At 53.8% G+C, this 121147-nt stretch overlaps 5 protein-coding genes and 1 long non-coding RNA gene across 8 annotated transcripts; 4 read left to right on the top strand and 2 right to left on the bottom strand.

Moving 5' to 3' along the window:
* The first annotated feature begins 1203 nt into the window (after positions 1-1203).
* PRKD2 (protein kinase D2) lies at positions 1204-32158 on the top strand. 2 transcript variants are annotated; one of them, XM_023649967.2, is made up of 19 exons: positions 1204-1523; positions 1809-2215; positions 4373-4511; positions 7768-7899; positions 11050-11204; positions 11307-11529; positions 13578-13655; positions 13735-13888; positions 16394-16511; positions 17314-17391; positions 18686-18944; positions 20251-20303; positions 20428-20500; positions 21055-21161; positions 22007-22168; positions 25702-25800; positions 28937-29204; positions 31289-31374; positions 31701-32158. In XM_023649967.2, the coding sequence occupies exons 2-19, from the start codon at positions 1976-1978 to the stop codon at positions 31911-31913; spliced, it is 2637 nt and encodes an 878-aa protein (XP_023505735.1). In that variant the 5' UTR covers positions 1204-1523; positions 1809-1975; the 3' UTR covers positions 31914-32158. The 2 variants fall into 2 exon arrangements, with proteins under 2 accessions (XP_023505735.1, XP_070079190.1); XM_070223089.1 differs by having other exon boundaries at positions 1246-1404.
* Positions 32159-34431: 2273 nt separating this feature from the next.
* On the bottom strand, positions 34432-39200 carry LOC138915741 (uncharacterized). Its single transcript, XR_011421925.1, has 2 exons — positions 35818-39200; positions 34432-34813 (listed from the first exon to the last, which is right to left on the bottom strand). It is a non-coding gene; the product is annotated as an uncharacterized lncRNA (long non-coding RNA).
* Positions 39201-39635: 435 nt separating this feature from the next.
* On the top strand, positions 39636-48561 carry DACT3 (dishevelled binding antagonist of beta catenin 3). Its single transcript, XM_014732029.3, has 4 exons — positions 39636-39976; positions 45009-45105; positions 45288-45440; positions 46288-48561. Exons 1-4 carry the CDS (start codon positions 39728-39730, stop codon positions 47688-47690), a joined length of 1902 nt encoding a protein of 633 aa, XP_014587515.2. The 5' UTR covers positions 39636-39727; the 3' UTR covers positions 47691-48561.
* A 6568-nt stretch (positions 48562-55129) lies between these two features.
* On the top strand, positions 55130-59383 carry GNG8 (G protein subunit gamma 8). 2 transcript variants are annotated; one of them, XM_070223075.1, is made up of 3 exons: positions 55130-57388; positions 58625-58710; positions 59194-59383. In XM_070223075.1, the coding sequence occupies exons 2-3, from the start codon at positions 58627-58629 to the stop codon at positions 59320-59322; spliced, it is 213 nt and encodes a 70-aa protein (XP_070079176.1). In that variant the 5' UTR covers positions 55130-57388; positions 58625-58626; the 3' UTR covers positions 59323-59383. The 2 variants fall into 2 exon arrangements, with proteins under 2 accessions (XP_070079176.1, XP_070079175.1); XM_070223074.1 differs by having other exon boundaries at positions 55130-57470.
* A 6029-nt stretch (positions 59384-65412) lies between these two features.
* PTGIR (prostaglandin I2 receptor) lies at positions 65413-69671 on the top strand. Its single transcript, XM_023649966.2, has 2 exons — positions 65413-66665; positions 67680-69671. Exons 1-2 carry the CDS (start codon positions 65898-65900, stop codon positions 68064-68066), a joined length of 1155 nt encoding a protein of 384 aa, XP_023505734.1. The 5' UTR covers positions 65413-65897; the 3' UTR covers positions 68067-69671.
* A 4416-nt stretch (positions 69672-74087) lies between these two features.
* On the bottom strand, positions 74088-83473 carry CALM3 (calmodulin 3). The gene is made up of 6 exons (XM_001500846.7): positions 83274-83473; positions 78985-79015; positions 76540-76683; positions 76265-76371; positions 75848-75983; positions 74088-75729 (listed from the first exon to the last, which is right to left on the bottom strand). The coding sequence occupies exons 1-6, from the start codon at positions 83274-83276 to the stop codon at positions 75701-75703; spliced, it is 450 nt and encodes a 149-aa protein (XP_001500896.3). The 5' UTR covers positions 83277-83473; the 3' UTR covers positions 74088-75700.
* Positions 83474-121147: the final 37674 nt, after the last annotated feature.

Genomic DNA, 121147 nt, shown 5'->3' with positions numbered 1-121147 from the left:
CTAGACAGGCAGGGTGGCACAGCCCTACTGGGGCGCCTGGGGAGCTCAACCAGACCTCGACCCCTCAAGGAAGGGAGTGGGGTGGGGGTGGGAGCGACTGACTGGCTGGACAAGTCATTTTGCCTCTCTGAGGGTTCAGCTTCCTGTATGTAAACGAAATGGTGGCCACTTTTTTATTATTAGCTGGGGAGGAGAAATCAAGTCTGAATGGCTCCTGAACCGGGCGGAAGAGGTGTTTTCCGACAGGCCTGGCACAGGAGGCTGTCCATGGATACTTGCTGGATGACAGAGTGAATGAACAGACCCACCCAGAGCCTGAGGTGCCCACCCCTTTATCTCTGCAAACTACAGTGACAGCCCCCATTTACCGAACTGCTGTGTTCCACGCACCATTACAGTCACAGGAGTCCCCACAAAGACCCTCTGGGGTAGCGTCCTATTACCATCCCATCTCACAGCTGGACAAACAGGCTCAGAGAGGGGCAGCCACCCACCTGAAGTCACACAGAGAAAGACCCCCGCCCCCAGGAGAACAGTCGGCTCTCCATCTATGGACTATGCATGTGTGGTCCTCCCTGGTTGCCAGAGCCCTTCCAGGCGCCCCAGCCTTTGACGGGTGGCGAGGGCAGCTGGCGGAAGGAAGCTACACCCTTTCTCCAGCCGCCCCGTGCCTGCCGCTCCCCGCACAGGTGGCCCAGCCCGGCCCCTCGGGTTCGCTCCGTGCACCTTGCCCAGGGGCGCTGGAGACGGCCCCGAGGCCGGGACCTCTGCTCCTCGGGGCCATGGGTCCTCCCACCCGCGGAACGGGCTGGGGCGCGGCGCGGGCAGGAGGAGGCCGAGGCCGGAGGGCGAGTGGCCCCGACACCCCGTTTCCCTCCCTTCCCCTGCGGTGGGCGCCGGATGCAGGCCGGGCGAGACGGCCCCGTCCTTAAAGGGCCAGGCGCCTCCTCAGCCCCGGCCCGCGGCCCGGGGGGCTGAGGGGGACTCACCCCTCCCTCTCCAGCTCGGGGAAAAGTTAACTTTCTAGACTTGGGTGTGTTGGAGAGGAACCAGTCCCGCCCCCCGCCCCGCATCTCCCACTGCAAACCCCCGGACACGCGCCAGGGACCTGCCACCCCCAATTCGGAGGCCCCGCGCCCGCCCTCCCCTTCCGCCCCCAGCCCCTCGGCAGGCTCCGCCCTCTCTGACGCCACCGAGGCTGGCGCTGATTGGCCGGCCGAGCCGTCGCTCCGGACACTTCCTTTTGGGCCGCCGCCGCCGAGTTAAACTTTGGAGGGGGAACCAGAGCCAGCGGCGCCCGGCGCCCGGCGCCGGGAGACCCTCCCTTGCCCCACCCCCACTGCTGCCGGGAACGCCCCCTTCTCCGCGGCCCCGGACCGAACTTTCCTCCAACTTCCGAGACCCGTGAGATTCCCTCCTTAGCACCCTGGCTCTTGGGATCCCTCTGCCGCATCCCCGGGCCCCTCAGATCCCTGGGATCCACTCGATCTCCGACTCAGAGACTCCTGCACTCCATCCCCAAGGTGTGGTGAATCCCTAGGGCCCTCTTCTTAATTGGATCCTCTTAGAGCCGCTGGATTCTGGGATCCCCCTGTTCCCTTTGTAATCCTTTCTCTCTCCAAAGGGCCTTTGGATCCTCGGCTCCCTTGATCCCTGTGACCCCGACCTACTAATTTTCTTCTTTGATTTCTTGGAATCTGTCAATCGCTGGGTCCCCCGCACCATTGACTTTCTCCTGTCTGAGCATCTGTGATCCCTTGATTCCCGAGCGTCTGATCCACTAGATTCCTTTTTCTCTGATTTCTCAGGCTCACGCCATCCTCGAATCCCCTCAACCTGCTAGATTTCTCTTCTCGGATCCCCGCGCTCCCTCCACCAGCTTACGACATCCCTCGGATCCAGTGACCCGGCTTCCCCAGCCTCCTCCAGCCGGATCCCGGGTGGGCTCCGGGCGGCCGGTCCCTGGCCTCCCCCCATGGCCGCCGCCCCATCCCATTCCGCCGGGCTCCCGGGCTCTCCCGGGCCGGGGTCTCCTCCGCTCATCGGCGGCTTGGAGCTGCAGTCGCCGCCACCGCTGTTGCCTCAGGTCCCGGCCCCGGGCCCCGGGGTCTCCTTCCACATCCAGATCGGGCTGACCCGCGAGTTCGTGCTGTTGCCCACCGCCTCCGAGCTGGCCCATGTGAAGCAGCTGGCTTGTTCCATCGTGGACCAGAAGGTAAGGGCGTGGGTTCCTCCCACCGCGCTTGGGGAGAAGTCTAGAGGAGGGGGCGCTGGCAGAGGCCACCTGGAGCCTGGCGTAAGGGTGGGGGAGGAAGAGGGTCTAAGCCTCGGGCCACTGAGGGGTGGGCACTGGCCCCGAGTTGCCTCTTCACCCCACTACCCGTTTGAGGGAGGCCTGCGTAGGGGTGGGGTGCCCCAGAGGCCTCCCCAAATTGCGTGTCCCTGCCTGTTGTTGTTTTCTGCAGCAGGCAGGGAGGAAGGGAGGGGCCTGCCAGGTGTAGACGCGGCGAGGAAGGGGCAGCTGGGGGCAGCAGATGTGGGGGCACCTCCTTGCCCTGGCACATCCCTGACCTCCCATTTGGTGGAAACAGTAGAAATTGAAGCCGGGCTGGCCGAGGCGATCGGGTGACGTGTGTGTGTGCACGCGCGCGCGCCTGCGCTGGCTGCCCGGGGCAAGTGAGGTCTCGGAGCCCCATCTCTGCCCTCCCCCAGGGCGAAATGTGGGCAGCGGGGCCGGCACCTCGTCGGAACGCCCAGAGGCTCTGGGGACTCTGTCCCCTCTCCTAATCCCCGTGTCCCCACCCCCGAGGTCTGATGCTGGCCTGTTTTAACAGGTCTTCCCCAATCCCACCCCACTCTCAGCTTCAGACACCAGGGTCACCAGGTGGGGGGCTGGGGATCTTTGCAAGAGGGAATCAGGTGGATCCCAATGTCTGAATCCTAGCATGTTGAAAGTTAGAATAGTGGCGTTGTCTGCTGTTGAGATTCTAGACTGTAAAAATGTTAGACTATTAGAATTCTAAAGTGTTGGAATATGCAACTGCTGGGTAATTGAACGCCTCTGATATTAAACTGTTCAAACGTTAGAATTCTAGGTTGTTGAAATACTAAAACATTAAAATGTTGGAATATTAGGTTCCTGGGTTGTTGGAATCCTAGAGTGTTAGAATGTTAGAATTTGGGGATGCTGGCTTATTTAAATCCTTTAATGCTAAGAAACTCGAATATTCCTAGAATCCTAGTTTGTCAGATTCGTAGAACAATAAAATATTAGACTACTGCTCATCTGCGTTGTTGAAATCCTAAAACGTGTAATGAGAATATGTTGGGGTCTGGAATGTAGAATCCTGCAATGGGACCATGCGGGAATCCCCAAATATCCAAATTCCAGAAGCTTCTCAGACTCCTGGAAATGAATTCTTTGGGCTTCAGAGAAACATGGGGAACTGGGCCAACTCCCCCACTTCACAGACAAGGAAACTGAGGCTGAGAGAAAGACCTCCCAGGCAGTCAGGGCCCAGGGAGTCCTGGTCGCTGTGGACCCTCTCCCGGCAGGCAAGAATACATAGGGCTGCCTTCGCCCCCCCAAACCCCAAAACTAGCAGGCCCAGCTTTCAGGCCCAGCTCAGCCTGCTCCTTGGGAAAGCAGGCTGGGGGGAGGGCAGAGTGTCCCCTGGGTGACATTCTTTGTCCCATGCTCAGATCTTCAGCCCACCTCCTCAGGCCTCCCCTCCCATCCCCCCCTTTTTATTTTCTATCCTCTCCTTCCAGGTGTGGGATGGCCTCTTTTTTTCCTTCCAGCTGCCCCACCTGGGCAGTTTCACTTTCTGTTCTACCGGGTTTCATTTCCTGCCCCCCCAAGCTGGGGACCGGTACACCTGGGTCCTTTGGGCATTGAGTGGGGGGCACCTTCCCTACCTCCAGCTCCCGCCTTCCCCCCTCCGCGCCCCGGGAGTCCTAAGTCCCCTCCTTTCAGCTCGCCCCGCCCCACTGCTGGGCCTGGAGCCAGGTAACGAGGACAACAATAGATCCAGGAAGGAAGCTGGTTGGTGTGTGTGGGGTTGCATCAAGGAGGGGGGTGCTCATCAGCCGCCCCCCTCACCCCGGGCTCCGGAAAATTCTAGGTGCCCACTCTCCTTTTCACCCCGGTTGGCCAGTCCAGCCACCACGCTCTGGCCGGCGCTCGCTCTCGGCACACCTGGGGCCCTGGCACCCTGCCGGGCTCCAGCTGGGCTTGGGAGGGAGCAGGCAGGAAGCGAGGGGTCTCCGAGTTTCCGGGGGAAACAGCCGGCCCTGCCCTGGGAGGGTTTCAGACCGCTGCTGCAGGCGCTCTGAGCCCTTCTCGTCACCACCTCCCTCTCCCGCCCCTCAGTTCCCCGAGTGCGGCTTCTACGGCCTTTACGACAAGATTCTGCTCTTCAAACATGACCCCACGTCGGCTAACCTCCTGCAGCTCGTGCGCTCGGCGGGAGACATCCAGGAGGGCGACCTGGTGGAGGTGGTGCTGTCGGGTGAGCGGCCGTGGGCCCGCCCAGGGGCGGAGCTTCGAGCGGAGGCGGGGCATCTGGAGGAGGGGGAGGGGAGAAGGGCCCAGAAACTCGCTTCTTCAAGTCAGGGGCCAGCGGTTCTCAGCCCTGGCTGCAAATTAAAGTCACCTCGGGAGCTTTTACAAACTCCCGGCCCGGAATGGGTAAATATATTGCGGGGCATGCGCAGCGTGGAATTCGCACAGCCCTGTTGTGCAGCATCAGTGGTCCATGGCGATGCGGACGAATCTCGCAAACTAACGCTGAGAGACAGCAGTTAGACCTCAGGATCTACAGAGCATCCTTCCGTGTATGAAGCGCAAAGACGATGCGTTTACTCTACGGTGTTAGAAGCCAGGAGAGTGGGTGCCTTTGCGGAAGGTGGAGTCTGGGGGCGCAGCCCGAGCCAGCTTTGCGGGAACTGGATACGCTTCCGTTTATCCATCAGGATGCTGGGGACACGGTGTGCCCAGTCTGACAGTTCGCTGAGCAGGGCACTTCTGATGTGTCCGTTTCTAGACATGTTATACTTTGATATAAAGTTAAAAATGGTCTGATGCCTAGGGCTCCCCCCAAGGAGATCAGACTGTAAGGGAGAGGAAACCTGGGCTCCTGTGTTTGCAGCCAGAATCTAGGACACCCACTGGCCATTCCCACTTTCTAGATGCACAAGCTCTCAGCACCTGAGACGAGTCTATAGCCCTCGGTTCCTTCCCGGGTGGGAGGCGGGGGAGGGATCTGCCTTATTCACGGCTGTATTCCCCCCCACCCTCCCGGGCCCCCCCCCCACCCCCGGCCCCCTTGCATGCTCAGTAAAATGTGGTGAATGGATGGATGACAATTAGAAGTTTGGATTTATGCATTCCGGTTTTAAATACCCTGGCAACTCTTGGATTTTCGTCTTCATCCTGGTCTCTCCCCTAAACCCAAGTCTTGTTCACCTACCTGTCTCCCTCATCCTTGGCGTCTCTGGGCCTCTCTCAGATATGGCCTCTCCATGACAGACATCTTGATTTTCGCCTTCTGAACCTGCTCTCCCTGCCATCTTCTCCGTTTCAGTGAAGGGCATCGCCATTCACTCAGGCGCTCCTGCCCTCAACCTTGGGGCATCCTTGATTCCTCTTTTTCTCTCACTCCATTGCTTGATCCATCATCAAACCTATTGGTCCTACCTTCAGTGAACATCCTGAATCTACTTCTTACTACCTCCGCTCATCCAAGCCGCCATCACCTCCTGCCTAGACTAAAGCAGTAGCACCCAAGTCAGATCATGGCACTCCACTGCTCTGAATTCTCCCATGGCTCCCCATTACCCTTGGAGTAAAACGCAAACTCCTCAAAATGGCCTCAAGGCTATTCATGACCTGACCTCTTCCAGTTCCCCGAATTCATTCTTAGCACTGTCCTCCTGACTTTCTTTGTTCCAGCTGTGCTTGCCTGCCCTCTGTCCTGTAAACAAACTAAGCTCCCTCCCAACTCAGGGCCTTTGCACTTGCTGTTCTTGATGCCTGGCATGCTTCCCCGCCCATCTCCTCATAGCTAGCTCCTTCTTGTTATTTGGATCTCAGCTTAAATGCCATTTCCTCCATTGTCTGGAATTTCCTTGTTTATTTATGTGTTTATGTTTCTTGTCTGTCTCCCCAAAAGATGTCCACTCCCCAAGAGTTGGGTGTAAATCTGTTTTGTTCATAGCTTTATTATGAATGTGTCAACAGTGCTTGGCACAGCGAGTCCTCTGTCTGTTGTATAATACTAAGAAAAATAGCTTAATATTAGACTGAAATTTTTCTTTGGGGGGGGAAGAGGAACGAGACTTCACTTCAAAATGAAATGTTTAAAATAATGGCTAACATTTAGTCAGCCCTTTCTATGTACCAGGCACTGTTTTAAGGATTTTCCACATACTCATTTAACCCTTAAAAAGGAATCTCTAAGGAGGTGCTGGTATGATACTGGGCGTGGTCTTTCCTAGACACCTGTGTGGCTCATTCCCTTACCTCCTGAAGGAGGCCTTTGCCTTCACGTCACCTCCTCCAGGAGGCCTTCCCTGCCACCTCTTTAAAAGTGTACCTCTTGCACCTTCCGTTTCTCCCTTCCCTGCTTACTTTTCCTCCTAAGCACTTACTGACTTCTAACCTGCTGTATATTTTATTACGTAAACATTTCAGAGAGGCAGTGAGTCCACTGCTGAAAGCCTGAACTCTCAAGCCACAGGGGCCTGGGTTCAAATGCAAGTTCTGTGACTTGCTGGCTGTGTGACCTTGGGCAAGTTGCTTAACCTGTCTGTGCTGCAGTCTCCTCCTCTAGAAAGCGAGCAGAACAACAGGATGTACCTCACAGGGGCTCTTGAGAGGGCTAAATTCGTTAGTATTTTAAAGTACTTAGAGCAGTGCCTGGCACAGAGTAACTGCTAGATTGGGTGAGTGTTAAATAAGAATATTTATGGTATTTGTCCGTGTCCCTCACTAGAGGCCAGGCAGGGATTTTTCTCTGTTTTGCTCCATGTGGTGTCCCTACTGCCTGGAATGACACTGAGTAAATATTTGTGGAATTTCCATTTTAAAGATGAGAAAACTAGGATACACAGGTGTTTGTGTTTTTCTGTTGGTGCTCAGGCTCCACCCCAGACCAAGGAGATCAGAAACTCCAAGGGTGGGACCCAGGCATTTATATTATTTTTATTTAAAAATTTTTAATTGTGAAATATACATAAGATTACCATCTTAGCCTTTTTTTTTTTGTTAAGATTTAAAAAAATTTTTCCTTTTTCTCCCCAAAGCCCCCAGGTACCTAGTTGTGTATTTTCAGTTGTGGGTCCTTCTGGTTGTGGCATGTGGGACGCCGCCTCAGCGTGGCCTAATGAGCGGCGCCATGAAACCCTGGGCCACTCAAAGGGAGCAGATGAACTTAACTGCTCTGCCAGGGCCGGCCCCCACCTTAGCCATTTTTAAGTCTGCTGTTCAGTAGTGTTCGTTACATTCACATTGTCGTGCAACCAATCTCCTTGCACCTTGCAAAGCGGAGACTGCATCCCCATTCGACGCCTCCCCACCCGCTTCCCCCCTGTCTCCAGCACGGCTGTTTTGCCCAGTAGTGGAGATGCGATTTGAACCCATGAAGTATGCGGGTGAATGCAGGCAGGACAGCGCCAGCCTTGCAGCTTGGGGGCTGTGAGAAACGCGGGAGTGCGGGGCGGGACAGCCTCTGCCGCCCCGACTCCACCATCTGCCCCTCCCTGCAGCTTCGGCCACCTTCGAGGACTTCCAGATCCGCCCGCACGCCCTCACGGTGCACTCCTACCGGGCGCCCGCCTTCTGCGATCACTGCGGGGAGATGCTCTTTGGCCTGGTGCGCCAGGGCCTCAAGTGTGACGGTGAGAGGGAAGGGGCGGGGGGCGGGGCCACGAGGTAGGCGCGGGCAGGGGGCGTGGCCTTGGAGGCGGGGCTTGGAGAAGAAAGGACCCAGAGGAAGGGCTTGGGGGAGGAGCTTGGGCGGAGGGCGGGGCCTGGGTGGGGCTCAGGGCCGGGAGGCGGAGCCTAGGGGGTGGGGCTTGGAGAGAGACGAACCAGAGGCAGAGCTTGGGGGAGGAGCTGGAGGCGTGGTCAGGGGCGTGGCCTGGGTGGGGCGGGGCCTGGGTGGGGCTCAGCTTTGGGGGTGGAGCCTGGGAGGTGGAGCTCCGAGGGAGAAGTAAAGGGCGGAGCTTGGGGAGGTAAGAGCCCAGAGGCAGGGCTTGGGGGAGGAGTTGGAGGTGGGGCGGGAGGCGGGGCCTGGGTGGGGCTCAGGGCCGGGAGGCGGAGCATAGGGGGCGGGGCAGGGCTTGGAGGAGGAGCTAGAGGCGTGGCAGGGGCATGGCTTTGGTGGGGTGGGGCCTGGGTGGGGCTCAGCTCCGGAGGTGGAGCTCCGAGGGAGAGGTAAAGGGCGGAGCTTGGGGAAGAAAAAGCGGGATGCCCAGGGAAGAAGGCGGAGACTCTATTAGTGAGGGCTCAATCCCAGATATAGAGCCAGTCGGAGGTATACATATTAAGGGATTTTTGGAAGGCATTGGCTTACAGGATTGTAGAGGCTGGCCAGGCAGCTCTGAAGTCTGTCCGACCGCCCGTCAGGAAGGCGCAGGCTGGAACTCACAGGCGGGAGCTGAAGCTGCTCTCCACAGGCAGAATTTCTTCATCCGGGAAGTCTCAGCTCTGCTTTCTAAACCTTTCAACTGATTGAAACAGGCTCACCCAGATTAACCAGGACAGTCTCCCTCTCTTAGAGTCACCTGACTGCGGACTTGAATCGCATCTACAAAATCCTTCTACAAGCAGCACCTACATGAGGGTTTCAATAACTGGGGATGCTGGCCTAGCCACGTGGACACGTGAAGCTGACCGTCAGAGTCCACCCCTGTCACCTTAGCATGTCCATCTCCTGGGGCCGCCAGAACAAAACACTGCAGGCTGAGAGGCTTAAGCAACAGACACTTATTTCTCACAATTGCAGAGGCTGGAAAGGTTACGATTAAGGTTCCAACAGGGTTCGGTTCCTGGTGAGAACCCTCTTCCTGGTTTGCAGATGGCTGCCATCGCACAGTGTCCTCATGTGGTGTGTGGAGAGACAGCGGTTTCTGAAGGGTCTTCCTTTTATAAGGACCCCAGACACATCGGATCAGGGCCCCACCCTTATGGCCTCATTTAACTTTAATTACCTCTTATTGGTTTCTTTTAGATATTTCTTTTTTTATTTTAAAGATTGGCACCTGAGCTAACAATTGTTGCCAATCTGTTTTTTTTCCTTTTCCTCCCCAAATCCCCTCAGTACATAGTGATATATTTCAGTTGTGGGTCCTTCTAGTTGTGGCATGTGCGATGCCACCTCAGTGTGGTTTGATGAGCAGTGCCATGTCCGCGCCCAGGATTCGAACCAACAAAACACTGGGCCGCCTGCAGCGGAGCGTGTGAACTTAACCACGCGGCCACGGGGCCAGTCCCCTACGGTTCCCATCTTTGATGCTTCTGAGAATGTTGAGACCTCGCCCCGCCTGAAGATGAAGGCCACACCCCCGCCTTGGCTATGCTCTGCACACAGCAGGTGAGGACTGTCCATTCTTCCATGAGGATCTGTACCTCCGCTGTTTGTTCAGTGTGCCCTGCAGTTAGAGGCATATTCTCGGATGTCTCAGTGTCTAAGGATCTCCAGCTTCGTGGCTATCGTGCTTCTAAGGAAATCCAGAGTCTTGGATACCCATGTTCCGGAGGACCTATCTCATCAACTAGGATTATTAGCATGCAGCCTTAAATCTACTTGTGGCATTATTTAAGGACTCTTGGGATAATAGCCATGGCAGGCCTGCAGAAAACTGATGCAGTGCATTCAAAGCTGCCATCAGTATGGCCATCATTCACACACCGTGTCCAGCTCCCGAGGTCTTGGCCTGTGTAACCTTGGTCATGGCACAACCCTGGTGTCATCAAATTCTAAAGGGCATTCTTCGCACAGACTTCACTGGCCCAGCATCACGGATGATGGAGTTTAACTCCCCCTTGATACTCCCACTGGGACTCATGGATGAGATTCTGAAATTCCATGAAGCATGTGAGTGATTAAAGGCCAGAACTGGGAAGTGGTTTCTGGATGCAAAGGCCATTTGCCGTGCTGAAGCTCTTCTCGCGGCGCCCGTGGGGGTCCTCAGACTTTGCCTCGGCAGCATTACACCCAGCATCCAAGCCAGCGCCTCTGATGAGGAAGTGCTGGGCCGGAAAGGCTGCCACAGGCGGGTGACCCGAAGGCTCCATGCAGCGTTCTGAACGCAGCTTCCGAACGCTGGAGGAACGTTCTTCACTCCAGAACAAAGAGCGATCCTGGAACCATTTGGAATCCCGGGAGAGGTACTGGAGCAAGGATTCAGGAAATCCAGTAGGAAAGGACAAGCTGAGCCTGATTCTTTCATGGACGAGGATTAAAAAAAGAAACAACGAAATTAACAGTCATACTGCCACCTGCTATAATAGCATCCTGAGCGGAACCCAAACCACGCTAGCCCATCCCCAGAAAACCATGCATCCTTGGCTGCTCTTCCATCTTCTCCTTCGATATCCTGTAACTTAAATACCACGAAACAGAGTTAATTATTTATTAATATCCTTTATTAGGTGATAAGGGGATAGAAGAGGAAAGAAAACAAAAGTATTTGGTATACACACACATATTCATTACAAAAGAAGGAAGAAATTCTCCTAACTCATTTCTGCAACTGGTCACGTGGCTGTGGCTTCCTCCCTCGGCGGCCCAGTCCGTCTTCCCTTTGTCCTCAGCAGGCGCGTCGCCTGCTCCCCGTGCGTTGCCTGCTGGAGTCCTCTGGGCCCTTAGCAGTTCTGCCTGAATTGGTTTTTTTCGTAGTTTGACGTTAATCACAGTCCTGAGGCGTCCTGAGGGATCTGCTGTCTCCCAGATCTCCAGGAAAGGAGGGGGGCGCGGGGCGGGTGGAGCTTTCCAGCCCGGGCGGGTGGAGGCTGTGTCTCTGACCGTCTGGCGCCCCCCGCAGGCTGCGGACTGAACTACCACAAACGCTGCGCCTTCAGCATCCCGAACAACTGCAGCGGGGCCCGCAAGCGGCGCCTGTCGTCCACGTCTCTGGCCAGTGGCCACTCGGTGCGCCTCGGCACCTCTGAGTCCCTGCCCTGCACGGCTGAGGAGCTGGTGAGGGGCTGGGGAGGGGGCAGGTTGGTGGCCGGGGGGTGGCGGGGCCCAGGACGAGCGACAAGGCACTGATATTCCCCTTCCACTCTTGCTGACTGGTAGAACCGGAGCACCACCGAGCTCCTGCCTCGCCGCCCCCACTCATCGTCCTCCTCCTCCTCCGCCTCATCCTACACCGGCCGCCCCATCGAGCTGGACAAGATGCTGCTCTCCAAGGTCAAGGTGCCACACACCTTCCTCATCCACAGCTACACGCGGCCCACCGTGTGCCAGGCCTGCAAGAAACTTCTCAAGGGTCTCTTCCGCCAGGGCCTGCAGTGTAAAGGTCAGCGGGGGCCCCCACGGGTGGGGCGGGGGACAGACAGGGTCAGAGCGCCCCGCACACATGCTCAGAGGCTGAGGATCCCAGGTGGGCCTGTGGAGGGACACAGAATCTCAGTATTCTGATCCTTAGGAGCACCGGGCCTCAGAAAGGGAGGACCCTGAATCCTGGGGTTCTAGAACCATTGGAACTCTGGAATCCTAGAACCTCGGTCATTAGAACCTTGGAATCCTGGAACCTTAGAAATTTAGATTCATAAGACACTTGGCATGGAATTCTTTTTTTTTTTTTTAAGATTTTATTTTTCCTTTTTCTCCCAAAGCCCCCCGGTACATAGTTGTGTACTTTTAGTTGTAGGTCCTTCTAGTTGTGGCATGTGGGACGCCGCCTCAACGTGGCTTGATGGGCAGTGCCTTGTCCGTGCCCAGGATGTGAACTGGCGAAACCCTGGGCTGCCGAAGCAGAGCACACGAACTTAACCACTTGGCCGTGGGGCCGGCCCCGCACAGAATTCTAAGACTGTAGTACTTGAGAATTCTAGAATCATAGAACCTTAGAAATAGGATTCAAGAATTCTGGGTTGTAGGGGGCCGGCCTGGTGGCACAGCGGCTAAGTGCGCACGTTCCGCTTTGGCGGCCCGGGGTAAGCCAGTTCGGATCCCAGGTGTGGACATGGCACCGCTTGGCAAGCCATGCTGTGGGAGGCGTCCCACATATAAAGTAGAGGAAGATGGGCATGGATGTTAGCTCAGGGCCAGTCTTCCTCAGCAAAAAGAGGAGGATTGGCAGCAGATGTTAGCTCAGGGCTAATCTTCCTCAAAAAAAAAAAAAAAAAAGAATTCTGGGTTGTAGGATTCAGTGAAAAGAACCATAGAACTTTACACTCTTAGAACTACAAATTATAGATTCTCAGAATATTAGAACTTTAGAACCATAGGATTTGAGAATAATAGAAGCCTAGAAGCATCCAATTCGAGTTTTAGAAGTCTAGAATCATAAACTTGGAAGCATGGAATCTTAGAGTCCTAGAAATCTAGAACTCCAGAACTTTGAATGATCCAATTCTAGAATGTTGGAAGTCTAGATCCATAAGAACTTAGAGCCATCCAATTCTAGAATTCATTGGAACAAGCAGGTTCTAGAATCTTAGATGTCTAGAGCTAAGGAACCATAGAAACATTAAGTGTTAGAATCTTGGACATAGAGAATCCTAGAACCTTGGAATCATCAGCTTCTGGAGGTTGAGAAGTCACAGAATTCTAGAGTTTAGATATAGAAAACCCTAAAACCTGGGACATCAAGGAGTCTTAACAGCCTAGAATCATAGAACAGTACTCTCATGGGTGTGTAGAGTTCTAGAAACTTAGACATCAAACCTAGCGTCTTAGAAATCTAGAATCACAGAGCCTTAGAAAAAAGGTTTTCATCAAATTCTAAAGTCTTTGATGGACAGCATCCTGGAAGCTTGGAATCATCCAACTCTAGAGCAGTGGTTCTCACCAGGGACAGTTTCGCCCACCCCCTCGCAGGGGATGTTGGGAGACATCGTGTTTGCCGTGTGAGGACGAGGCTACTGGCGTCTAGTGGGTGGAGGTCAGAGATGCTGCTAACCGTTCTGTGATGCACAGAACAGCTCTCCACGAGAAGGAATTATCTGGCCCAGAATGTTCATAGTGCCACAGGTTGAGAAAGCCTGTCCTCGAGTGTTCAAAGTCTGGAATCATAGAACGTTAGACCCCATTACATTCTAGAATTTTAGGGGTCTAGGGTAATGGATATTTACGCGGTTTGAACTTTAGTCCCTTAGAGTCCTAGGGTTTTAGAGCCACTGACACGTCACCTGGCCCTACTGTTTAATCCAGCGTCTCCATAATTGGGGAAATGGGCTCAAGGCTCAAGGAGGGGACGACCAGGGAAGGGTCGGCTGGGTTCCCTGCCGCGAACAGCAAGAGCAGGCCCTTTGGAGCCTGGGAGTCCGGAGTCCAGATTCAGCCCTTGCAGGTGACTTCTCCCCCCGACACCTGTCTCCTTGTTCCCTGTCCCCCTGCCAGACTGCAAGTTTAACTGTCACAAACGCTGTGCCACCCGCGTCCCTAATGACTGCTTAGGGGAGGCGCTCATCAACGGAGGTAAGAGGCCGGGGGCCGAGCGGGAAGCGGGCGGGGGCAGGACCGGGGGAAGGCCCCTCTGATGTCCCTGTCGCTCCAGATGTGCCGATGGAGGAGGCCACTGATTTCAGTGAGGCTGACAAGAGCGCCCTCATGGATGAGCCCGACGACGCCGGTGTCATCCCAGGCTCCCACTCGGAGAGCGCCCTCCACGCCAGTGAAGAGGACGAGGGCGAGGGAGCCAAGGCACAGAGGTACCCGGGGCCCTCCCCGTCTCACAGCGGGTGGCCCCCTCGACTTGTACATTTCCCAGGCTCCCAAGGTAGACCTGCTTCAGCACCCACACTTTATTTCTGAACGGAACCTTTTTTCCTGATTTACATTTTTTTAAATTTTTCATCGAAGCCTATTTTAATTTATATTGTATTTCTGAGGATGCCACTGGAGTCAGTTTCGGGTGGGTCCTTTCAGAAACAGTCTGCATTGCAAAGCGACAGAGAGCGAGTGAGAACATGGACTCTGCAACCCTGTGTGGCCTTAGGCAGGAGATTAGCCTCTCTGGGCCTTGGCTTCCTCATCAGTAAAAGGAGAATTATGGGGTTAGTGTGAGGAGGAAATGGATGAATACAATTTAAGTACCTAAAACAGTGCCTGGTATGCAGTAAGTGTCAAATAGTGTTCGCTCTTATCACAGAGCACTAAATCTTAGAAAGGAAGGGAAAATGTCCATTTCTTTCACCCATTTTGGCCTCAGATTCACTTAGATGGCTTTAAACAAGTCCCTTCCCCTTTGGGTACCTCTGTCTTCCCGTCTGTAAGATGGGGACGGAAGGACATTCCCCAAGGACCCGACGGGCAATGGCTTTCTTCTGGCATGGAAGCTCTGAAAAAGAATACTAACTTTTACTTAATGCCGCATTTTAAATTATTAATATTAAATTAAATTAAGTGGAATTCCCATTTCTTCACCTCCACCAGCCTGTGAGCTCCAGGGCTGGAGGGCGAGGAGATTTGTCTGTTTTCCGAGTGCCCAGGATGGGGCCTGGCTTCAGACAGGGGTGTGGAAGGTCAGGTCCCCCTTCCTGGAGGGGCAGGAAGACAGCAGGGCGCTGGGGGCGCTGGGGGCTGACAGCCGGGACAGCCAGGCCTAGGTCCCAGCTCCGCCACTTAAACTGCTGGTCACGTTGCCATGTGCCTCAGTTTCCCCTGGGGCGCTGATGGCACCTGCCTCACGGAGATTGTGTGAATTCCCTTAGATCCTGCAGGTGAAGCTCTTGCTGAGTTATATGTAACCGCATAAGGTATTACATAAATGTGCATGTATTGAGGGGAGAGGCTCAAAAATATTTTAATAATGAGTGCCTGATTTATAAAAATAATCTTGGGCTGTGGAGCGCGTCCATGAAGCATTTGTTCTTGAACTCAATCCTTCGCATGAGAATCATTATCCCCATTTCTAGGTGAGAAGAGTGAGGCTCAGGGGCTTTGCCCAGTAATGAATAAGAGAGAGGAGCTGAGCCCGCACCCCAGAGGCCAGGACAGCATAAACATGCGGCCGCTTCCACGGTGTCTCAGTGGATAGCCAGTGAGCGCCAACTGGGTTCTAGAATCCAGACACACGGCTGTGGACAAAACAGTAAACGTCTCTGCCCTCATGGAGCTGACATGCTAGTGGGCAGGCAGCTAATTAAACATGCATCCAGAGCGTAAGGTATCGATAATGGCTATCTAAGATAAAATAAAAATGAAGCAATGAGAGGGGACAGAGAATGGAAACGTGCTATTTTAGCCCGGGTCCTTCAAGCAGGCATCTCTGAGGAGGTGACATTTGAAGAGACCTGAAGGAGGGGAGGGCAGGAGCCGCATGGGAGATATTTGGGGAAGAGTGTCCCAAACAGAGGGACCACAGCACGTGCAAAGGCACTGAGGTGGCACTAAGCATATTCCGGGAACAGCAAGGAGCCGAGTGTGGCTGGAGCTGGGAGGGCGAGGGGAAAGGGTGGGAGACAAGGCCAGAGGGGGGATGGCTCTTCAGGTCACAGGGATCGTGGAGGGTTTCCACTGCTGCCACCCGAGCCGAGCAGCCTGGAACGTCAGATTCCCTTTCGCCCAGGTCTTTCCTGGGGGTGTTTAGTAACAGAATATGGGCTGTCAGAGGTGGACCTTGAGGGGCTTGGAGGAGGGAGGTGTTGGGAGAGGCAGCTGTTTCACACCTGAGGAAATCGAGTCTCAGAGAGGCAAAGGGAAGTCCCAAGGCCACCGAAGCCTAGTTTAGTGCAGGGATCAAGAAGTTCTTGGATCTGGAGTCAGGCAAGTCACTGCAATAATAGCATGCGCACAGAGGAGGGAAATGAGGCACAGAGAGGTTGAGTCACTCACCCAGTGTCACACAGCTGGCTCACATCGATGGGCTCGCTACTAATTAGCACTTATTGGAGGCCCCCTGTGTGCCAAGCTCTGTGCTAAGCTCCTAAGAAAGGTTTTCACTCCTCACAGCAACCCCTTTGGGTGGAGAAACTGAGGCACGAAGAGGTTAGGTCATTTGCCAGGCAGCCTGACTTCGGGAGCCAGCGTCTTAATCTGGCCCTCTCAAGAGTCCCCGTCCTCATTGTGGGGAATCTGGAAACCACAGGGGAAAAAAGTGTGGCCAGAAACCCCACTCCCCACTCCCGGCTGCCCAGAGATGCCTGCTGCGGCCGCAGAAACTATGGTTATTTTCTGCTTTTAACCTCTCGCCCCTTCTCTCCCCCGACCCTCAGCTCCCTGGGGTACATCCCCCTAATGAGGGTAGTGCAGTCGGTGAGACACACGACACGGAAATCCAGCACCACGCTGCGTGAGGGTTGGATGGTTCATTACAGCAACAAGGACACGCTGGTGAGGGGGCGGGACCAGAGTTAGGGGCGGGCAGGACCGGCTGGAGGAGGGGGGGGGTGGTGGTGGTGGTGGTGGGGGTGGTGGGGGTGTTTTGGTGGGCGGGGCCAGAACCTGGGGCCGGGCAGGACCAGCTGGAGAAGGCGGGGCTGGGCGGGGCCAGGGTGGGCGGGGCCACTCTGGAGGCGGAGCTAGAACTAGAGGGATGGGTTATAAGGGTGGGACGAGGCGAGGGGCAGGAGTTAGAGAAGAGGCGGGTTTAGGGCAGGGTCAAGGGAGGGGTGGGACCAGGAGGCGAGAAGCTGGAGTTAGGGGCGCGGCGAGAAGGGTTGGGGTTATAGAGGATGCGATCAGGTGGTGCTGGGCCGGGCTGGAAGCGTAAATAGAGTTAACAAGGAAGTGGGGTGTATGGGATGGGGCCATGTGGGGCGAAGTTGGAAAAAAGGTGGGGGAGGGCTTGTCGTGGTGGCACTGGGTCTGGGGAAGCAGGAGATAGGGGTGAGGCCGGGTTAGGGTCAGAGAAGGGCCAGGCTGGAGACTGACCTAAAGTTAGAGAGGGGGTTATGGGGTGCAGCAAGGTGGGACAGGGCCAGAGCTAAGGAGGGAGGGGCAGGGTTAATTTGAGAAGGGGACGAGGTGGGGGGTGGGGTTGTGCGGAGGTAGAGCTAGAATTAGAGGGGTGGGTTATAGGGATGGGAGGGGTGGGGTGGGGCGGGGCCAGGTGGGCGGGGCTATCTGGGGAAGGGCGGGGCCCAGGCAGCATGGTGGGCGGGCAGCCTCACGTCTCCGGAACCTCTCCCAACAGAGGAAGCGGCACTACTGGCGCCTGGACTGCAAGTGCATCACGCTCTTCCAGAACAACACGACCAACAGATACTACAAGGTGGCCCTCCCCGCAGCTCCCCCAGCTTTCCCCCTTTGCCCGCCGCCGCCTTCTCCACTCCTCTGCCAGTTCCTCCAGCCAAACGCCCGCCCGCCCATCACACTGTCTCCTCACCCACTGCAGGCCCACTCCCATCCGCAGGTGCCCCTACCTGGCCTCCCTGCCCGTGGGTTTGATCCCAACACCACCGCTTTCCAGCTGGGGCACCCGGGCAACTCACCACCCGTCTCTGTGCCAAAAGTCTCTCACCATTCAGAGAGAATCTGCAATTAGCTGAGGGCCTGGCATGTGTTCTCATGATTCCTTTATAATTACTGTATTGGGTTATTTATGTGCATCCATCACCCCTCCCATGTCAGCACGGTGTCCCCCTCCCCAGGGTTGTTGTAGCAGCCTCGTCCCAGGGTCCTTGCTTCTGCCCCCGCAGTCTTTGCCCACAGAGCAGCCAGAGGAGTTGATTAAAACCCTCGGAACCCTGCATGGCTCCCTCTGCCCTTAGAATAAAGCCAGGCGCCTGGCTGTTACCGGCTCCGGAGCATCCTCCTTGCACTCCCCGGGGCTGGCTCCTTCTCATCCTTCTGGTCTTGCTCCAACCACGCTAAAATGCGGTCCCCACCGCCACGCTTCTGTCTCCTGTTCTATTGGCTACATAAGTCTGTGCCTCTTTCATTCTTCTCTTCCTCCCTCCCACCCTCCCACCCTCCTACCCTCCTTTCTCTTTCAACCCTTTTCAAAGCACACTCTCCCTGCCCGTAGACCCTGCCCTTTCTCTCCTCCCCAGGTCCCCTCAGCCTCCTTCCTGGTCTCCTAGCTCAGTCCTGTCCTCTCCCATCCACCCTCCACACAGCCGGAGAGACCTGCCCCTCCCTTGCTCTAAACCCTTCCATGGCTCCCCAGGGCCCTGGAGACAAAGCCCAGGCTCCTTCCTGTGGTCCATGAGGTCCTGTGTGGCCTGGCCCTGGTCTTATGGCCTTCATGTATTCATCAAACATGGCACACCTGCTGGGTGCCAGGCACCATCCATGTGATGGGGATATGGCATGTTCCTTGAACATAAGCCTTTCCTACCTCAGGGCCTTTGCACATGCTGGTTGCTCCAGTTCTCCACCTGCTGGCTTCTTCTTACCTTTCTGGTCTCTGCTTCAGTGTAACTTCCACTGGGCGGCCTTTCCTGACCCATCCACACAAACTAGGTCCTTCCTCACTGACACTGGACTCTTCATGCTCTTCGAGGTGAGGGGAGCCCTATACTCTGCCTGGCATCCTCACCTGCGCTGGCTCTGTGTCCTGCCAGGAAATTCCACTGTCAGAAATCCTCTCTGTGGAGCCCTCCCAGAACTTCAGCCTCGTGCCGCCAGGCACCAACCCACACTGCTTTGAGATCGTCACTGCCAATGCCACCTACTTTGTGGGCGAGACACCTGGCGGAGTCCCAGGAGGGCCCAGCGTGCAGGGGGCCGAGGCGGCCCGGGGCTGGGAGACGGCCATCCGCCAGGCCCTGATGCCCGTCATCCTCCAAGACGCACCGAGCGCCCCGGGCCACACACCCCACAGTAAGTCCCTGACCCCGGGTCCCTGAGAAGATGGATCTGGGAGGGCTTGGGCAGGGTCCTGGGGAGGGAAGAGTCAGGGGAGGGCAGGGAATGGCACAGTGGCGAATGTGGCTTCTAGACTCAGCAGACCTGGGTCCAAATCTCCTTTTGGCCCTGGACCTGGTGTGTGGCCTTGGGCATGTGACTTCCCCTTTCTGAGTCTTGTCCCAGGTGGTGACGACTCCCCCAAATTGTGAGTTCAGACTTTTTAATTTATGCATTTACTGAGTGCCTCCCCTGTGCCTGGCCTGTGCCAGACGGTGCTGGGGACACAGCTGTGACCAAGACAGCCCAGGAGCTGCCCTCACGGGGCTCACAGTCCAATGGGGGAGATGGAGCTGTCCTCAGACAGTGATGACCCAGAGTGAGCAGGGCTGGGACATGGGACCTGGAGGGCTAGGGGAGCCCAGAGGAGGTGCCTGACCCAGCCTGGGTATCCAGGAGGGCTTCTCGGAGGAGGCCACATCTGGGCTGAGACCTGGAAACTGAGGATCAGGGCAAGGTAGGGGGAGGCAAATGGGAAAGCAGGTCAGGCAGAGGCAAAGGGCGGTCAGAGGGGGCGGGCTCCCGATCTTCTTGAGCTTATAATCAATCCAGGGTGGGTGGCAGACGTGAATCAGATCATCCCGTCCGAATGACAATGTAACATAGACCCTGTGCTAGAGTAATGTGACCTGGCGGCCGGAATGACATTTGAGCTGAGCCTGAAGGATGAGGAGGGTTTAGCTAGGTTCAGACTGAGCGAAGGAGGGCCTTCCTGGCAGAGGGATCAGCGAGCGAGAGGCCCGGAGAGAGGAGGGAGCTTGCCGTACCCGAGGCCCAGCAATGAGGCCCGTGGGTCGGGAGTGCACAGCAGCGTGGTCGGGGTCGAAGTCAAAGAGGTTGAGGGGGGACCAGAGCCTGCGCAACAGGAGTCTTTGGACTTTCCTCTGAGCCTCAGTTTCCGCTTTTGTAAAATGGGATCAGCCTGCCTCCCTTGGCGCTGAGGTCATAAGGTGAAATGCTCCGTGAAATCGTTTGTGATGTCACTTCTTGACTCCCCTCAGCATACCTCATCTACTCTTCCCACTGCCCCATTGAGGGAAGTCCTTTCATTATCCCCATCCTCCAGATGAGGAAACTGAGGTTCATAGTGGACAAGTCAGGAGCGTGAAGTTGCATGCCGGATCACTCGGGTGGACTTGAGCCCAGGTGGTCTGGCTCTGGGGGCTGCCTCTGGAACCCTGAACCTGGGGTCCCCTCACCTCCGCCTCCCCCCTCTCCCCAGGACAAGCTTCTCTGAGCATCTCCGTGTCCAACAGTGAGATCCAAGAGAATGTGGTGAGACCCTGCCCACACCCCATGGCCCCCAGGATGTCCTTGGCCTCCCACACAGCCTCCCAGCCCTCCCCGGTGCCCTCGACCCCCCATCTCCATTGGCACCCTCCCTGTCCCCACCCTGCAGGACATCGCCACTGTCTACCAGATCTTCCCAGATGAGGTGCTGGGCTCCGGGCAGTTTGGGGTGGTCTATGGCGGTAAGGATGCTTCAGAGTGAATCTGGAGGGGGTTTTGGGGGGTTCTGGGCTCTAGACCTTCTCTTCTGATTGGCTACATGCTCACCTCTTCTGATTGGTCACATGCTCACCTTACCTCTTCTGATTGGCCACATGCTCACCTCTTCTCTTCTGATTGGCCACATGCTTACCTCCTAGATCCTGAGGGCAGATGGTTGCAGGCTCTCCTTTTCTCATTGGGAAAAACCAATGGACGTCCTCCCATTATGAATAGGGGGGTAAATTCTGCACTCTGGCCACAGAGCTAGACCCTAGATTCTGATTGGTTGTAAGTCTCGTTTCCCTTGATAGAGATGCCCCTCCTCAGAGCTCAGTCTTTCCCTTCCTTTATTCCACCTTCGTTCCCAGGGCCCCCTGCCCCTCACATTGCTCCTGGGGGACCTCACAGCCACTCTGACGGCCTTCCATCCACCTTTGCCCGACTCTGGCTGCGTCTCTGGCTGGGGGCCGGTTCCTCTTGCCGGGACTGGAAGGTGCTGCTCCCTCATCCTCCTCCTCCCCTGTCCCCTGCCCAGGAAAGCACCGGAAGACGGGCCGGGACGTCGCAGTGAAGGTCATCGACAAACTGCGTTTCCCCACCAAGCAGGAGAGCCAGCTCCGGAACGAAGTGGCCATTCTGCAGGTGACCCCGTGGTCTGCTGCCCAGCTCTGCCCCCACCAAGGAAGGGCCTTCCCTTCCCGCTTCCTTCATTCAGGGGCCAACTGACTCAGTCTGGGGTGGGGTCAGGGAGGGCTTCCTGGAGGAGGAAATTTGCCTGTTGAGTTGAAGGGGCGAGACGGTGTTCTGAGCAGAGCGCCCAGGTTGTGAGAAGGTCTGGAGGTGAGAGGGAGCATGAAGTCTGCTAGGAACTGGAAGGAGTTCCAGGTTACTAGGTGGTTTCTGTGTAAGGAGGTGGTGGGAGGTGAGTCCAGGCAGGGTTAGGGTTAACCCTGTGGGCTGTCTCTTGAGGGTACTGGGGAGCCATGGAAGGATTTTGAGCAAGGAAGGGACAGAGTCAGGTGTGTACTTTAGAAAGATCCCTTGGGCTGCCCCTGGAGGGTGGGTGGAAAGGGAGTGGGACCGGAGCCTGGGGCCCAGGGTGGAAGCTGGGTGGGGACCTGGGTGGGAGAGATGGGGTTAGGCCTGTCTGGGGGAAGAAAGAGGACAGAGATTTAAAAGATACAGATGTACGAAGCTCCTGCCCATTTCTCCATGCTCCTCTTCCCTCCCTCCCGCCACCCTGGGCCTCCACCAGAATTTCATGTTAAGATCATTCGGGACACTTGGTGCTGCCGTGGGGTTGGCTCTGTCTGGGCCTGTGGGAAGCCCCTTCCCCTGCCCCAGGGCCACCCCCAGGGAGGACCTGCCGACCCTCCAGGGACGTTCCTTCTTGTTCGCCATCTCCCTGCTCCCATGGCTTGCCCTCTGGGGTCCCAAGTTCGTGGATGACCTGGGCCCTGACCGCCACTCCCCTCGCCCCACCCCAGAGTCTGCGGCACCCGGGCATCGTGAACCTGGAGTGCATGTTCGAGACGCCCGAGAAGGTGTTTGTGGTGATGGAGAAGCTGCACGGGGACATGCTGGAGATGATCCTGTCCAGCGAGAAGGGCCGGCTGCCCGAGCGCCTCACCAAGTTCCTGATCACCCAGGTGTGCCCGCCCCTCCGTGCCCTGCGCGGGCGTCCTCTCGGAGAGGCCCTGCGCGCCCACACGTCAGGCCGGCCCTGGGAGGGAGTCATAATGATAACAGAGTAATAAGAATACCGATAGAAAAAATAATAGCGTGATAATCATTTAAAACAATACTAGAGTAACAATAGGACAGATAATAGAGTAATAATAATAGAGTGATAACAGTAGAAAAGTAATAGGATAAGTAGAAAAATAATAGAGTCGTAATAATAATAGTCCTTATTATGAAATATGAAGTGATTCTTATTTTCTGTTTTTATTATTTTATATAATGAGTCAGGCTCCCTGGGCCTGACTTTATTCGTGTAGAAAAAGGGAAGGAGAGGGCGGCCTTTCCGGGGAGAGCCCATTCATTCGTTCATTAGACTATTCAACAGGCAATCCCCGGGCCCCGTGCTGGGCAGTGCTGGGGACCCAGCCCTGGACAGCGATCGCCCAGAGTGGGCAGGGCCAGCACGGGGGATGCTCATAATGGCGATGATCGATAACGTGGTCACTGACCATTAGTGAGCACTGACTGTGCGCCCGCCACTGTTGTAACTCATTTAATCTTCATAGCAACCCACGTGGCAGCAGCTATTATCAGTCCCATTTTAGAGGTGAAAAAAGTGAGGCTCAGAGACTCCAAGTAACTTGCCTGGGGTCACACAGCTGGTGGGATCTGAACCCAGGATCTGAGCTTTTAACTGGTAATGTCAAACTAATTTGTGTTGTGATCAAGCAGACTTTCTGTGTTTGCTCCGTGTGTGTATGTATTTTAATTGGCTTTACATACATCATCTACAGCACTGTGTGTTGCTCTGTGTTGTACTCACTTCACTTTAATGGTACTTCTGAAAGACTATCCTATTTCAATACCTAGTTAGCAGAACTGCCTCTTTTTCTGAATTGTATCCCATCGTGGATATCGCCAAATTCCCCAGTTGCTGAGCAGATGGGTTGCTTCACTTTTCTACTGTTACACACAACATCCTGTGGACATCCATCTACAAACATCCCTGGGCTCTGGTGGGAGAATTTCAATACAACACGTTCCAGCACATTCCTGAGTGAGTCCAGAGAAATGTGCTTTAAATTTTGTTTAAGACCATTGCCCAGCTGTTCTCTAAAATCCCTTTCAATCTTTGCTGTCACCAGCAGAGTTTGAGGGTGCCTACTTTCTCACTCCTTACTCACGCTGGATAAAATGATTGCCAATTTTATAGTGGGAGAAAAATGATACTTCATGTGTCTTCATTGGGCAGTTTAACAGTTATGGATGAGGTCGAGCATGTTTTCATATGTTTCTTGGCCTGTGCTTTCTGTACCCTCTGCCCATTTTTCAATTGGATTATTCTTATTGAATTGTAAAATCTCTTTGTATATGAGGGGCATTGGATCCTTGTCATTTGTGTTGTTTGATTCTTGTATCCCAGTATTTGTTTTCCTCTTCATTTCATTCATCATGGCTTTTAGTTGCCATAGAGAGTTTCACTTTTACGATGTTCAGTGTTGCCTTTCATGGCTTTTGGGTTTCACAGCCTTCCTAGAAAGGCCTTCCCACCTGGCTGGTTCCTCACCTCGTTCTAGGACTTTGTCAGGCTGGCTTATGGGGTGAGGACAGAACCCCATTAAGTGGTTCTGGCTCATCCAGATTTCAGGTGGGGCCAGGGAACTGCCTGCCTCCAGCAACCGAGGTGGTTTCTCTTTCTTTCTGGGCTTCCATGCCTTCCTGCCTTTCTGCCTGCTTGCTTTCTCTCTCTCTGCAGATTTCTGCTCTCTGGCCCTTGCCTGCCCCGCCCCACGTCCTGTGCTAAGCCCTTTACCTTATGAACTTGTTTAGGCCTCACAGCCACCCCTTGAGGTAGGTGTTCGTATAACCCCCATCTTACAGATGAGCAAACTGAGGTGGAGGCAGGTTTCCGTGTTTTTTTTTTTTTTAAAGATTTTATTTCTTTCCTTTTTCTCCCCAAAGCCCCCCGGTACATAGTTGTGTATTCTTCATAGTGGGTTCTTCTAGTTGTGGCATGTGGGACGCTGCCTCAGCGTGGTCTGATGAGCAGTGCCATGTCCGCGCCCAGGATTCGAACTGATGAAACACTGGGCCGCCTGCAGCGGAGCGCGCGAACTTAACCACTCGGCCACGGGGCCAGCCCCTAGGTTTCCGTGTTTTGCCCAAGGTCACACGGCGAGGTAGCGGTCTGGCCAAGATTTGAACCTGGGTCTACCTGGCTTCCAATCTGAAGCTCTTTATGCCCACATTAACTTGGGGGTGGGGGCGGGGGGAGTCCACGAACAGGAAATCTGGAGAGGGCGTCCATGTAGCTCTTTATTCCCATTCTCCCTGTCTGTAGAATGTGGAGGGTGGACCTCAGCAGTGGCTTTTAGATAACATTTTCGTGCTCAGAAATCACGGCAGCGAAAACAACGAGAAGTACAAATATTTAAGTTCCAGGATACAGGTGACAACTTCACGCTTACAGCACTCTGTTCTTCCAGGGTATTTGGGGTTTTGTTGGGGTTGCACAGAAGCAGGGAGAATCGTGGTTCCCACAGATAAGTGGTTACAAGTGGTATCAGTTTTGTTTTTTAAATCAGCTCACCTTGTCATCCTAGACAAACAACAACAACAACAATAATAATAATAGCCCCCATACAGTGCTTGCTCTCTGCCCGGCACTGTTAAGCGCTTAATATGCATCAGCTTATTTAAACCTCAGAGCAACCCCTGAGGATGGATACTGTTATTACCCCCATTTCACAGATGAGAAAACTGAGACCCAGAGAGGTAAAGTCACTTGCCCGAGACCACAAGCTAGTAAGTGGAGAGCCAGGTTTCCCACCGGGGTGGGCCGACTGTGGAATCCCGCCACCTCTTCAGAGGGCTCCATCTGCTAGATAACGCATGTCCTATTAGTCTTGCTTGTATTGTTTCTATTATGATGTTTTAGTGGATGAAAAAAATTTCTTTTTAAATTGTCACACAGTCGTACCTCCTTCAAAGTCACTGCTTTATTAATAGCTCCTTTTAAAAACTTAATTAATTAATTGTTTTGTTGAGGACGGTTGGCCCTGAGCTAACGTCTGTGCCGATGTCCCTCTATGTTAAGTGGGACACCACCACAGCGTGGCTTGATGAGCGGCGTGTAGGTCCGTGCCCGGGATGTGGCATTTGAACCATGGCACACAAACTTAACCAGTATGCTGAGCCAGCCCCTAATGGCTCTTTATCAGGGGCTTACCATGTGCCAGAGGGTCTCAGGAGCTCTGTAAACTGACTGTTCCAGTTCAGCCTTTCTAGAATTATGTGTCCAGCTCTTATCTCAGGCGTAAATGGTTCTGGGGTTCTGAGAGTCTTCTTTGGTGCCCCAATGCCTCCCCTGGCCCTGGGGGGCATCTCTAGGGGTGCAGGGAGGGGCACAGAGGTGTTTGGGGCTAGCTGCTGAAGGTGGAGTCTGGGGCAGGCACGTTTCTGCCTTTCTTACCCCGTCTCACTCCATCTCCGCCCTCAGATCCTGGTGGCTTTGAGACACCTGCACTTCAAGAACATTGTCCACTGTGACTTGAAACCGGAAAACGTGTTGCTGGCATCAGCTGATCCGTTTCCTCAGGTCAGTAATGCCCCCTCCTGACCTTAGGAAGTCCGGTAGTAATCAAGATAATTAATCTGACACGGAGACCCAAGGAACATTGGCTTCAATAGGAAGAAGCTTGGGTCTCACTCCTGTAGAGTCCAGCATCAGCATTCTGGGGCTGAAAAGGCGGTTCCAGGGTGTTGGGGACCATAGCTCCTGCTGCCCTGTTGTTCTGGCCTCTCTATGGTGTCCCTGGTGTTCATGATGGCCCCCTACCCTGTGAAAGATAATAGGAGGGGGAAGGAGGAAAGAAAGAAGGTAGAGGAATTGGACACCCCCCTTTCCTTCCCTAAGGCAATACTGGGAAGTTGAGCATATCTTCTGCTCGCATCCTATTGGCCAGAACATGATCACATGATCATGGCTGGCTGCAAGGGAGGCTGGGAAATGTAGTCTATTCTGGGTGACCACATGGCCCATTCAATTCAGGATGTTTATTAAGGGGAGAAGCAGAGAACAAATACTGGGGGCCATTGGGTCATTTCTTCTCTGGGTCTGTTAGGAGAACAGGTTTGATGAGCCTGATTGGGTGGTGAGCACCCCCTTGGGGGCAGAGTCAGTTTGGCGGGGGTGATGACAAGAACAGCTCCAAAATACTGGGTTCCTGCTATGTCTAAGGGCCTATAGTTACAGGTTCTCGTGGAGCCCTTCCACATCCCTGTGAACTTTTTGCTCTATAATCTGTGTCTTACGATCATTTAGTTCATTTCATTTCAAAAGCCAGGGGTTCATTTTAGTCAACTAAAAATTCTTGTGTGCCTACTAGAAGCCAAGCCTCATGTTAGGGTGTTAGGATCTGTGGTCAGCAAAGACATCCCCATTCCTATGCCCCGGGAACATCCATCTATGGCAGTGGTTATTAGCTGGGGATGGCTGTGGCCCCCAGGGGATGTTTGACAATGTTGGAGACATTTTTGGCTGTCACAACTGTCTGGGGGGACGGTAGGCATTGAGGGATGCTGCTAAACATCCTGTAATCCTACAGTGCCCAGGACGGCCCCATAACAAAGGGTTGTCTTGCCTTGAATGTCCATAGTGCCGAGCTTGTGAAACCCTCAAACCCACTCGTGATACCCACTACAAGTATGATAGGAACCGTAGCTATCATTTTACATTTTCTAGTAGCCTGCTTAAAAAAAAGTAGAAAGAAACTGGTGAGATTCACTTTAATAATATACTTCATCCCTGTATATCTGAATATTATCATTTCAACATGTAATCAACATAAAAATCATTAATGAAATATTCTTTCTTTTCATCCTGAGTCTTCAGAATCTGTTGTGTATTTTATACTCACGGCGCATCTCAACTCAGATGTTAAATTTTCCACAGAAAGCCTTGATTTGTGTTGAGATTTCACAAAATTAACAGTTGGAACAGGAGATTGACATACCCAAGTTGTTCCAAACACATTTAAAAGTTTTCCAATACTGAATCAAGCATCCGTTTTTACATGTAAATTAATTAAAATGAAATAAAATAAAAAATCGGTTCCTCTGATGCACTTGCCATATTTCAAATGCTCAGTAGCTATATGTGGCCACCGTATTGGACAGTGCAGATCATGAAAGAGCAAAGGTTGATCAAATTGGCACAAAAATGTAATTATATCTGTGGTGAGTTCTGTAACTTGGTTCTATGAGCTGACGTAACCACAAGATGTATAGCTCAGATGGAGGGTCAGAGAAACCCTCCCTGAAGAAAGAGTAGGAGTTAGTTTTTTGTGAGGGACAGTGTTCTAGACAGCAGGAACAGCCTGTGCAAAGGCCCTGTGGTGGGAAGATCTGTACTTTAGTTTTTTTTAACAGCTTTATTGAGATATAATTTACATACTATACAATTCGAGCATTTAAAGTATACAGTTTAGTGGCTTTTAGTGTATTCAGAGAGTTGTGCAGCCATCACCACAATCAGTTTTAGAACATTTTCATCAGCCCCAAAAGAAACTCCATACCCCTTAGCCATCATCCTCCAATCCCACCATCCCCCACTCCCCAACCACTAATCTACTTTCTGTCTGTGGATTTGCCTATTCTGGACATTTCATATAAGTGGAATATACAATAATATAATAGGTGGTCCTTTGTGACAGGCTTCCTTCATTTAGTTGTTTTCAAGGTTCATTTCTGTTGTAGCGGGTGCCAGTACTTCATTTCTTCTTGTGGCTGAATTATGTATTCCATTGTCAGATCTGTAGAAAAGGGTGGATCTTAGAAGAGAAAAAGATCTGTAAGGTCTGTGGAAAAGGAAAGGGACCTTAGGACAGGGTGGTGTGGCTGTCACACTGAGATTTGGGTCAGGGGTTGGGGTGTGCTTGGTTTCGAGGGCAAAGCTTGGGGCTTCAAGGATTTTGGACTCTCTTTGGAGAGCAACAGCGAGCCCGAGAAGGGATCGGAGCGGGGACGGTGCTGCCTGTGGACTGCCAGGGCCCATAGACTCTAGGTCTTGCTGCCTCCAAATCCTGTCCTGAGCCTAGCCTGCCTCCCCCAACAAGGGGACAGGAGGCACACACCTGTCACTCTGTGCTGGATACCACGGTCAGCAGTTTACACACCTGGTCCCATTTAATCCCCAGAGAAGCCAGACAGGCAGCTGCTGTTAACATCTTCAGTACAGATGGACCACACTGGCGCGAGGAGAAGTTGGGTCCCTCCCCTGAGACGCCGAGGCTCGCTCTGTGCCAGACACGGCTCCTGACACTTTACGCGTATTTCCTCTTTCCATCCCTACAACCACCCTTCGAGATAGAGACCTGTAGGATCTCTGTGGTGCGAAAGAGGAAGCAGAGGCGCGAGGTGGTTAAGAGAAGGGTAGGGGCAGGTAGCATTTATTAAGTGCTCACGGCATACAGGGTATTTACGGTCCTGTGAGCTTTGAACGGGTTAACTCATGCAATCCTCATGACCACCCTTTGAGATAGGTGCTGTTTGAGCCTCCTCGTAGAGATGAGGAAACTGAGGCACAGACAGAGGAAGTCACTTGCCCAAGCGAGCAGAGGAGCCTGGATTGGAGCCAGCATTCGATTTTCTCTGGAATACCGTGCGGTGGGGTTGCAGGGATGCGGCCTCCACACGCACTGAGACCCCCCCCCCCGCCCCCTTGCCTCGGGCAGGTGAAGCTGTGTGACTTCGGCTTCGCGCGCATCATCGGCGAGAAGTCGTTCCGGCGCTCGGTGGTGGGCACGCCGGCCTACCTGGCGCCCGAGGTGCTGCTCAACCAGGGCTACAACCGCTCGCTGGACATGTGGTCGGTGGGCGTGATCATGTACGTCAGCCTCAGCGGCACGTTCCCCTTCAACGAGGACGAGGACATCAACGACCAGATCCAGAACGCCGCCTTCATGTACCCTGCCTGCCCCTGGAGCTGCATCTCCGTGGGAGGTGCGCGGGGCTCCCAGGCTGTGGGCGAGGCGAGGGGCGGGGCTTCGGGCAGGGTGGGGGCGGGGCTTCGAGGGGTGGGGCCTAGCGATGGGCGTGGCCACGAGGAAGGTGGTCCTTTAAACAGTGATGCCTCTGGCCGACCTGGAACCTTGGGGCAGGGACTGAGGGGCATGGAAGGAACTAGGGCCTGAGGCTCAGGCCTAAACTGGGTTTTGCGGATTGGAGACAAAGTGCCCCAGAAACGCTAAGACAGACCCTTGGTTGGCACCATGGGGCCTGAGCATAGGGCCAGACCAGAAGAAGAACTGGATCTGAGGAAGTCAGAGTTGGGGGCCGGGAGAACGGCAGATCCTCTCAAGGCGTTGGCTGGCGCCTGGGGTCTTTGGGTTGTGACCCCAAAACGGTTAGCCCTGCAAAAGCAGGGGCGCCAGGGGGCAGAGTTGAGGAACAAGGGCTTGGCTAATGTGTCGGGTGCTGTGGTGGACCTGGAGCCAGGAGCTCGGGAAGACAGAGGGAGTATGGCAGGGACGTGGAGAAGACAGTCGCTTATTCATAACGGCTTATTCGACAGGTCCACGTGGAGTGCCCTCCGTGTGCTGGGCCTGACTGTCCTGGGTTCTGGGAATACTGGGCTGAGCTGGAGAGAAGGGATCGTGTAGGGAGAAGGTTGTTGAGTGGTCTGTGAAGAGTGGGAGGGGCAAGGGCCCGAGAGGGGTGTGACCTCAAGGAGCCGGTTGGGAGAGGGGCGACATGGGGGTTACAGGAAACAGTGTTGGCGGTGGGTCTAAGAGGAGAGCACTGAGCCTGAGAATGTGGACTGACTTGTGTCCTGGCGTAATTCTGGGGGTCTCAGGGTCGTGTTTGGGGACCTGCTCAGACGTCCCTCAGTAAAAGGGCATCAAGTGTGTGAAAGTGAATTTGAGTGTGGACGGACGTGTGTGAGGGAGCCTGTGGGTGGCAGAGCAGAGCGCCTGTGTGGACAAGGGCTCCTTGTCCTTCAGGGTTTCTGATCCGGGAGAGAGCCTTGGACAAGTGCTGGCTTGTCTTGAATGCTTGACGCTTCTCATCCTCCCAGGCCTCCGTCTCTGGGCCTTCTGCAGGAGACCAGTGACTCACGACCATCCAATAACACTGTTTTGTTTTCATTTTCTTTTTCTGGACATGGCAAGTGACCTTTGGATTTCCATTGACAAGGATGATATAAAATTCCCTTTCCCATAAATTAATTTTCACCTTAAAAAATCAATTGAAAAAAAGTGAACTGATTTAAAACAAAACTGTATCGATTTTTGCCTACGTTACACATGGTTCAAATTTTTAAATAGACAAAAAGGTCTGCAGTGAAAATTCTCTCTCACTTTTGGTCTGCTATGCTTCCTAAAGGCAATGGCTGTTACGACTCTTACATGCATATATGCAAGCAAATATGTGGACGTATAGTCTCTTATTTTCTCTTTTTACACAGATGACAGCATATAATACACGATATTTTCCAACTTGCTTTGCCCACAGCACAGTAACCTTGGATAAGTGATTTGGCTTAAAGAAAAATACTCGGCGAGCCCTGGTGGCCTTGTGGTTAAGTTTGGCATGCTCTGCTTTGGTGGCCTGGGTTCTGTGCCTGGGTGCAGACCTACACCACTCGTCTGTCAGTGGCCATGCTGTGGTGGCAGCTCACATACAAAAAGAGGAAGATTGGCAACAGATGTTAGCTCAAAACGAATCTTCCTCAGCAAAAGAAAAAAAAAACACCCTAAGTGTAGAATAGTACAGGTGTACCTGTATATACCTGTGTATGACAAAATTTATGAAGGTGACATAGGAATGGCAAAACTGAGGTAGCAACTTGGTGAAGGGATGTAGGAGCTAGTATGTGTGCCATGACTGGGGGGGAGAAAGAGACAAATTTGTGATTTTATGAGGAAGTAGGTGGGTGAGTGAGTGGGGCAGGTGAAGCTTCAGAGCCACCTGGGCCAGCGCTGAAGGAAGGCGTGGACGGCAAGCAGGTAGGCTGGGGTGGCCTGTTGGAGGAGGGGCGGCCATCACCCCGCGGGTCTTCAGCTGTCTCTCTCCTTCCCGCGCAGCCATCGACCTCATCAACAACCTGCTGCAGGTGAAGATGCGCAAGCGCTACAGCGTGGACAAGTCTCTGAGCCACTCCTGGTTACAGGTGACGCGGGGGGCGGGACTGAGCGCGAAGGGGGCGGGGCTGACCCCGTGGGGTGAAACTAGATCTCTCATGGGCCGCGTAGGCAGTGAAGGATGTCGCTACCGTTTCCTTGGATCCGAAACGTGGCTGAACCTCCCATTGGCTGGGTTGTAGAAGGGGGTGGGGCTAAATCTCTATTGGCTGCGCAGGTTGCGAAGGGTGGGACTTCACCTTCCTTGGTGCCCGGCCTCCCACTGGCAGGGCAGGTAACGTCGAGGTGCAGCTCCGGCCGCTCTTGGCTGCCCTCCGTGCCGCCCCCAAGCTAACCCGTGTTCTCCCGGGCCCAGGAGTACCAGACGTGGCTGGACCTCCGAGAGCTGGAGAGGAAGATGGGCGAACGGTACATCACGCACGAGAGCGACGACACGCGCTGGGAGCAGTTTGTGGCAGAGCACCCGCTGCCCGGACCAGGGCTGCCGGCCGATGGGGAGCTCGGTGGGGCCCTCCCGCCGCAGGACCACGAGATGCAGGGACTGGCCGAGCGCATCAGCGTCCTCTGAGGCCCCGTCTCCCGCCCTGACTGCCCCTTGATGCTGACTTCCCACCCTCGCCCTGGGGGAGCGGCCCTCCACACCATCCCAGCGATGAACTCTTCCAGGGGAAGCAGCTTCCCGCCCAGACTGGATGGGACGCGTTCCGAGAACAGAGCATGGGCAGAGGGGGTGTGTGTGTGTGGGGGGGCGAGTGGGGGGAGTTATTTCCAAAGTTAATTCCCCAACAATTAAAATGGACTCATCTCAGGCCCCATGGCCTCTGTCTCTGGCCACACTGCACCCTCGTATCATTAGGTGGGAGGATGGGACAGGTGGGGAAGAGGGGACTGAAGGGGGAGAGGTTTGGGGAGGACGACTAACTGGGGCGGAAAATATAAAGAGGGAGGACTGACTGCCAAGAGGGAAAACTGGAAGGGAAGGTATGGAGGTAGCAGCAGGAGACTGGGGGAAGAGTCTTAAATGGAGCAGACATGGAAGGAATATGACTGGAGTGGGAGGACGGAGGGAGCATGACTGGAGGGGTGGGGTGTAGGGAAAAGCAAGTAATCTTATGGCTTGTTTCATCATTTCTTATTTGGTAGTGTTACTACTAGTCATGACGACTAGTAATGACCATGCAGTTAGCACAAGTCGGCCCGTAGTAGAAACCTGATACACGATGTTTAGTATGTTTCTTTTGAATTGAGGTGGTGACTTCACACACTGAATGTGCTCGTTCACTGGTTCATCCGTTTGTCACACTAGTGCTGAGTGATGCTGGGCACACTGGTGACCGAGACAGCCCAGGCGCCGCCTTCAGGGCGTTCACCACCCAGTGGGGAGACAATCTCTGGACAGTGATGACCCAGAGTGGGCTGGGCTGGGGGAGCCCAGGAGGGTGGGGCAGCCTAGAGGGTGCCTGGGGGTCTGTGAGGGTGGCTCGTCTGAGCTGACTACTTCTTTTTGCTGAGGAAGATTTGCTCTGAGATAACATCTGTGTCAGTCCTCCTCTTTTTTTGTATGTGAGACACCTGCACAGCGTGGCTGGTGAGTGGATTAGGTCTGTGCTGGGGATCTGAACCCACGAACCCGGGCCACCAGAGGGGAGCACACGGAACTTTAACCACTTGGCCGCAGGGCTGGGCCCTGAGCTGACTTCTTAAACTTCATCTTGGGGGCTGGCCTGGTGGTGCAGCGGTTAAGTGCATATGTTCTGCTTTGGTGGCCTGGGGTTCGCCGGTTCGGATCCTGGGTGCATGGCACTGGTCATGGCAAGCCATGCTGTGGCAGGCGTCCCACATATAAAGTAGAGGAAGATGGGCACGGGTGTTAGCTCAGGGCCAGTCTTCCTCAGCAAAAAGAGGAGGATTGGCAACAGATGTTAACTCAGGGCTAATCTTCCTCAGAAAAACCCCCCAAAAACCTTCATCTTGGCCCTGGGGTTGTGGGTAAAGAGAAGCTCTCTCCTCTTTTGACCCCTGCCCTCCAGCTCCACAGCTTCCCGTTGTCACCCAGACTTTTGGCCCCACAGCTGAGGGGGCCATCCAAGCATGCACGTGGACGAGTTCTCTTTAAACCTTGGGTCACACTCAGACTCACACGCCATATTAAAGACTTTCCTGCGCCCTGCAAAAACAGGGCGGTATTTAGCGGCCAATTTAGGGTGGTATCGGGAACTGTCCAGGACTTCCCAATTTATAGCAACGAGTCCACCTGCTGGTCGGTTCCGGAGCTGCAGCTCTTCGATTTGAAATCTCCGAGTGAGCCTGTCAATGAGGCTCTCCAAATGAGCCAGAGCAGCTCGCAGGCAAAATCCGAGCTCTACTGTTGGGGAACGTCTTAGCCTCCATCCTGAATGCCGCTCCCTCTAAAACGGATTGGTCCAAGATCCATGAGTGTAGACGACAGAGGGTTGAATCCGTCTCCAGTGATAGATCCAGACTGGGAAATGTCTGGAAAGACTCCTCAGGCCTCGTCCTTGACAGGGCTTCTATCTTGGCCACTAATTTTGTTAGCATCCTGAGACCAGAAATGGGAGAAGTGATCAAAAACATAATGTTAACTGGCCAAATGCCTCGGTTACAGAATCCCACAAGCTAGCCCAACGTCAAGAGGACGCCACGGCAGATAAAATCAAATCCACACAGTGCAACTTAAAGCCCCACAACTTACACAATTAGAGGTGAAAAAAAAATCCATCCTATCAGGGCCATTGGATACCATGAAACTTAATCTTTTTCTTTTCTTTTTGTTTGAGGAAGATTAGCCCTGAGCTAACATCTGCTGCCAATCCTCCTCTTTTTGCTGAGGAAGACTGGCCCTGAGCTAACATCCATGTCCATCTTCCTCCACTTTATATGTGGGACGCCTGCCACAGCATGGCTTTCGCCAAGCGGTGCCATGTCCTCACTGGGGATCTGAACCGGTGAACTCCAGGCTGCCCAAGCAGAATGTGCGAACTTAACCGCTGCGTGACCAGGCCAGCCCCATGAAACTTAATCTTGATAGAGACTTGTAGGTACTGTAAAGAAAAGGGCCATTAGACTTTTTTAAAAATTAATTTTTTATTGAGGTCACATTGGCTTATAACACTATATAAATTTCAGGTGTATTTCATTATATTTCAATTTGTGTATAGACTGCATTGTGTCCAGCACTAAAAGTCCAGTTTCCATCCATCGCTGCATAAATGTGCCCCCTTACCCTTGTCGCCCTCCCTCCACCCCTCTCCCCCTCTGGAAACCACCAATCTGTTCTCTGTATCTCTGTTTGTTGTTTTATCTTCCACATACGAGTGACATCATACGGTATTTGACTTTCTCTGTCTGATTTATTTCACTTTACATAACACCCTCAAGGTCCATCCATGTTGTCCCAAGTGGCAAGAGTCCATCTTTTTTTATGGCTGTGTAGTATTCGACACTGGGCTTTAAAATACAAAAAGGAATTTCAGTGTAACACTGAGTCTCCCCAAGGATGCCCTTCCAGCAGACTTTCTCCTCTGGGTTCATAAATAGCCCTCAACCCACACAGGGGAAATGACCATCCCCGTGAATGGCATTCTGCCCCATTTCAGTAGATCCAGGAGCCACACCATCCCCCACAAATATCTCACAGCCCCCCCTCCTCCCTCAGTTCACAACAACGATCAGGAGGAAACACCATCATTTAACACATGGCTTACGCTTGTCCAAGCCACTGCCTGTTTCATTAGGCTCCTTCCTACCCAGCGTAGTTTCTTACTCAAACTACTCGAATCAGTCTTGTCAGAAGGGCTATTCTATCAATCTGGAAAGTTAGGATTATCACGTTTACGAGACAGCCTGTTTCTCATGGTCCCTGACTGCTCCTGTCCATCTTAGTCCCCTAACCTTCCGCACCTCCCCCCCCCAAAAACACCCGGCAGCCTCTCCGTCCAGCCCGCATCATCCAGATAGGCTGACCCGCACTCCTGCTTCTCTTTGGGCCCCCAACTCAACAAAGAGAAGGTGCATCTCAGAGGCTGAACCTCTTCTTTTTTTTTCTTGAGGAAGATTAGCCCTGAGCTAACTGCTGCCAATCCTCCTCTTTTTGCTGAGGAAGACTGGCCCTGAGCTAACATCCGTGCCCCATCTTCCTCTACTTTATATGTGGGCCGCCTACCACAGTATGGCATGCCAAGTGGTGCCATGTCCGCAGCCGGGATCCGAACCAGCGAACCCCGGGCCACCAAAGCAGAGCGTGCACACTTAACCGTTGCACCAACGGGCCGGCCCCGGAGGCTGAACCTCTTAAAGTGGAAACAGATCTTTTTATGTCCCTCCTGGAACTGTCTTAACATGCTCTGACACCAGAGGCCCCGCAGGGCCTCCAACCCATCACTCAGGGCCTCCGAATACCGCTCGGGCCCCTGCAACTCTCCCATCTTGTCCGTCAGGAGCCCCAGTGTTACCATGAGGATGCTCGCTGGTCCAAGACCTGGAGGCCGTCAATCAAAGAGGTTCTCGCCAGTTGCCACTTGAAACACCATCCTGGGCTCCACGTGTACCTCCAGCACCACCCGTTTGAATGTCTTAGCATTTCCTCTGCTTTCTTTCACGTCCCTCTCCATCCCGACTCACAGTCCCTTTCTGCTTTCACCTGGGGAAGTCAACAATATGCTCCAACGATTATGCCCCCAGGGGCCCCCGGAGCCTGACTTTTCTGGGACTCTGAATGCTCTTTTCGGGGTTGGGTCTTCCCTTGCAATTTCTCTTGAATCCAGTATGTGGATGAGCTTCTCGTCTGCTCAGTTCATTTCGACAGCTCACTCACTGACGCTCCATATCTCCCCCAAGCTCATAGGGACGCAAAGTATCTAGGGACAGATGACAACTCGGCAAGTCACAAGTACGCTATTTGGGACATCGCCTTGCACCTGAAGGTAAAACCTTATCCACAGAACGCATTTATCCCATCATTAATTTCACCTTGACCCAAGACTAATAATACAACTCCATCCGCTTGTGGGTTAACAGTTTCTGTTATGGGTTGAATTGTGTCCCCCGTCAAAAAAGATATGTTGAAATCTTGTCCCCTAGTACCTCAGAATGTGACCTGATTTGGAAATTTGGATGGAGCACTGTCCCACCTAAACCCTCTCAAAGACCCCTCCTGACTCACCCATTGATTGTCGCAGGAACCTCCCGGGACCCCTACCATCGATGAATCAGGATTCATGTGCTTCTGGCACAACGTCCCTAACAGCCCCTTCATCGAACTCAGTCTCTGGAATTGCTGGACCTTTTATATGGGAAATGCCACCGTAACAACCCTAATGGCGGGCACCACCTCCTCACTGAGCTCACCTGGGGCTTCCGGCTATCAAAATCTTACTCAGGGCCGGCCTGGTGGTGCAGTGGTTAAGTGCACACGTTCTGCTTTGGCAGCTTGGGGTTCACCGGTTCGGATCCTGGGTGTGGACATGGCACAGCTTGGCAAGCCATGCTGTGGCAGGCGTCCCACGTATAAGGTAGAGGAAGATGGGCACGGATGTTAGCTCAGGGCCAGTCTTCCTCAGCAGAAAGAGGAGGATTGGCAGCAGTTAGCTCAGGGCTAATCTTCCTAAAAAAAAAAAAAAAAAAAAATCTCACTCAGCCTGGGTCACTCAAGTCAACTGATGCTGCTGACAATTTCTCTTGGGATCAGTGGCATCACTCCTCTTATGACTCATCTCATAGCCCAGTCCTGTCCCCGGCAGCTTCTTCTTGGTTTTCCACCTTTAATCAACACTTATTTTCTGACCGCTCAAATAAACAAGACAATTATTTTTATGTGGCTTGGATGGACCCCAAGGATGCAGACTCTGTGTGTGGAGGTTTTGCAGACTGGTGTCTGTCCACCAGCCGAATGGGCTCCAGTTATCTTGTCAGAGTTTCGATTCCCTTCATTCTATCGATAAAATTCACTCTCTTCTCAAACCCCCAAGTCCTCACAGACGAAGGGGTCTGCCAAATCGTGTGGGGGCTGAAAATCACCATGCAGACACAAGATCCGGGATGACCGTGATCTCTTTTTTCCTTAGGATCTAAAGGAGGCGTGAATAAGAAGCCAGATGCTTGGGAGTAAATTCCAAGGATCTGACATGGCCTCCGACCATATTCAGGCGACGTCTGTACCCAGGCAAGGGGCTTCCAGGGGAGGAACTTGTGTGCTGTGGTTGGGAGCAACTCCTGCCTGTTCCTCAGGAACTCAGACATTATCACCACAAACAAGAAGATGGAGAAGCCGACAAGGCAGTCTGCCCAGTTGCTACCGCCGTTCTGACGCCACCAACCAAGGATCTCTTCTCACCTCCTTCTTGGAACCCTCTCGACTGGCTGCCGTCTGGCCTCAGATCTTGGTTTTAGGCCCTTATTCAACCATGAATAGTTCTCTTTGGATTTCTCTTCCCAGGAATACTCATCTTCAAATGCCTGGTGCCCTCAGTCGGCTCCAGATCCAACATTTTACACATCAAATGGTTCAACAGGTCTTGCACAAACAGCAGGGACGAAAAGCCAGTCCCGACATCACCGCAGACATTAAGAAAATCTTGTTGGAGAGTGAGCTCTCCATATCCGCCCAGGGTCAGTCCGTGTCATCTCTCCCTTGTTGGAAAATTAAGGCCGTTTAAGGACGGTGTAGTTCTGTCTTAAACAAGAGGGAGACTGAGTAAAGTTTGTCCCTACTAAAGTCCAGACTCATTTGTCTCCTTGGGGCTCACTACGTTATTTTGTGCTTATTTTCCAGACCCTTTTGTGGCTTTTTATACCTGGAAGACACTGCTCCAAGTGTCAAAGTGACAAATCTCTCATTTACGCCTCATAACAACTGTACGAGGCAGACAGTGTTATGACCCCCATTACACAGATGAGGAAATTGAGGCACAGAGAGGTTAAGCAAGTTTCCCAAGGTTACACAGCTGGAAAGTGGCAGAGCTGCGGCTCACCCCCAGGCAATCTTTTTGCCCTCAATCCCTGCCGTTGCTTCTCCGGCTCACGACTGGGAGGTCGCCTGGTGCGCAGGAGGTCATAAAATGGGGACGTTCTCACGTGATCTTCGGGTCCCTGGCTTTTAAAGAGTCAAGGTCTGTCTGAGAAATGGGTATGAATATTGGAACTACATCTTGAAGCTTGTAGGGACGCACACTCGGCGTAGTGACACAGGCTGGCCGCCTGAGGGGGCGCCAGCCCCGCTCGCGGAGCCAGAGGAGGGAGGAGGGAACCTTGGAAACCAATGTCAGGCTCAGACTCTCAGGACCACAGAACGTTGAGAACAGAGCATCTCAGAAGGCTGAGAACAAAGCCTCTTAGAACGGAGAACAAAGGCCCCTGGAATCTAGAACGGTGAGCGCAAAGCCTCGAGCATCGGGGAGACAAAAGATGCTTAGATTCTGTTCTGGTCGAATCATAGACTCTTCCACCCAGAGCCTTATAATTCCAGAATTGGGGATATAACCGATCTTATACTCTTAGAAGCAAATCTGGCTACATAATTTGAAAGGCCCAGGGCAAAATGAAAATGTGGGGCCCCTTGTTCAAAATATAAGAACTTCAAGACTGTAACAGCAGACCATTAAACCAAGCGCGGGGTCCTTCCAAGCCGGTTGCACGCCCGTGAAGCTGGCCACGCTGAGAAGCATCATTTTATGGGAGGACGTCCGTCTTAGCTGGCCTGAACCTCCACTTTTACAGCTGAGTGTCTGGGAAGACTTCCTGGAAGAGGCGGCAAAATCAAGGCTCTACTCTAAGCCCTTCCGCCCCCTGCGCAGCCTCAGAAGCGGAGGGTTGTGAGGGGTGGGGGGAGAGGAGCAGCTGCCAAACTGTCACGTGGACCTATTCTCCATTTATAGCTCACCCCTCCCCTCGCCGACGGTCCAATGGGAGCCAGAGCTCGCCCTCAGGGGGGCGGGACCAGCCGCGGGACCGAGGAGGCACGGGCCAATGACATTGGAGCAAGGGCGGGCTTGTTTCATTGTGACGCGCGGGGGGCGTGGCCAGGGCCCCAAAGGCCGGCGAACGGGGAGGGGGCGTGGCGAAGCCGCCCCGAGCCGGGCGAGTAGGCAGCTCGGAGCATGCGTCGCGTTGTGGGCAGCGGGCGCGCAGCCGAGCCTCTTCGTCACGGAGGGTGCCGGCCAATAGGCGACTGTTGCTCTGTCTCCGGGGGCGTGGCCATGCAGATAAGGCGCGGAGGGGCGGCCCAATGGGCGGGCGCCTATGCAGATGAGACGGTGACAGCCCGGCCAGCGGGCGGGCGGGCAGGCGGGCTGTTGGGGCGGGGAGGTGGGACCGGGAGAAGGGTGGCCGCGGGGCCCGGCCGGGCTGGGGCGGGGGGCCGCAGCCATGATCCGGGCCTTCTCGTTCCCGGTGAGCCCCGAGCGGGGCCGGCTGCGGGGCTGGCTGGAGGGCAGCCTGGCCGGGCTCTGCGAGTTGCACTGGCTCCGGGAGAGGCAGGAGTACCGCGTGCAGCAGGCGCTGCGGCTGGCCCAGCCCGGAATGGGGGGCGCCGAGGCCGAGGACGAGGAGGACGCCGACGAGGACGAGGATGCGGCAGCGGCGCGCCGGGCCGCAGCGGCCCTGGAGGAGCAGCTGGTGAGGGGTCGTCTGTCCGTCCGTCCCTCCGCCCCCGTCTGTGTCTATCTGTCTGTCTCGGTTGGATGCTCAGACACCCGTCCCGGTGGGGGAGGGAAGAGGGGGGGAAGGACAGGGGGTGGGGCTGGAGACCTCGGAGTCTGGGCAGCGGGCGGGATCTGGCCTCTCCGCCCCCAAAGTGGGAAAAGGGGGCCCGCATCGCCTTGACTGGAGCCTCGGGAGATGCACAGGCCCCATCCCTTACACCCCCTCCCCAAAGAAAATCCTTCTGGGCGCCAAGGATGTGTCAAGCCCGGGGTCGAGGATTTGGCATGCCTTCTCTTCTTGCATCTTGGGAGATAAGGGGTGATAATCCCCATTTTACAGAGAAAGAAACTGAGGCTTAGAGAGGGCAAGCGACTCACCCAAGGTCACACAGCTGGGATCTAAACATGCCCCCCTCCAGGGCCCCACTACCGGGGCTCCATCTTCCTTAAGTCCGGGTGTGCTTGGAGATCTCCGGAGGGGGCGGGGTGGGGGGAGGGGATCTTAGGGCCTTTGAGGGAGGGATCACTGCTGAGAGGAAGCTCACAGTCTCCGAGGATCTCACAGTGATCTTGACCCTCTGGTGACACTTTCCCTCTTTTCCTACCTGGTCCCAACCCTGTTAACCCAAGAGGAGGCAGGTTGAGGGAGCGTGGGATCCGAGTTCTGGACTCCCTGGGTGCTCGGATGGTGGAAGACAAGGCAGAGGTCTCTCGAATGACTTAAGGAGCACCATCCCTCTCTCCGTCTCTCTGGCGTTCCTTGATTCTTCTGATGTTTTCCTGGGTTTCTGACGCCCTCTCTCCCTACCGCCGCATCTCTGTCACTTTCTGTGCATTTCTCTTTCTTAAGCCTGTCTCTCTGTGTCTCTCTATCTCTGTCTCCCTGGTCTGTCCTTCTTGCATTTCTGCACCCCTCTCTCTTCCAACGTCCCATGTCCCTATCTGTCTCTCTCCCTGTTCCCCTCCCCCCCGTGGGCCAGGCCCCAGACCCTGACTCCGCTCGCCCATCCCCAAGCCTGTGTGTGGTCAGAGCTTCCCGTTTGGGGAAACCTGAGCCGAGGTGGCGGGGGTGGGGGCTCTCCCTGCTGTTGACCTCCACGGCCCCCTCCCCAGATGGGGAATGAGGAGGGGACTGAAGCCGGACTCCCGGGGCTGCAGGCCCAGCCCCTCCCCCGACCCGGAGTGGGACCCTGCACATTCTTCTCTGGAAACAGAAACAGCTGTGGGAGGCCCCACCCCCTCCCAAAGTTAGAGACGCATTGTGGGGGCCCTCAGCAGCCCCCCACCCCCACCCCAAGCTGGTTGGGCTTGGGGAGGCCCCTCCCACCTCTAGGAGGAGTGGGAGAAGGCGTGGGGATGGGCAGCCCGTGTCCCTCACTCCCTCCCTCTCTCTGCCTCCGTCTCCCCCTCTCTTCACCCCTCAGCTTTCCAATTTCTGCCCCTCGGTCTCCCGCTTCTCTGCCCCTCTGTCTACCCGCCATTCCTGACTCCCCCCTCCCCATGAGGTGGTAGTGGAGAGGCGTCTCCCCCACCCAGTCTCCAGGCAAACTCCGTCCCAGCGTGAGGGAGGAGGCGGTGGCAGGCAGCGGGAGGGAGACAGCGGCGCTGAGGGGGAGCGCTAAATATAAACTATTCTGGTGTTGGGGGCTCCTGGGTCCTTCTGAAGGGGGGGTGGGGGCCTGCCCTGACCTCTGAGCCTCTTATGAGGCTTACCCCTCCCACCTTGCACCCAGGAATACACTACACCCTTTGAAGCAAGACAGACTGAAGCCAGACTTGATTCATTTCTAAGAGAAATGATGGGGATGCGGGGAAAGGCCAGGGGTATGTCGAAGAGGCAAGAATCCTGGATGGGGGCGGGGGTCCTGTTCTCACCCACCAGGGAAAAAGGTCCCCTTTCAGCAAGAAGGACTTAAGTTAGACTTGTGGAAGGACTTCCTAACAGAGATAAAGGGAAGTGGACACAGACGAGGGGCATGTGAGGGGGAGGAATAAAGGTCTGGGAAAGTTTGGGGAAAGGGGTCTCCAGGGATCCTGACCACGCTCGTGTTGAACCTGTCGGAGCTGGACCGCCTCAGGCTCGCTGGCAGAACAGCTTGCAAAAAAAGGATGAGGGGCATTGTGGGCAGGCAGGGAGCCAGATTTAGGCCAAGGACCTTCTGGTCTTTTAAAGATTCATCCCTTTGCAGCTGGAAGGAATGAGGTCAGACTTATAAATAGGGGGCATGTAGACTGAGAGGGTGTTGGGGGGTTCAGGCTTGGGGGAGGAGGGGGCCTCTCCTTTCTGTCCCCCTAACTCTTGCCTTCCCTGCAAGGGAAGAATTGATGTGAAACCTGCAGAACTTACCCCCCGCCCAAATCCATCCTTTTACATTTATTTTTAATAACACAAGTAAAACATGGTTTTACGTTTTCCTTGTTAGGAATTCACAGCTTTCACATCATAATAAAAGCTAGCGTTTATGAAGTGCTTAAAAGGAACTGCTGTTCTAACTCATTTATTCCTCACAACAACCCCATAAAAGAGGCAGTCAGAGGATGCCCATGTGGCAGATGAGTAAACCAAGGCCCAGAGAGGTGAGGTAACCTGCTGAAGGTCACACAGCAGGGAAGTGGTAGAGCTGAATTTTGACCTTGGTCTTTTGGCTCCAACCAGTGCCTCCTTACACATTTCATTCTGCTATCCAGTCCCTCGTCCCTCCCTTGGCCCCCTAAACAGACCCTTTCCCCCCTGAGAGCACCACCATTGTCTCCTTGGGGTGACCTTAGGATCTTCCAATGCATCTTCTCCAAGAAACAGTTTACACACCAAGAAACGGAGAGTTTTGCTCCGCTTTTTACAAATTCCAGTTTCTTGGGGGAAGTCCCGGAGACTACGCCAGTGTTTCTCCAAGTGCAGCCCGTTGGACCGGGAGCGTCATAGGGGGACTTGTTAGAAACGCAAATTCTTGGGCTCCAGACTGGAAGCAGAAGTTCTGAAGGTGGGACCCAGGAATTTAGGTTTTAACACGCCTTCCAGGTAATTCTGATTCGCGCTTTCTTTTCTACGCTTTCCTTTTTCCGCTCAATGCTGTATCTTGGTGTTGCTTCTTTGTAGACATCGCCTTGGTCCATGTTAACAGCTGTATAGTATTCCACTGTATACATTCATCCCCTCGGCAGACATTCCTGAGCACCGTCTTTGTGCCAGGCACTGTCCTGGGCAGGGAGAATGGGACACAGCAGAGAACAAGACAAAAAAAATCTCTGGCCTTCCACCCCCCAGGGCTGGCATTCTAGTGAGAGAGACAATAAACAGATGACAACCTGATACATCATTTTAAGTCAGGACATCATTACTGCTGTGCAGGAAAAACAAGCAGGGCAGGGGGTGCAGAACGATGGGGGCGCTATTTTGGAAAGAGTGGTCCGAGAAGGGGTGGTGAAAGCAAAGATCTGAACGAAGTAAGGGAGCGAGCCAGGAGGATGACCCGGGGGTGCAGCCTCCTGAGGTCGGCGCGCATGCGTGGCGTGTCCGGGGACCAGCAGGAGGCTCGTGTGGCTGGAGCAGAGGGAGCCACGGGCCGATCAGTGGGGGTGGGGCCTGACATGGGGTCCAGAGGCGCTCTGTGAATTTTTTAGCCACCCTCGATGCTGCGCAAGTCGGTGGCTTCCCTGAGTCCTGCTCCAAGACCAGGCCACCCCGAGCATCTCTGTGCACCCAGGGGCAGGAGCCCAAAGCGCAACGATTTGTTGACCTTCCTCCCGTACACAAGCCCAGATGGGGGCTTCTGGTGGGGGGAGGGGGAGGCCGGGCGGGAGAGCAGCCGCGGGAGGGAGTCGGAAGCGGAGGGGGAGGCGGGGGTGTCTGCGGAGGAGCCGGCAGCCTTTCTGCCCTAAATAGGCAGGGCTAGGCGCCTGCCGTCGCAGCCCCTCCTCCCGCCTCCCCTCCCTCCCGCCGTCCAGACAAGCCGCTTTTGTCTCAGGGTCAACCGTCAGCCGAGGCTGCCGCCACCTCTGGCCTCACCCGGACCCCTGGGAGACTCTCCCTGGCTCGGGCCCCGTTTTTCCCAAATGGGGTTAAGTCCTAACGTCTGGGAGACCCCATCAGTGTTGTTCCAGCCCCTCCACCCACCCCCAGCCGCGGTCACTCCCCTAAACGGGTTTTCACCTCCATTTATTCACACCTGAGAAGAAAATGTCCTTTTCCTACAGCAAGAATGACCCAGGGTAGATGCAACTGAAATTCCTTACGGGGATGAGGCGCCGAGGGCAGACGGCGGGGGCTTCTGGGTGGAGCAAGGGCCGGAGGAAGATGCGGGCCCGGGACAAAGGAAGCTGCTTGGGCTCCTGGCTGCAGTCCCACTAAGGCTAGACTCACAGAAGGACTTTCCAGGAGGCAGGGGGGTTCTTTCCGAGGGGAGGAGCAAAGACTTCTATCAGCCATCGTCAGCCTCTTCTATCCCCAGGCCGGAAAGAGTCAGTCTACAGCTGGAAGGACTTAGGAAGGCTTGCGAAAGAACTTTCTATGGGTGGATAAGGGGCAGTGGGGGAAAACGGGAGCATCCGAGAAGGGCAGGTCAAGGACTAGGAGAAGGCAGACCAAGGACTAAGTGATCTGCCAGGTCCCGGACACCAACTTTTGGCAGTGAGCTGCCCTTACAGCAAGAAGACCTGAAGTTAGACTCAAAGAGGGACATTCTAACAGGAGTCAAGGGGCCATGAACACAGATGGAGAGAACTGAGAGGGAGGGGCAAGGGCAGGGCCTTCTGAAACTCATCACACCTAAGAGGGAATGAGGTGGCTGCAGCATGAAGGATTGGAGTTAGACGGCCAGAAGGACTTTCTAATGGGATGAGGGGCGGAGATCTTGAGGGGGATGCTGGGCCTCGGGTACCCCTTTTACCCTTTCGAAAGCAGAGCCTCCTTGTCCAGATGAATCTCTGCCCAGGAGCTCCTGAAACAGGCGGCCGGTGGGAAGAGGACACGGGGCCTTCTGACCATCCCGCTCTCCCCATGCCCTCAGGAGGCCTTGCCGGGGCTCATCTGGGACCTGGGACAGCAGCTGGGAGACCTGAGCCTGGAGTCTGGGGGCCTGGAGCAGGACAGCGGGCGCAGCTCCGGTGAGCACGGCGAGGGGGCGCGGGGTCTGCCTGGGCCACCCCAACTGCTGCCGCTGTCCCCTATCTCTCAGGGCACCCCCCTGCCCCCCCCAGCCTCTGCCTCTCTGTCCCCTTCCACCCCCCACCCCCAGGTTTCCCCACCCAGACGTCCTGGTTTTCTCCCCACTTCTCCCGGCATCCAGGCTTCTATGAAGACCCCGGCTCCACAGGAGCTCCCGACTCACCTCCCTCGACCTTCTGTGGGGACAGTGGCTTCTCCGGCTCGGGCTCCTATGGACGCCTGGGTCCCTCTGAACCCCGGGGCATCTATGCCAGTGAGAGGCCCAAGTCTCTAGGTAAGGTGGGTGGGGCTGGGGCCCTGCGAGCAGGGAGTGGACAGTAAAAGGACGGTTTTGAGCACATGCTTCTGAGTCACACCGACCCGAATTCGAATTCTGGCTGTGACACTCCCTTTTCGCGTGATTTGGAGCCCGTCGCTTCCTTCGGGGCCTCTGTTTCTCCATCAGTTAAATGGGATTACGAACGGCACCTGCCACCCAGGGAGGTTTTGAGTATTCGTGAGCCTCTGCCCTATGGCATTGGACTGCCACATGGTAGGCACTCAGTAAACAGGCACTGCTGTGAGCCATTTACCCGAGTCAGTTTCTGAGCCCCTACTATGTGCTATCCTAGCGGTGTCCTAGGGCTGAGGGATACAGCAGCAAAAAAATCCCTGTCCTCATGCAGGTGACATTCCAGTGGGAGAAACAGATAACACACAATAAGTGAAAGAAATACGGCATTAGATATTGACATCTACGATGAAAAATTTAGGAAAGGGGACTAGGGAGTGTCCCTTTGAGTTGAGGAGGGAACTGCAATTTTAGACTACATGGCCAGGGAGGGCGTCGCTGAGGCTGTGATCTTTGAGTGGCGCCCCGAAGTAAGTGGGGGAGTGGGCCAAGCACACATCCTGAGGGAAAAGCGGGCCAGACAGTGGGAACAGCAAGTGCAAAGGCCCTGAGGCCGGAGCATGGTGTGATGTGCATCAGGAGGTCAGGTGGCTGGAGACCTATAAATAGAGAGAGGGCTTAGGGATGGAGGTCAGAGAGGCAGAGGCAGGACAGTGCCCCTCCTAGGCCCAGTGAGAAAGGGCTTGGAGAGCCTCTCCACCCTCTCCCCTTTATTTTCCTCCCTCCCCAGGAGACGCCAGTCCCAGCGCTCCCGAGGCGGTGGGCTCCCGGGCAGCCGTGCCGCGGTCCTTCTCGGCGCCCTACCCGACGGCAGCGGGCTCCGTGGGCCCGGAGGCCTGCTCGTCGGCCGAGCGGCGGGCGCGCGCGGGGCCCTTCCTGACGCCCAGCCCCCTGCACGCCGTGGCGCTGCGCAGCCCGCGGCCCTGCGCCCGTCCTCCCGCGGACTTGCCCGACGCCGCCGCGGGCGCGGGGCGGCCCCTGGACGGCTACATCTCGGCGCTCCTGCGCAGGCGCCGCCGCCGGGGGGCGGGCCAGCCCCGGACGAGTCCCGGGGGCGCGGACGGGGGCCCGCGGCGCCAGAACAGCGTGCGCCAGCGGCCGCCCGACGCGTCCCCGCCCCCCGGAGGCGCGCGGCCCGCGCCCGAGCCCCCGGTGGAGCGCGCGGGGGGCCGTGCCGCCAGCCCGGCCGCCTTGGGCCGCGCGTGGGCCTCGCCGTGGGAGTCGGAGACGGTGCCCGAGCCGGCCGCGCCGCCCCCCGCACCCTCGCCCCCCGACAGCCCCGCCGAGGGCCGCCTGGTGAAGGCGCAGTACATCCCGGGCGCGCAGGCCGCCACCCGCGGCCTCCCCGGGCGTGCGGCGCGGCGCAAGGCGCCACCGCTGACCCGGGGCCGCAGCGTGGAGCAGTCCCCACCCCGGGAGCGTCCCCGGGCCGCGGGCCGCCGAGGACGCATGACCGAGGCCTCGGGCCGCCGGGGCTCTCCAAGGGCGCGCAAGGCCGCGCGCTCCCAGTCCGAGACCAGCCTGCTGGGCCGCGCCGCCGCCGTTCCTCCGGGGCCCCCCAAGTACCCCACGGCCGAGCGGGAGGAGCCGCGGCCGCCGAGGCCCCGCCGAGGCCCAGCGCCCACCCTCGCGGCCCAGGCGGCCGGGGCCTGCCGCCGCTGGCGCTCCACGGCCGAGATCGACGCAGCCGAGGGGCGCCGCGGCCGTCCCCGCGCCCCCGCGGCCCGCGGCCCCGTGCCTGGCCCGTCCCCGTCGGCACCGCAGCGCCGCCTGCTCTACGGCTGCGCGGGCAGCGACTCGGAGTGCTCGGCCGGGCGCCTGGGGCCCCTCGGACGCCGGGGGCCTCCAGGGGGAGGCGTCGGCGGGGGCTACGGGGAGAGCGAGTCGAGCGCCAGCGAGGGCGAGTCGCCCGCCTTCAGCTCCGCCTCTAGCGACTCAGACGGCAGCGGTGGCCTCGTGTGGCCGCAGCAGCTGGTGGCAGCCACCGCAGCCTCCGGGCCGGGGGCGGGTGCAGGTGGAGGCGCGCCCGCGGGCCCCGCCAAAGTCTTCGTGAAGATCAAGGCCTCCCACGCGCTCAAGAAAAAGATACTGCGTTTCCGTTCGGGTTCTCTCAAGGTCATGACTACAGTGTGACTTTGGGCGTTTGCTTGGGCTCCCCCTCCATAGCCTCTGCACCACCACCCGCCCAACCACTGACCCTGCCCACACCTCCCTTCCAAAGACCACCGTTTTCTCTGCTTCCAAAGACCCTCCCGCACTGGCCCCGTCCGTCCGTCGGTCCGCTGCAGTCTTGGTTGGAAAGGCTTCCCCTCCACCGTAGGGAGGAATGGGGGAGGAGCCCCGTTGGACCCACTTCAGCTTGCTGGCTCTGCAGCCCGAGGACGAGCAAGTTCCCCCTCTCTGGGGCTCACTCTCCTCATCTGTACTATGGGTGTACTATGGTATGCAGAAGGGGTAATTCAGATTGAATTTCCCCGTTTTAGTTTAGACACTTAGTCTGCTTGTTCCTCTTCACCTCTCTCACTGAGCCCTCTTATTCCTCCTTTCCATGCCCAGATATGGCCCCCCTCTCATTCACAAAGTGCCCCCCTCCATGTCCCTGGACCCCTAGGATATCCCCTTGGCACCCGGGTTGGAGACTGTATCTGACCCAGATGGTGCCTGCAGAGTGCCCTGGGAAGGGAAGGAGCACTGACTTTGGGGTTTTGAGGGTCAAGTAGGAGTTGGGAACACCTGGAAAGAAAGACTCTTTTACCTCTATCCCTGGACAATTATGGAGGATTGGGTGGTAGAAGAGAGGAAGGAAGATGGCTTCTATCTCGTGCCCCGGCTCCCATGAGAGGGAGTGGGGGGAGCTCAGGATGACCCTCAACTGTTCCAATCCAGTATTTTTTTTTCTTTTTTAAAATTACTGTATTTATTATGACGACGGTGACTCCCCGGTGCACAGGGGGGCCAGATTCTGTGTTTCTCTAACCTCTTTGTAAATAAATGCACAAAGTGATGTATGTGGTGGATTCTCCTTCTGTTTTAAAATGGGAGAAATATTTTTCCTTTGGACTAACGTTTATTGAGTAACTACTGCTTGCTTTGGCTATGGCGGTGTCCAGAACCAGATGGCAGATCCCAGGGTGGGTCTCAACATCCTTTTCCTACCGTTGGCTAGTTTATTTCAATTGATCTGACCTTTGATTGAGTTTTGTTTGGTTATAAATATGGTTTCATAAAAATGGAGACAATATAGGCAAAGGGGGACAGGCCCCCAATCCCCTCTCTCGGAAGTCATCATAATCAGCTTGATGTACATCTTTACACATTTTTCTTTGTGCGTTTGCATACGCATATGAATCAAAGTGACTATATAAATACATATATGCATATACCTATAGTTATACTATAAATATGTAAAACTATATATTTACACAAATTGAACTATATGTATGCATTGTTTATCAATTTTTTTTTTTTTTTGGTTAAGTCTTTTTTGCCTGGAGATTTCTTTTTGGGAAGGATTTTCATTAAGAACTGAATTTCTTTGATCTTTATAGTACTACTTAGCTTTTCTGTTTCTTCCTGTGTCAGCTTTACAGAGCTGTATCCTGTGAATTTGTCCATTTCATCTAAATTTAGATGACATTTTCCACTGTGGGGTTCCCATAACCTCACCCTCTTGTCAGCTCTCCAGTTCCTTTGCTGTCGTGGCCTTCACTGCTGTAACGTCCTTGTCCGTTCCTCTTCGTGCTGGATGTGTGCATTTCTGTAGGACCCACTCCGAGAAATAGAATTGCTTGGTCATTAGTGTATGCTCTTTTAAAAACTTTTAATGGACACTGCCACCCTTCCTGCCACGAAGACGGCCCTCAGTTGACATTTCCAGCAGCAGTTTCTGAGATGCCCGTTTTCCCACCCCTTCACCAAACAACAGATGCTATTAATCATTTTCATTTTGCCAATCTTATGGAAAAAAATAGCGTTGTTTCTGTTAGCATGGCTCCCTCCCTATTTCCTTGAGGTGACACGTCATTTTGTATGCTTATAAGCCCACTTGTATTTCTTCTGTGAATTCTCCATTCACACCTTTTGCCCTTTTTTCTATTGGGTAAGCCCAATAATTCTACTAATTTCATGGATGAGTACATGGAGGCTCAGAGAGGGGCCATGGTTTGCCCTGGTCACACAGCAAGAGGGAGCCAGGACTAGGACTCGACCCCCACTGACTCCACAGTCTGAAGAATGGGTATTTGTTGCTCTTTGACCTTTGTGTCTACCTGGGTGGGTCCACCCGGGAGAGAGCAGGGACCAGGGATGCTGTGCTCACCTGTGTCTCTAACGCCCAGTGACGCACTGAGGAAACAGCAAGGAACAAGGCAGAAAAAAAGTCCCTGCCCTCTGGAGCTCCCATAATAGTGTGCGTGTGTGTGTATAAACATGTATTTCTTTTAGAGTAACAATAAAAGTTATTTTTAAAAGTTTGCCTGGAAAAGCCATTGCGTGTCAGGCCCTCGGGAATATGTGCCCATCTCTATTCCATGAAAGAGGAAACTGAAGCCCGAGAGGGGTGGGGCTGGGGGGGTCTCCTTTAAGGCTGCACAGCCCACACATGGCCAAAATGGTTGAAGTAAACATGGATGACCTTCCTTCCTTTTTAAGATTTTAGTGCTTCTGTATAAAAAATAACAGGTGACACTTCACTGAGCAGTTATTAATGCCAGCCTCTATTCTCAGCGTTTTCTGTATATTGACTCATGTCATTCTCACAGCCTCCTGCGGGTGGGGGGTAGATACTACTATTGTGCCCATTTGGAGAAACTGAAGCACAGAGAGGTTAAATAACTTAGCTGAAGCTATTAACCAGCAAAGCCAGAATCTAAGTTCAGGCTGCCTAAGAGTCCATGCTCTTAACCACTGCCCTACACGGCACATTGCTGTATGGATTATCTAGAGAAGGCAGAGGGATCAGCCAGTGCAAAGGCCCTGAGGCCAAAATGGTGCCTGGCATGTTGGCAAAATCGCTAGGAGTCCAGCCTGTCTGGAGCAGTGAGTGAGGGGCAGAGAGGGGAAGTGAGGGCACAGAATGGCACGGACCACCACATCACGTGGGGCCAGGGGAGGATTTCGGGTTTTACTCCCCAGGAAGTGGGAGCCATGAGAGAATTCTGAGCAGAAGAGGGACTTAGATTTTTTTAGGGGGTGTGGGGTTACAGCTCTATTGAGATGTAATTCACATACCATAAAAACTCATCCATATAAAACAGTATAGAGCGCAATGGGGCTTTTTTCGAAAAAAATTTTTCTTGTGATGAGAATTTTTAAGATCTACTCTCTCAGCAACTTTCAAATATGCAATACAGTAATAATATTATTAACTGTAGTCACTATGCTGTACATTACATCCCCGTGACACTTATTTTATAACTGAAGTTTGTACCTTTTGACGGCCGGCACCCGTTTTGCCCATCCCCCACCTCTGGCAACCACCCATCTGTTCTCTGTATCTGTGAGGTCAGGTTTTTCTCTTTTTCTTTTTATATTCACATATAAGTGAGATCGTACAGTATTTTTTTTCTGTCTGGCTTATTTCACTTAGCAGAAGCCTCTCGAGTTTCATCCATGTTGTCACAAACGGCAAGATTTCTTTCCTTTTTATGGCTGAATAATATTCCACTGTGTATATATCCATTCATCCACTGATGGGCACTTGGGTTGCTTCCACATCTTGGCTATTGTAAAGAATGCTGCAATGCACATAGGGGTGCATATGTCTTCTTGAGTTAGTTTGTTTTCTTTGGGTAAATACCCAGTAGCAGAGTTCCTGGATCCTATGGTATTTCTATTTCTCATTTTTTGAGGAAACTCCATACTATTTTCCACAGTGGCTGCAGCAATTTACATTCCCACCAACAGTGTACAAGGGTTCCCTTTTCTCCACATCCTTGTCAACACTTATTTCTTGTCTTTTCACCAATAGCTATTCTATCAAGTGTGAGGTGATATCTCTCTCTCTCTCTTTTTTTTTTTTTTTTGAGGAAGATTAGCCCTGATCTAACTGCTGCCAATCCTCCTCTTTTTGCTGAGGAAGACTGGCCCTGAGCTAACATCCGTGCCCATCTTCCTCCACTTTATATGTGGGACGCCTCCCACAGCACGGCATGCCAAGCGGTGCCATGTCCGCACCCGGGATCTGAACCGGCGAACCCCGGGCCGTGGAAGCGGAACGTGCGCACTTAACCGCTGCGCCACCGGGCCGGCCCCCTAATTGCGGTTTTGACTTGCATTTTCCTGATGATTAATGATGTTGAGCACCTTTTCATGGGCCTGTTGGCCATCTGTATATCTTCTTTGAAAAAGGTCACTTCAGATCCTCTGCTCACTTTTTCATCACATTGTTTGTTCTTTTGCTGTTGAGTTGTATGAGTTCTTTATATATTTTGGATATTAACCCCTTATCAGATATATGACTTGCAAATATTTTCTCCCAGGCAGTAGGTCGCCTTTTCATTTGGTTGTTTCCTTTGCTGTGCAGGAGACTTTTAGTTTGATGTGGTCCCACTTGTTTATTTTCGCTTTTGTTGCTTTTGATTTGGTGTCAAATCCAAAACATCGTTGCCAAGACCAACGTCAAGAAGCTCGCTGCCTAAGTTTTCTTCTAGGAGTTTTATGGTTTCAGGTCTTACATTCAAGTCTTTAGTTCATTTTGAGTTGCTTTTTGTGCATGGTGTAAGATCGTGGTCCAGTTTCATGCTTTTGCATGTGGCTGTCCAGTTTTCCCAAAACCACTTGTTGAAGAGACTGTCCTTGCCCCATTATGTTTTCTTGGCTCCTTTGTCATAAATTAATTGATTACATATGCATGGGTTTATTTCTGGCTCTTTATTCTGTTCCATTGATCTATGTGTCTGGTTTTTTTTTGTTGTTGTTTTTTGAGGAAGATTAGCCCTGAGCTAACTGCTGCCAATCCTCCTCTTTTTGCTGAGGAAGACTGGCCCTGAGCTAACATCCGTGCCCATCTTCCTCTACTTTATATGTGGGACACCTACCACAGCATGGCTTGCCAAGCGGTGCCATGTCCGCACCCGGGCCCTGAACCGGTGAATCCTGGGCTGCTGAAGTGGAAAGTGCACACTTAACCGCTGTGCCACCGGGCCGGCCCCTATGTGTCTGTTTTTATGCCAATACTGTACTGTTTTGATTGCTATAGCTTTGTAATATAGTTTGAAATCAGGAAGTGTGATGTTTCCAGCATTGTTCTTCTTTCTCAAGATTGCTTTAACTATTCAGGGTCTTTTGTGGTTCCATACAAATTTTAGGGTTGTTTGTTCTATTTCTGTGAAAAATGCCATTGGAATTTTGATAAGGAGTGCATTGAATCTGTAGATGGCTTTGGGTAGTATGGACATTCTAACAATAGAGATTCTTTCAATCCATGAGTGTGGAATAGCTTTCCATTTATTCATGTCTTCTTCAATTTCTTTCATCAATATCTCGTCAATGGCTTTTTGTATAGTCACAGGACTGTGCAACCATCACCACAGTAAACTTCAGAACATTTTGTCACCTCAGATAGAAACTCTGCACCCCTTTGCTGTCATTCTCCAATCTCCCAGCCCCTGGGAACCACTAATCTACTTTTGTCTGCATAGATTTGCCTAATCTGGACATATAGAAGGAATCATGCAGTATGTGGTCTTTTGTGACTGGCTTCTTTCGCTTAGCATAATGTTTTCAAAGTTCACCCATGTCACAACTTGTGTCTATACTTGGTTTCTTTTTATTGCCACATGATATCCCATTGTTTGGATACACCACAACTTAGTTTATCCACTCATCAGTTGATGGGCATTCGGGTTGTTTCCACTTTTGGGCTATTTTGAATAACGCTGCTGTGAACACTTGTGTACAAGTTTTTGTGTGGACATATATGTTCATTTCTCTCAGGGAGACATTCAGGAGCGGAATTGCTGGGTCACATGGTAACTCTTTTTAACCTTTGAGGAAGTGCCAGACTGCTTCCTAAAGGGGCTGCCCCATTTTACATTCCCACCAGCGGTGTGTGAGGGTTCCAATTTCTCCACCTCCTCACCAACGCTTGCTGTTATCTGGGGGCTTCGTTTCAAACAGGGTCCCTCTGGCTGCTCTGTGAGGACCAGGCTGAAGGAGACGGAGTTGAAGCGGGGAACCCAGTGAACGACTGTAATAGTGCCAGCGGGAGGGCGTGGTGGCTGGACCAGAGTAGGGGAGCAGAGGAGGTGAGAACTGACTGGGTTGTGGAGCCTTCGAAGATGGAGCTAATGGCCTTTGTTGTGAGAGAGAGAGAGAGGCGAGTTAAGAAGGACCCCAAAGGCTTGCTAACAACTGAGATGGCTAAGGCTGCGGTAGGAGAGGGTTTGGGGGGGTGGGTGGGATGGGGGGGGATCAGCAGCTCAGTTTGGGATGCCTTGAGTTTGAGATGCCCGCCAGACACCCAGGTGGGAATATCCAGTAGGGACTGGAGACTCGATCCGCCTCCTAGCATTACTGTTGGCGTTCATTGCACGTTTCTTGAATAATTAAAGCCAGGAGTGAATCCGAATCCAGGGTCCCCGTGTCCCCCTCCAAAAAATGGGGACAATAGCCCCCTGACCACTAGGCTGTCAGGAGGCTGCGGCGGTTCTTGTGCAGCACGGGGCAGGATTGCACACCTGGCAGCCAAGCTTATGCGCAGGGTGAACAGACGACTGAGGCCTGCAGCTCGGCAGAGAAGTGGAGGTTCCGCTCGGTTCAGGCGGCGTCGTCTCTCCGTCTCCCGCAGCCTCTGGCTGCCGTCGGGGAGGGGGAGGAGACATTGGGTCGTCACCCTGTCTTCCCCTGCTCTGAGCTGGGTTTCCTCCTCGAGGGCCGCCCGGGCCAAAACTGCTGATGGAAACCAGCTGCAGGAGGCGCCCAGGCTCGGCGCACGCCCAGGCCCCTCCCCGGCGCCGGCCGACCCCGCTAAGAGGGGGGGTGACGAGGGCGCCCCAGCTCCCCTTCCCCCTTCCGCAGCCGGGCCCCGGGCCCTGGCACGTCCGGCGCGCCTGATGCTTTCCAGATGTGAGCCTGGTTCCCCTCCCCCACCTGGCCCCGATCCTCCTGCGGGGGAGGTGGGACTGGAGCCAGGGTCCGATACCCCCCTATCAAATGGCTACCAAGGACCTGGGCCGATGTCCCCTCCCTGCCTGTCTCCCTTCCCTGTCCCGGCGCTAAAAACCGATTTGGGAGGAGCAGACTGCGGTAGAGACGCTCCTCCCCCACCTCCGCCTCTTCCCAGGGCTCCAGCCTCCGCCCCTCCGCCTCTGGTCTCGGGATCCAGCCGCAAGACCCGCCCCTCGGGGCACACGGCCCCAGGCCCCGCCCATGACACGCCCCTTCAGAAAACCCCGCCCAAAGCCACGCCCCCGAGAACGCGCCCAGGCGCCCCGCCCCCAAGACTCGCCCCCTCAAAAAAGCCCCGCCCAAAGACCACGCCCCTTCGGACGCGCTCCAGAGGCCCCGCCCAGGACACGCCCCCTCCAAAAAGACCACGCCCCTGAGATAACGCGCCCCCGAGGCCACGCCCCTGGGACGCGCCTCTGCAGACCTGTGCCCCGCGGAAGGCGCGTTCTGCGGGTCTGCTGTCTGCCTGCATCTGGGTGTCCGTGTTTCTCGGTCCCTGTCTGTGACTGCTACATTTCCGTGTGTCTCTCCTGCACCCTGAGTGTCTCTGTGTCTCTCTGCCGTCCTCTGTCTCTGTCTCCCTGAGTGCTTAGATGTCTCTCTCTAGATTTCTGTGTCCTTCTTTCTCTCTGCGTCTCTCCCCGCATCTCCCCTTCTCTCTGAATTTCTCTGCGTCCCCGTCCATCTTCAGGTCTCTCCCTCTAGCCCCTCCGCCTCTCTCTGTCTCTGTCCCTCTCTGCCGCCTGCGTCCCCCGCCGGCCCGCGGGGGCGCCCTGCCTTCCCTGGTTCCACTCATTCAGACGGCTTCGGCGGCGCCGGCGGGGTGGGCGGCTCGGCGGGCCGCGGGCGCCCCCGTGTGGCTGGCACGGGGCGGTCCGGAGAGGCCAGAGATCGGAGTGGGTGCAGGAGGGACGCTGAGGGTGTCCCGGAGCTGGTGTGTAACCCCAGGGGACTGTGCGAGCGCGTGCTACTGTGGGGTTGTGCGTGATGCCAGAGGTGGTGTGCCGCTCCGTGAGCTTGTGAGATTTTGTGTGACAATCAGAGACTGCGTGTGACTGTGGGAAATCGTGTTGCGCCTTGAGGATGTGTGTGTGTGACTGTGTATGTGAGATGAGAGAGATGACGTAGAGGTGACTGTGTGTGACACTGTGACGTCGGGTGTGCCTGGGACACTATTTAGGAGACAGTTTGTGACATCCAGAGACATAGGGGAGAGTGGGAGATTGTGAGAGCGTGCAACGTGGTGAGGACATGAGCGCTGTGTGTGTCACGTGAGCAGATGCTGTATTAGAGAGAGTAATTATGAATGAAGGTGACACCAAGAGATGGTGTCAGAAGGCGGTGTGAGAGGCCCCTGGAGGACTGGGTGTGACAGAGAGGCTGTGTGAGTGTGAGACACTAGGTGTCAGCCACACTGATGATCTGTGAGGAACCGTGTGTGACTGTGTGTGACACAGATCGCGTGGGATGCTGAGACAGTGTTGCGACGGTGAGTGAGAGAGTGTGCAACTGTGCAGGGCACTCAGAGATGAGAGTGAGAGAGAGAGACCTTGTGTGTGTAAGTGTGCAACACCGGGAGATTGCTGTGTGTGGGCGATGGCTGTGTGTGAGACAGACTGAGTGAGGCTGAGCAAGAGATCCTGTATGTGACAGTGTGTGGGGGCACACTGTGTGACTCTGTGTGAGGGAATGTGTGTGACAACGAGAGATTGTGCAAGAATGAGTGTGCCTGTTTGTGGGAGTCAGTGGAGATGTGACTGTGTTACTGTGTCATACTACCAAAAATGTGACACTGCTCGACACAGAGGCAGCCCGGGAAATGACAGGTCCTCGTGTGAGACACTGAGAAAGCGTGTGTGAGGCTGTGATAGGGTGTGAGACAGAAGGAACTCTCCATTCATGGCAACGTGTGTGACATCTTGAGAGATCGTGTGTGACACTGCGGAACTGGTTTGCACCCTTGACACTCTGGATGGCATATCTGATGGTGGTTGTGCGAGATGTCATTGGCGATGATGTGCCACCCTGTGAGAGGTTGTGAGGGACTGTGGGTGGCATTTTGAGAGCCCGTGTGACTGTGGCGCTGTGAGAGGTTGTGTGTTGAGCACAGGTTGATTGTGAGATTGTGAGACTGGGGGACCCAGCGAGATATTGTGCATCTCCATGCAAAGGACCACGAGTGTGAGCCTGTGTGCTGAGAGGGGTCGTCTGAGATGGGGTGACACCGAGGTGATGGGGGTAACAGGGTGGGAGAGAGCATGTGTGATGGAGCAAGAGCCCGTGCGGGACACACAGGAGGGATTTGTGTGGCTGTGGCATAAATGCAGCAGGGCGTGGGGCACACCTCGGGAGGCTGTCTTTTCATGTGTGTGAGAGAGACAGAGACAGAGAGAGATGGAGAGGAGACACTGGGAGAGAGATGGAGAGAGACACAGAGAGCGGAGGAGACAGAGACACAGAAACGGAAAGACAAAGAGTGGGACAGACAGACATGGACAGAGGACCCAGAGAGACAGACCCAGCGGTAGAGACAGCGGGAGGAGGCGGGTCCTCAGGGGCTGCGCCCCAGGGGAGGGGGCGGGGCGGAGCTGGGGCGGGGGGACCCAAAGGCTGCCTCCCAGCCTCTGCCACCAGCCCGCCATCCCAGCCCTGAGCAGCAACAGGTAGGAGCTCCGGTCCTGCCCCAACAGCGGGTCCCTCTGCCCCATCCGGTCACTGGCTGTCTGCCTGGGAATGAACGAATGAGTGAGTGAATGAATGACTTTACGCTTCTGCGTCTCCGTCAACCTGTTTCTCCCCCAGTCCCTCCATCTCCCTCTGTCTGTCCCCTGTCCCTTCTCTCCTCTGTCCCTTTACCCCCCAGTGCCTCTCTCTCCCCGTCTATCACTGTCCCTTTCTCTACCCCTCCATTTGTCCCTCTCTGTCCTCTCCCACCCCATCTCTCCATCTCCCCTGCACCCCTCCATCTCCCCTTCTCTATCCCCCCTCTGTCACTTTGTCCCCTTTGTTCCTCTCCCTTGTATCATCTGTCCCTTCCTTTGCCTCTCTATTTGTCCGGCTCTACTCCCTCCATCGCTTCATCCCCCAATCTCTCCATCTCTCTTTCTACCTCCTCCGACTCTTTCCCTCTATGCCTCACTCTCTCCCTCTGTCACTTATGTCCCCCTCTGCCCCTCCATTTGTCCCTCTCTCCATCCTCTCTGCCCCTCTCCCAGTCATGCCTGGGTTGGGCCCTCCTGGATCCCCCCAGCCCTGTCTCCAGCTGCTAATGAGCAGAGGAGTCTTTGAGGTGGCCACGGCTGGGGTGGGGGGGCTCCCCGAGGGGGGCGGAGGGGGCAGCTGCTGCCTCGGCCCTAATGAGGCCCCCTCTGCGCCCCTCCCGCCGTGATCTTAATTCCTTGTTCTCCCTGGAGCCTCTGCTAATTGGCCTGGGGAGGGCCCCCCTCCTGGCTGGTGCCCTGTCACCGGGGGCTGAGGACACCTGGATCCTGATCCAGCACCTGTGGCCCTGTCCTTCTGTCGCTCCCTCCACCTGCCTCTCAGCCTCTCATCTGTGCTTCCCTCCTGCCTCTCTCTGTTCCTCCCTCCTCCACCTGCCTCTGGGTACCCCATCTGTGCACCCCTCCATCCCTCCTCTTGCCTCTCTCCTCCCTGTTCATCTGTGCCTCCTTCGGCCTGCCTCTTGGTCCCTCATCTGTGCGTCTCTTCGTCTCTCCCCTTTTCCCTCTGTTTTCCTGTCCCTTCCTCCACCCGCCTCTGGGCACCCCATCCGTGCGCCCTTCCACCCACATCCCTGTGACTAGGGCCCACCACCACCGCCACCCTTACCTGGGGATCCAGACTTGCCCACCCCGTGAACCCCTACTCCCGCCCGGCTTTTAACCCCTTCCCCGCCGCAGCCATGTCCAACAACATGGCCAAGATCGCGGAGGCCCGCAAGACGGTGGAACAGCTGAAGCTGGAGGTGAACATCGACCGCATGAAGGTGCTGGGTCGGGGAGGGGAGGAAGGCGGGGGCTCTGGGGCTCGGGTCTGGACAGGGCGGGGTTGGCGGGTGGGGCCCGGAGCCGCGGTGGGAAGATCCCCTGCGCCACAGGGCTGGACCCGAGGCGGGGCGGGACCGGACAGGGGGCGGGAGCCCGGACAGGGGCGGACCTAGGGAGGGGCCCAGGGGCGGGGCTTTGGGGCGGGGCGGGGCCGGGGAAGGAGAGGGAGCCCGGACAGAGGCGGGGCCTGATGAGGGGCGTGGCTAGGGTGGGGTCTTGGGGCAGAGCGGAGCCTGCGGTGGGGCGGGGCCTGGAAAGGGGCGGTGCCGGACAAGGGGAGGGAGCCCGGACAGGGGCGGGGCCTGATAAGGGGCGTGGCTAGAGTGGGGCCTTGGGCGGGGCGGAGCCTGATGGGGGCGGGGCCGGGAACTGGGCGGGGCCTGGGGCAGGGCGGGGCGTGGACTTCACCCGGCCGCCCGCAGGTGTCGCAGGCGGCGGCCGAGCTCCTATCGTTCTGCGAGACGCACGCTAAAGACGACCCGCTGGTGACGCCGGTGCCGGCCGCAGAGAACCCCTTCCGCGACAAGCGCCTCTTCTGCGTCCTGCTCTGAGCCTTCCCGACAGCCTACCCTCCCCTGCCAAAGTATGAATCCAATAAACGTGGTGACTGTGTTGGTTCCTGTGCTGTCGGGGAAACTGAGGCACGCGCAGAGCCTGGGGCCACCGTGGGGGAACCTGTGTTCCTTCTCATCTTTTCTGAGTGCGTGTGGAGTGTGGAGGAGTGGGGGTGAGGATGTCCTGGGTGTCTCAGCACCCAGGAGGTAATGGGGTGAAGACTGTGGACTCCAGCGGGCCGCAACCCTCAGCGGGCCTCGCTCCTCTGCTCCCTCCTGGGCTGGAGATTCTAGGAGCCCGGGTGCTGGTCCCACCTTTTTCATCCCCTGAATGACTCCACCCCTTTTTCCCCATCTGGCTGCCCCCTGCCACAGGCCTACCTCTGTCCTTAAGCACCGAACTCTGTTCATTTATTCATTCCTTCATTCCTTCTTCCAAGGACTCCCTGAGTACCTGCTCTGTGACCCTCCTGTGCTGGGTGAACCTGGGGACATGGCTGTGACCGGCACAGCCCTGCCGCTGCCCTCCTGGGGCTCATAATCCAGTGGGAGAGACAGACCTGTCCCCAGCTAGTGATGACCCAGAGTGGGCAGGGCTGGGGTGGGGGACCCCAGAGGGGAGGCCTGACTCAGCCTGGGGGTCAGGGACGGCTTCCTGGAGGAGGGGACATCGAAGCTGGAACATGGTGGTAATAAAACTTGGGGACCCGGAGAAGAGAGAAGCGTGGCTAGAGGTAGAAGAGACAAAGCAATGTGTACATTTCTTCCTTCACCAATTATTTTGTCCTGGGGGACACAAGGGTGACTGTGACAGCTCTGGTTCCTGCCCTGTGTTTTCCACTTCACATATTGGTGGCCTACAGGGCATACATTGCCTGCAGTTATATATTTTTTGGCTTTCGTCTTTTGACCTATATAATGTTTAAAAATATTCTTGACTTGGTTGCCAGATTGAAAAATAGCAGTACTTCACATAAAAGTCCCTATTTCCAGCTTCTCCCGAATTGGAAGGTCTGGTGACCTCAGACAGGCACCGCCCCCCCAGGGTGACCACAGGCTGTGAGATGGGACCTGGGCTGTCCAGCCACCAAAGTCCCCACCATGCCCTATTGTCTCCCGATTAAGGAGGCTGAGGGCCAGTTACTCTTTATTCTGGAGCCTGTGTTGGGGACTTCCTCTAGAGGAATGAAAAGAAAGGTGAAACGTCTGTTGAAAGTGAGGAAATGCAGGCTGGGGGAGCTGTGGGTTTGCTTAATTATTTTACCTGGTTGACCTCAGGGCCACTGAGTTTGCAACACCCTCCCCTCTCCTCACCCCCCACCTCCTCTTCTCTCGAGACTAACACCCCTGCTTCTCAGCCTGGGGCTGACGGGGGGCTGGACCCCTGAGTCTGGATGGAGACGGTTCACGGGGCCTCCCCTCCCCAGAGGGGGCCGCGCATGCGTCGGCAAGTGTTCCATTATGCACATCGGATTAGGGTCCCCTGGGTCCCCACTCTGAGCTTCCTGTCGGATTGAGCAGCTGTAATTATATCTGCCTCCTGCCTCCCACCTCTCAGCCGGCTCCGGCCTGGTTGCATCATGTCTGGGGGAGCCCCCCGGGGAGACGGGGGTGCCAGAGAGAGCCAAAGATGAGCTGGGGGGCGGGGGGATGCTGGGAGGGAAGTTGCCAGAAGGATTCCAGAGTTTCTCCGACCCTGCACCCTAGAACGTGAAATGCGAAGGAATCCAGAATTCCAGGGCCCTGGACGGCTGGAATTCCGGAGTCTTTCAATCCTGTGGGGCCGGGATTCCGGGGTCCTGCGCCCTTGTCTGCCTGGGATCTGGAGCTTGGCCCTTAAGCCCTGGACTGCGGGCTTTAGACCCTGTCAGCCCTGGGGTCTTGGGGCTGCAGAGCGCAGATTCCTCCTCCTTCCACTCCTGGTCTTGAGGAATGGAAGCCGAAGAGGAGAAAGCAGCGCTGGGAGGCCCCTGCCTGCAGGAGGAGGGGGGCTGCGTGAGCCTGGCCTTGGTCACGACTAAGGCTGGGAGGGAGGGGAAGCCAGAGGGACAGGCAGGTCCCAAGTGACCAGCCTCCACGCATGCAAACCCGGATAACCTCGTTAGCTGGTATGACTCTGCAGCCCCAGCTGCTGGTCGCCCGCTGCTCCTTCCTGCGCCCCCAGCTGTGAGTCTCTGGGGTCGGAGCCAGGCCAAGGGACAGAGAGGCGAGCCCTCAGCGGTCACCTCCCACTTCACCCCAAACCCTGAGGGCATCAGCTGCCCCTCCCAGGCTGTCTTCCCTCTGAGGTTGGCATGGCTGCGGGTCTGGGGGCGGGGTAGCCCAGAGCCAGAATGAGGATTCATCACCATCATCACTTACTGAGTCCCTTTTCACAAGAGCTCCTCACTTAAATCTCTGATAGCCCCCAAAGGGACTCTGTTTATCCCCATTTCACAGACATGGGAAATAGGCACGAGAGGTGATGTCATTCGGCCACTTAGGCCCTGAGGTCGGAGTGGCAGCCTTGCATAAGTGTGCAGGATGGGCTGGACGTGGTCGGGGGCTTGAAGCACGGATGTGAGGGTGTCCCAGGTGAGGGTCACCGCCCAGGCAAAGGCTGGACAGGGACGACAGAGCGGAGCCCCCTGGAGCAGGGGTGGGAAGCTGCAGCTGGTAGGCAGACGGGCCCATTGGGGTGGAGAGAAGGGTGTGAGCAGAGAAAAACGGCCTCTGGCTGTCGAGGCTGGGACCTGCTGAGGAGGGACAGGTCGGGGTGCACACGGCAGCTTCCCGCAGCACTGAGAGGGCACAGGCGGGCGGCGGACATGGCGGGCGAGAGCAGCTGGTGGCACACATCATGGGGGCGGGGAGACAAGGTGGGGCCAGCTCCTTCCCAGGGCAGGGCCAGGAGGACAGAAACCAGGGAGCCAGCAGGGGGTCAGGCCCAGGGCAGGCTGGGATCTTAGGTCAGCGGTCCAGATGCAGGCCTGGGCAGGTGGTGGAGGCGCTGGCCGGCAGGCGTGGGTGAGGCCCCTGGGGCCCCATTTCCTGGCCGGCTTGGTGTTTGCTGTCTTGAGGACAGGGACCCAGATGGGAGTCTGGGCTGGTGTGGAATGACTCAGCTGAGGGCCTGCCATGCCTCTCCAGCTACATCCTTCCTCTCCCATCACATCGAGTGCCATTTGGGAACACGCCCCCATCAGATGGTGCCCTCTGAGCCCCTCTGCATCCGTGGCACACATTGTGTGCATTGGTGCACAGTAAGTGGGTTGGCGTTTGTTGAATGAATAATAATAATGCCAGCAGCTATGCGAGGGCTTCCTGGAGGCGGGCAGGGTGAATTTCGTCTCTCGTCTTCACATAAGGCTCCAAAAAGGGCAAGGATGACGGCTTCATTAAATGGCTATTTGATGAAGAACGTCAAAGCTGAGACAAGGGAAGTCATTTTCGAGCATCACACAGCACGTGACTGTGATGGTGGACGTAAGCTTCCTGATCCGCTCTCTTTCCCTTGCACCAGGCAGCCCCTCCACGTGCAAACACACGCGGGTGGACACAGCCAGAAAGAAACCCGTGAGCCCACCTTAAACGGATGCACGAAAAGACACAGGTGCACAAATAGACCTCAGAGAAAATAATGCCCATCTGCCGCCACAACACACACACGCTCTCACTCACCTTGTGGAAAAGATGCTCCTTAGGCCACGTAGGCCCCAATGATCCCACACAGACCCACACAGGAAGTTCACATGCCACAGTCCCTAGCACACCCGCTCCCGGGTGCCCGTGCCCCTCGGCTCCCGGGTGCTGTGTGTCCATTTCCGATTGTCTCTGGGCTGTCCTTCCTCTTCTGCTCGCTGCCCCGGGGCCTCTTGCGGGAGAGGCCCGAGTCCTGTTCCCAGAGGTGGGTGGAGGGACCAGAGCTGCTTACTCACCCACCCAGAGAAGTTCCTTCCCACAGCTCCCCGACTCCTGGGAGCCACCCCCAGAGCCCAGCTGGGGTGACCTGTGGGCTGGGCCTATGGGCCTGGCTGGGGCCACAGTTGGACAGGCAGCTGGGGGTCCCCGGAAGGTGAGTGGACGTGTGTCCGACACTGGCGTGGACCCTAGGGACCCTTAGTCCTTCCAACAGGAATGAGTGACAGTCACCGCCACCCCGCCTGCTCTGGAGCACAGAACTGATGCCAGGGCTGCAAAAGCTCCTGCCCCACAGCAGCAGAGGTGGGGAAACTGAGGCCTGGAGTCGGGCAGGGCACGTCTGAGGTCTCACTGAGCATGGGAGCAGAGTGGACTTCCTGAATGCTCAGCGGTCCCTGGTGGGGACAGGAAGTCAGTGGAAAGGAGGCTCTGGGACCCAGAGCTCCCCCACACCCCGCAACTGCCCTGATGCCCTGGCCCCCACTGGTGAGCTCCAGAGTCCAAGTGATGACTCAGGGATCCCGGGGCCACTGGGAGCTGCTAGGAAGGCAGAAGGACGCAAGCCTGCCAGGCGCCATCCTTCATTAATACCATATAACTTCCTGAGTTCCCTCTGCTCTGCCTGGAGACTGGGGAACATGAGAGGGGGACCACATAGCCAGGAGGCCCGAGACCTGCACACACAGGCACCCCCAAAATGGGGCTGTGTGGTGACTCTTAGAGCCCCTGGCGTGGCTGGAGCCGGGGCGTCCATCCTGCCGGAAGCTGGGGGTGACAGCTGGGCAGGGGTGATAGGGAGCGGGAGGGAAGGGGCGAGAGGGTTGTGGTCACTGAAGGATACGGGGATGGAGAGGGGAAGTCTGCGGCTGCCCACTGGTCCAGCCCTGGGAGTCGGCAGCATCCCCCGCTGGCCCAGGATGGGACATGACATCTGCATGGGCTCTCTCCTTGTTGCGAAGAGGGCTGTGGGATAGGCAGCTGGCCACGGTCGGCCACGAGGCCTGTGAAGCCGGTGTCCCCCCATTATACAGAAGAGGAAACTGAGATACACTGCCTGCGTCCTCGCCTGGGACCATCACACAGCAGCAAGCTGCTCGAGCTGGGACACGAACCCGAGTCAGAGGGAGGGAGCCCCCGAGTTTGTAATCTCTACACTGAAAAGTCAGGGGTGTCTGAGAGGCTCCCCTGGGTCCCTTCTGGCCCTTAGGGGCAGGGAGGCTGCCTGGGAAGCTGTGGGCTCAGTGGCAATGAGGACCAGCTGTGCTGGCAGCTGGGACATGCAGGCTGACCACGCTGGCCAGAGGGTGGCGGGGGTGTGTTTGGGGTGGGGTGGGAGAGATCAATGTGACAGCAGTGTTAGAGCCCTGGACGGCTGGCTGTAGCCAAAATATTATTCCTGGAGGTCAAGGTCACCAGAGCTTGACCGGGGGCCTGGGAGTGCTGGAGCAAGAGGCGAGAGGGTGGGTGGGAGGGCACTTCCCTTTGATGCTGAGCCCTGGAAGTCCCAGGGCCTGTCCCCTACCGCCTCAGTCCCTCCTCCCCCACGCCCCCTTCCCCGGGCTCTGCCCAGTGAGCGTGGGAGCTGGGAGCCTGAGGACGGGCTCCAGGGACTGGCGTTTTTCCTCTGGCCCGGCCACCTCCTTCCCCAGCCTTCTGGAAGGAGTGAATTGTGTTTAGGGAACAGAAATCTTGGTAGTGCCTGGAAATACTACATCAGGGAGGAATTTCCTGGTCATTTCTCAATCCCTGGGCAATGTCCTAACCCCGGGGCCTGGAGCCCAGAATAGATCCCAGGGACCACCCCCAGAAGGATTGCACACTGGTCAGCTGTGCCCCTCAGGTCCCATCCTGGCCCCCACTGGTGAGCTCTGGAGTCCGAGTGATGACTCAGGGGTCCCGGGGCCACTGGGAGCCGCTGGGAAGGCAGAAGGGCAGAGACTGGTGTTGGGAGGAGACAGGTGGCTCGGAGATGGGGACCGGGAGAGGACGCAGGGAGAGGAGGCAGAAGCCAGGAGGGCTGGAGATGGATGTCCTGGGCAGGGGGTACGGAGGGAGCGTGCCAGGGAAGGCGGGAGGGAGCGCAGGGGGCCTCTGGAGAAAGCAGGGGGAGGGAGGGCGGGGCAGAGAGGAAATGAAAAAGCTGGGGCTTGCAGGCAAGATGAGTAGGGAGGGAAGAGGGGGGGAAGTAGGGAGAAGCTGACACACGAGACGAGACGGACACAAGACAGGAGACCTGGGAGCGAGGGGACACAGGAGGGACTGAGAGAGACTGCAGAGGTGTGGTGAGGAGGGCCTGGGAAAGCAGGGATGCGGAGAAGGGGCTAGAGGGCTGTGGGGGGGGGGGTGGTGGACAAGGGAGGCACAGAGACAGGCAGAGAGCAAGAGACAGAGACAGAGAAGGAAAGAACTAGGAGGCAGAGAGGGAAGGACGAGGCAGAGAGGCAGACAGAGGGACGGAAACAGACAGGAAGACAGAAGGGAGAGAAATATCAGACAGACAGACGCACACGCGCAAGGAGAACTGCCGAGTGACGGAGAAATCCCCAGGTGCCGGGAGGACACGGTGGCGCGGGACGTCTGAGCTGGCCGCAGACCCGGCTCGCCCTCATCCCCCAGCCCCCACCTCCCACCCCTGGGACCCCTCCAGTCCAAGCCGGCAGACGGAGGCCGGGATGGCGGATTCGTGCCGGAACCTCACCTACGTGCGGGACTCCGTGGGCCCGGCCACCAGCACCCTGATGTTCGTGGCAGGCGTGGTGGGCAACGGGCTGGCGCTGGGCATCCTGGGGACGCGGCGGCGGTCGCGGCCCTCGGCCTTCGCCGTGCTGGTCACGGGGCTGGCGGTCACTGACCTGCTGGGCACGTGCTTCCTGAGCCCGGCCGTGTTCGTGGCCTACGCGCGCAACAGCTCGCTGCTGGGCCTGGCCCGGGGCCGCCCGGCGCTCTGCGATGCCTTCGCCTTCGCCATGACTTTCTTCGGCCTGGCCTCCACGCTGCTGCTCTGCGCCATGGCCGTGGAGCGCTGCCTGGCGCTCAGCCACCCCTACCTCTACGCGCAGCTGGACGCGCCGCGCTGCGCCCGCCTGGCGCTCCCGGCCATCTACGCCTTCTGCACCCTCTTCTGCGCGCTGCCCCTGCTGGGCCTGGGCCAGCACCAGCAGTACTGCCCGGGCAGCTGGTGCTTCATCCGCATGCGCTCCGCCGAGCCGGGCGGCTGCGCCTTCTCGCTGGCCTACGCCAGCCTGGTGGCCCTGCTGGTGGCTGCCATCGTCCTCTGCAACGGCTCCGTCACCCTCAGCCTCTGCCGCATGTACCGCCAGCAGAGGCGCCACCAGGGCTCGCTGGTCCCCGGGCCCCGGGGGGGCGAGGACGAGGTGGACCACCTGATTCTGCTGGCGCTCATGACGGGCATCATGACCGTGTGCTCCCTGCCTCTCACGGTGAGTCCCCTCTGCCTCTGGGGTGGGCTGCAGGGAGAGGGTGGTGCCTGGCTCTGTGCTCCCTCAGTTGTGCCCATTTCACGGATGGGAAAACTGAGACTCAAAGAGGTCAGTGGCATTGTCCACGGTCAAGCGGCTCCTGACTTTCTGGAAAGCCTCTCCCCGTTTGCTTCTGCCCTGTTTGATTCCTCCTGATCCCTTGTCTTCCCCCTTCCACATCTCCAGCGTACCCCTCTGCAATTGAACGCACCCCCAACCTTCCTCTGCCCCTGTACTGATCAGATCCACCATCCATTAAGCACTTGCTCTATGCCCGCCCTGTGCTCAGATCATCTTCACAATTACCTTATGCATCCATTCCACAAGCATTTAGCAAGACACAGACAAAGCCGGGTCCTGTCACCATTTTACAGACGAGGGGCGATGTCTCTTGCCCACGACCACACAGAACCAGGTCTGGCCCCCGGGCTCCCGATTCTCAAGTCTCATCTCCCGGCCATGGTGTCCCCCACTTCCCCACCAGCCCCACCCGCCATCTGCTCTCGGAATCTCCCGGCCTCGCCCCCTGCCTGCAGAAGCTCCCCCCCTGCTTTTCCCAAATCGCAGCTGGGCAGACCCTGCTACTGCGGCATCGAGTTACCCCACCCACACTCTGGGCCTCAGTTTCCCTTTCCGTAAGATGCAAGCTCTGGGCTAGATTTGAGGGTGGTCAAACCTTTTGGGGGTTACGGATGACTCAGAGGCTGAAAGTGGTGAAGAGACACAGGCACAGCCCTGGGCCCCACCCACATGGCCCCTATCTCTCATCCACTTGCCTCTGCTGGCGGGGTTTTCTGGTGCTTTCTCTCCCTCTGTTTCCCGGAGGTATTTGTTACTTAGTTTTCATCTCATTTCCTTCCCCTTCTGCCAGGCCACCCCTCCCTCATTCCTGCACATGAGCGAGTGGGAGGAGGGGGGCTGGGGTGGGGTGTGTGGGGGGATGGGTACTCCTTGACACCCTCACCCTGCCCCCAGATCCGCGGCTTCACCCAGGCCATCGCCCCAGACAGCAGTGAGATGGGGGACCTCCTCGCCTTCCGTTTCAACGCCTTCAACCCCATCCTGGACCCCTGGGTCTTCATCCTTTTCCGCAAGGCCATCTTTCAGCGCCTCAGGCTCTGGTTCTGCTGTCTGTGCCCCAGGCCTGCCCACGGCGACTCGCAGATGCCCCTCTCCCGGCCGGCCTCAGGGAGGAAGGACTCAAGGGCCCCCCCTGCTCTCGGAGAGAAGGAGGGGAGCTGGGTGCCGCTGTCAGTCTGGGGCGAGGGTCAGGGGGCGCCCTTGCCTCCTGCACAGGGATCTGACAGCACCGTGGGAACGCGGTCCAAAGTGGGGACCGCGGCTGCCTGCTCCGTCTGCTGACATCTGCCCCCGATCTCCGGCCCTGTCTTCCGGGAGCCTGAGCCGGATCATTAGGGGCACGGCCGAGGCTGTGGGCGGGCCAGCGAGAGATGAATCTTCTGCCCTCGCCTGCCAGAACCCTGACCCCCTGAATACAGGGGGCGACTCGCTGCTATTTCTCTTCCTTCTGGGTGGCCGTCGGAGGCTCTGGGAGGAGAAGGAGGGAGAGAGGAAAGGTTTATCCTGGAGCACAGACAGAACAGTTCTCTCAAAATAGCCAGTGGGCCGGCCGGCCTGGTCTGGCCCTGGCTGCCCATCCATCTCACTGCCTAAATATTTGGAAGGCGGAAAAGTTCCCAGCGGCTTCTGTGCACTCAGGTCTGCTCCGGTTAAGGTTCCGGCTCCGATGCTCATGCATTCAGGGTGCCCCGGCTGCCCATCCCAAATCCCCAGGGGCCCTGCCCTCTCCCGGGCCACTCCAAGAGCCACTGTCTCTTGACCTCATAGGAGCCAGGGATCCTTGGAGAAGCTCCCTGCTTCCCCTTGCTTCTGACTCTCCATCAGACCTGGGAGCCCTGGCCCCCCCAGGGGAGGTGGGAGGATGCGGAGACTCCTGCGCTGTGGGTGACACCGCTGGACACGTGTCGGCGAAACTGCACGGCTTGGTGGGTTGCAGGATGAGGCCTGTGGGCACAAGGGTGCTGGGGCAGATGGATAAGGTGGAGGGCCAAGGGCTGGGAGGTATGGATTCTGGGGACCATGAAGAGCACAGCGGTAAGTCCTGTGTCTGTGCCTGAATCCATAGCTGCCCCCTTCTAGAGCCTGACCTCACCTCTGGAGTCCTTGGAGCCCTTACAGAAATTTCATTCATTCAACAAATGGGGGCGGGGGGGGCTGACTCTGCCTGGTGTTGCAGACACAGACCAGTCTCTGCCCAGCCCTGGACTCTGCTGGGTGATTTCCAGCCTTCCGCCGCTCCTCCCTTCTTGTTCTCATCCCCGGCTGCTCAGGAGTGAGCAGAGCAGCAGGAAGGGAAGTGGGGTGAAAAGCTCCCCCCACCCCGGCCAGCCCCAGTTCTCCAGAATCAAGGGTGTTCGGGAATGAGCCAACTGGCATGAAGGGAAGTGTTGCTCAGGGGGGTGGCAGAGTGACTAGGAAAGCCGCCTCTTGTCCCCTGCCAGCCCCAGTTCCCCTTTCTCACATGCTCCTGGGTTGAAACAATAAATCCCCACCAGGGTGTTGGGGGGTAGGCGAGGTGCGGGCCTCCCGTAAAGACAGTCGTGGCGAACTTCAGCGAGGTGCACCCTCGCACTCCAGCCTACTGTTATGAGAGCCTTTCTGGGAGGCTGGTGTCCAGGTTCAGAGAGGGCAATCACCGGCCCCAGACCACGCAGCCAGAGAAAGCACAGTCTCAGGGTGGAGCTGATCCACCTGTCCTTAGAGCCCAGCTCACTTGTCCGGCTGGTGACTTCGCCTCCCTGGCCCTCAGCGTCCTTTGACATAGAACGGCCATCAGAATCTAGTATTTAGTTTACGGGGCTGTACTGCGGATTATAGGATTCGCTCTGAAAAGCAGTTTAGCACAGGGCTTGGAATAAAGCCCCCAATAAATGCTACTGTTATTGACGTCGATGTTGTTTCTATTGTTGCCTCTGGCTCTCTGGGCAAAAGTGGTTTGAAAAAAAGCAATGCTTTGCTCCTTTGTTTCGACTTTTTTTTTCAGTCTCTATGATTCAAATCATGGTAAAGAATAAGGGGCGTCTGGAAGAGTTAAAATAGGTCAAGATGACGGCTTCCTGTGGACGGGGTTTCCTTCCGGGGTGAGGAAAATGTTCTGGAACTAGATGGTGGTGGTGGTTGCCCAGCCTCCAGGATGTACTAAATGTCTCTGAACTGCACACTTGCAAATGGTTCAAATGGTACATTTCGTGTTATGGGTATTTCACCACAATAATAAAAAACCCCATGTAATACTGAAAAAGAAACTGAGGGTGCGTAGACACTGTTATGGCAGTCGCGACAGTCATCTGTTGGTTGAATTTAATAATGAAAAAGTTGACTTGTACAAAAATAGGTCAAGAAACACCAGGTGGGGTCTGGCCTTGGTCACCAAACCTGGCCTGGCCTCCATGGGAACCCAATCCTGGGGGTGGGGGGGTGAGGGGCTGCAGAGGGGCGTTTCTGGCTGGTGCCACGAGAGGGGGGCCTGCCTGTCCAGGCGAGACCCCCAAACAGGGTGCTCACCTCCTCTCTCTCTGTCTGCCCCCTCAGGGGGTCAGTTCTGTCCATCTGGCCTCTTAGGTGTCATTCACTAAATGCTGGGCGGGGCTGGGCATCGGAGCCCCCAGCCTCCTCGCCCGAGGTGGGTGCTATGTCAGACCCATTCTTCAGATGCGGGTTAAGGGGAGGAGAGGATTAAGCGCTGCAGCGGGTTTGCTGCTGGCTCTGACCCGGCAGGCCTAACATCTCAGGGATCCACCCCCTCCTCTGTGGCCCACTGTTGTCTCAGATCCCCCCCACCTCCGGCCTGGATGTCCACACTGCCTGCCAGGTCAGGGGTTTTCAAACAACTCCTGCCTCATCCGCCCACAGCCACTCTGGGACGATGTGGCAGCTGCTCCCTAGCTGGTGTCCTGCCTCCTGATGCTCCGTGTGTCCTCTCTGCTGCTGGCTGCCGCAGTCCTGTCTGGAAGGCTCTGTCCGGGCTGTGACCCCCTTGCCTGCAAAGCTCGAAGGGCTCCGGCTGCCTGGAGCCCCAGGGTCGACTCCCACGCTCTCTGCTCAGCCCCGGCAGACATTGAGGTTTCCCCAAAGAGCCCGTGACCTCTTGGGCCTCCACCTCCCGGCTTGCTGAGCTCACTCTTCCCGGAACAGCGTTTCCCCTTCTCCATTCCCCAAACACTTGTGCCCTTTAAGGTCCTGCTTAGACTACCCCTCCTCCTTGGAGCCGGAACGGCTCCTCTCAGGCCCGGAGATGGCACTCGCTGCAGCCCGCCTCGCAGACATTTGTCCATTCATCCAGCAGGCTCGTCCTGGGGGCTTTCTGTATGTCAGGGCTTGTCCCTGCGACACTGGGGACATGCCAGTGACAGAGACAGCCCTGGCCCTGCTCTCCTGGGGCTCACAGTCCAGAGTCGGCAGGGCTCGGGGTCAGGGAGGGGGAAGGCTAGGGGACATCCAGGAGGGCTTCATGGAGGAGGGGATGGCTGAGCCTGGGGATTGGAAGAAAGGGAGCTAAGTAAGGCGGAGTGTTCTGACTTGGGACTCAAATGCCTCCTTTCTTCGGCCTCTTGTTCATTCATTAATTCAGGATACATTCTCTTGAACCTGCTCTGGGCCCAAGGCTGCCCTCTGCCCACTGAGGGTGTAGCAACGACGGACACCGCCTTGGCCCTACCTCGCTCGCGATCCAGTGGGTGACAATTTAATCGTCACAGAAATAAGTACTACAATAAGCCGCAAAATACAAAATTACAAGCTGTGAGATGTCCCGAGAGAGCACAGTGTGGGGATCTGAGAATGTATACGAGACCTGTCCTCGTTGGGGCCGGGGGTCGAGGAGGGACATGCGAGGATGGGTCTGACTTCAAGGAGATGTCATTCCTTTTTAACTTCACTTCTTTCTCCCTTTCTGTATTCCTGCCACCGGGCCTGGCCACCGGCGGGATTTGAGCACACGTTCACACCGGGGCTGGTCCCGAGTCGCAGCTCTCCAGGGCCTTCTGTAGTCACTGCCCCACCTGCTGGTCACACTGGGAGTGACATTGAGAAGCGGCGGCCACTCTTGGGGAAGCGAGGGAAGCTGGACGTCCCTCATGCAGGCCCCGATGGGCACCCCGGTGTGTCCCTTGCCCAGTCACCTTCGTAGGACAGGCTTTGAGCTGGCTCAGCAGGTCTGAGAGCCTGACCTGGGCCTGGCGCCCACCGCGAGCATCTCTCTGCCTTGGAGTCGGCTCCCCTCAGCCTGCCCCGCGTCCATTAGAGGCTCAGAGAGCCATCTATGTGTCTTTGATTAATAAAGAATGGGAAAGGGAAGTCATGATTATTTAATAATGCAGCCTGTCTGGGAGTAACAGTCTTTCAAAACCGAGGGCCCGAGGGGGAACATAATGACGGGCAGCGGAGAATGCAGGTGGCGCGAGGCGGCGGTTAAAAGCCTGGGCGCTTGGGATGCGACTGATCTGGGGTTTGGAGCCCCAACTCAGCCACTTCCGAGAAGTGCGGCGCGAGAGGCTTTTCCTGACCCGGGCCTCCAGTCCCTTCCTGTCACATCTTGGTAGTAATGGATCTCATGCCCATATGCCCGCGGCAGAGCGTGCACGCCATATGTAGGTGCTGAACGTCATTCTCGCTCATCCGGCCTGGACGAGAATTAAATGTCTAGAAAGAGTGCTTGGCGCAACCCTCAGATGTGGATATTTTTAGGACCCTCCTTCCCTAGATCATCATTATTGTCCATTTTGCAGACTGGTAAACTGAGGCGTGGAGAAGTGAAGTCACTTGGGTGGACCCTGTGGCTTCATGAGCGCACAGACTCCCTGCAGGCAGTGGTCGTGCTGGGCTGGGAGCCCATTCCGTGGGTCCCTCCAGCCTGTCTTCCTCTCAACTACGAGGCCAGAATTTTCCCTGGGTCTCCTGGCTGCTAAGAGGGCAGCTCCCATCTCAGATCCCGCCACGCTGACCCCAGCCTCCGCCTAGCCTTCCCACTGCTCTGTCTCGGGCCTGCCTCAAGTCAGGGTTTTTAAAAAATGACCATTGACTCCAAAGCCGGGCAGCTGAGAGCACAGACGCCTTGGGGTCAGAGCTGGCTCAAATTCCAGCTCCGCCACTTTCTACTTGATGACCTTGGAGCGGTGTCTTCACTTCTCTGGCCTCAGTTTCCTAGCATCCAGCCCAAATGGCTGCTTGCAGGATTCAACGAGATCACGAAGGCAGAGCTTAGAAGCGGCTGTGGAGCAGGAAGCCCCCAGTGAAGACTGGCTGACGCTCACCGGGCACTCAGCCAGCCACGGCAGGGACACGCTGGAGCTGGTGGGCAACCCAGACCCTGAGCTCTTTGCCATTACACTCGACCGTCTTTGCCAAATGCCAAGCCACAACCAGACGGCAGAAAAAGGGGGCACCAAAGCTGGGGCTCTGGCAGGCTTCTCCATCCTTCCCAAGGCCAGGCGAAGAGGAGCGGGAGGAAGCTTTTATTCTGAACCCTCTCCCTGACTCCTGCCCAGGCCCTGTGGCGGAGTGAGAGCAGCTCGAAGTTGGATGTCTGCTCTCCATTCCTTCCCCTCGGAAAGGGAGCCGGTGGGATTCCTAGTCGGGGTGGGGCACGTGCATTCTGGGAAAAGCCCCCAAGGCCTTTGGTCCTCCCATGCCCACTTCCGGGAGGGAAGCTATGGAGCTTTCTGGAGTTTGCAATTGTTTCAGGCATTTGGTTTCAAATCCCCCTAGGTCCTGCGGCCTGTCCTGGAGTTGACTGACGCTGCGTGAGCTCAGGACCACACGGGACACTCCGGCCGCCTGACGGACAGTGACTCACTGGGGAAGGCCGTCCCTTCCCCAGAGCACGCTGTGGAGAATCCCCAGCCCGGCCTGGGCCCCGGGGGCTGCCCCTGCCTTCTTGCTCTTCCCTTGGACGGCACCCTTCCTTCCCCGGTGGGGCCAGGTGACTGCACGCCTTTCAGGTCTCAGTTCAATACTGCCTCCGCCTAACTGGGATGCCCTCGTGGCAGCTGGACCGGCCTGGGGCCTTCTCAGTTCTTGTCTCCCGTCATCCCTGGACTGACACAAGCCCTCCCAAAGGTGGGGTGCTCTCCCACACACACCTACGGCCAGCACTGAGCTGACTGCCCTCACTGCCGGGACGCACGCTGCCCTCAACACCCATGCCATCTGGCTGCGATCGGAACCTGGCCCAGGTCCCTAAGTGGCTGCTGTGACGAGGACTAGTCTTTCGAGCGAGCACGGACCACAGCCTCTTCTGGGCAGGGCCGCCGGACCCATGCAGGGTGCAGGCCCAGAAACCGAGGCAAGAGGGGAAGAGCCGAGTCAGGTAGTCACTGTATTTTATTGGAAAACATTGATATATATTTTTCTTCACAGCTTGAACACAATATTGCCCGGTTTTTTTAAAAAAAAAAACACAAACCCAAAACCGAAACACTCCAAAAATGTCCACAGCCTCATGCCTACCTGCCCTTACCCTCAGCTCTTGGCCGGGTCTCCCACCAGGCCCTCCCCACTTCCCCTCCCCTGAGTCTGGGTGCCAGAGCGGGGATGGGGAGAGACTCTCCAAGCTGGGCAGGTCCCAGGAAAAGCCACTTGATCAACCTGGGTTGGGGGGGAGGGGGCAGATGAACGGAAAAAGGACACAAAATCCAGATGACCGAACTGCCCACATTGACTTACTTGTCCCAGAGGCGAAGGTCAGAAGCAAGGTCACGGATCATGCTCTCCGCTGGGGAGCGTGGGGGCAGGCAGGCGGGCGAGGGCAGAGGCGGGGAGAGGACAGCACAGATGGAGGGAGCCAGCCGAGTCACCACAGAGAAGCGGGAGGGGCCGGCGACCAGGACAGAGCTGCCCCCGGTTGCCGGTGCTCCGGGCAGCCAGCCGCCAAGCTTGTTTTATTGCAGGTATGTTCTCCCGAGCGCGTGGTGGGGTGCATCTTCCCTCTCCCCACCCTTCAGCTAGCCTGGCAAGGTTTCGGACAAAATGCAAGTTTTAAGGGGCATAAAAAAACCCAAAAGGATAACCAGGACATTACAAAGCAGCTGTCTCCACATGTGTCCCCACGAGGGGACCTCAATGTGGGGGGGCAGGTGCATCGCGAGGGAGTGGCCCGGGATGTTAGCACCAGGTATTCACAGCCCAGCTTACAAAGATGCTTCAGGAATGCGGGCGCGGACAATTTGCAGAGTGGCCAACTGAGCAGTGCGCCCAGCCCGACCTCAGGAAGCCAATCCGGTGGTTTCAGAATGGCAGCCAAGGGGATCCGAGTGTGGTCCACTCCGTCTGTCCCCTGGTGGCTGCCTCCGCAAGCGGTAACAATGCCAGCTTCCAAGACTCCCTGGACTCTCGACCCGCTCCTGGGCCACATCCAGTTAACACCACAACTCCTCAATCCCCCTCAGTGCTTCCGGAAGCCTCGCTGGGCACGCCTGCCCCCAAAGGCCGCTGGGATTTGCACATGGACTCACAGGGCTGGTTGCATGCAACAGTGAAAGGCATGCTCTTCCGCCTGGGGGAGGGCCTCGGCACCCCCCGCAGGTCCAGGGACAGGGCTGGCAGCCACCCCAGCACCCAACGTAAGATGACAAACGGGAGGAAATAAACGGAAACGGAGGAGAGCCACCCGGGCTGGAGGAGGAGGGCAGAGGCTCCCCTGAGGGGGACGGGGGCTCCTTGTGTGAATGCCTCAGGCCTGGAAGATGCGATGGAAGGGGCAGGGCAGAGGAAGAGAAGAGGGTGTGGGAGGAGACTCCGGGAGGGAGAAGAAAGAGCAGTCATGCAGCTTGGGACACATCTTTTGTTGCTTTATCAGATTCTCAGTCAATCAGTTGGTGTTTGCTAGAACCGGGGTACGCAGGGGAGTATGGAAGAGACAGTGCGCGCGCGAGAAGAAAGAGATCGAGAGAACGGGCATCGCCAGCTGCCCGGGGCCTTCACTTGGCGGTCATCATCTGTACAAACTCTGTGAAGTCAAAAGAGAGGGAGGAGGTCAGCGGGGGAGCAGGGCCGAGCCAAGGGCGGCCCTCCCCCGCACGGGGATCAGGGGCCGGCTCCGGGGACAGGGCCGGGCGTCGACTCACCTTCATAATTGACCTGGCCGTCTCCGTCGATGTCAGCCTCTCTGATCATCTCGTCCACTTCCTCGTCGGTCAGCTTCTCCCCCAGGTTCGTCATCACGTGGCGCAGCTCTGCGGCGCTGATGTAGCCATTGCCGTCCTGGGTGTTGGGGGACAAAGGCTTGAGCTCACGGTCTTCACCTCGCTCTTCCCCGGGGACAGTGGGACAAAGGCAGCAAGGCAGGGACTGTCGGTCACCCCACTGGGCAGCAGAAGGGGGGTTCCTCTGGTTGTAGAGCGAGTGGCCTTGGGGCTGGCATGGGGACCCGGGCCTCCCGGAAGTGGTGACTCAGTGGCTCTGGCTGCGGTGGGCGTCCTGGGGCCCCCAGACTCTGTGTCTCTGCCAGAGTCCCAGCGCCACCCTGGGAAAGGGCTGCTTACCTTGTCAAAGACACGGAAGGCCTCTCGGATCTCCTCCTCGCTGTCCGTGTCCTTCATCTTCCTGGCCATCATGGTCAGGAACTCCGGGAAGTCGATGGTGCCGTTCCCTGGAGAGCCGGGGAGGGAGCAGGGAATGCTCTTGGCCTGGGCTCCGGGAGACAACCCCAGAGCCCCGGGACAGGAGGGCCTGGCTCATTCATCGCCCCAAAGAGGGCTTCCCGGAGGCACCAGGGGTGAGCAAGAGCGGGGCGGCCCACCCACCCCGCAGGGCTCACCATCCGCGTCCACCTCGTTGATCATGTCCTGCAGCTCTGCTTCAGTGGGGTTCTGTCCTAAGGATCTCATCACTGTCCCCAGCTCCTTGGTGGTGATCGTGCCGTCTCCATCCTTGTCAAAGAGGGAGAAGGCCTCCTTGAACTCTGGGGGAAGAAAGGAAATGAGTCAGAGGTCGAGGACCACAAGGACATCCTGACCTCGGAATGCGGGACTCCCTCCTGGAGGGGGGCCGAGGGAGTCAGCGCCCCCAAGAGAAACCAGAGCGAGACTTTAGTTCCAGTGCAGGCCTTTGGCCTTGGTGCTCAGGGCAGACCTGGTCCTGCCTTTGGTCGACAGTTATGAGCACCTCCTCTGTGCTAAGGAAAGCGACCTGTTCAGCCAACCTCGCCCAGTGAGTAAAAATGGGGGAAATACCACTGAGCTGTCAGATAACTCTACATGTCTTTCTGGTCCCTGGCTTCGGCCTCAGACGATGACCTGGACTGATGTCCTGAGTCACAGAGTGGAAGAGGGCCAAGAGAAGTCCCCGTCTGAAGTATGCCAGCCAAGGTCAAGCGGCGGGAAGGGAGGCGAAGGGGAGGCCGCAGAACGCCTTTGGCCGGCACTGTGTCCCTCCCGACTGGCCCTCCCAGCCCAGTTCCCCACGCCCGTGCCACCGGCTTCCAGAGGAGGAGCCGAGCGAGCGGCTGTGCGTGGTGAGGGTGGGGGTGGTCGGCAGCAGAGCGCGGCTGACGGACGGTGCGTGGGGCGGCGGGGGGATGGAGGGAGAGGGGACGGCTGCCAAGCCAGGAGGATGAGGAGCTAGTGGCGCTGAGTGGGCAGGCCACAGCTGGGGACGCATCAGGAGTGGGGAGAGAAGCACGTGGCTCCTGCCCTCCCACTGGGCCCATTTTGGCACCCGGGGCTCCCTACCCCCAAGCCCCCAGAGAACAGATGCCTGGCAGCCTATTCCCAGAGGGTGTGGGCTGGGGTGAGGCGGCGGACAGTTTGCTAATGGGGACGGGGCGGAGAGCGGAGTGTGTGTTTGTGTTACACAAGGGCAGAGAGTTGGGGTATGGGTGGCAGGTGCAGTGGAAGCCACACACACAGCTGACAAGCTGCGCCCCCGAGCCTCTGGGCCCTGGGGACTTGGTAAGAGTCCCCTTGGGGATGCTGGCACCTCCCTGCGCTGAGGCCTTGTTGTTCTCGTGGGGAGGGCGCGGGTCGTACAGATCACTGAACAACAGGGAGGTTCTCTGGCTTGCCTGGGTGGGTCTCCAGAGCCACCTGGGGCCAAGGTTGAGAAGCTCAAAGTGTGGCTGTGTGTTGGCGGGGAGAGGGGAGAGAGAAGGCAAGGCCGCTCCCGCCTCCTCCCCCTCCAGTGGCTGGGCATTCAGTCCTTGTCATGTAGCCCACTGGACCTGACAGCAGAGCGGGGGTGGGCGGCCACTGGGGCCCAGGGGCCCACTCTCCGCATCTTGCCTCCTGCCTACTGTGCGCTGGCGCGTGGCAACGGGGATACAGCGGGAGCTGCTCTCTGTCCTCAGCCAGCCCGGTCTGGGGAGAGCGGGGCACAGATACCACTCAGTCACACAACAGGTCCTGCAGCCGTGACCTTCTGGGCCTTGGGGAGGGCTATAAGTTCGATGGGACCCATCTGTTAGTTTATGGGGAGACAGGTGATCGTTCCTCTGCGCATTTGTTTAGCCAACAAAAATTTACGGAGCATCTACTGTGTTTGAGGCACTGAAGACACAGCGGGGACCACCAAAACCCAAGTCCCCAACTCCAGGAACTCACATCCAGTGACAGGAGACACCGTGGGTAAAGATAGCAGGAGGGAATTTCAGATAGTGAGAGGGGCTATGGAGGAAACACACAGGGGGACGTGATGGAGAGCAGAGGAAGGGGCTCTATCCAAGAGGGAGTCCGGGAAGGCCTCTCCCAGGTGACACTTGAGCTGAGACTGCAAGGATGAGAAGCTGCTGCCCAGGCAAAGCTGGGGGGCCACATTTCTGGCAGAGGAAAAAGCCGGCGTGAGCCCGTGCAGGGAAGTGCAAAGGTGGGAGTGATAAGCCATCTCCGGGGTGGCTCCTAAAGTGGGACAGGAGCTCTGCAGCCCCCAGGGAGGTGGGGCTCACCTTGTGAGCCCACCCTGCAGGAGCTGGGCCAGGCAGCCGGGTCCCCCCTGCAGTCACTGATTCAAAGTGCCCTGGATGCCCCGTGGCCAGGAGAGGACCACAGCCTTTGCCGCGTGGGGAGGTGAAGGCCCGCCTCAGGATGTGGGTGTGGGGGTCCCAGGGCGCTCGTGTGCTCTTACACACAGTTATTCACACTCTGAGCACAGGCACAGGGTGGGGCGATGCAGGGGACACACCAGCTCATCTGTCAGATGGTAATCCTGGCCAGAGGGAGTAAGGTGTAGCTGGGGATGCAGAGGTGGGGGGTGGGGTGGGCGAGCTCACCTGCGATTTGCTCCTCTGTCAGCTGGTCAGCCTGGAAAAGCAGGAAGGAGAGAGTTAGTCACTGGGCTGGCTGGCCACCTGGTCCGCAGGGCATCCTTGCACCTGGGCACGGGCCGGGCATGCCAGAGGCAGCGTCTGGTGCTTCAGGAAGCTGGGGACTGAGGCCTGCCTGATGCAGGGCCCGAGGGGGCTGCCTGGCCCCTGGCCCCAAGGGCTTCGAGTCTCGCCCTGAGCTTTGGAGCCACAGTGGGTGGGGAAAAACGCTGCCGCCGCCGACCCAGCTGCCCTGGCACAGCGTGGGTTCCCGGCTTGTCGTCGGCACTGCCGCTGGGAGCCCCAGGGGCTGAGTGAAGGGAGCAGTTGCCCTGGAGCCCTAATCAAGCTCTAGAAGGCTCCACACTGAAACAGGCCAGTGCTGGGGCAGCGCAGAGGGAAGGTGTCTGGGCTCTTGGCTAGTTTGTGTGTCACCTACTGGGAGGTACTGGGTCCAAGCACAGTGGGCCCAACTGGCCCAAACCCTCACTGGTGGCTCTGAGTTGCTCCGAGTGCCTGAAGGAACCCTGGTTGGGCCATTCTGTCCTGTTTCTTTGGGGCAGGAGGGCACTATGGTGGCAGCAGCAGCGGTGGCAAAGCCTGAAAGACTCAAGGCAGCTTCCCCAGCTGCACTGCAGTTTTTAACCCTTTCCAGCCCTGGCCACTCTGGGGACTGGCCGGTCGGTGGCAGGCAGCCCTTGCTGCATGCGGGGCTTGGGGGTAGGGTAGAGAAGAGGTGACACTAGCTTCTCCCTGCACTGGTGTGCTGGGAATCGGCCAGCCATCTGGGGGAGGAGCGGGGGGTGGGGGGGGGCGGGGAAGAATGCCAACATTTCGCTTTTGCCAACAAAAAGATGAATTTTCCCTGGTCTTTGTGAATGCTGCCAGGGAGGCCTCTGTGTCCCTGGACACCGGGGGTCCTGACAACTGCTCCCCCTCCTTTCCCAATTAGGGGAAAGGGGCCCCAAGTCCACAGCAGGGGTCTCGTTTTGAGTCTGAGAGCCCCCCGAATCGATGCAAACTCGTGTGTGTATTTGCATTACTTTACCCAGAGGCTCTAGAGCTCCAGTGGAAGCTGGCAACCCCCACCCCCACCCCGTCCCAAATATGAACTGCTCACATTAGAAATGTCCTTTTTCCTTTTTTTTTTTAAATCTAAGGGAAGGGGAACTTGAGAGAAAGCCCCGCACAGGCAGAACGGGAGGGGAATTCAAGTGATAACGACAGAGGGGAGATGGCTAAGGGAAGGGAGAGAAGGAGAAACACCACACGTGCACATTCTGGAAAAGTCCAGTCTGAAGGGAAGGTGAAGAGGCCGGATGGAGACATGTCTGCATGGCCTTCAAAAGCAAGTCAGGGCTGCTGGGCCCCTAAATGCCAGCCTGGTGGCTCGGGTCCAGGAGCCCCTCGCTCCCCTGCTGCCCTTGGCTCCCAGGGACAAAGAAGCCTGAGGGGATCCCCCAGGCCCTGATACCCGAGGAAGCTGCTGGGGAAAGTGAGAAGACGATGGGCTTCTGGTTACCAAGGCCAGGCAAGGCCGGGGGAGGGGGCGGAGGAGGACCAGAGGGGACAGAAGCCATCTGGGAGGAGGGCTCTCATCCCATCTGCTTTCGTCCTCTCCCCCTGGCCTAGATGGAGGACCTTCCACCCTGACCTCACGGCTCTGCAGGAAGTCCAATCCCCCCACCTTCGGGCAGCCCCATCAGGGGCTGGGCTGGGGGCAAGGAGGCGGGCACAGGTTGCGGAATGCCCAGCAGGGGCTCTGCTGCCCCCCAACCAAGGAGCTGGAAGGTGCAGCAGGCACCGTCACTCTGTTACAGGGCTGCTGCAAAGAGGCGTGGCTCTGCCTGGAGGACCTGTCAGACTCCCTCCCTGTTAGGAGACCCCTGCCCCTGCTTGGGGAAGGCAAGGTCCCAGATCCAAGCTACAGACCTCAAAGCACCACTACTGCCCAGAAACCTGAGCACCCGGGAAGCCACCAGCGCAGGGGACCCCTTCCCACGGCTTCTTCCCTTTCCAGAGCTGAAGATTTTAAGCTTTCACCAAAAACGGTCTCCAAAATAACCCCGCTGCTCGCCTGCTTCCTTATCCCTCATCTAGGGTCCAGCAAGGGGCTGGACAAGAAAAAAAAATCTTGGGGTGGAGGAGGGAAGAGGGTATTATTTCTCGGCCTTGCCCCGGCCCCCAGCCGATGCCAGGGCAGTGTCAGATGAGATCGGAAACCAAGGCCAGGGCCCCTCACCCGGGCCAAGGAGGAGCCACAGAGCTCAGGCCCAAGTCCAAGGCCAGCTACCAGTGACTTGTCCCACCCACACCTTGCTGATTACAAATGGAAAGAGAAACTAGTTGGGGCCAAAGCTCAGGTCCTGTTTGGGGGGTGGGGGGCCTCCTGGCACCTGCCAGGGCTTTAGGGCCCTTTGGGCAAGGTTCCGCTGGGGGAAAGCGGGGTAGCCGCTGGAGGAGCCATCAGGTCTGTGTCAGCAAGTCTGAGATCGGATACACGGCAGTGGCTGCCTGCTCTCCCCAAGCCTTGCCAGGGACGATGGCTGCCTGCGGTTCCGAGGCTGAGCCTGGGGGGGCTGTGGGTGGCAGGGAGTAGCAAAGAACAAGTGTGCTGGTTTTCTGTCAAAGCCCTGGCTGTGGGAATTGACAGAAGCACTCAGTGAAGGCCCCGAACGGGACAAGTGGCCCTTGGGCCGATGAAGGGATCCCTCTGGAGGTCCTCTCTGGTCAAGCTCTGCAGCCCCCACCCCGAGGCCACAGGAACAGGCGCTCGATTGTCGCCGACGCCACACTGTACTGCACTGTCATTTGGCACAAGTGAGGAGATGCAGAGCAGAGCGCGGAGCTGGAGACAAGAAAACCAGCACTCCTGTTTGGGAAAGGCAGCTGTCTTGGTCTGAAAGGGGCAGCGAGGGGGTGAGGTTCTAGGCTTAGAGAGCTGGCTCATTTGATGCACCCCAAACTTTGGTCCCCCACCCCCATTTCATGCGGCTTCAGTGCGCAATAGGGGCCTGAACAACTCCGCCCACCTGCTCCCACTGCCCTGTGCTTGTGGCCCAGCCCCGTTCTTCCTGGGGAAAGGGGACCATATAGCCACTCCCTCTGGCCTCTGCAGCCCACTCCCCATCCAGCCTGGACAGTCTTTGTCCCAGCTTTCCCTGGAGACTTCCAGGGAGCTACCCACATCCACCTCCAAACCTAGGCCCACCTCGGCTGCCATTCATTTTCTCTTCCAACACCCCCCCCAGGCCTCCTTCCATCTCACCTCCCACCACCCAAGCCAAAGTCCTCTCCCACCCCTCACCTTGGAAACCCATCTTCTCATGGACCCAAACACAACACTCCTCCCAACCCCCCCCTCAAATAATGCAACCTCTTTTCCTCATTCAACAGCCTTAACCCCCTAGTAACCCCAGGACCTTTTCTGGCTGCCTCCCAAATCAAGCACGAGGCCCCGTTGCCCCCCACCGACAAGCACCAGTCTCACCATCCCCTTTCAACCACCTGCCTGACCCCAATCATCTTCAGTCACCACAGGCTTCAAGAGCATCTTCTAACGTCCGCTGCCACCCACCCCAGGCTCATCGTCCCCGAAGCTTCCACCTCACCCTCCTTCTTCCTCTGCAATGCTGGTCGTCGCAGAAGCCCCCCTCCACCCTCAAGGGTCTGATCTGCAGAAGTGAGCCCCATCTCTGTGCCCCAGGAGCACCCCTCCCCACCCAGGCCCAGCTACCCACAGCCCCCTCTCGGGAAGGTCCCCAGCAGCCCGGCCTCCCTCCGATCTCCCTTCCCCGTATCCTATCTGGACCCAAAAGCTCCATCGGGACCCAAATCACCCCCTCCCTCGGCCAAGGTTTCTTATTCTGCCCCCCAGGGGTCCAAACACCCCACCCCAGAGACCAAACGCTCCATCCTGCATCCAAAAGCCCTTTTTGGGGTCCAAGCGCCCCCTCTGAAAGTCCAGATGCTCCATCTGGGTTCAAACGTCCCCTCTGAGGGGTCGGGTGCCCATCTGGGGGCCCTAACACCACATCCGGTGCTAAAAGTGGCTTCTGGAAGCCCCCAACCCGCTTTGGGGGTCCAAACGTCCCGCTCTGGGTTTGAAGGCCCCCGACCAGGGAGCAGCAGGGGTCCAGCCGCGCCGGCCGGGGCCCAATCGCCCTCAACCAGGGTCCCCGGGCCGTCTCAGGGGTCCCGTCCCGCCGTGCCCGCCTCGGAGCCCCCAGCCTCGGCCGCCCCCCGGCCTCACTCACCATAGCGAGGCCCGGAGCGTCCGGAGCGCGGAGATCGAGGTTCCTCCGGCGGCGGCAGCAACTGCAGCAGCTCGAGCTCCGCCGCGCGTCCGCGCCTCCACACTCACTGCCCGCAGCGCGCGCCGCCGCCGCCGCCGCCCGCCCCAACGGTCCCCCAACGGCCGCCGCGCGCGCCCCGCCTCGCCGGGCCCCGCCCCGCCCGGCCCGCGCGCCGCCGCACTGCGGCCCCGCGGATCCCTCCGCGCCCCTCGCCGCGCCGACGGGCCCGCGGATGCGCCGCTCCCACGCCGCGCAGCGCCGGGCTGAGCCCGCCGGCCGCGCGCACGCGCGTCCCCGCCGCTGGACTACTTTCCGTCGCCGCGCCCCGCCCCCTGCGTCCGCGGCACTTTCCTCGCCGGCGGAGGTGCACCGCTCGGCGGCGCGTGACGCAGTCCTGTGTGAGCCGCGCCGCTATTGGGCCCCGGGCCGGGCGGAAATGAGAGCGCGGCGCCGATTGGTCCGGCCTTCCCTGCAATGCGTCAAACTGGGGCGAGCCACTGCGTGGTGGCGGTGGGGCCGCCTGCGATGGGTGGCCGCGCGGCGCTGCGCGGCGTAGCAAGGCGAACGGGGAAACCATGTGGCTGTTCGAGAGGCACACACATCGTCTTCGTGGCCAGGGAGTGGTAACAGGGATGGCGGGAGACTCACAAGGACTTGCTCGGCTCTCCCCTCTAACAGATGGAAGATGGTGCAATCCAAAATGCTGGGTCTGGAAGCCCCGCCCCCAGCTGGGCAGGTGTCTACACCTTAAGACGCGCTCCGCAGGTGTGCAGGGCACACCTGTCCCCGCTTCGCTCCTGATCGGCGCAGGGGCCATGAAATTGGGGCCGTCCTAGGACAGCTTCTGGGAACAGGGCGTGCATGCATGCATTCATTCAAGAAGCTTGAATTGGGCGCCTGCTGTATGCAGGGATCTGGGCTGGGCTGGGGAGATCATAGTTCCCCACCATTATCCTGTCATCTCCCAGACCACCTCCCTCTCGTACTCCTTGTTCCATGGTTCCAGCCATAGGAAGAAAAAAAATCCATGTGAAGGTTAGCCCAGACTGTTTGTTCCCTGGAGCTCAGAAAAGCTCCTGTTTAGAATAAGAGCTGATATTTGCTTACGTGCCCCTCTGTCCTCCCCGTGATTGGCTGAGGGATGGGCAAGTAAGTCAAGCTAGGCCAATCATTATGCACCACATGGAACAGAATGTAGCCTAAGCCAATGAGAGTCCTCCTCTGGGTTTTTGGATCTGGAGCTGGTGTGGGGGAGGGGGGTTGGTAGGGGTTGGGGTTGGAGGGGAGGTGGCAAGAAGCGTTTTCCTTTTGGGTAGTGAGGCTGTGAAGGACTAGGTCCAGAGCTGTCTGTGGCCGTTTCCCCCCCCCCCCCCCCCCGCCCCCATCTCAGGGAAGAAAGTGTTTAGAGGAGGAGAGAATAAAACTGACAGGAGGGAGAAGCAAAGAAGAGATGGAGTGAGGGAGTCCTATTGGACTTCATGTCTCAGCTTCCAGTACCCTGGAGGCCAGCTGCTGCCCATCATACCAGAATTTTGATTACTTGAGCCATCAAAAGTTCCCTTTTATCTCAAGCTAGTTTGAGTTGAATTTCTGTCACTTGCAACCAAAGAATTCCTGATGGATATGAGCTGGGCTAAACTCTGTCTTGGTCATCAGTGCTGGCCCTGGAACAGAGAAGGCCAAGGACGCAGTCAACCTTTATTTGATAAACAAATAAGCAAAAGGAAGTCAGGGCTCGTGCTCTCCCCCTTCTCTTTGTTTCTCAATTTCTACCAGGAAAGATCTTAACTTCTGAATTACTTAGGCTATAAAATAATAAATATGCTACTACTAATGCCTTTGAGCACTTTGTTCCAGGCACCGTTCCAAGCTCTTTGCGTGGATTAGCTCATTTAATTCTTGCTACCTCCCTGTGGGTTTGTCACTTCCATTTTCCGCCTGATGAATCTGTTTTATTGCCAAAGGAATTGGATGAGATCAGAGAGGTAGGAAGGCGTGACCAAGCACAGAGAAGGGAAGTACCTCGCCCGTGGTCACACAGTAGGAGGTAGAATTAGGATTGGAACCCAAGCAATTTGACTGAAAGCCCCGCACTCTTCAGCACCGTTACAGTGGCAGATACTGTATTTGTTTTCCATTATCCATTTTCCCTATCTTTGCCAGTAATAGTATTTAGCAGGACACATTGCCACTCCGAATAAAAACTATATTTCCCAGCCTCCCTTGCAGTTATGGGTGGTTATCTGATTGAATTCTGGCCAAAAAGGGTGGGAACAGAATGATATATGCAGCTTATGGGTATGTTCGTAAAGGGAGGAGACTTGCCCTCCTCCTTCCTGCTGGTGGAACAGCCATCGTGGTGTTGGATGGAGACCGACTGCACATTCTCACTTGGGATCCTGATGATTTCCTGGAGCAGAGTTCACTTTTCCATCCCCAGTGCCAAACTTCTGTTTAAGAGAGAAATAAACTTCTATGTTGCTTAAGCCCCTATTGTTTTGGATCACTTTGTTATAGCAGCCAAACATCTACTTGCCCCACATCTCCAGATACTTGCCTCTCTTTTTGGTTACTGCCTTTGTTTGCGTGGGTCCTGACTCTTGTACCCACTTTAGCGAGGGGACGTGTGGTTCAGGCATAAACCAATCAATATCTCCTACTTCTATACCTCTGTTGGTTCAGAGTCAGCTGTGTGACCTCACTTTTTTGGTTTTTTTGCATGTGTGGGATAATTTTCAATAAAATGCCACAGATCTTAAGTATTCACTTCAGTGAGTTTGACAATTGCCTACACCTGTGTAACCAGCACCCAAGATAAGCTATAGAACGTTTCCATCACCCCAGAAGTTAGCTCCCTGTGGCCCTTTCCAGTCAATTTCTGTCCCCCTCAAGAAACCACCATTCTGGCTTCTGTCATTAGAAATTAGTTTTGCCTGTTCTAGAGTTTTATAGAAATGGAATCCTATAGCATGTATTTTTTTTTTTTTTTTTTTGTCTTCAGCTTCTCTTGCTCAGTCAAGAGTTTGGACAACAGAGTCTGATCCTCCCGCTGGAATATAAGCTCATGACGTCTGAACTTCCTGCCTGTTTCGTTCACTGTTGGATTTCTAGGGCCTAAAACAGAGCCAGGAACATAGCAGGCGCTCGGTAAATATTTTTTGAGTGAATAAATAAATATGAGGAGGTGGAATTCTCCTACAATGCTGGTGGGAGTATGTGTTGATACAATCATTTTAGTGAGTGTATCATTTAGGATAGACTAGGTTACAGCGTCGTCATAACTACAGAAAGCTCAGTTTACACAAAGTTTACTTGTCACTCACACAAAGTCCGCTGTGGGTCTTAATTGCTCTGCAGGCCAGTGTCCTCCACATGGTGACTCAGTGACCCCGGCTCTCTCATCTCTCTGAAGGTCCCTATGTTGCCACAGTGGGGGAAGGGAGAGAATGGAGACTCTCTCGGGAAGTTTTGGTTGCCACAGTCTGGAAGTGACATATGTCACTTCTGCTTACTTTTCATTGTCCAGACCAGCTACGTGGTCCCACCTCGCCACTAGGGAGTGGGGAACTGTATTTCTCCATGTGCCCTGGAAGAAGAAACAGGAAACAGAATTTGGCGGCCACACCACGGTCACGGGCAGAGGACCACTGGACAATCTCCGTAGGCAACTTGAACACGCACATTTGCTAAGACCTAGCAATTCTACTCTTAAATATAGCCTCGATCAGTGGCTTTCAAACTCTTTCGAATGACGTTCGCAATAAGAACCACATTTTCCGTCATAACCTAGCCATATCTATATATCTTCTTACAAATATTTCAGAAGCAGAACTTAGCCTTACCAGGTACGAGGCACTCTGTTTTCTTTTCTATTTCATTTCATGTTTCAGAAACGATGCTCGCTCTCATCTACTGATTCCACCAACCTCTAACGGGTTGCAGCTCACAGTTGGAAACGTACTGCCCTAGACAGAACTCTCACGCATGTATATGCACAGAAGACAGGCCCAGGGATTTTTGTCTCTTATCTTCTTGATCTGCAGAAATAATTTTTATCTTTCTTGATATTTATTTAAAAAATGCACAAAGCATTTCCACGGTGCTCAGGACTGTTCTGGTACTTTAGAGCTCTGTTGTTCAATATGGTAGCCACTAACCACACATAGCCATTGATCCCCTGAAATGGGGCTACTGCTGCATATTGAAAATATGGTATTTTGGATATATTGGGTTAGATAAAATAGGTGATTAAAATTACTTTCATCTGTTTTGTTTCACTTTTTTTTTTTTTTTTTTGGTGAGGAAGATTGGCCCTGAGCTGACATCTGTAGCCAATTTTCCTCTTTTTGCTTGAGGAAGAGTAGTCCTGAGCTAACATCTGTGCCAATCTTCCTCTATTTTGTATGTGGGATGCTGCCACAGCATGTCTTGATGAGTGGTACATAGGTGCATGCCTGGGATCCGAACCTGTGACCCCTGGGCCGCTGAAGCAGAGCGCACGAACTTAACCACTATGCCACTGGGCTTGCACCCTGTTTCAATTTTTTAATGTGGCTGCGGGAAGATTTAATATTACACATGTGGCTTGTGTTATATTTTTATTGTAAGTAGTGCTCTAAATATATAAATTCATTTAATTCTCATATTCACCCTATGAGGTAGGTACTGTTATCATCTCCGCTCCAAAGATGAAGAAACTGAGGCACAGAGAAGTTAAGTTATTTGCCTAAGGTCATACAGCTAGGAAGGGGTAGAAACAGGACACGAACCAGACAGATTGGTTTTAGATTCCATACTCTTAACTACTGCACTATACTTCCAATCCACGGTAGGTATTTGTCTAAGGTAAGCATTTAAAGCTACGCATTTCCCTCAGAGCACGGCTTTAGCTGCATCCCATGAATTTTGGCATGTTACATCTTTTTTCTATTGAGTTCAAAATATGTTCTAAATCCCTTGTGATTTCTTTGATTGCTAGATTATTTATAAGTGTGCTTAATTTCCCAATATTTGGCGTTTTCCAATATATCTTGCTATTGATTCCTAATTTAATTCCGTTATGATCAGAGAACATATTCTTCCATCCATTGAAATTTACTGAGACTTGTTTTATGGGCCACTGTATAGTATATATTGGTTCCTATTCTGTGGGCACTTGGAAAGAATATAGTTGTTGTGTGCAGTATTCTATAGATGCCAGTCAGGTCAAACTGGTTGATAGTTTTGCTCAAGTCTTCTATATCTTTTCTTTTTTGAGGAAGGTTAGCCATGAGCTAACATCTGCTGCCAATCCTCCTCTTTTTGCTGAGGAAGACTGGCCCTGAGCTAACATCCGTACCCATCTTCCTCTACTTTATATGTGGGATGCCTGCCACAGCATGGCTTCACAAGCAGTGTGTAGGTCCACACCCAGGTTCCAAACCAGCGAATCCCAGGCCACCGAAGCAGAATGTGTGAACTTAACTGCTGCACCACCAGGGCAGCCCCCTGAGTCTTCTATATCTTTACTGATCTTTTTTGGTTTACTTGTTTTACCAATTACTGAGAGAGTAGTGTCAAATCACCAACTATAATTGTGGATTTGTCTATTTTCCCCTTTAGATCTGTCAAATTTTGCTTCGTGGGTTTTGAAACTGTTATCTGGTACACACACATTTCTGTTTGTTATGTCTTCCTGATAAACTAACCATTTCATCATTACGAAGTGACCCTCTTTATTTTTGGTAATATTTTTATTCTGAAATCTACTTGGTCTGATCTTAATATAACCACTCTGGATTCTTATACTCTCTGTTTGCATGGTATATCTTTTTCTACCCTTTTACTTTCAATGTGACTCTCTTTTTATATTTAAAACATGTTTTCAGTATGAACCAATATATGGTTGGGTCTTGCTTTTCATCCATCTTGACAATCTCTGTATTTTTTTTTTTAAAGATTTTATTTTTTCCTTTTTCTCCCCAAAGCCGCCCGGTACATAGTTGTGTATTCTTTGTTGTAGGTTCTTCTAGTTGTGGCATGTGGGACGCTGCCTCAGCGTGGTCTGATGAGCAGTGCCATGTCCGCGCCCAGGATTCGAACTGATGAAACACTGGGCCGCCTGCAGCGGAGCGCACGAACTTAACCACTCGGCCACGGGGCCAGCCCAACAATCTCTGTATTTTAATTGGAATGTTTAGCCCACTTACGTTTAATGTGCTAAATCATATGGTTTGGTTGAAGTTTGCCATCTTGCTGTTTGCTTCCTGTTTGATCCATCTGCAATTTGTTCCTCTTTTCTTGTCTTCCTTTAGGTTAATTGTGTATTTTTTTAGTATTCCATTCTTTCCTCTGTATTGTTTTTTTTTAACTTTGTATTTTCAAAGAGTTTTAAATTACAGAAAAGTTCCAAACATAGTACAGAGACCTTCCATCTACCGCACACCCAGTTTCCCCTATTATTGACATTTTACATCAGCATGGTGCATTTGTCACAACTAATGAACCAGTATAGATAGATTATTACTAACTGACATCCACATATATATTTTTTCTGTTCCAGGATCACATCCAGGATCTCACATTACATTTAGTTGTCATGTCACCTTCACCTCCTCTGGACTATAACAATTTCTTTGCTTTGATGACCTCGACAGTTTTGAGGAGGACTGGGCAGGTATTTCATAGAAGGTCTCTCAACTGATGTTTGTCTGATGTTTTTTCTCATGATTAAACTGGGGTTATGGTTTCTGGGGAGAAAGACAGAAGAGTCAGAGACAAAGTGTCCTTCTCATTCCATCATCTGAAGCGTACATACTATCATCAGGACTTGTTACTATTGTTGTTACCCTTAATCATCACCAGGCTGATAGAGTATTTATCAGATTTCTTCACTGTAAAGTCACTCTTTTCACCCTTCCTTCCCATACTGGACTTTTTTGAGAGCAGTCACTCTGCAGAGCCTACACTTAAGAAGTGGAGAGTGATGCTTCATCTCCTTAAGAGGGTAATATCTACATACATTATTTCCGGAAATCTTCTGCACAGGAAATCTGTCTATTCTCACCCATTTGTTTATTTATTCAATCACTTTATATCAGTGTGGACCTGTGGATATTGATTTCATACAATGGGTTATACTCCAGTACTGCATTATTTATGGTCAAATTGTTCCAGCTTTGACCATCAGGAGCTCTTTCACTTGCCTCCTGTATCCTTGTGACATACCCTCATGATGTGTGTGTGTGTGTGTGTGTGTGTGTGTGTCTTGTAGCGCTTCCCTGCTTTCTGGCACTATAAGATGTTCCAGACTCACCTTGTACATTTCCTGCTCCAGTCCTAGAATCAGCCATTTCTCCAAGAAACTGTGCCTTCTTTTATTGGGAAATTACATTAGAAACCAAGATCTGGGCTCCAAGTGTGCTCATTGCTATTGGGATTGTTTTTTAAACTCTACTTATTTGCGTTATATTTTAGTGATTGCCCCTTGCATCCTTAAGTGATCACAACTGGTCACTGATCTGTAATTTGTACCTCAAATTAAGTTTTCTTTAAAAAAATTTACATAATAGAAGGCCTGGAGGCAGGGCCAGCCTAAAACTGGTTCAGTGGCTTAAGGATGTAATCAAGGACCCAGACTCTCTTTCTTCTTCTGCTCTGATATCCTCAATATTTTCTGTCCTCAGGCTCATGGCTTTGCAGTTGCAAGGTGGCTGCCACAGCTCCAGATACCACTTCCCAAGACAATAACCCAAGTCAGGATGGAAAGGAGGAGGGCTCTTCCATTTCTTTTTATTGGAGAGAAAAAAAACCTTTCCCCAAAACCTCTTCCAAGTTTTATTGGCCCCAACTGGGGCCACATGATCACGTGGTCACATGGTCACCCCTTAACCAATCACTAGCAAACAGGAACAAGGTTTAGACCAATCAGGGTTCACCTTTCGGGGCAAGGCCCACCTACCTTGAGCACATTGTTACCTGGTATGTGGACAAAACTGGGGTTGGGTTAACAAGAAGGGTGTTTAGTGGGGAAAAATTCTGCCACATGGAAAAGTCTAGATTTTTCTTGGAAAATCCCTGGGAAAAAAGAGGAGAGTTAAGTTGTCCATCACATGGGAAAACATTGTTAATTTCCTTCTTTACTCGTTTCTATTCTTTCCTCAAAATATTTCTCTTGAAGCGTTTTCATCAAACCTCACTTTTCTCCCCCAAAAGTCATCTCCTGCAGCTGACCCAGCCCTGGCTTTGCTACATGAAGTCAGCCGGAGCTGGTGGGTTGGCCCCGCCATCCTCCATGAATGAGCTTCCGTGTCTGCATCCGAACAGTGGCTACAGCTGGTGTCACTTCCCAGTTGGCAGGAAGGCAGAAAATAGGGAAAGAAGGGCATTTACTGTTGTCACTAAGAAGATACAGTAGTTAGAGTAAGTGACGTGAGCTGCTGTGACAAATACATTCTCAGGGCTCAGTGACAGCACAATGAAAGTGTGTATATCTTACTCACACAGCGTCTGAGGTGGCAGTTTCTTTTAGGCAGGTGCCTCCAGGGACCCATGTTCCTTTTCTTTTATGGCTCTGCTATCCTTTGCACGCGCAGAATTCTCTGGATCCACTGTCCAGCCAGAATTTCAAGTGGAAGAGAGAACATGAAAGTGACTTGCCTTGGGTGTAGCTCTTGTATTTTTTATTGCATTTCATCAGCCAGAATTCAGCCCTATGGGCAGACCTAACTACAACGGAGGCTGGGAAATATATCTAGCTGTTTGCCCAAGAAGAAGAGGAAACAAGATTTGACGAAAACCAGATATTCTCTGCCGCAGGAGATGGCCCAGACATTGCAAACCTCACTCCTGCTCACCTCCCGTTGACCTAAATATTGTTCACGGCCACTCCTAGCTGGAAGGGAGGCCGATATTGCCAACCTGATATTTTATATATATTTTTATTGTGATCGTCTTAATTTTAAGGATTAATTTGGGAAGAATTAGCGCTCCTCATTTTAAGTTTCCTCATAGGACTCTGTAATTTTGGATAGGCTTATTTTTAGAGATTTTAAAGTTTTTGTTGACAATGTGAATGAGATCCAGTCTTCCACAACATTTTCTAGATGCGCGGTGTGGATTAAAGTTATGACGTTTCATCCGTGATCTTGAATCCAGCCTCCCATTGAAGTTGGTTCTCACAGTGTGTCTGTTTGTTCTCTAGGACTATTTCTAAGCAGATACAGATACAATTTTTGCTCAGGGCTGTTGCCATTCAAGACATTGTTCTTTGTGCCATGAAGGTGTTCACGATGCGGCACGTCTTAAAGAACGCTCTGTTTCTGTCTCCAGGATTTTCTTCTGAGCCATTGTCACCCATCGCCCAAGTTTTAATTTGCATGCACAGCCAGTGACATCTGCACGTTGACTGCTGCCTGGCCGACAGCGGTGGAGGAGGCAGTCTGCATTCAAATACGTGGAAGTGAGCCTTTGAGCGTTGATTCCATGTAGCATTATTATCCATATATATGTTTATATATATATTTTCTGAATGATCTGAGAACAAGCGGCAGACCTCAGACCAATTCACCTCTAAGTATTTAAACGTGACTTTCCTAAGAACAAAGATATTCACCTAAGAAATCATAGTACATTACTGAAATCAGGAAATTTAGCACTGATACAATTATTTAATCTAAGGACCTTGTTCCAAGTTTGCCAATGGTTCCAATCGCATCCTTTATAGCAAAATAACCAAAAAGGTTTTTTTCCCCCTTTTTTTCACCCAGCCAGGATCAGAGATTCCACTTAGCTGTCATATTTCTTAAGTCTGGAACAGTTCCTCGGTCTTTCTTTCTGTCTTATGACATTGACGTTTTTGAAAATTTCATGGCAGTTATTTTGTAGAATGTCCATCAATTTGGGTTTTTCTGACGTTTTCTCATGACTAGATTCAGGTTATACGTTTTTTTTTTTTAAAGGAATATCCCAAAAGTAACTCCATGTCCTCATTGCATCTTACCCAGAGGCAGATGATGTCAATTTGTCCCATTGCTGGACATGGTGAGTTTTCTCGCTGTAAGGTTACTCTTTTTCCATTTGTAACTAATAAGTAATCTGTGGGGAGACACTCCAACACTGTTTAAATATCAGTTCTCACCAAACCTTCTCCCGCCAGCTGTAGATTACCTCATTTTCACACAGATGGCTCCTCCAGAACCGTCCAGTGTAAACAATGGCGTCCTCAAATGCACAGACATCTTCAAAGGCAGGGCTGTCATCTGTGCCTTTCCATCTTTATATAAAGTTAGTTTTAACCCTCATATACCTTTTCACCCCAGAAATGTGGTACAACCTAGCCTCAGTCCCTCAATGACCCTCTCCCAGCACAGAAATGGCAGGGACCATATTCAGCAAAGATGCTTCCAGGGGTCCCCATTCATGCCTGTAACCATTCGACTGCCGTGCATGGGACCATTTGCACAGATTTCTGCCACCTGCTTTTCCTTCCTGGAAAGGGTGTCCAGACCCTAGCTCTGTGGACGGGTGGCTTTGTTCTCTCTGAGCTCATGGCTTGTTCCACCTTGGGGCATGGGTCGTTCTGGGTTACACTGATGTAGTTTATTCCAGTCGCACTGTGCCAGCCCCAGCTTGTGGACAGTTCTGATGGGGACAGGGACTGCGAGCCTGGATGACCCAGTTGTAGCAGCTCGTGCCCCTACAGGGGGAGGCAGCAGCCCTGGCACTGATGGAAATAGATGCTAGCCACTGCGGGCCTGAGGCACCTGCCAGCAATACCAATACTGGTTCTTGCCCAACATCCTGCTCTGGGCCGCACGCCTGGCACCTCGGGCTTCACCTGACACCCCCTGGATATCCTTTTGATTCCCATTTTACAGATTAGGAAATTAAGGTTGCAGCGGACCAAGGATACGCAGAGAGTGGCAAAGCTGGGAGTTGGTTACTAGCCTGCCTGGCCCCAGGGCCTGGGATCTTGACCTTGGAGCTCCTTTGCCTCCAGAATTTCCCACTGAGTTATCTGGAGGCCTTTGTAAATCATTCTATAAAAGGCAAGTCCAGCCCATGCTCCTTAAATATCCGTCCGGAGAGACAGCCTCTTCCCAAATGACACGTTTTGTCCTCAAAACAATTCTTAGATTCTTAGAGCTCCAAGGCCAAGGCTATGCAGGGTCTTCAGCCTCCCCTCTTTCCCCATCCTCCCAGAGAGGGCAGGGAGAGACGGAGTGGCAGATGTCACTGTACCCCATGGGGCTGCCTTGAAGAGTACGGCAGGTGTCCCAAAGTGGCCACAGCAATATCTTCCATCCCACACGCTCTTCTACAGCCTTGCTGCTCCTACTTCAAGAGGTGGAGTCTGGTCCCCTTCTCTGGACCCTGAGTGGCCCGTGGCGACTGCCTTGACTAATGGAGTGGAAACGATGCTATATGATTCCAAGTCTAGCTCATAAAAATGCCACATACTTCTGCGTTGTTCTCTTGGGACGCTCGCTCTCGGAATCTAGCTGCCACGCTGTGACGAGGCTCAAGCAGCCAGAGGAAGGGGCCATATCGAGAGGAAACGAGGCCTCAAGCCTTCAGTTCCAGCTGAGCTCCCAACAGACAGCTCACATGAGTACGCCATCTTTTTTTTTTTTGTGAAGAAGATTGGCCCTAAGCTGCCATTTGTGCCAGTCTGTCTCTGTTTTTTCATATGTGGGATGCCGCCACAGCATGGCTTGATGAGAGGTGTGTGGGTCGTCTGCACCCGGGATCTGAACCTGTGAACCCCAGGCACCTGCCAAAGTGGAGCACTCGAACTTAACCACTATGCCACCTGGCTGGACCCAGGAGTGGGCCATCTTGAAAGCAGATTCTGATGCTATCCGGCTGACAGCGCGTGGAGCAGAGCACTGTCACTGCCTTCTCCAAATTGCAGATTTACGAGCAAAATAAATTTTTGTTTTAAACCACCAGGTTTTGGGGGTGATTTGTTACACACCAATAAGTACTGGAATTACAATAACAGCAAAACCAAGCAGCTACTTAGAAAATGGCACAGCTCTTGTCCAGGCCTGGAAAGCACTTTCTGCACTGAGTCAGGCCCACACTCCTACCCTGTCCTGTTTCTCTTCCTAAATGGTGTAGTGCGGACGAGGAGCCAGGCAGGCTTTGGAACCAGGAAGACACGGATTCATAACCCTGGTTCCAATACCTCCCAGTTGTGTGACCTTGGGAAATTCAGCGGGCCTCTCTGAACCTCAGTCTCCTCCTCTGTGAAATAGGCACAATAATGCTTTATCTCCCTAAATTCATCAGGAGGATTTTGTGAGATTGTGCATCTTAAGTGCTCAGCCGAGAACATAACATGTAACGAGAGCTCCGTAACTATCAGCCATGATTTACCGTGACTATTATGTGGCTGGATGTTGAAATCCTCTTGCTGACAAACCCAATCTGTTTGGATTGGACAGGACACTCTCTCTTGAGGGAAGATGAGCAGCCCCCTGGGTCCCACCACACTTCATCTATGCGGAATTTCTCCGCCTAGAGTCAGAGAGACCTGGCTTTCAATAACTCATGGCTCCTCCAGTTTTTGGCTGTGTGACCTTGGGCAAGAGCCTTAACCTCTCTGTTTTTGGAGTCCTCATCTGCAGAAAGGGGGGAGGTCCTAATTCCCTCCTTAAGGGGTTGCAGTGAGGATGGAGAGTGTAGAGGGCATAGCACAATGCCTGGCACACAGTAGGTGTCCGTGGGGTGTAAGAAGACAGGGACGGGATAGTCCCCCACGCTCTGCGGAATCTCCTGGGATCTCTGTCCTCGCTGTGCTCTCCACTGCAAGCCTGGCCACATGGAGGGTGGTGGTGAGCGGTCCAGAGAGGACGGGAGGGGAGGGATTCTCCCAGCGGGGCCAGCCCCGTTGTTCTCTCATCTCCCACCAGCGGGCGCTCTGATGAATTTATGGCTGCAGCTCATCGCCCTCGCGGAGCCCACAGCTCCCATCACTCACTGTGCAGATCTGACCGCGCGCGGGGCTGAGCGCTTTGGTTCCTTTAAATGAGACGGGCCTCTCCGTGTCGTGGTCGCAAAGAAGAAATCTAGCAGAGTCACAGGCTTTTATTTCCATTCTGTCTGTGGGAGAAAAATGCCAAGGATCCTCCTCTGAGCGAGACAGAGAGAGAGAGAGAGAAAGCCTACAAGCATCTATTCCTTCGAATAACAGAGAGAGATGATGTTGTCACCATGGCAACAGATGATCAAGGAAGACAGCCAATCAGAATCGCAGGCTCTTCCGGGAGCTTATTTTTCTCAAGATATGGCAACAATTTCTGGGAGGATCTCACAAGACTCTTTTGTTCAAGTTCTCCTTCCAAGGACAGTTTTCAATGCACAGAGCAGGCTGGTGACAGGAACTCAAGCCTCCGACCGCACCGTGGCACCGGAAAACAAGACGGGTGTTCTTGGAAATGTTCTGTTTGTTACCTCAGGGGGCAGATGTTTTAGATCAGCCTTATTAGGCAAAATAGTGTCTCTCCGTGGGTAGCTGCAGGTGTTCACCTCTTTTTACATTTTAAAAATTATTTTTATTAAAAATTTTAAAATCATTTTTTAACACTCTCTGTTAATATCCGGGGACTTACATTTTAAACTTAGGCCGGCTCTGAATTTCCTCGATTGGCATCACAGGGCAAAAGGCAGGTCTGGGGAGCTCAATTTTACTGTCAGAGCTTTGACCATTTTCTTTCAATAGTTTCATAGACATCCAGGGGGGGTCATTCCTCACTCTCCTCACAGTTCTTTCAAGGAGCTGCGCTTAGTGTGGTCACAGGCAGAGGTTCCAGACAATGTGAGGTGCCATAGAATGTGGGTTCTGGGGCCAGACTGCTTGGGGTGTGATTCTCAAGCTGTGTGATGCTGGGCAAGTTACTTAACTTCTCTGTGCCTCAGTTTGCTCATCCGTAAAATGGGCATGAAATAGCACCTACTTGTGAGGGTTTTAAAACATGCTCACAGATTCTTTACAATCCTCCCATAGGAAGGCAGATTCTAATATTCCCATCTCCTTGAATATGGGCCGGCCCTATTGACTTGCTTCTCATGAATAGAATACAGTGGACGTGGTGCTGAGTGACTTTTGAGGCTAGATTAGATATGGTGACATGGCCACTGCCTGGGTCCCTCTCTCTTGGGATTAGTGCCTTGGGAGCCTTGAGCCGCCACACTGGACCTAGACTCGTTTATCAGTGGCCATGCTGCGGCAGCGTCCCCTGTACAAAAAAACAGAGGAAGATTGGCAACAGATGTTAGCTCAGGGCCAATCTTCCTCAGCAAAAAAGAAGAAGAAGAAGAAGAAGAAGAAGAAGAAGAAGAAGAAGAAGAAAGCTTCAGGAGGATTCCAGACCCAGCCACCATCTGCCTGCAACCTCACGGGAGACCCTGAGCCAGAACTGCCTCGATGTGCTGCTCCTGAATTCCTGCCCCACAGACCCCATGAGAGAGAATAAATCCTTGTTGTTTTCAGCCACTAAGTCTTAGGCTGATCTGTTAGGCAGCAACAGAGAACTTACGCAGCACCTCAGGATAGTGGTCAATGAAATCATATATATTAACCGTCTGACACATAAAACATGGACTGGAAAAAAATGAGTTACTGTTCTCCTCATTTTCTGCTTGCTTGAGTCTTACGGACTGAGTGTGTGTGTCCCCCTCAGATTCGTATGTGGAAGCCCTAACCCCGATGTGATGGTGTTGGAGGTGGGGCCTTTGGGAGACAGTGAGGTTTAGGTCTTGAGGGTGGGGCCCCCATGATGGGATTAGTGTCCTTATAAGGAAAAGTCATGTAGAAGGCAGCTGCCTGCGAGCCCCGAAGAGGACTCTCACCAAGAACCGAATCCATTGGCACCTTGATCCTGGCCTTCCCGGCCTCCAGAAATACGAGAAATAAAAGTGTGTCATTTAAGTCACGCTGCCTATAGGATTTTATTTTGGGAGCGTGAGCTGACTATGGCATGGAGTCCCCTTCTTCTGCCCGTGGGCTCGGCGGCCCACAGAGTAACACACACCTCTCCCCCACCCCGTCCCCCCACACACCCTGGGACGAGGGTCTCTGGCCCAGATCAGCCTGAGTGAGCAGCGATTGAAAACAAGTTCTGTTTTTCTAGAATTCTTTGGTTGTGGCATTGTCAACACCCACCCTCCACCTTGCTCCCTCTCCGCTTGAGCTCTGCCCGGAAGAGAGAGACACAGACACTGAGCTCCGAGGAGCCGTGGCTCGACAGAAGCTGCTCTAGGTGTTTCAAACAGAGGGCATTGAACGAAGGGGATTTGTTCCAAAGGTGTTGGAAGGGCTGGAAGAGCAAGAGTGAGAAGAGGATGGCCAGGGAGCAAAAAGAAGCGGTGATTGCTGGTCGCAGTGCAAACTGGTGCAGCCACTGTGGAAACGAGTATGGAGATTCCTCAAAAAATTAAACATAGAAATACCATACAACCCAGCTATCCCACTACTGGGTATCTATCCAAAGAACTTGAAGTCAGCAATTCACAGAGATGGATGCTCCCCTATGTTCACTGCAGCATTATTCACAATAGCCAAGACGTGGCAGCAACTCAAGTGCCCATCACCTGGTGACTGGGTAAAGAAGATGTGGTATATATTTATACAGTGGAATACTACTCAGCCATAAAAAAGGACAGAATTGTCCCACTCGCGACAACATGGACGGACCTTGAGGGTATGACGTTAAGCGAAATAAGCCAGACAGAGAAAGACAAACAATGCATGATTTCACTCCTGTGTGGAAGATAAACAAATACATGGACAAAGAGAACAGATTAGTAGTTGCCAGAGGGGAGGGGGTAGCGGGTGGGCATAAGGGGTAAAGGGGTGCATATAGATGGTGACTGACAAATAACAATGTACAACTGAAATTTCACAACGTTATAAACTATCAAACCTCAATAAAAATAAATGCAGCAGCAGTGATTTCCAGAGGCCAGGAGCTGCTGAAACACTTTTGCTGCTGGCGAAACCATGTTTTAGGGCCTCGGCTACAACTCTGCTCCGGCCGATTGTCTGCCACTGGGAGCGCGGCCCCTGTAGCTGCCAGGTCTTCCTGTTCTAGTGACATCCTCTAATTTTGACATAAAACAATTAAAAACACTCTCTGGGCTAAAAAAACCTCACCTGTGGGCCATCTCTGGCCCACGATGCTGCAGTGCGTGTCTCCTGTGTCAAAGGGGAAGCTTCCAGAAGGGGCTGCACGGGGGTTTCCTCTAACCAGAAACCTGAAGGGAACTGGAAAACCCCGGATCTGAGCGGATTTGAGAAGGAAATTCCCGTGCTGGGAAGCGTTCTCATCTCCAGTAACTGTGGGTGCTGAAGGCTCCCTGAAGGATACAGTTGGTTGAAGGACAAATAATAATAATAACAAGAATGGCAGGCCCCACTGATGAAGGAGTTATGAAGTGCTGGGCTCTGCGTTGAGATTAAAAGTGGAGCTGCCGTGAAGACACGAAATAGATTAGTGTTGCCTAGGACTTCGGGAGTGTATTGGGGCTGAGTGGGGAGTGACTGCTAATTATTACAGTGTTTCTTTTTATTTTTTGCTGAGGAAGATTGCCCCTGAGCTAACATCTGTGACAATCTCCTCTATTTTGTATGTGGGTCACCGCCACAGCATGGCTGATGAGTGGTGCAGGTCCACACCCGGGATCGGAACCTGCAAACTCTGGCCGAGGAAGCAGAGTGTGAGAACTTGACCACTACACCACCAGGCTGGCCCCAGTGTTTCTCTTTTTTATTGTGGGAAGGTACATGATATAATATATAACATATAATATAACATAAACAACATAAAATGTACCATTGCAAGCATTTTAAAGTATACAGTTGTGTTATTAAGTACACTCACAATGTTGGGCAACCATCACTACTATTTAATTCTAGAACATTCTCATCACCCCAAATGAAAACCCCTTATCCATTAAGTAGTCATATCTCATCTCCATCTCCCCTAGTCCTTGGCAACCACTGATCTACTGCCTGTCTCTATGGATTTGCCTGTTCTGGACATTTCATATAAGTGGAATCATATAGTATGTGGCTTTTTGTTTCTGTCTTATTTCATTTAGCACAATGTTTTCGAGATGCATCCACACTGTAGCATTTGTCAGAACGCCATTTGTTTTTATGGCTGAGTAATATTCCACTATGTGGCTATGCCACATTTTGCTTATCCATTATCTGCTGATAGACATTTGGGTTGTTTCCACTTTTTGGCTGTTGTGAATAATGCTGCTATAAACGCTAATGTACGCGTTTTTGTTGGAACACCTCAGTATTTCTGTTTCGGGGTGATGAAAATGCTCTAAAACTGATTGTGGCGATGGTTGCTCAACTCAGTGAATACACTCAGAGCCACTGAATAGCACGCTTTAAAAGGGTGGGGTTTTATGGTGTGTGAATTATACATCAATAACACTGTTACAAAAAACCCACGCTGCTTTAACTTAATTTCCCTTTTCCTTACATAAATTTATGATAGGAGGGAAAGCCCGCGGATTCTTTTCATAACTCCAGGGGTTTCTCCTCTGTCTCTGCATCAAGTGAGTTAATTATAATCGGATTAGTGACCACAGATCTTTGGGGTTAAATATTACAAGCTTGAGGAATAAATTCTATTTCCTGTTGAAAACAAACAATACTTAAACGCACCTCCCAGCGGCAAACACGTAAGCCGAGGTTTGCGGTAGCCTCCGCCTTAAGGTGAACGATGAAATTCCTGCAGAGATGAACACAGACGATTTGGATGAAAGGCACCTCTTATATGCAAGCTGTTGGCTCAGAAACCAGCTGGGGAACTATTTTGTTGCAAAAATGAAATCACTCGTGTAGACCCAACTTTCATACACTGATTCCTTCAAGAAATATTTTTTTGGGGCTGGTGCTATGACTGAGTGGTTGAGTTGGCAGGCTCCACTTGGTTTGCCAGTTCAGATCCTGGGTGTGGACCTACACACAGCTCGTTAAGCCATGCTGTGGTGGCATCCCACAGAGAAGAACTGGAATGACCTGTAACTAGGATATGCAATTATGTACTGGGGCTTTGGGGAGAAAAAAAAAAAAAAAGAGGAAGATTGGCAACAGATGTTAGCTCAGGGCCAATCTTCCTCAGCAAAAAAAAAAATTTTTTCAACTCCTGTGTGCCAGGCATCACGCTAGGCCAGATTTTCTAGACCCCGCTCTTCTGACATTTACAGTCTGTATTAGTTTCCTACAGCTGCTGTGACAAAAGACCACAAATTTACTGGTTTGAAACACCAACTTATTCTCCTGCGATTCAAAAGATCAGAAGGCCAAAATGGGTCTTCATGAGCTAAAATCAAGGTCTCAGGGGGGCTGCGTTCCTTTTTGGGTGGGGGGTTCTAGAGGAGAATCTGCTATCTGTTTCTTTGCCTTTTCCACTTTCTAGAAGCCACAGGCTTTCCTTGGCTCATGGTCCCCCTTCCTCTATCTTCAAAGCCAGCAACGTCAGGCCAAATCCTTTTCACGCACCATCTCTCTGGTTCTCTCTTCCTGCTCTGTCTTCCACTTTGAAAGATCCTTGTGATCATATTGGGCCCACTCTGATAATCCAGGACACTCTCCCAATTTTCAGGTCAGTTGGTTTAGCAGCCTTAATTTCAGCTGCAACCTTAACCGTATTTTGCTGGATAATCTAAGACCTCCATAGGTTCTTGGGGATTAGGATGCAGACATCTTTGGGGCCCATTATTCTGTCTACCGCAGGCGGGACCATTCTATGCCGTGTGTGTGTGCGGCAAGGACCTTGTGGTGTGTGGTGTAGGATGTTTAGCATCATCCCAGGCCTCTATCCAAGAGATGACGGTAGCCCTGCCCCTGACCTCAGCTGTGACAACCCAGAAGGTCTCTTTGCCAAATGTCTCTTGTTGGCATCACTTCCCCAGTGGAGAGCTGCTGCCCTAGGCCATGGGAATCCAGAGGTGAGCAAAACAGACAAGCTCTTGCTCTTGTGGATTTTACGTGTTAACAATCGAACCAGTACATTTATCACATCTCACTGAGGGGCACTGTGTCCCCAATCTCTCCATTCAAGCTTCCCATTTATCTTTCTGGAACTTGCAACCTACGGTTTCCATGTAATTGCAACCAAGGTCGAAAGCGGCCTGGGGCCCCAGTGACAGAGCTGGGTGGGAGAGCCACGTGGGGAAGCCATCAGCACAGAGGTGACGTTGGGACCTTCCCTGAGAAGTGGAGGCTCCTCACTGTCTATATGAGTGACAGGCGTCAGCCCTGGGCTTTTGTGCTCCTGTCATCTCTCTGATTGCTTTTTTTTTTTTTTTTTTTTTTGTGAGGAAGGTTGGCCCTGAGCTAACACCTGTTGCCAATCTTCCTCTTTTTGCTTGAGGAAGATCGTCCTTGAACTAACATCGCTACCAATCTTCCTCTATTTTGTATGTGAGATGCTGCCACAGCATGGCTTGATGAGTGGTGCGTATGTCCACACCCGGGATCCAAACCCGCGAACCCCAGGCCGCCAAAGCGGAGTGTGTGAACCCAACCACTACGCCAATGGCCCGGCCCCTCTCTGCTTGCTTCTTACCAGCCTCCCTTGGGGCCTCCTCCTCCGTGGTCTGTGCACGGTACACGGCTGCGCTGTGCTCAGGCCCTCTTGGCATCTCTACCCTTTCGCCCTGACCTCATTCATTCCCACACTTCTGTCCCCTCTTCCTTTCCCTCCCCGCCTGTACCTTTGCCCTCAGCCCAGCTGTATCAGTGTCCTGCAGCTGCTGTAACAAATCACCACAAACTCAGTGGCTTAGAACAACACGCTTGCATTATCTCACAGTTCTGGAGCACGGATCACCCGGGGCCAAAACAAGGTGTGGGCAGGGCCGTGCTCCTTCTGGAAGCCCTAGGGAAGGATGCATTTCCTAGCCTTCTCCAGCTTCCTGAGGCCACCTGCCTTCCTTGGCTCATGGTCTCTTCTCCATCTGTAAAGCTAGCCATGTAGCATCTTCAAATCTCTCGCTCTCTCACCTCTACTTCTGATGCCATCCCTCCCTCTCTCTCTCCCACCCCTCTTTTCCTTATTGTATTAGTTTTCCAGGGCCGCTGTAACAAAGTCCCACAAAGTGGGTGGCTTGAAACAACAGAAATTTATTCTCTCAGGTTCTGAAGGCCAGAAGCCCAAAACCAAGGTGTTGGCAGGGCTGTGCTCCAACCGACCTTGTAAGGGGTCCTTCCTGGCCTCTTCCAGCTTCTCGTGGTGGCCTTGGTGTTCCTCGCTGGTGTCTGCATCCCTGTGCTCTCCGTCGCCATCTTCACGCGGCGTCTTTCCCCCGTCTCTTCACCTCGTCTTCTTAGCAGTTGCGCTGGATTGAGGACACACCCAACTCCAGCAGGAACTCATTTTATTTAACCAATTACACCTGCAACAACCCTATTTCCAGGTAGGGTCGCATTCTGAGGTCCTGGGGGACAGAACTTTTCGCCTATCTTTTCGAGAAACTCAGTTTAACCCATCACACTTGTAAAGACCATCGTGTTTACAGTGGGCCCACCCAGATGATCTAGAATAATCTCTCCATCTCAACAGCCTTGATTTAATCACAGCTGCACATTCCCTTTTGCATGGAGCATAGCATATTCACAGGTTCTGGGGATCAGGACGTGGATGTCTTTGGGGGGGCCATATTCTGCCGACTACTCTAGCCCCCTCTCTGAGCAATGGTCTTCGCTAACCACAGGCCTCCTGGAGGCCCCTCCTTGGATGTTTAACCAGCTATTTTTAGTATAAATATGTCCCAAATGTTGCAATGGGACATACTTATGCTGCCAAAGATGTTTGTTGTTTTTCTGAAATTCAAATTTAACAGAATGTCCTGTGTTTCCTCTGGCAACACAATCATGGAGTCAGAACTATTAAAAGTCACTTGCCACCTTGCCGCATACTCTGTGGTTTGCCATCGTTTCCCACCAGATGGAGCCACGGTCACACTTATCACCAGGTTAACTTGTTGACTTGCCATAGGGGACCGCTAAGATGGCCTCCAACGTTCCTTCCTCGTGGTGTTCACGCCCTTCTGGGATCTGTGCCCCTTTGCCTGTTGGTTGGACTGGCTTCTAACAAAATATGGCAAAAGGGATGGGATGTTGCTTCGGGGATGAGGTTACAAGAAGACTCTGGCTTCTGTCTGGCCCACTCTCCCTCCCTTTCTCACTGGCTCTGTGGGGCCGGCTGCCATGTTGTGAGCTGCCCGGTGGAGAGGCCCACGAGGCCAGGACTGACCCCTCCCACCCGCAGCCAGCCAGCCCCTGGTCCCGCCCGATACCACCTGAGTGAGTTTGCAAGTGCATCTTCCACCTTGAGCTGACGACAGTCCCAGCAGCCCCTTGACTGCAGCCTTGTGAGGGACCCAGGGCCACGGGCACCCGCTGGGACCCCTGGATTCCCGACCACTGGAGATGGACAGGTGACACATGCCGGTTGTTCTAAGTCGCTAAGCTCTGGGGTGATTTGTTACATGGCGGTAGACGCCCATACACTTGTTCAGTGCCCTCCTCCCCTCACTGGACTGTGATGTCTGTGGGGCAGGGACAGGTCATAACGTCATCTCTGTGTCCTTGGACACAGCACCGTGAGGGCCTGCTTGTGCTGGGTGTTCAAAAGTTGTGTGGAATAAATGAAGTATTGGATGAACACGAGTTAGTAATTCTCGGTGTCCAATTTTTAAAGACACAGGCACTCAAGAGCACTGGGAAGATTATTCATTGGAAAAATGAAATCTCTTTTCTGGTCCTGCATATATGGAGCTTCCCCTCTTCCTGGAAAAAGTTGTTAACACTTTGGTTTCCTAGGAGAACACTGAGCTGGTTTCAGATTTATGTGAGCAGAGTATAGACGAGGCTTCAGTCAGGGAACCTGGACAACCAGGAGAGAGACCCAGATAGCAGTCAGGGTTCCTCCAGGGACACAGAGCCAGCAGGATATTCACACACACACACGTGCACGTGTACACAAACATGTATGTATGTACGTGTGCACATATGTGCATGCACGTATATGTGTACTTATTTAGTTATTGCAAAAATTGGCTTATGCCCTTTGAGGGGCTGGCAAGGCAAGTTTAAAATCCACAGGGCAGGGTGGAAACCCTCAGGCAGGAGCTGATGTTGTACCTTCAAAGACAAAATTTCTTCTTCCTCGGGGAAACCTCAGTTCTGCTTCTTTTTTGTTGCTAGTGCCATTGAGTCAATTCTGACTCCTATCGACCTCGTGGACAGCGGAGCGGAGCCTGCCCGGTCTTTCTGGGCCGTCCTCTCCCCTTCCGGCCTCCATCAGACGAGGCTCCATTCTATTCATAGGGTTTTCATGGCCAATTTTTTCGGAAGTGGGTGCCCAGGTCCCTCTTCCTGGTCTGTCTTAGTCTGGAAGCTCCACTGAGACCTGTCACCATCGGGGACCCTGCTGGTGTTTGAAATCCCGGTGGCAGAGCTTTCAGCATCACAGCAACATGCGGCTGCCACAGTGTGACAAGCGACAGACGGGTGGTGTGGTTCCCTGACCAGGAAATTAATCCAGAGGTGAGAGCGCTGAGTCTGAGCCACTAGACCCCCACTGCTTCTCTTAGGGCCTTTCAAACGATTGGATCAGGTCCCCCCAGATGATCTAGGAGTCAATCAATTGTACCAGTAATTACCTTTAGAGATAACTTATGATCTCAGGGGCTCTGTGCAGGGAAATTTCCAAGAACTTAAAAAATAAGATTAAAACATGATTTTCAGTGTCATAGTAGGAAGTTTATAATGTACCTTTTTGAGGATCTCTCTGGAAACGAACCTTTTTTTTTTGCTTAGTCTTCACAATCCATACGGCTGTTTGATAATTCTGTAAAGTTGGGTTAAACTACAGAACACTGAGATTTCTTTAAATTTTCTGTTTAAAAGAGAAGGTAACCCCATAGTTAGAGCTGAATTGCCCTGTAAGACATTAACGACTTCTGTATCTTACTGAGCGATCTTATGTCACCATCATTTCCCATTGGCTCTATCATCTCCGTCGCGCGTCTCCCTTCTGAATGAGCTCGTCATCTTTCTCGGTCCTTCATGAACAAGGTCAATAAAATTTGAAATGTGCTCATGATCTGTTTGCATGAGGACTATGCTTTTTTTTTTTTAACAATTTGAAGACTATGCTCACAAAAGCCATAGAGACAGATGAGTTCATTTAGGGAAAAGGGTAGAAAAAAATATCAGGGGGTCAAGGACCGAAGCTGGAGAACACCTCCATCAGGTGAGGAAAGTGGGAGACGGAGGTCCAGAAAGAGAGAGAAGAGGACCATCAGGGGGACCAGCGGCAGCTCTGATGGAGAAGCGCAGGGAGAGAAACTAGAGGCCACAAGGAAGTGGTTTTCCATGAGAAGGGAAGGAGGGTTTTATATGCTAAACAATCCAATAGACATTTATCAATGTCTAGAACTATCAACGTCTAGAATGTTTCCAGAACATTCTCTAGAAACTAGAGAAACAGTGGGAAAAGAGCAAAATCCCTTCCCCCATCAAGTCACAGTAAACGGATTATGAAAATCCCTCACTCAGTGCCCACTGCCCCAGGATCTCCACTCAGCTCATTGCCGTCCATCATCCGTCACCCCCTGAAAACCACCAGCTCCTTACCCAGCTCCTCCTGGCCCTTGGAGTAGACCTGAATTCTCTCGGAGAATGGGGAAAACAGGAGGCAGAAGCCTACTAGAGAAGAGAAAGGAGTGAGACCTGAAGTCTGGGGCAGGGTGAGGATGGAGGAAGGGCACGTTGAGGAAAGAGGGGTTCTGAGAACAGGGTTAGTGGTGGTGACGGGCTGAGGATGGAGGAGAAAGAGACGGACAGGATGCTCAGATGGGGGAGGGGCTGGAGATGCGGTTGGGTTGGCAATGGGGTTAGGTTTGGGATGGGGGGTGGAGTTGGGAGGATGGATGGAGCCGGATTGGGGGAGTTAGAGTAGAATTGGAGTTGGAGATGAGCTGGGGGTAGAGACGAGTTTAGGCTCAGAGTTGGGGCCCGGCCTTGGGTGGGGGAGGCTGGAGCTGGGACCGCCACACCAAGGAGGAGCAGGACGCTGGTCATGGAGCTGGAGGCAGGGACTGTGCAGGGCCTGGACGTCCTGGGAGTCTGGGTGAGGTAGGCTCAGACCAGCACCCCTTTATACTGGGAGAAAATTGCAACATATTTAGCCACACTCTAAAACTCAATGACTGGTGTCTTTATGAGAGAAAGAAGAAGGAAATTTGGACACACATATATTTAGGACCTCTTTATACTCTTAAAAATTATTGAGGGGGTGGGCCGGGTGCTTAGTCATTAAGTTCATGCACTCTGCTTTGGCAGCCTGGGGTTTGCAGGTTCAGATCCCAGGAGCGGACCTAGTACCACTGGCCAAGCCATGCTGTGGAGGCGTCCCACATAAAATAGAGGAAGACTGGAGCAGATGTCAGCTCAGGGCCAATCTTCCTCAAGGAAAAAGAGGAAGATGGGCAACAGATGTCAGCTCAGGGCCAATCTTCCTCTCACACACACACACACACACACACACAATTATTGAGGACCCCAAAGAGCTTTTGTTTATATGCGTTATTTTTAACATTGTATTTATTTATATTGATAGAAATATTTTATTTATATATTTATTCATCTTATATTTACCATAGTAAAAATTAGGCTGAGAAACTTGAAAAATGTTTATTAATTCTCCTAAATACAACAATGATAAATCCATTACATGTTAACATAAATAATATACTTGTATGAAAACATAACTATGTCTTCTGAGAAAAAGAACCTGTGAGTGAGGAGTGGCATTTTTTTATATTTTTGCAAAAGACCTGGCTTCATAGGAGATAGCTAGATTCTCCTATCTGCTTCTGCATTCAATCTGTTATGTAGAAGGAGAGTGGAGAGGACAAGTAACATCTTAGTATTATTAGGGGATCATTTTCATGTCACAGACCCCACACTGGACAGCGCCTTGAGAACCCCCCCCCCAGGGTTCCCCAGAGCACACTTTGAGAACCACCACCCTCCATGGGAATCCTTGGACAGTGGTGACTTCTCACACTCAGTCACGTCTGTTGGCTTTCTCCATGGGGTCGTTCATTGGACAGAAATCCTGAACTGGGATAGAATCAAATTCATCAGCATTTGACTGAGGGGTTATGTTTTAAAGATGTGGATTAAAAAGTCCTTCCCATCTCAGAGGCGAAAAGATTTTCTCATCCTTTTCCTTCTATTCCCTTCGCAGTTTTGCCTATCACATTGGAGTCATCTCTGATGGCATCAAAGAGGGAGCCACCACTTCTCTCATCCCTTACAAGAGGCCAGTGTCCCAGTGTGGATTGGGATGCCCCTTCACAGTGTATACCATCCACACACACACATGGATCGGTCCCTGAGTGCGTTTTCCTGCATCTATTGAAGTAACCGCATGATTTTTCTCCTTGACTCTACTAATGTGGGGACTCTGCGAATGTGAGACAGATTTTCTGATGTGGGGCCATTCTGGCATTTCTTGTCATAAACCAACTTGATCCAAAGATGGTTTTTCTGGCTGATAAGCCATTAGCTTCCATTGCCTCATGCTTTCTTTTGGATCTCTGGTGTGATGGCTAATTGTGTGTCCACCTTGGCTAAGCGATGGTGTCCAGTTGTTTGCTCAAATGCCAGGCTCGATGCTGCTGGGAAGATATTTTGCGGATGTGATTGACATTGACATCAGTTGACCTTGAGTAAAGCAGATGAGCCTCCACCGTGTGGGTGGACCTTACTGGATCCATCGAGGGCCTGAAGAGCAAAGACTGAGGTTTTCAGAAGACAAAGAAATTCTCCTTCTCTATTCCATATTAGTTGAATTTTTACAATGAGAGTATATAGCTTTAGTAATATTTAATGAAGAAATAAAAAGACATGTGCTTGATGTAGTTTTGTTAATCTCAAAGAGAGTCAGGGCTGATACTGGGGATGGAGTTGAGGACGACACAGGAGTTAGCTGGGGGGATCCTGGGAGACCGCTGTCCGCTGACAACAGTGTCACTGGGAAGAGGTGACATCCACAGGAGGAGAATTGGAAGATTTCTTCCAGCTTTGCAGTACAGAAGCTTCTCTGGAGAGAAGCCCTCACCCGCTTCTGGAGATTTCTGAGTTCACAGAGCTGAGCACCACGACCTGACGTTGTCCCCGCACCCATTCATGTGCTCGGTGGTGCGTGTGACAAACATTCACACAGCGTGTAGGAATCACAGGTCCTTTGTTGGGCGATGGAGACATCGTGATGACCAGGAGTGATGGAGCACGATGATAATTTGAGAAGACCACAGCCGGGTGTCTTATGACTCCCATCAGGAGGGAAGAATGTCTGTGAGGCAACGGGGGAGGAGGCGGCAAGCAGAAACTGCACACCCAGCGTTATCGGCCTCAGAGCAACAGGGTGAGGCGCTCCCAGCCCAGGCTGCGTGAGCTGGCATGCTTATTGAGGGTGGGTGGTTCAGTTATTGCAGGGACCCAGCGGGATGAAGGGTGGGGTCCTCAGGACCTCCCAGGCCTCTCCCAAGAGATCATGATGGCCTCTCCCAGGCCCACTGGAGAGATCCTTGGGGACATCTGAGAGCACAATCCAGAGGACAGGAATCCAAATTTACTCTAAAACCAGGATATAGTGACTACTTCTAACAAGGGATGAGGTTACAAAAACACCCTGGTTTCTGTCTCACCAGCCCTCCCTCCCTGCCTCCCTCTCTCGCTGGCTCTGTGGGGCCGGCTGCCATGTTGTGAGCTGCCCGGTGGAGAGGCCCACAAGGCCAGGACTGACCCCTCCCACCCGCAGCCAGCCAGCCCCTGGTCCCGCCCGATGCCACCTGAGTGAGTTTGGAAGTGCATCTTCCATCTTGAGCTGACGACAGTCCCAGCAGCCCCTTGACTGCAGCCTTGTGAGGGACCCAGGGCCACGGGCACCCGCTGGGACCCCCGGATTCCCAACCACTGGAAACAGAGAGGTGACGCATACTGGTTGATCTAAGTCGCTAAGCTCTGGGGTGATTTGTTACGTGGCGGTAGACGCCCATACACTTGTTCAGTGCCCTCCTCCCCTCACTGGACTGTGACGTCTGTGGGGCAGGGACAGGTCATAATGTCATCTCTGTGTCCTTGGACACAGCACCATGAGGGCCTGCTTGTGCTGGGTGTTCAAATGTTTTGTGGAATAAGTGAAGGATGAGTGAGCACGAGTTATGAGTTCTCAGTGTCCACTCTTTAAAGACACAGACACTCAAGAGCACGTGGGAAGATTATTCACTGGCAAAATGGAAACTCTCCTCTGGTCCTGCATATATGGAGCTTCCCCTCTTCCTGGAAAAAGTCGTTATCACAACACTCTGGTTTCCTAGGAGACCACTGAGCTCATTTCAGATTTATGTGAGCAGAGTATAGACGAGGCTTCAGTCAGGGAACCTGGACAACCAGGAGAGAGACCCAGATAACAGTCAGGGTTCCTCCAGAGACACAGAGCCAGCAGGATATTTACACACACATACATGCACGTGTACACAAACATGTATGTGTGCACGTGTCTATGCATGCATGTGTGTACTTATTTAGTTATTGCAAAATTGGCTTATGCCCTTTGGGCAATGGCTGGAGAAGTCTAAAATCCACAGGGCGGGCTTAAAACCCTCAAGCAGGAGTTCGGGTTGTACTGCCAAGGCAAAATTTCTTCTTCCTCAAGGACACCTCGCTTCTGCTTCTCTTAAGCCCTTTCCAATAAGTGGATCGGGTCTACCCAGATTATTTAGGAAGATCTCCTTTACTTAGAGTCAGTTGATTGTCCGTGTTAATCTCATCTGTCAAACACGCTCACAGAGATCCTAGGTCAGCGTTTGGTCAAAGAACCAGGATCTGGAGTCTGGACGAGCTGACGTGTAACCTGACCATCACGTTCATGCGGGTCTGATGTAGAGACCTGACCTCGTGCCGTTGCGGGAGCAGATTCAACATCTGTGTGATGCTCTCTTTGCATCTGCTGATGGGGCCAGAAGTCAGCAGGCAGGTTGTCAGGAAGGGAAGCTGGACGTAAGGCAGAGCCGACTGGAGTCCCTGAGGATCAACTGGAACCCATGAGGGAAGACGGGACCTGCTCAGACACCCACGGCCTCCGGGACTCCTCGGAAGCCAGTGTCCTGCCGGAGGATCTCCCGCCCTTTGTGATGAAGTTAAATGTGCTGCTGGATCAAGAGTCAGAAAAGCTGCGGGAGGAGCTGGTGGGAGCCAGGAGAGCTGAGGGCTTGACCGCTGCCCCACATCTTCAAGGAGGCCAGACAGATAAGTGACAACCATGAGCTGCCACAGTGCGTGGTGCCTGGTGCCGAATGTAAAGGATTGTGGCTTCTGCCCGCTTCTGTCCCAAATCTCCCGCGCAGTGTCTCCTGGTCCCACACTAACGTTGAACCACTCAGGGAAGGGATTCTGGGAGAAATACTTTGGCCTGACTAGATAGACACATTGCAAACCTGCCGCCAGCGGGATCAGGACCCTGGGCCCCCCTTTTGCTGGGGTCGGAGGCCCCACCAGAGCAAAAAGCAAATGGAGGTTGTGCCTCTCGCAGGCAGCACCTCTCAGGAGGCCATCACCCACGGAGGTCTAGGAAATGAAGTTGCCAGGCTTCCAGCCCTGCTGTACAGAGGAGGATGCTGAGGGATGGGGATGGGGCAGAGAGCCGACACATGAACTGCCACCAGTCCAGAGGAGTGGAAACGCTGGTCGACAACGCGGGCGAGACCATGTTGACCTGTGACACCAGAACGAATAGATTTTAGGGCCCACTCCCTCCCCTTGGAGGGACTCTCCCATCTCTTCCCGTTCTCTTATTGGGCCTTATTTTCTTCCCTTGAGGGTTCTCTTGTCTTCTGAACCTTGATGTCACGTGGTCTTGGCATGGCTCTGGGGACAGATAGGTTTGCATGAGGACACAGTCAGGTGGATCCTACTTCTAAAATCAATCCCAAATCTGAACTCATCTCCCTTTGCTCCCACCCTCATCCGGGCCTCCATGATCTCTGTCACGCTTGAGAAAACAACCTTCTGACCTGGAGCCCCACGGCCACTCGCTCTCCCGGAATCCACCCCCCGCCCCCAGCCAAAGTGATCTTTCTGAAGAAAATCCAAATCAGGCTATCCTGCTGATGACCCTCCAGTGGCTCCCCATTTTGCACGGAATAGAGAGAAATCTCAAGAGCTTGGTCTCACATGGGCTCCGTCACAGGCCTCCCTGGAGTCTTGCTCACTGAGGGTCGCCCTCCTCCAGCCTCTCTGAGATCCTCCAGTCCTACAGGTCTATCCCCTCTAAAGCCTTCTTAATCTTCTCTTCTCCTGGCCTGGACCTCTCGTCTTGTCACCACTCCTCCCTCAGAGGGCCACCTCCTTCTCCTCCTCCTCTTAGCTGGTGTCACCAACTCAGGAGACCTCTGGGACCCTGTTCCCAGGAGGAGTAGGTCTCTCCCCAAAGGCACTTCCGCAACATTGCCTCGTGGGACTTTCTTTCTTTTTTTTTTTTTTGAGGAAGATTAGCCATCAGCTAACTACTGCCAGTCCTCCTCTTTTTGCTGAGGAAGCCTGGCCCTGAGCTAACATCAGTGCCCATTTTCCTCTACTTTACATGTGGGACGCCTACCACAGCATGGCTTGCCAAGCGGCGCCATGTCTGCACCCGGGATCCGAACTGGCGAACCCCGGGCTGCCGAGAAGCAGAACATGCGAACTTAACCACTGCGCCACCGGTCCGGTCCCTAGTGGGACTTTCTTCACAGCACGTCTCTGCTCCATGGAATGACTGTGTTTCCAGTTGCTTATTTTGTGTCCACTTATCCCAGTGGAACGGATGCCCCGGTTGAGCCCAGACTCTGTCTGGTGATGGATGGGTTTCCGGGGTCCGTGGGAGGGTAGACAGAAGGGGCATTGCATGAACACTGGTGGAATCATAAAAGGGATCTCTTCCGTTTGCAGGAGTGTGTGCACCCGCCACTGCCAGGTTTCCTGTCACGTCAGTGGCAGTGTCGATGTCCTCAGGGTCCAGGACTAGTCGTGTGGGTCCGGCACCCCCGGGGCCCTCAATAAGAGAAGCAGGGCCAGGCCAGCATGGGAGTCCCTGCCTGCTGTAGCTGTCTCCCTGGGGGGTCTTGGATATGAACAGGAGGAAGAGCTCAGAGCAGATAAGCAACTGAATGCTCGTGTGTCCTGTGCAGGTTTTTAGAGCCCCCGATCCTGAGCATTCTGGAGTTTATTCCCTGAGTTTGCAGACGCCTTGGTGTTGTAAATAAACCAGGATGCCTGCTGTCTGACTGTGCACTGAGTGAACCCGAGAAACTCTCTGCAGGGCCACCGAGAGGGTGCCTGGGAGGTCCTGAGGACCCCACCCTTCATCCCACTGGGTCCCTGCATTACCTGAACCACCCACCTTCAATCTGCATGCCAGCTCAGGCAGTCTGGGCTGGGAGCATCCCAGCCTGTTGCTCTGAGGCTGGAACGCTGGGCGTGCAGCTTCTGCATTGCCACCTCCTCCCCCGTTGCCCCCGTTGCCTCGCAGACATTCTTCCTCCTGCTGGAAGTCATGGTAACCTGCTAGGATCTTCTCAAATTCTCGTCGTGCTCCACCACTCCTGGTCATCACAACGTCTCTGTCACCCAGCAAGGGACCTGTGATTTTTACATGCTCCATACATGTTTGTTGTCATACGCAGAGCCTATGAATGGATGTAGGGACAATATCAGGTTGTGGGGCTCAGCTCTGTGAACTTAGAAATCCTCGGAAGCAGGTGAGGGTAAAACAGTGCCACTCTTCCCCCACAGGTGTTTTTTTTCCTCAGAAGATGTAGTTATGTTTTCGTACAAGTGTATTATTTATGTTAATATGTAATGGATTTATCATTGTTACATTTAGGAGAATTAATAAACATTTGTTTCAAATTTCTCAGTTTAAATTTTATTATGGTAAATATAAGATGAATAAATATATAAATAAAATATTTCTATCAATATAAATAAATGCAACATAAAAGTGATCCGTATAAAACAAAAGCTCTTTGTTGTCCTCAATAATTTTTTTATACATGCAATTTTATTTATTTATTTAATTTTTGAGGAAGATTAGGCCTGAGCCAACTGCTGCCAATCCTCCTCTTTTTGCTGAGGAAGGCTGGCCCTGAGCTAACATCTGTGCCCATCTTCCTCTGCTTTCTATGTGGGACGCCTGCCATAGCATGGCTTGCCAAGTGGTGCCACGTCCGCACCCGGCATCCGAATGAGTGAACCCCGGGCTGCCGAAGTGGAACGTGTGCACCAGCGGGCCGGCCCCTCAATAATTTTTAAGAGTATAAAGGGGTCCTGAATATACATGTGTTCAAATCTCCTTCTCCTTTCTCTCACAAAGACACCAGTCCCTGGGTTTAGGGCTATCCTAAATCCAGAATGATTTCCTCTTGAGATCCGTCGCTAACTATATCTTCAAAGACCTTTTTTCCAAACAAGATCCCATTCTGAGGTTCTAGGTGAGATGATTTTGGGGGAACAGTGTTCAACCCACTACACCCCAAGGTTAAAGACAGTCTAGGGGCTGGCCCCGTGGCCGTGTGGTTTAGTTCTCGCGTTCCACTTTGGTGGCCTGGGGTTCACAGGTTCAGATCCCAGGCACGGACCTGCATACCACTCATCAGGCCATGCTGTGGCGGTGTCCCACATAGAAGAAGTAGAGTGACCTACGACCAGGATATATAACTATGTACTGGGGCTTGGGGAGAAAAAAAAGAGGAAGATTGACAATAGATGTTAGCTCAGATACATATGTATGTATATAGATAAACACACTCTAACCATGAAATCTGTTCTCATTCTTTCCTATGGAATGGGGCCTGCCCTGTTTATGCAATGTTCCTTGTGAAATAGGAGGACATGAAGCTTTGGGGTTTTTTGAGTGACTCACTTCTTTGTGAGTAAACATATGGAAGCCTTTCATTTAGGTATAAAAGGATGCTGATCTGAGCATTCCTCAGCCAGACTCCCAAGAAATCCAAGCCCTGCACAAACCCTGCTTCCAGCTCCATGGCCAGAGTCCTGCTCCTCCTTGGTATGGCGGTCCCAGCTCCAACATAACCCATCTCAGGCCCAGCCCCTACCCACCCCTACCCATCTCTAACTCATCTCAACTCCACTCCCATCCCCCCCCCCACCAACCCGGATCCACCCATCCTCCCAACTCCATCCCCAACCCCCAGCCTAACCCCATTGCCAACCCAACCGCATCTCCAGCCCCTCCCCCATCTGAGCATCCTGTCCGTCTCTTTCTCCTCCATCCTCAGCCCGTCACCACCACTAACCCTGTTCTCAGACCCTATCTGTCCTCAACATGCCCTTCCTCCATCCTCACTCTGCCCCGGACTTCAGGTCCTTGCTCTTTTCTCTCTCCTAATAGGCTTCTGCCTCCTGTTTCCCCCATTCTCCGAGAGAATTCAGGTCTACTCCAAGGGCCAGGAGGAGCCGGGTAAGGAGCTGGTGGTTTTCAGGGGGTGACGGACGATGGACAACAATGAGCTGAGTGGAGATCCTGGGGCAGTGGGCACTGAGTGAGGGATTTTCATAATCCGTTTACTGTGACTTGATGGGGGAAGAGATTTTGCTCTTTTCCCACTGTTTCTCTAGGTTCTAGGCACTTGATACATGTCTGCTGGATTGTTTAGTGTATAAAACCCCTCCTTCTCCACGGCCACCTTCCTTTTGGCCTCTAGTTTCTCTCCCTGCGCTTCTCCATCAGAGCTGCCGCTGGTCCTCCTGATAATCCTCTTCTCTCTCCTTTCCGAGCTCCGTCTCCCACTTTCCTCACCTGACAGAGGTGTTCTCCAGGTTCCGTCCTTGACCCCCTGATACTATTTTCTACCTTTTTCCCTAGATGAACTCATCTGCCTCCATGGCTTTTGTAAGCACCATCCTAAAATTGTTAAAAAGTATAGTTCTCATATAAGTAAATCATGGGTGCCTTTCAAATTTTATTGAACTTGTCCGTGAAGGACCCAGAAGGATGACGAGCTCATTCAGAAGGGATCTGAGAGACTGAGTTATAGAGCCAATGGGAAATGATGGTGACATAGATCGCTAAGTAAGATACAGAAGTAGTTAGTGTCCTACAGGGCAAGCCAACTCACACTATGGGGTTCTTCCTATTAGACAAGAAAAAATTTTTAAACTTTCTTATTGTTCTACAGCTTAAACCCACTTTACAGAATTAGCAAACATCTGGACTTGTATCACTTGTGAACAGTAAGTTAAAAAAAGCTCTATTTCCGGAGAGATCCTCAAAAAGGCACATTATAAATTCTCTAGCTTGACGCTGAAAATCATCCTTTAATCTTATTTTTAAGGTTCTGGTTCATTTCCCTGCACAGAGCCCCTGAGATCATGCTCTCTTTAAAGGTAATTGCTGATAAAATCGATTGACTTTAAGTTAAGGAGATTTTCTTAGATAATCTGGAAAGGCCCTAGGAGAAGCAGTGGGGGTCTAGCGGTTAAGATTTGGTGCCCTCACCACCGTGGCCTGGGCTCATTTCCCGGTCAGGGGACCACACCACCCCTCTCTCCGTCAGTTGTCACACTGTGGCAGCCGCGTGTTGCTGTGATGCTGGAAGCTATGCCACCAGGATTTCAAATATCAGCAGGGTCCCCCATGGTGACAGGTTTCAGGGGAGCTTCCAGACTAAGGCAGACCAGGAACAGGGAGCTGGCCACCCACTTCCGAAAAAATTGGCCATGAAAACCCTGTGAACAGCAGCGGAGCACTGTCTGATGGAGGCCGGAAGGGGAGAGGATGGCTCAGAAAGACCAGGCAGGGTTCTGCTCTGCTGTCTAGAGCGTCGCTAGGAGTCAGAATCAATTTGATGGCACTAGCAACAGAAAAGAAGCAGAACTGAGATTTCCCTGAGGAAGAAATTTTGTCTTTGAAGGTACAACATCAGCTCCTGCCTGAGGGTTTCCATCCTGCCCTGTGGATTTGGGACTCATCTGGCCAGCCCCCAAAAGGGCGTAAGCCAATTCTTTGCAATACATACATACACACACATGTACATGTATGTGCACACGTACATACATATATGTTTGTGTACACGTGCACGAGTGTGTGTGTAAATATCCTGCTGGCTCTGTGTCCCTGGAGGAACCCTGACTGCTATCTGGGTCTCTCTCCTGGTTGTCCGGTTTCCTTGACTGAAGCCTCGTCTATACTCTGCTCAACCAAAACTGAAACCAGCTCACTGGTCTCCTAGGAAACCAGAGTGTTGTGATAACGACTTTTCCCAGGAAGAGGGGAAGCTCCATATATGCAGGATCAGAAAAGGGATTTCATTTTGTCACACAATTATTTTCCCACGTACTCTTGAGTGTCTGTGTCTTTAAAAATTGGACACCGAGAATTACTAACTCGTGTTCATCCAATACTTCATTTATTCCACAAACTGTTGAACACCCAGCACAAGCAGGTCCTCAAGGTACTGTGTCCAAGGACACAGAGATAACATTATGACCTGTCCCTGCCCCACAGACGTCACAGTCCAGTGAGGGGAGGAGGGCACTGAACAAGTGTATGGGCGTCTACCGCCACGTAACAAATCACCCCAGAGCTTAGCGACTTAGAACAACCGGCATGTGTCACCTCTCTGTTTCCAGTGGTCGGGAATCCGGGGGTCCCAGCGGGTGCCCGTGGCCCTGGGTGGGAAGTGGGTGGCCTGCAATCAAGGGGCTGCTGGGACTGTCGTCAGCTCAAGGTGGAAGATGCACTTGCAAACTCACTCAGGTGGCATCGGGCGGGACCAGGGGCTGGCTGGCTGCGGGTGGGAGGGGTCAGTCCTGGCCTCGTGGGCCTCTCCATAGGGCAGCTCACAACATGGCAGCCGGCCCCACAGAGCCAGTGAGAGAGGGAGGCAGAGAGGGAGTGAGGGAGGGAGGGAGGGCTGGTGAGACAGAAACCAGGGTGTTTTTGTAACCTCATCCCTTGTTAGAAGTAGTCACTACGTCCTGGTTTTAGAGTAAATTCGGATTCCTGTTCTCTAACTTGTGCCCTCAGATATCCCCAAGGATCTCTCCAGTGGGCCTGGGAGAGGCCATCATGATCTCTTGGGAGAGGCCTGGGAGGTCCTGAGGACCCCACCCTTCATCCCGCTGGGTCCCTGCAATAACTGAACCACCCACCCTCAATAAGCATGCCAGCTCATGCAGCCTGGGCTGGGAGCGCCTCACCCTGTTGCTCTGAGGCCGATAACGCTGGGTGTGCAGTTTCTGCTTGCCGCCTCCTCCCCCGTTGCCTCACAGACATTCTTCCCTCCTGATGGGAGTCATAAGACACCCGGCTGTGGTCTTCTCAAATTATCATCGTGCTCCATCACTCCTGGTCATCACGATGTCTCCATCGCCCAACAAAGGACCTGTGATTCCTACACGCTGCGTGAATGTTTGTCACACGCACCACCGAGCACATGAATGGGTGCGGGGACAACGTCAGGTCGTGGGGCTCAGCTCTGTGAACTCAGAAATCCCCAGAAGCAGGTGAGGGCTTCTCTCCAGAGAAGCCTCAGAATTGCAAAGCTGGAAGAAATCTTCCAATTCTCCTCCTGTGGATGTCACCTCTTCCCGGTGACACTGTTGTCAATGGACAGCGGTCTCCCAGGATCCCCCCAGCTAACTCCTGTGTCGTCCTCAACTCCATCCCCAGTATCAGCCCTGACTCTCTTTGAGATTAACAAAACTACATCAAGCACATGTCTTTTTATTTCTTCATTAAATATTACTAAAGCCATATACACTTATTGTAAAAATTCAGCTAATACAGAATAGAGAAGGAGAATTTCTTTGTCTTCTGGAAACCTCCGTCTTTGCTCTTCAGGCCCTCGATGGATCCAGTAAGGTCCACCCACACGGTGGAGGCTGATCTGCTTTACTCAAGGTCAACTGATCTCAGTGTCAATCACATCCGCAAAACATCTTCCCAGCAGCATCAAGCCTGGTGTTTGAGCAAATAACTGGACACCATCGCTTAGCCGAGGTGGACACACAATTAGCCATCACACCAGAGATGCAAACACCCAAAAGAAAGCAGTAGGCAACACAAGCTAATGGTTTATCAACCAGAAAAACCATCTTCGGACCAAGTTGGGTTTATGACAGGAAATGCTAGAATGGCCCAGAAAATCAGTCAACATAATTCGCCATATTAGTAAAGTCCAGGAGAAAAATCATGTTGTTCTTTCAATTGAAGCAGAAAAACACCCTCAGGGACAGATCCATGTGCATTTGCATCCATGTGGGGATGGTGTACACCGTGGAGAGGGCGTCCCAACCTACACTGGGACACTGGCCTCGTGTAAGGGACAGGAGATGTCAGAGGTGACACCTAATGGCTTAAAGACCCAAATGTGATAGACAGAACTATGAAGGGAATAGAAGGAAAAGTATACAAAATCTTTTTGCCTCTGAGATGGGAAGAACTTTTTAATCCACATCTTAAAAATATAAGCCCTAAGGCAAATGCTGATAAATCTGATTCTATCTGAGTTCAGGATTTCTGTCCAATGAACGACCCCCTGGAGAAAGCCAACAGACGTGACTGAGTGTGAGAAGTCACCACTGTCCAAGGATTGCCATGGAGGATGGTGGTTCTCAAAGTGTGCTCTGGGGAACCCCGGGGGGCGTTCTCAAGGCTTTCTGGTGAGCTGTCTGTGATGTCAAAATGATTCGTAATCATAACACGTTACTTGTCTTCTCCACTCTCCTTCTACATAAGAGGCTGAATGCAGAAGCAGATATGAGAATCTAGCTATCTCCTATGAAGCTAGCCATTTTGCAAAAATATAAAAAGATGCCACTCCTCTCTCACATATTTTCTTCTCAGAAGATGTAGTTATGTTTTTATGCAAGTATATTGTTTATGTTAATATGTAATAGATTTATCATTGTCGTATTTAGGAGAATTAATAAATAGTTTTAGATTTCTCAGTTTAATTTTTATTATAGTAAATATAAGATGCACAAATATATAAATAAAACATTTCTATCAATATTAGTATAAATAAATACAACATAAAAATAATGCATATACATAAAAGCCCTTTGGAGTACTCAATAATCTTTTTTTTTTTTTTGAGGAAGATTAGCCCTGAGCTGACTGCCACAAATCCTCCCCCCCCTTTTTTTTTTTTGCTGAGGAAGGCTGGCCCTGAGCTAACATCTGTGCCCGTCTTCCTCTACTTTATATGTGGGATGCCTGCCACAGCATGGCTTGCCAAGTGGTGCCATGTCCACACCTTGATCTGAACCGGTGAACCCTGGGCCGCCAAAGCGGAATGTGTGCACTTAACCTCTGTGCCACCGGGCCGGCCCCTTAATAATATTGAAGAGTATGAAGGGGTCCTACATATATATATATGTCCAACTCTCCTTCTCCTTTCTCTCATAAAGACACCAGCCATTGGGTTTAGTCTTACCCTAAATCGAGAATGACTTCCTCTTGAGATCCTTAAGTCGTTATATCTTCAAAAACCATATTTCCAAGCAAGATCACATTCTGAGTTTCCAGGGGAACATGAATTTTGGGGGAACACTATTCAACCCACTACGCCCCAAGGTTAAAGACAATCTAACCATGAAATCTGTTCTCACCTTTCCTGTGGAATGGGGCCTGTCCTGTTTATGCAAAACTCTGTGTCAAATATCACGGACTTCGAGCTCCTGGGTTTAATTGCAATGACGCACTTGTCTGTTGTTTTAGTTCGTGACTAAACATAACACA

The sequence above is a fragment of the Equus caballus genome, chromosome 10, assembly GCF_041296265.1.
Source record: "Equus caballus isolate H_3958 breed thoroughbred chromosome 10, TB-T2T, whole genome shotgun sequence".
NCBI classification, from domain to species: Eukaryota; Metazoa; Chordata; class Mammalia; order Perissodactyla; family Equidae; genus Equus; species Equus caballus.
This window is presented reverse-complemented; position numbering and strand designations above follow the sequence as displayed.

What these genes read in the sequence shown, in the direction of transcription:
- PTGIR (XM_023649966.2), top strand. Translation starts at nt 65,898, where the DNA reads ATGGCGGATTCGTGCCGGAACCTCACCTACGTGCGGGACTCCGTGGGC. An exon ending in TGTGCTCCCTGCCTCTCACG is followed by an intron (nt 66,666 to 67,679) that starts GTGAGTCCCCTC and finishes CCCTGCCCCCAG; the next exon opens with ATCCGCGGCTTCACCCAGGC.
- PRKD2 (XM_023649967.2), top strand. Translation starts at nt 1,976, where the DNA reads ATGGCCGCCGCCCCATCCCATTCCGCCGGGCTCCCGGGCTCTCCCGGG. An exon ending in GGAGGCGCTCATCAACGGAG is followed by an intron (nt 13,656 to 13,734) that starts GTAAGAGGCCGG and finishes CTGTCGCTCCAG; the next exon opens with ATGTGCCGATGGAGGAGGCC. An exon ending in ACAGCAACAAGGACACGCTG is followed by an intron (nt 16,512 to 17,313) that starts GTGAGGGGGCGG and finishes CTCTCCCAACAG; the next exon opens with AGGAAGCGGCACTACTGGCG.
- CALM3 (XM_001500846.7), bottom strand. An exon ending in GACAGAGGAGCAAATCGCAG is followed by an intron (nt 76,684 to 78,984) that starts GTGAGCTCGCCC and finishes TTCTTCCCCCAG; the next exon opens with AGTTCAAGGAGGCCTTCTCC. An exon ending in CCTTCCGTGTCTTTGACAAG is followed by an intron (nt 75,984 to 76,264) that starts GTAAGCAGCCCT and finishes CCCAACACCCAG; the next exon opens with GACGGCAATGGCTACATCAG.
- DACT3 (XM_014732029.3), top strand. Translation starts at nt 39,728, where the DNA reads ATGATCCGGGCCTTCTCGTTCCCGGTGAGCCCCGAGCGGGGCCGGCTG. An exon ending in CGGCCCTGGAGGAGCAGCTG is followed by an intron (nt 39,977 to 45,008) that starts GTGAGGGGTCGT and finishes CCATGCCCTCAG; the next exon opens with GAGGCCTTGCCGGGGCTCAT. An exon ending in TGAGAGGCCCAAGTCTCTAG is followed by an intron (nt 45,441 to 46,287) that starts GTAAGGTGGGTG and finishes CTCCCTCCCCAG; the next exon opens with GAGACGCCAGTCCCAGCGCT.
- GNG8 (XM_070223074.1), top strand. An exon ending in TGAACATCGACCGCATGAAG is followed by an intron (nt 58,711 to 59,193) that starts GTGCTGGGTCGG and finishes GGCCGCCCGCAG; the next exon opens with GTGTCGCAGGCGGCGGCCGA.